The 141,270-nt window shown below is 43.4% G+C and overlaps 8 protein-coding genes across 16 annotated transcripts; 4 read left to right on the forward strand and 4 right to left on the reverse strand.

Annotated features, from left to right (window-relative positions):
- Positions 1-1,823: 1,823 nt before the first annotated feature.
- klf11a (Kruppel-like factor 11a) lies at positions 1,824-8,863 on the reverse strand. Of its 2 annotated transcripts, none has more exons than XM_031729819.2 (4): positions 8,704-8,863; positions 4,865-5,090; positions 3,860-4,664; positions 1,824-3,706 (listed from the first exon to the last, which is right to left on the reverse strand). In XM_031729819.2, exons 2-4 carry the CDS (start codon positions 5,081-5,083, stop codon positions 3,411-3,413), a joined length of 1,320 nt encoding a protein of 439 aa, XP_031585679.1. In that variant the 5' UTR covers positions 5,084-5,090; positions 8,704-8,863; the 3' UTR covers positions 1,824-3,410. The 2 variants fall into 2 exon arrangements, with proteins under 2 accessions (XP_031585679.1, XP_039455031.1); XM_039599097.1 differs by lacking the exon at positions 8,704-8,863 and adding an exon at positions 6,276-8,680.
- An 11,863-nt stretch (positions 8,864-20,726) lies between these two features.
- taf1b (TATA box binding protein (Tbp)-associated factor, RNA polymerase I, B) lies at positions 20,727-27,112 on the reverse strand. Its single transcript, XM_039599094.1, has 15 exons — positions 26,932-27,112; positions 26,092-26,190; positions 25,747-25,831; positions 25,579-25,676; positions 25,419-25,511; positions 24,938-25,031; positions 24,674-24,833; positions 24,493-24,592; positions 24,269-24,416; positions 23,990-24,164; positions 23,875-23,912; positions 23,563-23,650; positions 23,178-23,248; positions 22,809-23,031; positions 20,727-21,157 (listed from the first exon to the last, which is right to left on the reverse strand). Exons 1-15 carry the CDS (start codon positions 26,947-26,949, stop codon positions 20,821-20,823), a joined length of 1,827 nt encoding a protein of 608 aa, XP_039455028.1. The 5' UTR covers positions 26,950-27,112; the 3' UTR covers positions 20,727-20,820.
- Positions 27,113-28,332: 1,220 nt separating this feature from the next.
- Positions 28,333-36,364, forward strand: adam17b (ADAM metallopeptidase domain 17b). 2 transcript variants are annotated; one of them, XM_031729833.2, is made up of 18 exons: positions 28,333-28,428; positions 29,403-29,535; positions 29,625-29,758; positions 30,012-30,100; positions 30,172-30,352; positions 30,921-31,051; positions 31,128-31,214; positions 31,293-31,403; positions 31,633-31,777; positions 31,861-31,952; positions 32,056-32,205; positions 32,355-32,554; positions 32,631-32,734; positions 33,133-33,267; positions 34,300-34,430; positions 34,507-34,674; positions 34,765-34,821; positions 34,898-36,364. In XM_031729833.2, exons 2-18 carry the CDS (start codon positions 29,417-29,419, stop codon positions 35,246-35,248), a joined length of 2,385 nt encoding a protein of 794 aa, XP_031585693.1. In that variant the 5' UTR covers positions 28,333-28,428; positions 29,403-29,416; the 3' UTR covers positions 35,249-36,364. The 2 variants fall into 2 exon arrangements, with proteins under 2 accessions (XP_031585693.1, XP_031585690.1); XM_031729830.2 differs by having other exon boundaries at positions 28,340-28,653.
- A 1,599-nt stretch (positions 36,365-37,963) lies between these two features.
- cpsf3 (cleavage and polyadenylation specific factor 3) lies at positions 37,964-45,315 on the reverse strand. Its single transcript, XM_031729842.2, has 18 exons — positions 45,123-45,315; positions 44,645-44,708; positions 44,452-44,549; positions 44,226-44,354; positions 43,754-43,931; positions 43,177-43,266; positions 42,507-42,657; positions 42,248-42,423; positions 42,011-42,169; positions 41,533-41,679; positions 41,088-41,240; positions 40,897-41,005; positions 40,680-40,778; positions 40,202-40,296; positions 39,764-39,851; positions 39,614-39,680; positions 39,388-39,484; positions 37,964-38,154 (listed from the first exon to the last, which is right to left on the reverse strand). The coding sequence occupies exons 1-18, from the start codon at positions 45,191-45,193 to the stop codon at positions 38,065-38,067; spliced, it is 2,061 nt and encodes a 686-aa protein (XP_031585702.1). The 5' UTR covers positions 45,194-45,315; the 3' UTR covers positions 37,964-38,064.
- A 913-nt stretch (positions 45,316-46,228) lies between these two features.
- Positions 46,229-67,622, reverse strand: asap2b (ArfGAP with SH3 domain, ankyrin repeat and PH domain 2b). Its single transcript, XM_039599093.1, has 28 exons — positions 67,212-67,622; positions 60,586-60,658; positions 59,292-59,446; positions 59,095-59,169; positions 58,087-58,136; positions 57,627-57,756; positions 56,917-57,002; positions 56,704-56,779; positions 56,517-56,603; positions 56,103-56,206; positions 55,804-55,873; positions 53,893-53,980; positions 53,763-53,811; positions 53,521-53,687; positions 52,410-52,543; positions 51,858-51,952; positions 51,595-51,784; positions 51,162-51,247; positions 50,952-51,067; positions 50,223-50,290; positions 50,022-50,129; positions 49,700-49,934; positions 49,508-49,603; positions 48,692-48,950; positions 48,560-48,618; positions 47,491-47,555; positions 47,153-47,272; positions 46,229-46,989 (listed from the first exon to the last, which is right to left on the reverse strand). Exons 1-28 carry the CDS (start codon positions 67,335-67,337, stop codon positions 46,915-46,917), a joined length of 3,042 nt encoding a protein of 1,013 aa, XP_039455027.1. The 5' UTR covers positions 67,338-67,622; the 3' UTR covers positions 46,229-46,914.
- A 15,919-nt stretch (positions 67,623-83,541) lies between these two features.
- LOC116312434 (NLR family CARD domain-containing protein 3-like) lies at positions 83,542-95,880 on the forward strand. 6 transcript variants are annotated; one of them, XM_039599355.1, is made up of 13 exons: positions 83,547-83,603; positions 84,588-84,667; positions 84,759-85,112; positions 85,479-85,581; positions 86,074-86,187; positions 87,970-88,083; positions 88,251-88,308; positions 88,547-88,775; positions 89,440-91,222; positions 91,302-91,475; positions 91,641-91,814; positions 94,370-94,416; positions 94,627-95,880. In XM_039599355.1, the coding sequence occupies exons 4-13, from the start codon at positions 85,493-85,495 to the stop codon at positions 95,154-95,156; spliced, it is 3,312 nt and encodes a 1,103-aa protein (XP_039455289.1). In that variant the 5' UTR covers positions 83,547-83,603; positions 84,588-84,667; positions 84,759-85,112; positions 85,479-85,492; the 3' UTR covers positions 95,157-95,880. The 6 variants fall into 6 exon arrangements, with proteins under 6 accessions (XP_039455288.1, XP_039455289.1, XP_039455287.1 ...); XM_039599353.1 differs by having other exon boundaries at positions 83,552-83,603; positions 84,939-85,112; XM_039599356.1 differs by having other exon boundaries at positions 83,569-83,603; positions 84,588-84,670.
- Positions 95,881-102,535: 6,655 nt separating this feature from the next.
- Positions 102,536-113,845, forward strand: LOC116312326 (NLR family CARD domain-containing protein 3-like). Its single transcript, XM_039599352.1, has 14 exons — positions 102,536-102,617; positions 102,697-102,813; positions 103,015-103,128; positions 103,393-103,509; positions 103,821-103,934; positions 105,172-105,288; positions 106,351-106,399; positions 106,497-106,710; positions 107,682-109,476; positions 110,960-111,127; positions 111,368-111,541; positions 111,670-111,843; positions 112,208-112,254; positions 112,357-113,845. The coding sequence occupies exons 1-14, from the start codon at positions 102,574-102,576 to the stop codon at positions 112,917-112,919; spliced, it is 3,807 nt and encodes a 1,268-aa protein (XP_039455286.1). The 5' UTR covers positions 102,536-102,573; the 3' UTR covers positions 112,920-113,845.
- Positions 113,846-119,013: 5,168 nt separating this feature from the next.
- Positions 119,014-125,544, forward strand: allc (allantoicase). 2 transcript variants are annotated; one of them, XR_004198880.2, is made up of 12 exons: positions 119,014-119,208; positions 119,755-119,805; positions 121,766-121,853; positions 122,197-122,316; positions 122,418-122,497; positions 122,905-123,037; positions 123,126-123,281; positions 123,399-123,472; positions 124,073-124,181; positions 124,258-124,376; positions 124,449-124,734; positions 124,863-125,544. XR_004198880.2 is itself a non-coding variant. In XM_031729862.2 (11 exons), exons 1-11 carry the CDS (start codon positions 119,119-119,121, stop codon positions 124,626-124,628), a joined length of 1,200 nt encoding a protein of 399 aa, XP_031585722.1. In that variant the 5' UTR covers positions 119,014-119,118; the 3' UTR covers positions 124,629-125,544. The 2 variants fall into 2 exon arrangements, 1 of the variants encoding a protein (XP_031585722.1); XM_031729862.2 differs by having other exon boundaries at positions 124,449-125,544.
- Positions 125,545-141,270: the final 15,726 nt, after the last annotated feature.

Below are 141,270 nucleotides of genomic sequence, written 5' to 3' on the forward strand. Positions count from 1 at the left end.
CAGTAATGGGGGACATCTAAAAGCTGATGTGTACCGTAAACCTACGCATACGGATCAGTTTCTAAGGTTTGACTCTCATCATCCACTGGAGCACAAACTGGGTGTCATCAGGACGCTACAACACAGAGCGAACACCATCCCCACTGACACAGCGGCCAGGGAGGCAGAAGAACAGCACATCAAGAAGGCCCTGAGTAAATGTGGTTATCCCAGCTGGACTTTTGTCAAAGCTGGAAGGCACCTAAAGAAAGCTCCAGCCGATCCAGGAGAGAAGGACAACCGCTGCCCAGGCGAAAACCTGTAGTGATCCCATATGTGTCAGGAGTATCGGAACAGTTGAGACGCATTTTTTCTAAACACCGGGTCTCTGTGGCTTTTAAACCCCAAAATACGCTGCGCCAAAAACTGGTCCACCCCAAGGATCGGGTCCCCCGACACAAACAGAGTAACATAGTGTACGCTGTTAAGTGCCAGGAGGATTGCCAGGATTTATACATCGGGGAAACCAAACAACCTCTAGCGAAGCGGATGGCACAACACAGAAGAGCTTCCTCGTCAGGCCAGGACTCTGCAGTTTATTTACATCTACAGGCAAGTGGACACTCTTTCAACGATGAGGATGTACACATCCTGGACAGGGAGGAACACTGGTTTGAGCGCGGAGTCAAGGAGGCCATTTACGTGAAAAGGGAAAGACCATCTCTGAATTGAGGAGGGGGCCTAAGGGTACATCTTTCGCCATCTTACAACGCTGTGATTGCAGCCATTCCCCAACTCTCTGTGAATGGTACTCATGGCCATTGATCAGTGTTCTTTGATCAGTGGGTTTTGGTCAGTGATTGTTGATCAATGGTCATGGGAATTTGCATAATTATGATTAAGGAACTGACCTCACAGCCCATTGTTCCTTCAGTGGGCTGGTTTCAGTCATTATGCAAATGTACTATTTATAAGGTTTGGGGAAACCTGCAGTCAGCTGAGACTGAAGAAGTCACTTGGATGAGTGACGAAACGTTTCTCCCACAAAACGCTACGTCCAGATGAACAGATTCAACTTTTGGAGATTTACTTTCCTGGATGATTGAGAATGCATCAAGAAGATGAGAGATTATTTTCAAAGGTAAGCACTGCAGAGCAAGTGACGTGTTAAACTGGAAATTTAAATGTTTTATGTGAACATAAAATACATTTCTTTTAAAATCAGATATTGGATCTGTACAGGATGCGCAGCTGCTGAATTATGTTAAACATGGTGAAAAACAGACTGAAGTATGCTGATTACACACCTATCCTATCAGGTCAGTGCAGCTTGTGGTGGAGTTTACACACCACATCAGTTTATACTGAGGTCAGTGATGCTGATTATTCACTGAATTCACTCACTCGCCTGCATGCGAAGAAACATCCAGTATGGGACTTTACTGAAAAGCTACACCCAACCTGAGTGTTCCCCTCCAAAAATATCATGGTGTTTATACTGGCTCAAGATTTGGAGCAAGATGCTGATCACTCTGAGGTCAGAGGTTTGTTCCTCCACTACTGCATCCATCTGAAGTGTCCCTGAGTAAGTTACTGAACCCCAAATACCCCCAGTGTATCCATGTGGATTTAAAATGTGCTGCATGTTTACTGTGGAGTTGGATCAGTAACATGAGTCAGGCTGGAGCAGAGTGCTTCACTGCAGCGTTTTAGTTTTGCTTAAAACACAGACGCCAAGTTCAAAATCCGACTTTTAGTCAAAAATCACAAATATATTAAAGAGTAAAGTTTTTCCACCCGTTGAAATTCTTAGTGAAACAATAAATGCAGACAAACGCAAAAAACCAGCTGGTGCCAGCCTCGTGGTAACATTTTATTATAAAAGCCTTTTTCTTCACCATCACCGTGGCGTACAGGCAAATGTTCAAAAGAAAAAGAAAAGGATTATTTTAATATAAGCTGTTATTATTAAGAATAACATTTAATAACATGAGGTATTTTTACTGGCTACACTATGGGCCAAATCAAGCTATCAAAAACAGCACTTTCCTCAACAAATGTTTATTAAATAATAATAATAATAATATTAACAATGATAATAATAATAATAATAATAATAATAATAATAATAATAATGTGTAAAGCAAAGATAGTAGGTAGTATCACAGTAACGAATACTGTCCACAGACTCTTAAAATATTAATATCTCGTACTGTGAATAAATGTAGATCGGATTACACATAACACTCATATAGATATCAAGATATTTACAGTATTTACAGTCAGAACAGAAGTGGGCTAAGAAGCATGATACTGAGGCTTTGGCAAACAATAAGAGTGCACACGAGTCGCTAACAGGTCGCTAACGAGTTGCTAAAAAGACGCAGCCGTGATGGTACACGGCGGGTGAGAGAGAGAGAGAGTACAAAAACAAGTGAGATTCAAAAATATTCCAGTGCAACGTCGGCTTTGTGTGGGTGTCTGTGAGTGAGTAGCAGCCTGGTGCCTTCAGGTCCTCCTCCTCCTCCTGCGGCGGTGTGTTTGTGGATTGTGGAAATAAAATGTCCTGAGAATGGTGGAGAAAGCTTGCCGTCCTCTGCTGACAACGGCTATGTCTACGTTAACAAAAGTAACAGGAAAACAGCGGCACTCAGATCGTTTGACTCTCGGCAGCATGAACATAGAAAAGAACTGGATTCATCTGAGCGCCTCCTCCACTCGAAGGACGGCCTTAAACTCCTGAAGGGACCTGCTCTGCTCTCCTGTCTGCGTCATACATGTGCTGAAACATCAATCACGGGACCAACGGGGTTTTGGGTTTTTGGGGGGTTTTTTCCTGCCACTTCTGTGACAAGCTGACATCAGCTAGTGACAGATCTCCTTATATAGAAGAGCAATCACTTCCTGGTAATAAAGGTTCTTCAGTTTTTCTCACAGTGAAGCTGTTAGCATTCTGCTAACACATGGTGATTGGTCGGTTAAGGACAAAACGCCCTCGATCAATGGTGCCTGTTTCCTGAACTTCCATATACTAATATAGCTGAAGTAAATCTACTATTCTCCCCTCAGCAGGCTTCCAGACCCTGGCCAATGAGAAGCCAGTGTGATCTGAGCCATGGCGGCTTTTTTAGAGAGATCATGAATGGAAGGCGGGTTTTAGATAACTGAGGCTTATTTTGAACTGGCATTCATGCTAAGCTACCCTTCAGAGCAGGAAGTGAGCAGGACAGGTCCCTGTAAAACGAGTCCAGGTGTGTCTGACCCTGTTCTGAGGTCGTGTAAACGTAGCCGAGTACAAAACATCGTCCTGATGTGGTGGGCGGAGCTGATTGAAACAACCAGTCACAGTCACTCTTTAAGAGTCTGGTCGGTGTTTGGCCCCTCCCCCCGGGGCTCCTGAGATGGCCCTGTGAGTGACACTAGTCTGTTAGTTAGTTGGCGGCAGGAACCAGCACGCCAACAGGAAGTGCTGGGCCTCTATTCTGACCCTTTGGCAGGGCGCCTTTGCTGAGGTCTCGGGTTTCGCCGGGCCACGATGACGCCCTCTTGGTAGTCATGTGCCGTCGGGCGTGTTTGGTCAGATGGTCGCTGCGCATGAACCGCCGTTCGCACACGCTGCAGACAAACTTCTTCTCACCGGTGTGCGTGCGGCGGTGGCGGGAAAGCTCATCGGAGCGGGCAAACCGCTTGTCACAGCCCTCCCAGTGACAGCTAAACGGCTTCTCACCTGTGGAGCAAGAGGAGAAGTGAGTGGTTAGCTCATGTCTGTAGGACAGGTGAGTGTCTGTCTGTGTTTAGTTCACTGTCTATAGGACAGGTAAGCATCTGCAGTGAGTTCACTGTCTGCCTGTGGTTCTCCTTCCCCTAAGGTGACTCATACCTGTGTGTGTGCGCAGGTGAGCCTTGAGGTGTGAACTCTTGAAGTAGGTCTTTTTGCACCCAGGGAAAGTGCACACGTAGTCCCGTCTGCGAGAGAAGTCTGCCTGCGAGGTGCCGCTGTTCGCTCCTGAAGGCATGTAAACAGGAGCTGGGGCGAGTGGGAGGAGCTTGGTGTTGCCCAAGGTCATGACGGTCTGCGGGCCCGGTTGCGGCTGGGGCACGGGTGGCTGTGGCACCACAAACATCACAGTCCCTTGCGGCACGGCAGAGCCCAGCAGCAGCGGCTGGGCGAAGCTGGGAGTGGGAGACTGGGGAAGGATGGGCTTGGGCCCGCCCGGCCCCTGCACCTGAACTGGAGCCTGGACGAAGGCGGAAATCATCCCCGTTCGGCCGTTCACCGGGAAAACCTGGCAGAGCAGCGGTGAGGAAGACAGCGAGTGAGGCGGAGAAGCTGAGGCGGGAGGCGATGGTGGGGTGTCAGGAGTTGGGGGAGGGTCGTCCTTCTCCTCTGGAAGCGTCTGCAGAATTGGCAGCGGAGGCTGTGTGGAAGTTTCTGACAGCTCGGTGTTGGGCAGAGGAAGGCTGAGGCTGTCGGCGGTGTGGCGGATGACACTGGTGGCCATCGCTCTGCTGGGTGGAGCCACACAGGCCGACTCTGAGTGAGGTGCAAGTGCTGAGGTCTCTGAAGTGACGGCATGGGGGTCGCTGTGAAGGGCGGGGGAGGGCAAGTGCGGTTTGGAGGCGATGGTGAGGATGGGAGTGGCAGAGGCCTCGGCAAAGCTTGGACTTTGAGGCGGAGTTATACACTGAGAGAAAACAGGTGTAAGTCAGATGGATGCCAAATGTGCTTCGAATTCATTCATAGAAGAAAAATTTATTTAAATAAAGTAGTTAACTAAATAATGAAAATTTTTATAAATATGGTAACAATGTGTCTAATGAGGTCATTTAGTCATGCGTGTGTGCATTTAACGTTTTCTAACGTTCTGACTTTATTGGTTCTTACCAACGAGGAGAGGGCGATCAGGTCTTTCGGTGTATCTGTGCCCTCTGAGTGGAGTTGGATAGAGTCACAGGAGTCGGAGGTGGGCGTCAGTGGGCGGGGCTTGTGCGACCTTTGACCCCAGAAGCTCATGCTGACGAGCGCTTCGGCAGCCTCCAAGTCATGGTACTCGACATACGACTTCTGCTCCATGGCTGCTGCTGTCTGTCTGTCTGTCCACATGGCTGACCTGAGGACAGTTGAGAATCAAAGGTCAGTTTTAAAAGGACTCTTTAGTGTTTCTCATCACTTTAATTGGATTATTTTCTGTGATTTTAAAGCAAAAATCAGCTCAGAAGCGCAGAATTATGACCAAATGGCGCTGGTGGCCCGGGTTTGAGTTCAACCCGTGGCCCTTTGCCGCATGTCTTCCCTCTCTCTCTGTCCCCGACTTTTTGTTTTGAATGCTGCTTTCAGGACTGAGCGTTATTGGGAATTGAGTCACTGCTGGATCCTCTGCTGGACGTTAGAGGAATTACAGTTTTTGGCACATTCGGCTACACCCTACCCTAAAAGCTAGAGCCTGACCCAAATGTGTGTTTAAACCTGATTCAAAATTTAAAACATTGGAAACATGAACAAATTTCCCAGATATTTGTTGTTGTTATTTATGAGTCTCTGCAGCAATATTATGATGATGCAGTAAAAGAAATCCTTATTTTATTATCACAAGTCAAGGATCACTTGATTACACTCTGCCTACCTCCGCTCGGATCAATAGTTGGTTGCTATCCGGTTGTTAAATGATGACGTATGAACCCTGCTTCTGGGCTCAAACTACTGTGTTTTTATTAAGGCTGTTGTCTTTTTAACATATTTTAACGCATTGTATCTTGTTCTATTTAATATGAACAAGGCCCAAAAATGGTCAGTAATCACTGTTGGCCTCTCTGGGTTTTTATTACCACTATTCATCTGCAGCAACTTTTAAAGATGGAAACTAGCGAGCTAACTCCCTGCTAACTTCGAACTCTGTTAAACTTCATAAATCCTGTTTTCATGGATGCCTGGATGTTAAATGCAATTATAAAGCACCTGGTAAAGCAGCCACACTGATAATTTTATTAACTCTCAGTTATGCCGCAGTGTTCATTTGACTTTGGGACCTGAAGCGAGGTTTGGACCCGAAAACGGCTAATAACATTAGACTTAAAGACTGGATTTGGTGGGTGTTTCCAAACATATGTTGCCAACAGCGAAGTTGCAGAGTGTCCTATCGTGGACACGATAGGACACGAAAGGGCGTTTCTCCCGTGTCTTCCTTACTTTAATTTATTTTTCGGCTGTTATACATTCTGATAACGATATAATGGCAAATAGCAAATATCAGCTTCACAGGTATATCGAATTTCCTGAATTTCGCAGAGGAACCCACCTGAGGGATTAATAAAGTTTTATCTTATATCAGTCATGCTCCAATCAAAGCCCACTTTCATCTGACTGGACAGCTTCTGGAAACCTAAAGAGGGACATGGGTAGAGACATGGGCAGAAGGTAGTTCAGCCACAACCAGCTGCTTCTTCTGGTCTCATAGAAGTTTCTGTTGGGCTTTAGCTACATCGGCAACTTCTGGAAGCTAATTGAGGGCGACAGGAAGCAGCCAGTGGACCGTCTTCTTTCTCCCATATGTCTTGAACGCACCATTTGTGCTCACTATCCTATAAACTGTTGAGTATGTGCCTCGCAGCCCAGCTTCTTTTTCTTTCTTTCTTCCTCTTACTCCGAGGGTAAAGCCGAACACCACCCATCTAATTACCAATGATGTCACAGTTTTCCCGCCTCCGGCTGAGCCGCATCCACCACGTCAGGAAATAAATAAATAAATGAAAGGGGCGAGAACTGTAGGTGGGAGGTGACTCGGGGACAAAGGGCTCCTGGCTGCTTGGCTGGCATCTGCTCAGCAGCACGTACAGGAAGGGAGGAAGAGGGGGAGGAGGGGTAGTGAGGGGTGAGAGATAACGATGTAAACAGAGAGAGAGGGGGGGGGGGTATGCAGTGGGTACACCCAACCTCTGCCTGACGGGGAACCTCACTGCACCCAGAATTGATGGCGGGAGGTGCTAACAAAAATAGGAGGGGGATAAAAAAAACAAAACAAAACAAAAAAAACCCACGAACAAGCCCCGCCCACTCCTCCTCCTCCTCCCACACTGACATGAACCAACTCGCACTGTGTGAGAGAGAGAGAGAGAGAGAGAGAGAGAGAGAGAGAGGGAGAGAGAGAGAGAGAGAGAGGAAGCTCCTGACAGGAAGTATCGTTGGACAAAACAATCCGTTTCAACACACAAACACACAGACCCCGCGCTCTGATTTCCCACGATCACAAGAACACACCACACCTACTGACAGAAAAACAATGAGGTTTACTCCTACATGAACGCCGCTCGCCACCTTTAACGTGCTAATAATCATCTGAGCTCAGCTGCACGAGTAATAACACCTGTTCCCGGACACACTCACACCTGACTGAGAAGCTTGGGATGCATTTATTGATCCAGACACACTTTCTGTTTTTAATTCTGAGATTTTTTTTCTGCGTGACTCAGAATGATTCCTGGTGTGTTGTCAGGTTTCTCTTCCTCTGCAGTCTCTTTGTGTTCAGTGCAGATTTCTGGGATGAAACTGAGGCTGAATCTGATTCACACAGTCATATTGCAGGAAAATCAGAGACGCCACATTAGGATTTATTTCATGGAAAATAACTTTAACTGGTTTTTAGAGCAAAAACACCCAGAATTCACACTTCAGCTTCAGGTGCAAATATTTGCTTTACACTGTTTAAACAGGTAAAACATGCACTCATGAAAACGTGATTATTTTAAATCAGCAGTAATGATGCAGGCGTCTCCTATTAGAGCCGAATACAAATGAAAATGAACTAAAATGATTTTAACATTTTATTGTGTCAGTTCAACACAATAAAATGCTCAACAGGTTTTCAATTAAGGGATTAATTGTTTAGTCAAACCAAAGAAAATATCTTTGGTTTGACTAAATATCTGATCAATGTCAAAATAATTAATTTACTGTCACATTAACAGAATGAAAATCAATTTAACTGTTTAGCCAAAATATGAAAGGCAGTGAAAAATTTGAATGATTAACATCAAAATAATCAAATTAATGTCATGTTTAACAAAGAAAACCAACAAACTGGCACACAAGAGACTGAAACACACTTGCAAAAACAAACCTAGACTAAAAAAAAAAAATGTACTAAAAAATGTAAAATATGATTAATCAATTAATCTGTGTTAGAGAACTGTGAGAACACGCCAGGTGAAACTCAAACTACAGGTTTCACTGTCACCTTTAGCAAAGAAACAAATTGAAACACAACGACGCTGAGAGCCGCCCGAAAGCATCAAAATCAATCAAATCAGTCAATCCTGTCCTGCTGATTATTCGACGGCACGAAACCGAAAGCAGCAGCTGTACCAAAACAAAGAAAACATCTGTAAAGTTTCTGCAGCGGCGAGCGATGCACTGCAGGGATGCAACTGTTGTTACTGCGCGCGCGCGCACACACACACACACACTCACACACATACATACACACACACACACACACACACACACACAGGAGTCACCGGGTTCACTGTGACCTCAGATAAACCAGCAGACAGCGCCAACACAGCCCAGCCCAGCCGAGCCGAAACAACCCAACCGGGGCTGCAGAACCGCTCCGTCCCCGGGCACCGAACCCGGACCCCGAACCCGGAGGTTCTGGAGCCCCGGGCAGTATCGCGCAGTTCTAACATTCCAAGTTTTCGGAAACGAGCCGTCAGTACGAGCCGACTGACCTGACAGCAGCGAGGCTGAGTTGAGGAGGAGGAAGAGCGGACGGAGGAGCGGAAAGGGTCGGCGGCAGCTCCGGGAACAGCGGCTGGAGCTTCGGTCGGAGCGCTGAGCCGCTGCCAGCAGACTGGCTTCAGCTGAGAGCACCGGAAAAAAAACAAAAAACACAGAAACGAAATTCAGAGCGGTCTGGCGGGTGGTAACACGCAGCCAATCACAGCCAAAGGTGTAGCGGGCCGCGGCCAATCACGAGCGAGGCGGTGCGTGATCACTACGTGAGCGTCACGCGATTGGCCCGCGGCGGGGTGCGTGGCTGTCGGGGGGCGTGGCCGCGGAGTCAGCGGTGTCAGAGTAAACCCGGTGAACCCGGCGGCGCGCTCGAACTGGGGGAAAGGTTGGGAGGCGCGAGGCGGGACCGCGGGGACGCGCGCGACAGTCATGTAAACTGCAGATGGAGTGAAAAAGGAACAAAAAGGGACAGGTGAAAGCAGGTAAAACCGAGAAAACCCGGGAAAATGGGCCAACTAGCGCCAAAAACATACTGCAGACACACGGCCACACCGGAAACACCGCGTCACCGGCATGTTTTTAAACGGTTACGGTTAAAATCTTGGTAAAACGTTAGTAAATACACTGAGTGTGGAGCGTGTTGACTGTCTCAGCCTCTCTAAATATTCAGTATCATTAAGAAAGACCTGTTTATTCACACTCATTTACCTAAAATACATAAATAAAAACAATTATGGCACATTTACAATATTCTATATTTAACTGAAAATCAGAATCTTATTTTGGAGGGTTTTTAATGAGGTCTTTTCTGTCAAACACAGGTACATTTACTTTCATGTTTACTTTTAGGAGTTAATTTGTGAATATACATACATATTCTTTGAATTGTGATCATGTAAAACAGAAATACATTTTAAAAATGCTTTCTTATGATTTAATGTCAGAAATGAGACACACTGCTAAGACAAAAAAATAATTTTACTGGTGACATGACAGAAACAGCTTGACATCACTGACATGTTGCTGTCAATACAGAAAGGATTAGACGCGCATTTTATTGTATTTCTGGAGAAAAAAAAAATTAAAATTTGAGCTTTGGAAAAGTTGAAGCTTTAGTGGCTGAAATGACAAATACATGTGAACATAATCTTAAAAAGTGGAAAAATACTGACGATGTGGGCAGATATCAGCTGGTTTCCTTCTTTAGTGAAGCTGGTGTGTGGCTGTGATGTGCTCACTGTTTCATGCTGCAGCAGGGACATGTAAACACTTTGTGTGTCTGTGTGTGTGTGTGCCTTCACTGCAGAGCTGAAACTACACAATCTCGTCTTCTTCTTCCTCTCCCTCCTCTTCCTCACGTGCACACGGACCCTCAGACATGTGCACGTTAAATTCACAGAAACGAGACAAAGAAACAAAGCGGCGGCTCCGGAGGCCTCGCCATCGTCTCTTATTGTCTTCTTCCTGTAACATTTCTCTCCTCGCTCTCGTGAGCCCTCCTCCTCCTTGCCCCCTCCCCGCAGGGCTGATGAACCCGGGGACTCCTATGCGGCGAGGTTGTAAACAGCCTCTCCAATAAAGAATTTCAGGGCGGGGCTAAAAGGCAGCACCCACCGCCTCCTCTTCCTCCCTCTTTTGTTGTCGCTGCGGGTTAACCCTTTAAGCAGCCGCATCATCATCATCACCACAGTCGTCATCGTTGTGACACGTGCGGTGGAAGTGATGACATCCTGTCTAAGTCAGACAAGGATGCACCTTCAGCTTCACCTGCTGCCTCACAGCACCTTCAGGTCGGCGGTGGCGGCTCAAATACATCCTGGATGTCAGAGAAGCTGCAGAGATGAAAGTGGGACAGAGGCAGCAGGCCGGGGTGATGTGAGTTCATTTTCATCTCCAAGTTCAGCGAGGTTGTGAAGTAAAAAAAGGGGGAAGGAGGGGGGAGAAAAACAGAGGCGGGCGATCCGTCCATAAAAAACGGTTTCCAGGCAGAAAACAGTCGCAGGCTTGTGCAGTAGGAGGCTGAGCTCAGCTGTTTGGAGCATGAAGTCAGAGTGCAGAAACCACAGAGCGCGCTCACTGAGCCACGTCCCAGCTCTGCAGCAGGAAACTCACCTGGACCTCACCTGAACCTCAGTGCTTTACAGGGCCTCAAACATCCCGCCTAAGTCTAGAGACACAAAGGAGGACCTGTCTTCATGGTGACGGCACCCTCAAACCTCCTCACATTTAAAAACTCTCCAAACTCGAGAGAGGAGGTACAGAGGTAGATGCAGAGATTTTCAAGTATTCAAGGACACTTTTTCACTTTACTGATTATTATTACCATGATTCACTAAAGTGAGTCAGTCCTATGTTAAAACTTTACAGCAGAAATAAACATGTTTACAGCCTGATACACCAACTGTTTAGTCTCTGTAAGTAATTTCCTTCTTCATAAAATTGCTGTTGGACCTCTGGACCGTGTTTGTGCTGTTGGAGTGCATTAAAGTATTTTTACTGACATTAAAAATGCTCCATGTCATTGGTCATTTTTAATGACCTGCATGCTGTGAGGTTACTGTACTAACAGACCATCTGAGCAGTAAAATTCTAGGATTTCATCTCTAAAGTGAGGTCCTGTAAACATAAGACTTTTCTGCAACAATAAAGAGTAACATGAATACAAGTATAATGTTCTTACAACAGAAATGTAAAGTACTCTGTTTTTACATACCTGTGAAGAGAGTAAAGGTTTTTTTAAAAATATATAAAATCTTTTCTAGAAGCAACTCTGAACATGTGAACCTTCAGGAGAGTTTTCTGGTCAGAGGGACATTTTTAAACATCCAGAAAGTGACATTAGTAAAGGTTTCTGCAGAACGAGGACAATTTACTCCGAATACACAAGAGACAGAGTGATGCTCAAAAACCCACACAAAACAAGCATCAGAAAAAAGTGCAGATGTTTGTTTTAATGTGGGTTTTTCTTATTTGTAAAGTTTTGTTCATTGTTAGAAAGTTTGCATGTTTTTATGTAAACAAAGACAGTTTTGATTCAGTTGTGAGATAAAGAACAGTAAAGACTCAGTTTCTATGCCGGTTACACTTTGTGAACAGCAAGCAGAAATCCTTGGCTCCACGGGAGCAGGGGTGCACATTACTGCAAGGTCAAAGGTCATTCCTCCTCACAGACTTCTAAGAATCAGACCTCTAGGAATTACAGCCCCCACGACAATGCTGCTAAAGTCTTTAATGAGCGTCCACTGCCCGACTCAGGCTTGTCAGACTGTTTGTGTTCGCACATCAGCTGACCTCTAACCAAACCTGACCCAAATAAACTCCGCTCAGCAGGTTACCCGCAGGTTCGTCTGGTTTATTTAACCACTGACAGCTGTTTGTGCTGTTAGGTTACTTAGTTTAGGGCTGGAGATCCACTCGACTCACACAGTGATGAGTTTAAAGAGCTTTGATGAAAAACTAAAACTACAACACTGAGACCAACAAAACATTAGCAGGGTTTGTGTTCAGCCGCTGAAAGCAGGTGGATGCTGCTGAAGGTGACTGTCTGCAGCAGAAAGTGGTTCCAAGTTTATTTCTAAGGTTAGTTCTGAGCCGTTCCTGAGTTTAGGTCCTGAACTTCACATGACCTGCAGACTGTCGTGTGACCAGTGTTGGCGTGCCGTCAGCTGACGTGGTCTCTTTCACACTTTGAATGCCTAAGTGAACTGATAAAAGTTGTTTCTTTACTTTTCTAACACACCTGGCCTCCTCTGACTGGCTGCAGCTGCTCTGATTGGTCAGAACTACCTCAGTATAGTTTTGTATGGGCTCAAAATGTGGTCATAAATATTTTGTGCTTGTAAATCAGTTTTGTACTTGTAAATCAGGATTTGTATGTGTAAAAAGAATTTGTGTGTGTGCAAAAAAGATTTGTATGTGTAAAAAGAATTTGTGTGTGCATAAAAAAGATTTGTATGTGTAAAAAGAATTTGTGTGTGCGTAAAAAAGATTTGTGTGTGGACTTAGCCAAAAAAACCCTGCAAGTTACAAGTACGAATTTTGACCCTATTTTTCTTCCTTTCATCTGATTGGTCAATGTCATGTCAATCACAAATGTAACAATCCAATCAGAGAACAGATGGGTTTGGCTGTCGGAGGGGCACTTTTTTGAACTGCAGGTCTTTGAAGGGTAATACAGTTTGAAGCTGGAGGATCTCTATATAAATATCCGATAGCAGCTAGGTCCCCTAACTTTCAGCAGCTGTTGAAAGGATAAAGTTGTGGTATATCAGTGGTTAGAAATACCATTATTACTTTAGGATTAGTTTAACACAAAGTCAGGGCTGACCCGGGACCATTGCTGTGAGTCACAGTGCGCAGCATAAAAGTCCTTTCACATCGGAGGCAGGATGTGCTGCTAATGCTAACTAAAAGCAAAGGATCCAGAATTTGTTGCGCTGGCTGCTGAGCTCTGTGGTTTTTTGCAGCAGCTCTACCTGTACTAGATGCACCTGCTCCCTGTCGTTTCTATCTCTGACTTTATGTCCTCTACAAGAGTTTCTGTTTTTTTTGCTAGTTCTTCAAATGTTGTCAATAAAAACATGTATGCTAATTCATAACGAAGAACGCTTTCCAAAACACTGCCCGCCCCCCTGCGGTCTGCAGCGCTGTTGAAAAGGCTGTGGAAGTCCCTGTATTAAACACGTAGACCTGTGACACAAAAATCACCAAACTCGGACGACCACAGACTGTTTTCCTTCGTGGTGATGAAGGAAAACGCTGGGTTGGCATGTAAAAGGGCATTTATTCCCTTCAAAGACCTGCAGTTCAAAAAAAGCGCCCCTCTGACAGCCAAACCCATCTGTTCTCTGATTGGATTGTTACATTTATGATTGACATGACATTGACCAATCAGATGAAAGGAAGAAAAATAGGGTCAAAATTCGTACTTGTAACTTGCAGGGTTTTTTTGGCTAAGTCCACACACAAATCTTTTTTACGCACACAAATTCTTTTTACACATACAAATCTTTTTTATGCACACACAAATTCTTTTTACACATACAAATCCTGATTTACAAGTACAAAACTGATTTACAAGTACAAAATATTTATGACCACATTTTGAGCCCATAGTTTTGCAGTACAAACAAAGTGAAGTCTGAAACTTGTCTGCAGGTTTCAGCTGTGCAGTCAGATCAGCTGACCTCATCGACCAGCGACACACCCATCCCAAACTTCACCGGCCCAAACTTGTGTGAGGGAGAGGAAGGAGGGGGTGACGGGGTGGGTCGGGTCACTCAAATGTAGGTCAAACTCCATCCTTCATCCTGTACAAGGCGGGCGGCGCACCAAACGCCCTTAACACATACACTGCACAAATGTTTTCTTTTTCTGTGGTGCTGCGGAGGGGGAAACGGAGGCTCAGAGTGGGGGCCAGACTTTCAGAGACCCCCGTTTTCCTTCCCTCCTTCTCTTACTTTGTTTCCTTCTCCTGACCTTCTTCACTTCGTCTTTCACGGTCAGTTCATCAGTTTTTATTTTTTTACTCTTTTCCTCCTCTGATGTTGAGCAGAAAGGCATGATGGGAGTGTCTGCTTTAGCTGAGTCAGTTGATCCCAGGCCAGTGTAAACAAACATTTCCTGTGTCGCTCATTTCTTGTTTGCCCACTTTAATGACAGCTGGTGGATGGTCCTGGTGTGTGATGGAGGGAACAGCAGAGCAGAACTCAAACTGCAGACGCATTATCACAACAACGCTCACAGGAACCGGGTTTAATCCTCAGAACTTTAAACTGAGCTTTAATGTTTTCATATTTGAAGCTCCAACTGTGATTAAAATAGGAATAAAGACAGAAACGAGGGAATCAGACGGACAAAAACAACCCCTTTTGATTCTGTTTTTACAGTTTGAGGTTTGAAATTAAACTTTATTTCCTGTTTTCCTCTCAGACGTGCTTTAGTCTTTAGTCTTCATGCAGCTGCTGCTGGTCGGGTTTTCTTTCTTTGTGTCGGAATTAAAACTAAAATCAAAAATAAATCAAACCTTTAAGGCTTTAAGGAAGAAATTTCAATTATCTACGTTTTAATACGGACATTAAACAGGTAAAAACATTCCACAGAATATGAGTGTTTGTATTTGTTCTTGTGTCACTTTCAGTTTGGGCTCTGAAAATTTGAGTTTCTGCTACAAAAAAAAAAATGTTTCAAGCTTCTCTTTCTTTCTCCGACAGTTTGTGATGAAGATTTGGTTTAATCTCTGCATCCAGCAGAGTAAGATCAAAATCTGTGACTCTGAAGAAAAACCTGAATCTGTTCTTTGATTTCAGTTTTTTTTTAACAATGTTTTTAAAATATGCGACACAAACATTAATTTTTTCTTGTTTTTAATTTCATTTGATTTAAATTCTTTACAGCAAACAGACATTTTCCTTTGTTCTGAACAAAATTTAAATCTGCACTTTACTGAAATAAACCCTGCAATTATTCTTTTCATTGGATCACCAGAATAAAAGAAAAAATCTCTTTGAATTTCTTTGAATTCAGTGGTTTTTAAATAAAATCTTCTGATTTAAATCTGACACACTGAGACATTTAAGGTCAACTGATTTTTGATTGGAAATCAGTATCTATAATTCAGAAAAAAAAAGACGTTTGTAGTTTTGAGAGGAATCTTTTCCTGATTAAAAAATAATAATTCTACTTTTGGGGAAATGAATGAAATATGGAGGGTATATTCTGACCTGCAGTCTGATCTATTGGTTTGTCGATCACTGATCAATCGATCCTTCCTCAAGTTTTATCCTCTGAGAGTCAAACCTTCTTCTTCTGTGCAGGATTTCATATTCACTAAACCTAGACACAGCAGAAAGGCCAAATCAGAAAGTTTTACTGACATGAGAACAGATTATTATTTCATGAGGTGAAAATGGCTTAAAAGTTGAGGTTGAAACTCATTCTGAGAGTTTCATGTCCTCTGATTTTTAATTTCTAAGTTTATTTAAATGGGGGTCAGATGACAGTGATCCTTTGCAGAGAGCTGGGTTTCTTTCCAGGACCTGTGGAGTGATATCTGGACTTCTTCCACATGTTTAGTTCGCTGCTGTGATGGCAGGGGAGTTGATGTGTTTAAGGTCCAAACGAAGTTGGCTCTCTGAGTGCTGAACTCACAGTTTTCAACAGGAAGTGGGTTTTTTTGGAGGTTTTTCTTTAAAAGCTGAAAAAACACAAGCTGACCGTCAGCACACAGGACTGAGCCGAGAAAGCTGATCTGTTTCCTGAGGATCATTTTAACATTATTAGAGGTTAAGAGGACAGACCTGAAGCCTCTCCATTTACAAGATTAATGCAGTAGTCAGTTATTTAAAACACTGGTTTAGTGCAACTTCTCATTTCTCTGAATCTACAGCGATGGTGATGGCACGCTGCAGGTCAGTACTTGAGTAAGCGAACAAAGGTTTTAAATGCAGCCAGAAAAAAACAACCTGAGACTTCTGAGGCTGAAACAACAACAACCCTGCAGTCCCCAACACACTCCCATGTTAAAACTTCACAGCAGAAATAAACATGTTTACAGTCTGATACACAAATTGCTTGTTCTCTACAGAGAATTTCTGCCTTCATAACACCCGTTTTAAACTTTTGCTACAGAATAAAGAGGAAGTAAAAGAGAGGAATAACCAGAAGAAGGGTGTCACTATATGCAGATGACATAATTTTACACACTGAAGAACAGAGAGTCTTAACAGTTTATTTGGGTTCATATCAGAAGTCAGATACAAATATCACAACCTGTTTAAATTGTATTAAGGCTTAAAGTTTGCAGTATTAGGGGTGTGGCCTTTGTGACTAACCGGTGAATGACAAAACACAGGCGCCGGTAGCTACTAGCAGATACCTCAGCTAATTAGAGCCCCTGAACTGAACCTGTGGGCTATGTTTGTGCTGTTGGAGCACTTTTTAATTATCTCACCAATAACATGGATGCTGTGCCATCTCATCCAAATATGGTGAGCTCTGGAAACAAAATGGCACCAAAATGCCCCCAAAAAAGACTTTGAAGATTGGAAAAAAACAAAAAGTGATGTCACAGCAGCGAGCTCTGTCTTATACACGATGGTTACGATCATGTGTTTAGAAAGAAACAAAGCTTTTATTTTGTCAGATGCTTGGAGCTGGTGACCTGGCTCCTTGTAGGCATTTTTATACATCATCTGGTGCGCCAACCAATACAGGAAGTACCGCTCACAAGGTACTGAAGCTGAGATGAACCAGCAGGCCTTGAATGCAGTATGATGCTGTTTATGGCACACAGAGAAATTCGACAAAACATTTACAGCTCAGAGTTCATCTGCCAGTGTCAACCAACTGTAGTGAATGCAGCACAAGGGCGCTTCTCTGATGGCTGCTCTCTGTAGTATCACCATGGCAGCCGCCCAATGCCGTAATGTTACCCTAGCAGCAGCTGTGGTAAATGAAGGTGGACAAACAACTGGTGAAAACGAATGAAATGCAAAATGAAGCATGAGACGCTGCTGTTACTTTATTGTATTTGATTCTACTTTCATTTTATTTTTGTTTTCCAATGAACTTAAATGACCTGCAGAGGGGAGGCCACAGCAGCAGCGACTCGATGGAGCGAGCACACCTGAAGTCAAACAGTTGACTCAGGTTTTCTCAGACGTCTTCTAACTTGGATGTCTTTACATCGTTTTAGAAACCAGCTGCAGCACATCATCACAGAATTGCTGAGGTCATCATTTATCAGAGCTCTATAAAACGCAGGAACTCTGCAGCCGAAATGTAAACTCAAAGGTTTTATAAAGAAAAGCAAACGGTCATGAATGTTTACATGAAATATGACTGTTCGGCTCTGCCTGCACAGGAGGGAAGTTTTTCACACACTTTATTATCCTTTATCTATCCAGGTGAATGTCTCATTGAGATTTAAAACATTTCCAGTGGCCATCATGGCAGCAAAAGTTACAAGACATAACAAGTAAAAAATAAATACAATTATAATATGTAAAAACATCATTAAGAGCGACATTAAAAACAGCCACACTGACTAGAAGAGTTATTCTCTCGCTCCTTTAAAATGGACTTAAACTCCATTTTGTTCCTTCTGTAGATAATTCCAAGAAACAGGAGCAGTGTATTTAAAAGTCTCTTTTCCCCTGTTCTGTTTTGATTTTAAGGAAAAATCATTTGTATGACGTTGTGAGAATGAGCACTATATTGGTTGTGGTTTTTACACATATAAACACACAGATAAGAGGGAACCAGCCCGAGGAGAGATTTATAGATAAACAGCAACCAATGGGAAAGTCTGCAGATATACAGAGATGGACATTTAGCAGCAATATACAGACAACAGTGATGTACAATATTTTCACAGTTAGTAATAAAATGTAAATTAAAATGGTAGACAGTATCCAACCTCTTTTAGGTAGTGGGCAGGTGCATTCATAAAAAGGAGATCATTCTAATCCAATAAAGGTAAAAAAAAAAAAAAGTTGCTTAAATCAAGTGTTTTCTCACTTGGAGGCAGAAACAAGATTTCTAAAGAAGTAACTTAGTTTTAAATTGGACATGAGCCTTTCAGTGCGAGTTTTAAATGACAAATTCTGATCTGTAATGATACCTATATATTTATAAGAGGTGACCATTTCAGACTCAGTCCTTTGAATGGTTTTAATCTTAGGAAATGTAGCTAACAACTCTTTGCCATTCGAGAATAACTAGTAAAGCAGTAGATAATGTGTCATCTGCATAAAGATGGAATACAGTGTTTGACAAATTTTCACAAAGGAAGGAGGAACTCCTTTGGGTACTGAGAGAAAAGAGGAAGAAGACCCAGCAGCTTGGACGCCACTGTGTTCTAGTTGACAAGTAATTTGATTACCAACTTACAGCATTTACAGATAGACCAACACTGTTCAGTCTGTTTACTAAAATAGCATGGTCAACTGTATCAAAAGCCTTTGACAAGTCAAGAAAAAGAGCAGCACAGTATTTTCTGCAGTCCATTGCATCAATAATGTCGTTCACCCAGCAAGAAGCAGCAGTTATTGTGCTGTGTTGTTTTCTGAATTCCAACTGATAATCGGAAAGAACTGAATTTATGTCCAAAAAGTCTTTCAATTGTTCACTAATAAGCTTTTCTAGAACTTTAGCTAGAACACACAATTTGGATATGGACCTGTAGTTATTAACATCTCAAGGATCACCTCCTTTCAACAAAGGGAGAACAAAGGTAGATTTCAGGTCCTGTGGACATCAAAAACATTTAGAGGAGAAAAGCTGAAGGTTGGACCACAGATTCAGTTTCAGTAGTTGCAGAGAGCCTCCTGTTCATTAAGCTGGATATCATCTGGATATAAAGATTCTAATAAAGATCCTGAAGACAGAAAATGCTCCTTAAAGCAGTTTAAATGTCACATTTTTTTGTTAAAGTGCACGAGTCTTTAACAACAACACTGAGATCTCATTGGTAGTTATGTCCCAATAAGAAGATTTTTATTATTTTCCAGAATTTTTCAGGATCATTTAGGTGTTTAGTAGTTTTTGAAAGATCAAAAGGCCAAATCAGAGTTCTAATTCAGGAAGTTGAATGATTTCTGAGCCGTCTAAAAATCAGCCAGTCTCCCTCAGATTTAGTTTTTCAGGTCTGAACCTGGACAGCTGGGAAGAAAACCAAGAATTGGTTCGGCATGCTTCTCTAAATTTGCAGATGGGGGCAACTTTATTTATAATTTTGATAAAAGTGTCCATGCCAGCTCTACATCACTGATCAGGTAGATTCTACGCTCAGAAATGCTTGAAATCTTGTTTAAAAACTATTTGTGGTCTTGATTTTGGGAGCTTCAACTGTTTCACTTTGTTTGAAGGGATCTGACTGTGCACACATCTGTGGCTGGAAAACTACAAATGTGTGACATCTACGCATATTAGTACTGGAGCAGCCACAAGGTGGTCAGAGGGTGGGGCTGTAGTTCACAGTCTGACCTGATGGAGGCGCTGTCACCTCAGTGCTCTGCTCAGTTATAAGCTAAACCTGCACAATTCAGAGGTTTATAGTAAGAAAACATTACAGGTCACGTGATGGCCACAGTTTCTTATTCTGCAGGTGGAAACCAGAGATGAGCAGTTCCGCTTCCTCAGGACTGACACGAGTAACAGACCAGAGTAAGGCCTTAAACACTGCTTCACCTTTAACCTTTGGTTGGTCAGCAGTTAGGCTGAAGGGTCGTAGTTCATAGTGCTATCCGCCCAGCTGCAGAAACAGCTGTTCACAATAATTTTAATTAACATGGCGCAGACTGTACATGAAGTAAAGGTCACCCTGTCTCAGATGGAAGTCAGCTGAGGTAAATATGTCCTTAGCTCCTCCTCTAAACTACAGCTGCCTCCACCCTTCATACTACAACCACGAGCTGTTTTCCAGCTTCTGAAGCCAGATCTCAAACTCGCCAAGAGGAAGGAGCAGCCACAAAATCCAGCAGCCAAAAGAAGCTCTGAGCTCAACTTTTCCACAAACATCTGGCCAGCTGCTTGGCACAGCTGCTGTAACTGACCTCAGAGCAGTTTCAGTTTGTGCTACCTGTAACAGGCTGCTCTCCATCAGTGTGATTGAACGTCACCTCCTGCTGGTCATTCTGAGTCAGTGCAGCACTCCTGTTCATCCTCGTCACACAGAGCAGTCCCCTGGAGAGTCACACAGTCTGCTCAAATATTCAGGACATTTAACAACTTTAAATCTACACAATTTAAAAGCTCTTCCAGCTCCATCCACTCACACGCAGAACTACACCCTCATCACATGCACACATCCATCAGTCTTCCAGGTACTCCGTGCTCCCCACCTGCAGATACCATTCCCAACCCGATGCTGCAGCTCTCCATCAGATCCTGTCATTCAAACTACAAAGCTTTTCCTCCTTTAGAGAGATCTCTCTCACCTTTTTAGGAAACGTTCTGACCAAATTTTCTTTTTATTGACACAAAAATCAGTTTTAATGCAATTAATCAAAGACAAGAGCAGCACTTTTACGTTTATTAAAAATCTCTCTGGTTTAAACAAAAACATGGAGGCAGCAGAAACAGCCAAATATCCCACAGATGCTGCAAGTTCCTCAGCTCCTACTTCTCTGCCGCTTCCTGCGTGAAGCCCGGGTCCCGAGTGAAACCTCAGCCGTCCTGGGTGACGTCCGCGTCATCCTTGGTGACGTCCGGGTGTTGAGTGAAGCCTGGGCCTCGGGTGAAGCCCCGGCGGCCTCAGCTGAAGCCCCAGCATCAGCCTTGCTCTTCCCTCTGTACAGTCTGGTGTCAAAGATCCTCCTCTCCACACTCAGCACCTCCTCATAGAGGCAAAACGGCTTCACATCGAACATGAAGGCGAAAAGCTGCAGCAGCCAGATGAAGGAGCGTGGCAGCGTTGCCTCCACCTCCTTGTAATGACTGTTGTAGCACCTGCAGGAGGAGGAGGCAAGATTTAAGTGTCAATGCATCGCCATGGGAACGTTTGGACAGATGAGGGAAAATTTGGCATTACGGTGTGGGATCAGTTTGTTGTCAGGTCCACTCACAGGTTTGAGGTCTTCCAGGAGATCTCATTCAGCAAATCAGTTTAAAAACCACTAATGAGCTAATCGAAGAAGCTTGGAAAGAAAAGCGTCTGGACTTCTCTAAGTTTCTTGAAGACGTTTCGCCTCTCATCTGAGAAGCATCTTCAGTTCTATGAGCAATTGTTGGAGAGTCCCCAAGAGAAAGGATGCCCCAATGTCTACATTTTGGACAGAGAATATCTTTGGTTTGAAAGAGGAGTGAAAGAAGCCATCTATGTCTACTGTGAACAACCATCTTTAAACAGAGGGCGCGGCTTATGACACCAACTGTCTGCCATCTATGATCCAGTTTTGAGATCCTTCCCAGACACTAACATCCAGGGCCATTTGACCTCAGTAGATCACATGATAGGGTGGGGCTAGGTTTCACAATGGGTTGACCCGAAACCTTGGCCGATTGTGACCCACACCCATTTTCACACCTTGGTTTGTGCGATTAGGCAGAGGATCAGTAGGGGGTCCAGGACCCTCTTGGGGACACTCCCATAGGGTTTATAATCTGGGACTCTCCACCAATTGCTCTTAGAACTGAAGAAGCTTCCCAAGAAATTCAAAGAAGTCCAGATGCTTTTCTTTCTAAGCTCCTTAGAGTACGATGACCTGGATGACTGAGACCCTTCACAGACATGATGAGGTAAGAAAGCGTCATTCTGTCAGCGATCAAATCTAGCTCCCAGTCTGTGAGGCAACATCAGTCCAACCTTCATGAAATACAGAAAACCAGTACATCTCCATATTATCAGCGCTTTGTCATCACCCTGAGTGGGAAACGCCAACCAGCGAATGTCACAGAGCTCACAACCCCAAACCATCACATTACTCCACCACGCTGGCAGGTAACTTCCTCCTCCACCCAATTTTTTTTCTTCCTGACATGTCACACTGAGATTCTTTGTTCATGCATCGCTATTTTCAGTCCTCTGCCATCAGCTCAGTGTAAAACAACTAAAGCCTTAAACGACCAAATAGACTCACCAGAACTTCTGTCCTCTGAGAACAACTTGCCAAAAGGTCTCAAGCCAAGATGTGTACTACTCTCTTTACTGGCCATTCTCCAGGGTTTAAAACCATAAATCTCAATTTTTTACTGAATTTTTTCACAAAGCTGACTGCTGATTACCAGTGAGCCTCTTTTTCAAACTACAAGCGCTGATGTTTATGTTGCACAATCTTCTATTTCTGCTCTATACAAGGAGCAGTACACTCTTAAGTGTGAAATGTTCACTTTCCTCTTTGGAAGTTTCTTTCTTTGAGGCAAGTTTCTGGAGACCAAAAAAATTCCTTTTTGGTCATTTTGAGATTAAACCTACAAATGCTGACACTCTGAATTCCCTGACATTTCTGATCACTTTAATGTTTACCTTTAATTTTAAAAAAACGTCTTTGAGAGTTTGAGTGAACTCAAAGTGTGCTGGGTCTAATTTCCTTCACTATGTGATCGACCTGTTTGTGTATTTTGATATTTTAACCTGAGACTGAAGCTGTGAGTGACTTACAAGCAGCGTCTGAGCGCTGGGTGCCAGTACATGTCGTTCAGCGGAGTCAGGAAGTCGCATCTACGGGTCACGACCTCGTCCAGCTTCATGTGGTGCAGACTGGGACCATCCGATTTCTCCTCGTCCCCCCAACAGAATATGAAGCTCGATGGTCCTACGTCCTGGAGCCCCGACGGACAGGAAGTCAGCTTCTCGAAACACAGCTGGACCTGCTCTGCGATTCCTGCACAAACAACAGAGGGAGCGTGCCGCATCTCAGGATGTTTTTCCATGTGCTTCAGATTAATTTCGCAGAGAGAAATCAATTTACAGGAAAGGACAGGACTTCACCTCTCTTTCACAAAAAGATCAGCCAATTTAATTTCTTACTTTTTTTTTTAATCATCGAACACTTTTCCTTCTTGTTCGGGTAAATTTGTTTCTTTGACTTCCACTGCTTCCTGCCGACAAAAACAGAAGCACAGGTTTAAAAAATAATATCAAACCATAATCACAAGCAGCTATTCAGCAGCTTCAAATGTCTCCACGTCTGCAGGTGTCCAAGTCAAGAGACTCAAACTCACATTAATCACATAAAAACATGAAGAAAGAAAAAAAAAAAAAAAAAAAATCTGCCCATTATTCCTTAAAGTAACACACAGATTACAAACTTCCTGTCTGCAGATACGCCAATGACGCCACGCTTTAAAATCACGACTAAAACCTGATTTCTGCACACAGATCAACCTCAGGGGAAATACTGCTGTTGTCTTACCTGGAGACATTCTGGTCTCTCCTCTCTTGAGCTTGAATCAGAGCGGCCTCCATCACTTTGTACCACCTCCTCAGGTTAAATACCTTACCTGTGGACCCACACAGAGACAGAGTCGCAAACAAGCCACGTCTAGAAGGGGTCACGGTCAAAGGTCAAAAGGGCAGAAAAGTTCCAAGGCCAGACATAGTCTGTCATCCGTATACAGTCATTCACAAACACGTGCAGTCGGCCATTGATTATCAAACCTATCATGTTATCGAATAGCTCCTCACATCTGTGCCATATTATTTTTTTAATACATAAAAATCTGACCTGAGTCCTTCGGTCGTCCAAGGTCATTGGACAGATGCCTGAAAGATAGAACCAATCACAGTCAGCACACCTGAAGCCCTGCCGGAGGTCGTCTGACGGCGTGGAAGATACGTACCACTCGGTCATGTCATCCAGGCAAAAGAACAGCTTCAGAGTGACGATGATGAGGGCAGCGGCTTGCAGGTCATACCGCGGCAGGGTGGGGTGATTGTGCGGGTCAAATGTGTGGAGCGTTTGATCCATCATACCGGTGTGCTCCAACAGCCTGCAGACCCAGGGGTGGAGCTCATCTGACAGGAAACAGGCGTATACAGGTACACTCTGTCAGTGTTTGTATGTAAAGATGGTCGCCTCCAGAGACCACTATCGGTCAGAACACTGGAGCAGTTGTTACCGGGCAGGTTGACGTCGGACAGGTATCTGAGGCTGAGCAGCGCCGGGTGCAGCAGGGTCTGCCGACTGACTGGAGGAAAAGCAGGAAGCTGCAGGAACTGAATGATAGTCTCGGCCTCCTTATGAACGGCGTGATGAGACGGGACTGTCTGCAGAAACCAGGTGAGAGCTAAGTCATGCATCATTACCGGGGCCAGGTAATAAACAAGATGGCGGCTTTCTCACCTCGACTATGAAGATGAGGGAGTCCTTCCCTGTGACTTTCATCTCCTCGGGAAGCTGCTCATAGGCGTTCAAGTACGGGATGTGACCCTCATTCACAAGCCTGCAAAACATCACGTTCATCCAGCTGAAAAACTGGTTAAAAACCCTCAGCCACACAAGTGCAGGTGGGTGCAAGCGTTACCTGAGCAGGTCGCTGAGCGTCAGCGCCTCACGGCTCCATACCAGAGCCAGGTAGATCAGCGCCAGTGTCTTCTTCATGCTCAGCAGACTCTGGCTCCGCTTCTTCCTGGCCGACAGGTAGGTGAGGGTGTCCGAGGAGCCGGACCAAAAACCGGAGTTCTCTGAGGTTAAACGAGCAGTTCAGCTAATGCAAGAAACCTCATCTGGTCATGTGAAACTTTTACAGGAGCTTCCTGTCAGACTGAAAACGCTTCCAGCACCGTACCTGTGTTTGAGCCCGCCGTGCTTGCTGGGTTTGACTCGCCGTCTGTGCAGCTGATTGCCTCGCTGGCGCTCTCCGAGTCCGAACCCACGGCTCTCTGAGGATTTAGATTTAATTATTAATTCTCAAAAAATGAAATGAGTCAATAAAATGAAATCAATAAACTAAAAAATAAAATAAAAAAATAAATAAAACTTAGTAGATGAAGTAAAACATAAAATTAAAAAAAAAAGATTAAATATACAAAAAGAATACAAATAAAAAAATTGTGAAATAAGAAAATAAAGAAAACTAATCAAAATTAAGCATTAAAAATACAAATCAAATCAAATAAAAATACAAAAAAGAAAATGGATTTAAAAACAAACAAACAAACAAACAAACAAACAAACAAAAAAACATAAGGTGAAACTGCCAGAAAAAAAATAATGCAGACGAGCAGTTTCCATGCACCACCCGAACCTCCGCTACCATAAAAACTCACCACTCTGAACTTGCAGCTCCTCACAGGGTCGTGGGTGTAGGCCTGGCGACTTTTCTGCAGGTAACACCTCCACAGAGGACACAGCACGTCGTCCTAAAACAGTGACACCAGTCAGGCCTCTAATTGGATGCTTTGTGGTTAACAGAGAGAGGAGGCGGACCTTAAATTGAGGACTGACTCCGAGCTCGAGCAGAGCATCGGCCTGGTTCTTCAGGATGAACTGGAAACCCTCGCAGACCATCCACACGTGACCACGCTCTAAGACAAACAGACATGTTAAACAGGATATGACATCATCGATTTATGCTGCTGCTGATCGGACACTGACCGGCCTGCTTCTTGCGGGGTCCTCTGATGGTTGACACCCTGCTGGACAACTTTAAGAAGGACAGGTCCACCACCTCCCGGGTCCTCTAAGGACACAGTCACATGTTAGGCAGCAGAATAAGGAGGTCCTCTACACGTGGGCTTAACCACCAACACCATATTGTTAAAAGAAGCATCTTAAAGCATGTTTATGGAGTTCTGAATTCCCTATATCCCCATAACAACTTCACACTCATCCACCTCTGTAGTAAAAAGAGTGTCTCTGAAAGGGCACTGAAGAGACCCTGACACCTCAACCTCCAGCTACAGACCACTGTACAGGTCATAATGATGAAGATGTTTTTACCTCGATCACGTTGTGGCAGGACCTGCAGTAGAAGCGACCCTCGTCCGAAATGCCCCAGTCCACCGCAGAACACTGGGCACAGGGCACCGTGTACTCGGCCTGCGCGCACGCACGCACGCACGCACACGCACACACACACACACACACACACACGTGGTAATGTTCAGGTGTTTCTGTAAATATTTTAATGAACAAATTAATCTTTCAGTTTTTTTTTTTTTTTTTTTAAAAAACGTACTTTATGTATGTAATGTTCACATTTAAATGCCTTTAAAAACACATTTATGTGAAACTGCACAGCAGCGCCCACGGGAAAGAACAACAATTAAACCTCCAGATCCCAAACACTTCACCCAGAAAAGCCTAGACGGCATTAACAACGATTGCTAACACAATCCTTCTGTGTTTATCGGGAATCATTTTTTGTGTTTTCATTTGTTTACTTTAGGGCTGCTTTGAGACTTTGAGTACTTCGACACACAATGTAGTTTAAATAAAAATTTAAATCAAAACTCATTAAGCGTTCACAGTTATTGGTACTGATAGACGGATGAGTTTATTTCAAACATTATAAATAAACTGTCGCTGATACTATGCTAACGGATTTTAATTAAAGAGAACAGTTATTAAATGTGTGCCGATTAACTATTCAGCGGCTGCACAGTCACACAAACCCGTTAAATGTCTGAAGTTAAAGTTGGAGACTGAATGTCGTGCCAATCATCTTAAAACACTAATATTTCTAATGGAGTTTGGTAAGACCGAACTAGCTGACAACTGCGTTCACCGTAGGTTGCGTAAAATGAAACGAACTGTTTATGAGAGCACCGCGGGACTCACCGTATGTTCGTCATCCATCCCGAGTGGAAAACTGCAGCTTTAACACGAAACTTTGGATTTTATCGGCACTTAGTTACAACCGCACATGCCTCTGGTCGGAGATGCTGGGATTCTTCTTCTTCGCGCTTGATTTCTGGGAGACTGAACGCCTCTCTGCTGCAACCACAGGCCAGATTACATACTTCAACTGCTTCTACTCAGCTGTAAAAATAAAATAAAATAAAATAAATACGTTTTATTTAAATATTGTTATAAGTAAAAATAAAAATAATACATGTGTTATACTGTGTTAAATGTGTTGGTCAGAGGGCCGGGTGGCGCCAGTGTCCGGCGCCCCAGGGTGGCTGTGGCTACAATGTAGCTTGCCATCACCAGTGTGTGACAATGTGTGTGTGAATGGGTGGATGACTGGATGTGTAAAGCGCTTTGGGGTCCTTAGGGACTAGTAAAGCGCTATACAAATACAGGCCATTTACCATTTACCATTAAAAATAACAAATGATAAATGTGACTTTTATACTTATTTTTAAATCTCCTAGTATAAATATACTGTGTATGAATTTTCTGGATGTTTCTCAGTCACTTTTAATCAGGAGAGTTTTTCTTCCTCCAGATGATGATGATGATGATGAAGAGTTCCTGATGTGCTCTGTGTTTCTAAGCGGATTTGATGAGGTCAGAGGTTATAAATAGATGCCAGATGTCTCTCGGATTCTCTTATATAAGCTGACCCCCCCCCACACACACACACTCACACACACAGAATAATAGTTTGATTGATTTTTATTATTGATCTAACTGAGGCTGATCAGCTGTCATCAATCACTGTCACGGGAATGGTTTCGTGACTTTTTGTTGGACTCGCGCAAAGTTTACAACAAAACAAACACAAACGCCTGACGGATTTTCAAAATAACACATGTGCGGGCAAACACTTTGTGAAACATTTCTAAAACAACTGAAGGTTTGATTCCTCCATTGCTATTAAAGAGGGCTATACAACACAGACAACCCACTAAACAAAATTAAGATTAAGATTAAGATGATTATTTATTGATTTGAAACATATTTGTATGTATACATTACTATTTGTATTTGAAATTGTGTAATTTTATTTGTTATTTATTTATCTAGTTAATTTCATTAAATGAATTAAATGTTGTATTATATTTATTACTTTAAAATGAACTTTTTTACTTACGTTTTAGTTTTAAAGTTTCGATGACAGCACTCCACCTCCAGTCTAAAGGATTACCATCATTAAAATTTATTGGATTATTGATTATTAGCTATCGTGCGTTTGTTTTCGACAGTATTGATTAATAATCAAATGTACCCTTAAAGTCCCTTGCTTTTACTGTGAAAGCCCTCGGGCCTCCTTCCGCCCTCCTTCCTCGGCTCTCGGTAGCTTCACTCGGCCGCTCTCGGGCTTCCTGGTTCGGCGGAGTGGGGGCGTTTGTTCTGCCCGTTTCCAGACACAACAAAGACTCGAATGGGGTGAGATTTAGTGAGGTCGGTCCAGAGATGAGCTTTAAAGCTGACGTTTGTTTCTGAGCTGCGGTCGGAGTTTAGTCTGATGCTAGAACGCTGAAGCGAGCGGCGGAAGGTCTTCATTTAGTCCGTCCCGACGGTTCAACATGCGGCTGATTTTCGCCTTTTTAGCCGCTTTCACCGCTTTAACGGAGGCCGCCGTCCCCCCGGACAAGACGGAGCAGGACTTCAGTGAGTGTTTAAAACTGAATTTAATCGTAAATGTGTCCTTTGTGAGAACCGCCGGTCCGCTGGAAAAGTTCATGTTTGAGGCAGATTGTATGGAGGACCGCTCATGCCAAACAAAAGTTTAATTCGCATAAAAATCACAGGTATTTAAATAAATGGCTGAGTCCAGGAGCATTCAACTTGATCATGATAGGAGTTTATTGAATTAAAATAAAGTCAAATGAGATTAAAAGTTAACATTTTGACCAGAGAGATATAACTATAGTTTAAAAAAAAATCACAATACACTAACGTGGAACAACTGTGGGTTTAGAATTTATCTTAAAAATAAAAAAGTCATAAATAAGAAGAGAAGTGTAGGGAGTGAATTTTGACTTTTAGGAAAGAAAAAGCAAAACCTAAGAATAATGCTGTGCCATAACGATGTTGGCATGACATCACATGTCACTGGTTTGTAATCATGACGTCACCATTTGACAGGAAATGAGGCGATGAAAAGTGATGAGTCCTGAAGTTTAATATTTTAACTTCTTTTATTGTTACAAACTTTTTCTTTTCATAAAAGGAAAAAGTGGATGAAAAACGTACATTTATGTTAAATATAAAGTCAGCAGCATTTTATTTGTGTTAATTATTAACTTATGTGTTGATTTTGGTCACGTTTTTGAGGCACGTGTTGGCGTGTGGTGGAGGAGCTGAGGTATTTCACAGGATTTTCAATGCTAACGGGCAGGTCTGCGTTCTCTCCGTAGTGTCTCTCAGAGCGATGCTGGATGACTTTGATGTGCTGCCTCTCTCCAGCCTGCAGACGCACTCCGTCCGCCGCCGTGACGTCCAGTCTCAGACGCACATGGAGAAGCTGGTCAGCTTCAGCGCCCTGCAAAGGTAAGATAGCAGCATCCGTCCGTGCAGCTCGGTGCCATTTTAAAATCTTTGATTTGTGAAATCTGAACATCTCCTCCTCGTGTCTACAGGCATTTCAGACTCTACCTGAGGACCAACGACGAGCTCTTCACCAGCGACTTCAGAGCCGTGGTCATCAGCGAGGATGGCCAAGAGCGGACCTACCCGGTCAACAGGCACAACTACTTCACCGGACACGTCATCGGTAAACTGTTTAAGCAGAGCCTTTGTGGAGGTCTTTGGGGGTAGAATTCTACTAATTGGTTTCTTGTAAAGCTTGCAGAGTAATTTAAAAAAATCCCCAGATGTCCTTGAGAAGGTTCGCGAGGCCTTGTCAGGCTTCTTGTAGATGTTGTCAGGCTGCTACTTCAAACACACGTGTAGAATGCGTGTGGTGACCTTTAGCTGACAGGATTAATATGGAGTAACGGCTCCTTTAATGTGTTTTTGTGTTGTAGGGGAGGAGAACTCCCGTGTTCAGGCGCACATCGAAGATGACGAGTTCTCCGCTCACATCCTGACTGATGAGGCCGAGTACAATGTTGAGGTAAACACCTGAGACTTGGAGTAAGCGCCTGCTGAGTGATCGGTCCCTAAACCTTCCTCTGCTCTCTTCAGCCTCTTTGGAGGTTCACGTCGGCGCCCTCTGACGGTCGCCTCCTAATCTATCGCTCGGAAGACATCCGCAACATCAGCCGCCTGCAGCAGCCTTCGGTCTGCGGCTACGTGACCTCTGACCCCAGTGACCTGCTCCCTGACAGCGTGAGAGCAGCTGTGGTGGAGGAAAAGGAGGAAGAAGGTGAGAAGCGAGCTCCTCGCCTGAACTTGGCACTGTGACTGCTTCCTGTTTGAGGGTAAAGCTCACACTGACCCAAAGCGACCACGCCCAGGTGACACAGGAACTGCGTTAACCACAGAGACGGCGAGAACTTCCTGTCACTGCGCAGCACAAACATGAAACTCCAGTGAAACACCTTCATCTGAACTGAGTACAGAGCGAGCGACACAAACAGGAAGTCAGTCAGAAAAAAGACTTTTAATGTGAAAAAAAAATCACAAAGTAAAAGCTGTTTAAACAAAAGAAACAAAAGAGAGCTTGCCATCCCAACAGGTGAAATCTTATTCCTGAAAAGTTTGAGCTTTAAATGGAAAAAAACCAAATCTGAAAAAATGCTCTTAAGGTGGGGGGAAAAAAACGATTTAAAAAAATCAGGTTTGGGTCAGAGAACAGAGATATTACAGTGAAAACATATATTTTCATATTTGACACACTCAAACGCTCATAAATAATAACAAATAAAAAAGAGCTTTCAGTGTCAAATGTATAAATAATATTGTCTGACGTGTTTCGGTGGTTTCTTGTTTAGAGTCGGCGTTCAGAGTGAAGCGTCACGTGCACGACCACAAGAAGAACACGTGTCCTCTGCTGCTGGTGGCCGACCATCGCTTTTACAAACACATGGGCCGTGAGGAGGAGAGCACAACCCTCAACTACCTGGTCGGTACCACCTGTACATCCATCACCCCCGCCATCCACTGACACTTAACCCCACCCCCTCCCAACTGTGTTTCAGATTGAGCTGATCGACCGTGTCGACGACATCTACAGAAACACGTCGTGGGGCGAGGGGTTCAGCGGGTACGGCGTCCAGATCCAGCAGGTGAGCATGCTCTGTTCCGCTTCCTGTTTGTGTTGTCCCACTGTGATTTTTAACGTGAAGCCGCGTTCCTGCCATCAGATCATCATCGAGAAGGATCCAACTCCTGTGGATCCCGGAAAAACTCACTTCAACATGAAGGGAAGTCCAGTGGAGGGCAGAGACGTTTGGGATGTGAAGAAGCTGCTAGAGGTAACCACAGGAAGCTGACGCTGCCACGGCACTGAGTAACTGTGTCCATATTCAGAGTCAGAGAAACAGGTTTAAGTTTTAGGTCTGTGAACACAGGTTTTTTTGTGAAAATGGCTTTTAATTTGAAAGGAAACAGTTTAGTGTGAGTAGAGCAGGCTGTGATGTGGAGTGTGTCGGATGCATTGGATCGGTCAGCTCTCTGAGGTCTCTGCTCGCCGTCTTCTCGCAGCATTTCAGCGTGGACATCGCGGGGAAAGCCTCCAACGTCTGTCTCGCTCATCTCTTCACCTATCAGGACTTCGACGAGGGCACTCTGGGGCTCGCCTACGTCGCCCCGTCTAAAGCCGACATCGCTGGAGGCCTCTGCTCCAAAGGTGAGTCTCGTGGCTCCACCCCCAGAGACCCTGGTGGATGGAGGTGGATTAGTGACTCACGTTGTGGTCTCCTCCTTCCACAGCTAGTCCTTCGACCTTGAATGAGCAGGGAATGATCTACCTGAACACCGGCCTCACCAGCACCAAGAACTACGGCAAGACCATCCTGACCAAGGTGGGAATTAACCGGGCATTCTGATTGGTTAATGCCTGCTTCTTTAGAATTGTTTGAGTCTGTGTGTGTGAGACACAGGAATTGTTCGTCATCATCTCCACAGGAAGCAGACCTGGTGACAACCCATGAACTCGGCCATAACTTCGGCGCAGAGCACGACCCGGACAAACCGGAGTGCGCCCCCCGAGAGGACCAGGGTGGGAAGTACGTCATGTATCCCATCGCCGTGAGCGGAGACCACGTCAACAACAAGGTGCAAAATGCTGAATCCAGGATTTCCAGCAGTCTTTAAACTCACTGTTTCACCTGCCTGTTTATCAGCACCTCTTTACACATTGATTATGAGTCGAAGCAACAGTGAACCTCTGCAGAATTACAGTCTGTGTTTTTGCCTCTCTCCAGATGTTCTCTGACTGCAGTAAGCGCTCCATCGTGAAGCGTCTCAGGTTGAAGGCGCCGTCCTGCTTTAAAGAGAGGAACATCAATGTGTGCGGGAACTCCCGGGTGGAGGAGGGCGAGGAGTGCGACCCAGGACTGCTGCACATCAACTCAGACCTCTGCTGCACGCACAACTGCAGGCTGAAGGCCGAAGCTCAGTGCAGGTCAGAGATACACCTGACAGGTGAGGTGATTCTCCTGCGGCAGTGCTCTCGGCTCACCCCTGCTGTCTGTGTTCAGTGACAGGAACAGCGCCTGCTGCAGGGAGTGCAGGTTCGAGGCCAAAGGGGCGGTCTGTCAGGAGCCCATCGATGCCACATGTAAAGGACACTCGTACTGCACAGGTGAGATCCGGTTACCACACAATGCTTTCAGTTTACAGCGTCAGATGACTAAAGATATTATTATTATTATTGTCATTGTTGTTATTATTTCTGCTGTAAAGTTGAACATTTTAACATGGTAGCCTGCTGGAGGCTCTAGTGGACAATAGAGGAACTGCAGGGTCTAGGATCAGTTGTTTTAATGAATCTAAATCCTTTCTAATCTTTTCGCAATCCTCAGTTTAGTAATAAGTAGTTGTCTTATTTTAGTCATCACAATGAAAACTTCTTCTAATCATCTTAATAAAATAAATGTTTTTTAACCAATAGGAGACGAAGCAGAGAGTGAGGTTGGATAAACGGCTGCAGGTGGAAACGCTGATAGTGTAGTATAAAGTGTTGTGTGTTTGTGTTGACAGGAAACAGCAGCGAGTGTCCTCCTCCAGAAAATGCTCCAGATAAGACAGCGTGTTTGGACAGTGGCGAGTGTTTGAATGGAGAGTGTATCCCCTTCTGTCAGGCCGTCCTGAAGCTACAGCCCTGCGCCTGTAACGGTACAACGCTCTCACTTTGCAAACAGTTTAAACTTAGGTTTATACCCCTGAGTTTTCTCTGTAGTGAGTGTACTCTGATAGCAGAAAGGCTGTTTACCTCAGCTGTCAATGCCGCGTGTGAAGCATCCGCCTTTATTTACTCTGAACGAGGCTGTAAACTTTGTGAAAGTAGTCAGATACAATTCAATGAGTCAATGATGTGTATTTTTATCCAGTCACAGGGATACTGATGTGTTCTTGAGGAAATGCTGAACTTTTCTGCGCTGCTGTTTTTGCCTGTGTTAGCCTCTGTTAGCTACTCTTTGTGAAACTGTCTCTCATACAATGTGAGAATGTAATCAAACTGTTTATTAGAGAGAGGATGACTTTTTAGCCTAACGTTATCTGGTATAATGTTAGCTGATAATGAGCTGTTGTTTTTCAGTTAGCTCATTGTCACGTGTCTAACCTACTGACAATAAGCACCAATATCAGGAATAAATGAGCACATTTATACTGACTTCAGTTTAGAAGATGAGGAGGAAGAGGATGCGGTTTTATTAAAATGGCATTGGCGTTGACCCCTTTTGCAACAATAAAACATAGCTATGATGCTTCATATCATGAGTCTGAAAGTGCAGGTATGAATTTAAATGTCCCTTCATGGCACGGGACTTGTCTTTCACCTTTGGTGTACTACTTATGTGGTCAGTATTTAGCTACATACATAAAAAGCCTCAGGCAGAATGGTGACGTCCCTCTTAGCCACTGAATTTTTATTACATCAATTCTGAATTTATGAGACTGCATCAGTTTGTTGCAAGATGTTATCACACATTGACCAGTGTACATTTACAAGTACAATATCCTTTTTTTATTACAAAATAAACTTTAAAAAAAACAAAAAAACAGCAGACTGCAGAGAATCACAGCTGCAGTTACTCGTGTGATGCTTCGTCTCTCAAACTCTGCGTTTTGTTTTTCTCCTGGAGGGTGTTTCAGTCTGTTTCATGTTGCAGCTAAAGCCGTTGTTTCTGTCTTTGTTCCTCTCAGAAACCAATGCTTCCTGTAAAGTCTGCTGTCGGAGCAATGGCGGCGTCTGCACCCCCTATCAGAACATATCAGGACGTTTCCTGTTTCTCAGGAAGGGCAAACCCTGCACCGTGGGTTTCTGCGATGGAGCGGTGAGGCCATCGCTAATTATTCAGAGCTTTTACGCTGAAGGTGACAGGAAGTGATGACCGTTTCCTGTGTCTGCAGGGAAAATGCATGAAGCAGGTGCAGGACGTGGTGGAGCGTCTGTGGGACTTCATCGATAAGCTGGACATCAACACGTTCGGGAAGTTTCTGGCTGATAACATCGTGGGCTCAGTGGTGGCGTTCTCACTGCTGTTCTGGGTTCCTTTCAGCATCCTGGTGCACTGTGTGGTGAGTGGCGCCTCTGATCGCGTCTGTGGAGGGCTGGAGGGTTTGGGGGGCCTTTGAAGTCTGAATTTTGTCGCTCTTCTTCGGTTTCAGGACCGGAAACTCGATAGGCAGTACGAGCAGACCACCAAGTCACTCCTGTTCCCCAGTGTGAGCACAAATATCTGAGTAAAGAAGGGTTTCAAACCTCGTACATGCTCTCACACGCGTCTTTCTTTTTTCCCAGAATGCTGAGCTCCTGAGCAGCCTGGATTCGGCGTCCGTTCGGATCTTCAAATCTCCGACGTTCTCTTCCGGCCCCCTTCGCTTTCATCCCAGTGGCCCCGAGCAAACTGGTGCTGACCCGGCCCACAGCCCACCTCCTCTGGACAGCCCCCGCATGGCCACCATCCACGAGGACCCCAGCTCGGACTCCCACCTGGACGAGGCGTCCCTTGACGAGGCGTTCGTACGTCCGGCAGGGGCGACGCGGCGCTCCTTCGAGGACCTGACAGAGAAGACGAGCCGCAGTGAGAAGGCGAAGGTGTTCAAACTGCAGAGGCAGCATCAGATCGACAGCAAGGAGACACAGTGCTGAGGCGGCAAACGCCTCCACCTTCATAGAATAGAATAGCTCTTTGCCATTGTACATGTACAACGAAATCCCGGCTCCACCTTTAGCTGCAGCCTCGTCAGGATCCGTTGCAGAGTGTCAGACTCTGTCAGACAAATGCCTCAACAGCTGGCGCTCAGACCAGGCGTGTACAAAATGGATGTAGCCCCGAAAATATGTTTTAGATACTGAACCCCCCCCCCCAGATAAAACTACATACAACAGAAAGTAAACTCAAAAAGTAAACCAAAGAAATTTTCAGATGATGTGGTTAAATTCAGCTTTGATTTATATCGTTATTCACTGTCAGTGGACAAAACGTCTTACAATGTATACTTATTACAGTATTAAAAACACCGTAGTGCCTTAAACCTGCAGCAGTGACCAGCAGGGGGCGCCTCTTCAGTGTCTAAAAGAGACTCCTGCTCCCCTGACCGTTGACCTCAGTAAACGACCTCCTGACCCAGTCATGTCTCGATTTCACTTGGTATTTAATAATAAATAATGGTGTCATTAGGGGCAGAGCTTCAGTACAGGCATCGCAGCTTTTGTATCTGTTCATTTTCTTTCCCAATGTTTCACACTTTAAAGTCTGTCCAGAATCACGCCAGTTCTGTGTTCCTCTAAAACAACCCGTCCTGTTCAGCGAAGAAACTCGGCAGCTCCGGGAATCAAACCTGTCAGTGTTCGTGCCTTGCTCAACGTGCTGAGCCTCTGTAAATATATGAACGTAAAATATTTTATCCTCCTGCAAAGCCCTTTGGACTGTTTGTGTTTGGAGTCTCATTTTAATCATTTAAATTAAGCTGATGTATATGTTTGTTTGTTTTTTTAAAGCACTTCATGCATCACAGATTCAGGATTGGAAAAATTAGAGTTTATGGTTTTCTGAATATTTTTTTCTAATTTTTTCTACTGTTTTATAAGACAAAGTTTAATGCTCACCTTTAAGAGTTTTACAAAGTCTACAAGACTTTTAGAAAAAACCTGGGAAAAAATGTGGAAATAAAACAAACAAAAGAAAAACATTTAAAATTAGAGCTGGGCGATATAAGATTTTTTCATATCACGATATGTTTTTTTCATTTCAGGCGATAACGATATATATCACGATATAAGCCAAATAACTATATTTGTAAGATTTAAATGTGGCGTTGCTCACAAGTAAAATGTGAAATAATTAGCAGCTTGTTTTAATTAAAATATTTATTTCCCATAATAAGTTCAACAGGGTAGATGTACTTAAGGAACATGAGACTTCAGTTTCAGATAAATAAAGGCAAATATTGCAAACTACACAAAAGGCAGCCGCTAAAGCGTTTAAGTGTCAAAATAGAACAAACAAAACAGACCACTAAATTGTCAATTCCACTTAGAAACAAAATATTAACTCTAAAAATAAATCTTAGGTCGTTTTACTGAAGAACAGACAAAATTGACTAACTTTTGTCAATATCAAATAAACTGAGAACTAAAAGGAAATTCTCAATCTCTCCTTGTTGTATAGCTTAGCTTTTCAAACAGTTTTAACAGTGACTTTAGTCTGACAAAAGCCGAATGACGAATTAGTGCTTTCAGTCAGAGATTGAGCATGCACCGGTTTATTGTATTTCCAGACTTGCTTTCGGCACAATTTACAGTGCGCGCTACTCTGTTTTTTGTCAGACTTGAAATAGCCGAAATACCTTCACACTACGGAACTTCTGTGGCCCTTCCGTTCGACAAGCTCTCCGGTATTGGAACCATCATCTGTTTTTTCTTCGTTAACCTTCGCTCACGCTCTCGGTTGATTTTTCTCTAGACGGCAAACTCCTTTCCTTCATTACCCGGGCTGCACGGCTGCAAAAACAAATACACATGTGCGCCATGGCGCTAGTGCTGTACGTAACAAGTCACGTGACGTGACGCGGCTGTGATTGGTTCGGCTCTGCGCTACTTAATTTGGATTGGCTGTTCTTTTTTTTTTTCTTTAAGAGGTCAAGAGAGATGAGGCCTATCACAATAGTTTAATTTTTCTATCGAGAAAAAGTTATTTCGCAATACATATCGTTATCGTTTTATCGCCCAGCTCTATTTAAAATGAATATTTTTCAAATTTTCTAAAGAAAAGCAAGACTTTTAATTGCATAAAAACAAACCAGGTTTAAACACCAAAGCTGAACTGCCCGTAAATCAATTTTTAAAGCGACAATCAGTCAGCAGTGACCTCTTCTTCTCTGGTATCCCGATGCAATAGAGCCAGTGTTTTTAATGTCATGTGCTCTTCTATGCAGACGATGCTCTGCTGTATCTACATGTTGTTTACTGTCACATCACTGTGGTGGTGTCGGATTTAATATTATAATATATATATATATATATAATATCATTTCATGTTCGAAAATTCTGCTTTTGGATTAAAAAATAAAGACATTTCTGAGACTCTGTGCTGTTTGTGTGTTGAAGATGAGAATACTGCACTAATTAGCAGGTATCTGTGCCTGTGTAATAGCTGATCACCCGACACTCCACCCTCTTGTTCAAATGTGGTCTACAAATGTCCATCTGTTACATACAGTCAGTGTCTGAGGCTGTGAAGCTACAGCTAACAGATCTGCAGACCACCATTGGAGATCATGTTTTATGTATCCAGAATAAGCCAGCGTGAGTGAAATAAATGTAAACCTTTTTAAAGGCTTTCATGATCTAAAGGAAACAGACTGAGAAACTCAACCGAAGTTTATTTTACACATAAAAAAAGAAACATTCATTTTTATAGGAAATCAGTACAAAAACATCCCCTGTGACATCACTGCGGCCTGTCAGAAAGCAGGGCTTAGGGCGTCATAGAGCCGGTGGACAGCAATTTCGATCATCTCCCTCAGAGTCTCGTCCTCTGCGCATGACACAGACTGCAGAGTAACACACAGAGATCAGATAAAGGGTATTACATCATTTGCTAGAGAAACAAACAAAATACTTGCATAAATGAACATGTGTGAAACTATTAATTTCACACATAACCAGGAAGCAACCGTAACTTAAAGTCAGTAGCACTGACTGTGACTGTATAGAAATCTATGAGAAAATAAGCTTGAGCAAGTCTGAGTTCAGTTTAGCCCTTTACTTACCTTACAAGCGCTCTTTAAATGTTACCATGTGCGTTAGAGAGAAAATTCAAGTGGTTTTGGAAATAAAAGACGACGAGCTTTACAGGGATATTCTTTGTATCACAGTATCATGAAGCATTCACCCAGTACTGCTGTGTGAACACAGACAGGAAAATCATGTGTGTGCTACACATCCCCCCAATTCCTCACACATTTTGGACTCCAGAGAAAATAAAAAATTCAGTTGCACTGAAATTTCTTCCTGTTCAGCAGCTGACTCATGGAAACTGCACAGCTGCCTGCTGGGAGGTCAGAGTCACTGCAATCACACAGACTGCTGAAGGTTTACAAATGATCAGCATCGAAATTAGCACTAAGCCAGTTTGTCAATGTCTTGCAATCGGTCTGAGCGCAACTAACTCGTCTTTACAACTGGGGACTCCAGTGGTTGCTAACTGGGTGTGTTTCTATATGAAAGCAAGGTTAGCGAGGATCTGCGTGGAAGAATCTGTTTCAGATCTCTGAATGTACGAAGTTAAAGTGAATTTCTGTTTTCAGATTGACGCAGGCTTTTGATGTTCCCCGATTTATCAGTTAATCTGTGTCATCATGAACAGAGAGCATGCAACTGTCAACTCAATCCAACAACTTTTATCCCGTCATGATGTAATAAAGTCACTTTGAAGACAGTGAATGACTGATCAGAGCTGATCTCAGTCGCATGAAGGTCAGGTAATTTCCCCATGTGACTGCAGCCTGACAGAACTTCAGCCAATGATGTCTCGGTGGCTCCGTCTCTTATTTACATGCTTTGAGGTTTAAATTTAACATTAAACAGGAAGTACGCACACTTTCAGGTTTTTCATGTACAGATCGGATCATAACCCATCCTGTAACAGGAAGTCCGAGAATTTAAAACAAAATGATCCTTAACACCAAATTTATGTCACATGACCTTAATGCAGCCCCCTGTGGTGAAGGTCAGAGTTTTATGTTCTGTCAGGAGGTCTGACTCCGCCCACTCCTCATACTCACTCTGGTCTCTGGGTCGACGGATGCCGTGACGCCGTCCACGGTCACGCTGAGGTTTTTACCATCTTTGAAATTCACGCAGTCATCCCCAAACATGTCGCTGCAACACAACACAGGTTAGTCTCCCACCTGGGGACTTTTCTTTTGAAAATTTTGAAAATGCAGAGTTAGAAATGAAATTCTTTCTTGGGTCTGTCAGTGTGTGTGTCTGTGTGTGGCAGCGACTCACTGCAGCATGAGTGCAAGCCTTTCCACAAACACGTCCATGTCGAAGCTTTCCTTCTTCCCCTCCACAACTGAAACACAAACACACAGCTGTTACAGATTCTGCACTGTCCCCAAACGTTGCGCTTCAAGCTGCCGTGCTGCGTTCACTGACACTTCTGGGCGTTGGGGTTGGACTGGACCTCGAGGATGACGGTGGTGACGGCGTCAGCGTACATGTCGTTGAGCGGATTGGCGATCCACTGAGGAGGAAACAAATCGAGAAGAAACACTTACTTCAATGATGGCGAAAAGAAACAGACATTAGTGAAATAATCGGTAAACTTCTGGATCTGTAATACTTAAAAAAAACCAAAAAAAAACTAATTTACGACAAAGAAACAAAACATCTGAAATTAAATAACTTCAACAGCTGCTTAAGTATGAAGTAAAATTAATTTTCCTCCAATCAGTGAGTTCCTGTTTGAAATAATTCTGAACATTTTGTTTCAGACAGAGCACTGAAGCTGCATTCATGAACAACAAAGGTTGTAGGAAATCACAGCACCTCTGCTCATGTGGGCTCTATTGTATGTGTGTGTGTGTGTCTGACCTCTAGCAGCACCATGCTGGCTTCATGAACCATCGTGATGCTCTTAAAGATCCTCACGGTGATTTTCTCGGTTCCCTCCACCTGCTCCACATCGCCTGAAACACAAAGAGCAGCTCATGAACGCTCTGTGGACCGTGTTGAATTTAACTTCAGTTCACTTTTATTTATATAGTTCCAAATCACAACAACAGTTGCCTCAAGGTGCTTTGTATTATAAAGACCCTACAGTAATCTGTCTCCATCGTTCTCTGTAAACGTCCTGATGGAGGTGAAACACCTTCAGTAACTGCATGAACATTTTTAAACCCACGTATCATCAAGTCTGACATGCAGAAAAACTCACGACCAAAGATCCTGTCAAATATTTCTAAGTTCATTTCTAGTTCAGCTTCAAGGTAATGGGAGGAGCCAAGACCTTACGTTTTACTCTGGATGACCTGAGTCAGGTGAGTCCAGGTGAGGTTTGCTGCTTTCTTACCTGAGAGGTTTCTCAGCTGGCTGACCAGCAGTGAGATGGGTCCGGTGTACGGGATGGCCTGCGTCTGAGTCACCATTCCCATCGACAGGTCAGTGTAGTCTGCACAGAGAGCAGAAAGGTCAGGAAACAACCAGGGAACCCGAACACAACAGGCGATGTGTGTTCAGGGACCAGCATCAGGCTGGAATATTTAGTGCAGGTAAACTGAGTTACTGACTGGAGAGGTCAGAGGGCGCCAGGATGTGATAGTTGAAGTTTCGTTTGACGAGGATCCCGGAGACCCGCTGACCCTGAATGCACTTCTTGTCGGCAAGGGAGCCCATCACCTGCAGCAGAGCATGCTAGGAGTTAAGGTGGCAGAAGGTGAAATGAGACACGCTTAAAGCTGCGGATGGTTTTCAGGAGGACCTTGGCTAGTTTCTCTCCTCTGAAGTTGAGTGTGACGGCCTCGGTGTTCCTTGGGTTGTGCACCTCAATGTGGACCTCGTCGTTGTCCTCATACTCGCGGATCAACGCCGCCTTCAGACGCGCCATCTCGTTCTGCTCGCCGTGGACGAGAATCTGCAGACCCAGGATCAGCACACGTTAAACTAACCTCACCTGTTCCCGACATCAGCGCTGTGCACAGTTTCAGTCAACAGAGCAACAAAGAAAAACTCCAGGTCCAGGACTGAAGTTGCATGCGAAGGTCCACAGCGCACAGACATCTTACTGTCATTAAATGATCTTTGCTCTGCTGAGCGATTGGACGGAGTCAAGTTTAACAATTATACAGCTGCTACATTTTTTGCACTTTTGAAACTCTGTCGTCTGTTTGCTCAGAAGCTGAGAGTGAGTGAAGAAATCTGATTACCACATGAGGAGGTTTGAGGGCTCTGATGAACTCGCTGGTCTGCTGGTAGTCTGTGTGAGCTGAGAAGGAGATGTAGTCCACCGACATCTTCAGAGGAAGCTTCTGACCCGACATGGTGGTGATCTCATCGGGCTCTGTCATGATGTGCTGAGAAACGCAGACAAACCGTTAGACCTCGAAGGTATCAGGAGAGAAACTCGGCTCTTTGAAGGCTTTAAATGATGATGTCATTTTCGCTCTGGCCTGATGGGGGCACTGTTGCCTTACTATTAAATAAACCCTGGCACAGACAGTTTAAATCGGAGCAGATCTGCAGGTCTGGGCTTCCTGCCGCTGCCCCAAAAGGAAATCAGACTCCCAGGAAACATTTTCCACTCAGAAATGTGAAAATGTTGGAAAAGCCTCACAGGCTCACTCGGGTTTGTCCTTCAGGGCATTTTCCCGACTCCAAAGTTAAAACAGTCCGAGCTGACCTCACCTTGGCGAGCGTCCCCTCCACGCAGTATCCGGCGATTATGACGCCGTTCCTGCGGTCGGTGCACCAGCTCTCAAACAGCTCTCTGGACAGGCCGCTCTGCATCATACCAGGAGACGCCATCACCACGCTGGGACCGATATCATCAAAGTGGTCCATGCTCTGAAACACACACACGTAAAAATACTGCATGTATAATGACATGAGCCGACCGACAACCCACGGACCGCATTCACTGACCTTGAGGTTGCTGATGTGCTTGAAGACGAAGGGGTTGTTGATGTTGATGGCCTTGCGGATCTTGTCGTTCATGGCGTTGATGTAGGTCTGGTACACAGCCATGCACTTCCTGGCCAGAGAAGAGGCGTAGTAGATGGGGATGTCGTGGAGCTCCGGGTGGTTCTGCCAGTACTCGTCTGGGTCAAAGACACGAGCAGATCAGAGGTCAGTAAGGTCGGAGCTGGGCTCATGGGCAGAGGAGACCGAGAGGAGACCTCACCGAGGATGAGGAGCAGCTCCTGAGCCCGGCCAAGGGCGAAGACGGGGATCAGGCAGCGGCCCTCCCTGTTCACGATGTCGTGGACGGTGTTGCAGAAACGAGCCTCCCTCTCCTCACGCTTCTCGTGGATGTGAGTGCCGTAGGTCGACTCCTGAACGCAGAGCAGGAAATGTTACTGAGCATGCTTGGCTCGCTGATTCATCGCAGTCGCATCAAGATTAGCAGTCACATGACACGATAACAGCAGGTGTTTGCAGCTCCAGGTTTCACCTTTAAGGTGGGATCTCCACACACAGAATCATGTGGAAATGTCAGATCTTAGAGACATTTAAGGCGGTTACACCTCATTCATGGTTTTATTCCGTTTCCTGTCATGTTTCTGTGGTCGATGTTTCTAACGATGACCTCAGAACGGTAATCTGATCCCTTTGAAGTTCAGGCTGCTCTAAAATATCATGTTTTTTTCTATTCTTGGATCTGGAGGATGTCACTGAGACACTCCACCCATATGTGGTTCTGTGAAGCAGCCAATCAAAAGAAATTAGTCTTAAACTAGGATTAGCTAAAAGAGGACGAACCAGCCCAGAATTAGATAAAGGAGGATTATTATGAACGATGGATGATGTAAAGCTGCCATAAACTTTGAACAACTGATTTCAGAATCACTCACTGTGATTAGGATGTCCGGCTTCACGCTCGGGATCTCTGCTGCCATCAGGTGTCTGTCCTCCTGACGGGAGAAATCACCTGTGTACAACAGCTACACACACACACGCACACGCACGCACACGCACGCACACACGCACACACACGCGCGATTAGCAGCTGTCGTCGTGCTGTCCTCAGTAAATTCACTCATTCACAAAAACAAAGTGCCTGTGTGAGGCGTTCCCTCCGGAGAGACAATAGTTTTGGAACACACCAGCACATTTTATCTGCTGTTTAACGCAGAGAAACCCGACTCTGACGCGTCAAAGCCTCACCCCGCTGATCGTGCATCTAAGACAGCCTCGCCCTCATCGTGTTCACATGAAGTCACAGGAACTTATTTCACCTTTATTTTCAGTTCTTGCAGTGTCTTTGTTTCTTAACAAGCTGCAGTGATTCAAAAAAGGTCCAAGAATCTAAACTGTAGTTTTTAAACTGCAACTTAATGTCCATAAAAACTCTGAGTGTGTACATGTAGCAACATGCCCACAGAGGTGCAAACACTTAGAGGAGGCTGGACCAACATCTGAAGAACTCACCTTGACGCCGGCGATCTCGATCATGAACATGGCGGCTCCGAGGACATGGCCGGCGTGGTAACACCAGAACTTGATGCCGGCCACCTCCTTCACCTCATGGAAGTTGATGGTCTCGATCTTCTCCATGCTGTCCTCCAGGTCGGTCTCCGTGTACAGCATGTCGTCGGCTGAGATGTTACTGCAGACACGATTCAGCCGATCAAACGTCAAAGATTCTAAACAATTCATCATCACCAGCTCAGATGGCAAACAGGACTTACCTCTGCTTCACAACTTCTACAGCAGCTTTGCGTTACCCCAGTTTAAAATAATTCTCCTTTGAATGTCCTGTTATTTTAATTTAAAGCTGCTTATCACTGACCTGACACTGACCTTTGTTTGTGTGCAGGTAACATTCGCAGCATTCGCTCATACTCGTATTAAACCGTTAAAAACATTCTCAGAGACACCGCGTCCATCTGGTGAGTCTCACCTGACTTTGACGTAGTCGGACAGCAACCAGCGGTAGATGGCTTTGGTGGCGTGTGTCATGAACGTCCGACCTTTAAAGCTGGTCTTTTGCAGGAACCAGGGCAGAGCGCCGCAGTGGTCCAGGTGGAAGCTGAAGGAGGGAGGAAGAGTCAGCACAAACATCCACAGTACATCAGCATCATCATGCTGCAGGCAGTCATGTGACCTCTCCGAGGCTATGAACTCACTGGCTGATGAGCAGCAGGTCGATCTCAGCCGGGTCGATCAGGTCAATGTAGGGCAGAGCGTCCATCCCCTCCAGACCAGGATGGATCCCACAGTCCAGCTGACACACACACAAAGAGACACACAGACACACAGATGTTTACACACACTGAAGCTTCACGTTCACAGCCGGAAGGTTCATATTCACTATCTCACCATGATCTTTCTGCCTTTGAACTCCAGGATGATGCAGGACCGTCCCACCTCCTGACCGGCCCCCCTGCACACAGACACACACTGAAACCACACCTCACCCCAACATCCAGCTCAAACTCACTTTAAATCAAACTCCATTCAAAAATCTGTCAAATTTTTATTTGTAAAAGAGCAAAAACCTAAAAGAATCGGAGTCACATGACTACACTCATAAGATTAAATATGCACTGACAGACGAATTATATTTAAATATCAGCTGTATCAAAGCTGGCAGGAAGATCTTTTCAGATTAAAAGTGTTGTTATATGAGTCCCGAATCAAAGCGCTTCACTGGAAACGTCCGCGCAACTCTTTAAGTTGTGTGTTTGACGCGTTTTATAGTTTATTTATGAACCCTGAATGAGTGATTTTCTGAATGTAGTTCTGTGAGGAAGGGGAGCCCGCACACAGAAACGAACTGAAGTTGCCGTAAACTCACAGCGGGCGGATCAGCAGCTGGTCGCTCTCCTCCGCCGGAACCGTCGCTTCGGGTTTACGTTTAGCCGCCATGTTATTTACTTCCACACACCGAAAAACAAAAAAACAAACTCCGTCATCACTCCGTTAGTTAGCCACCTGCTATCAACGGCGGCTCCACAAGTTTTACGAATATGTAACTTCCGGCCCCCGGTGAAATCTCTCCGTGTAGTAACATTGGTCCTAACGTTTTGTTCCGCGGTGAATCCCGGAGGAGAAATGTGCTTGAAAACAATCTAACAATTTTTTAAAATCAGATTAATATTTATCAAATAAATAAATAGTATTTATCAGTAAATGTTCAAATTAATTATTAACTAAATATATACTACTAATAATTACAAACAAACATTATTTCGTTTTTGTATCTTTGCTCTTTAAGTCTATGTACTTTTAATTTAAGAGATTTTAAAACTTTAAACAAATTAATCCTATAAATTTGCTTTAATTACATTTAAAATCATATACATGACTATTTTTTCGTGTGTATTATATTTGAGTATTTGAATATTTTGTACTCAAGGTATTAAAAAACAATAATAAATAAATAAAAACACATGGTTTACATAAAAACATGGCTGTAATTCCTCCTCTGACCATAGTGTGGTGTGGCTAAGATGGTCGATGTAATTAGTGATGTCCCGTTAGTACACAGGTATGTCTGCCTGATTATCTGTAATTCCAGCTGAGCTGAAAGTCCAAATTGATGATTTTCCAAGTATGTAGAAAATGAAAAGGCTCCACTCACATAAAACTGAACATGTCATTCTTTTAGGTAACACTCATAGAGTAAAATGAAATATTTTAAGTGATCACAGCCTTGAGTTTCATCATGGCACACAGTTTGACCATGTCTTTACATTTGATTTATTTGCCAATTATTTGTCTTCCAACTTATGAAATGCTTCAGACTGCTCTTCACTGAATCACAGAAACATGTAAAAGAAATTATCTAAATAAAAACTGAAGCAGTGAAGCGTCTGAACACATCTTTGCGACTGACAAAACTTGTGGGAAATAAATGAGACTGAAAGAGTGAGTACTGGGAAAGAAAAACAGGACACACTCTCACGGGTACATTTATGATGATTTTAATAAATTGAAAATACGTTAAAATTTAAAGGACGCTCAGATTTTCTGGTCAGATTACATGTTTGATCTTAAAATAATAAAAATCATTTCATCCTGAAGCTTTTACAAACAAGTTGAATGTTCCTGATGTAACACAGCTGGATCCCAGCAGCAGAACCACAGGAACGTTCATCACATCCGCCAAAAGTATGTGGACGCTGTGCCGGTCAGGTAATCCTGACAGAGTGAAGATGAAGTCCGTTCATAGTAAACAGATTATTTCTATGAATGAAGCTGGTTTTGTAACAGGAAGCAGAAAAAAACAAAGCTGTCGTTTCGTCGCGTTTTTTTTAAGGCAGTGAAGGATTTTACTGTAACTGTGTTCAGCCAGAAACTTTCTGTAGTTCCTGCTCTCTGCCTGTGGCGGCGCTGTACTGACGTAGCTCTGCTGTATGTAAACATATCACTGAGGAACACTGTCCACATACTTTTGGTCAGGCCTGCTCTTTTTGTGTCTGCTGCATAGCTTTTAGAAGATTTCAAACTCAGGCCGACAGATTTTGAACAAGAGCACAAGTGAAGATCGAGACCCCGATCAGATCTCTTTGGGTGTTGGACTCTCCTCTCAGGTCCACAGGAGGATCCAGATGTGCCCTCAGTCTGACCACAGCTGGAGGCACGAATCACTCCGACAGGAAGTGAACAAAGGTGCGAGGAAACACTCCCCGCCTGGTCGGATCGCTTTCGATGTGACCAATCTGAAACACAAACGGTGGTTAAATCACAAACTGCACAACGGGTCAAGATTATTCTTCAGGTGGGTTTTCATCTAAACGCACACACATGCTGTAATAAATGTTGGGAAGTGAATGAAGTTGTGCTGATGAGGCGTTTTCTGTGCTGGAGGCATTTCTCACTCACCCACCACTCGCTGTCCTCCTCGCCATCCACCACGATCAGCTCTCCCTCGCTGAACGTCAGCTCGTCTGGACTGTCAGCTGCACAGTTGTAGATGGCCCTCACCCTCTGAGGCCTCTGCTTCTACAAACACACACACACACACACACACACACACACACACACACACACACACACACACACACACACACACACACACACACACACACACACACACACACACACACACACACACACACACACACACACATTTAGCAGTAAAGCTGTGTTACATGCCGGACTTGTGATGACGACTGTGTCTGTGTGCAGAAATAAATGAGGTGGTGTGTTTGAGGACTTACAGAAAACGTAGTTCTGGGTTTGGGGGGTGGAGGAGACGGACTATGGGAGGATACGATCTGACGACCTGCCAAAGAGAGATAAACCCCCCACAGACTTCAGAAAAAAAGTTTCTCTTCTGTAACTTCACCTTTGTTTGAACAGAGAAAACTCAAGCAGAAGCTGCAGTTCCAGCAGAGGCTTCAGCAGTGAGTTGGTCCAGTAAAGCAGCGGTTCCCAAATTTTTTTGCGCCATGGACCGGTTTATGTCTGACAATATTTTCACGGACTGGCCTTTAAGGTGTCGCAGATAAATATAACAAAATAAAACCAGTACCGGTACCAAAAAAACGAAGATTTATTCATAACACACGGGAAAAGACCCTGGGAAACTGAGTTAATGCTAAAAAATCGATAAAAACCCTGAAAACCATGAATTTCACACCCGAGCCTCAACTCTCGTGGCCTGGTACCAAACGACTCACGGACTGGTACCGGTCCGTGGTCCGGGACTGCAGTAAAGCACCAGAATATGTGACATGGCGCCAAACTGCAAAGATACCCTTCAGTTTCACACAGATAAACATCCAGTGTTGTGGTTTAATGAGCACCAGATCTCATTAAACCATAATGGGGGTATTTCACTGATGTATTTTACACCGTAATCACAGCTTTCCTTGAATGAGTGAATGAGTGACATCAGAGATCACGTGAGTGTGTTCTTGCAGGTCGTGGCGTTCCACAGAGCTCTATTAATGGTCCTTTGTCAAAGCACAAAAGTTTCAGCTTTTTAACAGCAGTTATGTTTTTATAACGCACCTGCTTACATCAAATTCAGGCTTAAAGTTTGACACAGGTGGCTGTAGCTGCTAGCTGGCTGCTAGCTTCACCTGAACTGGACGTGTTTGTGCTGCTGGAGCCTTTTAGAGCTTTTTTAATGACATCTTACGACCAATATGGCTGCTGTGAGTTACTGTACTAACATCCAAGAAGGCGGTGCTGCAGTTTGAGTGAAATTCAAAGATTTTCATGTTACTGATATCTGTGTGTGTGTGCATGTGTGACAGTGTGTGTGTGTGTGTGTGTGTGTACCTTGTTTTTCCGACGGAATCCTGCCTGCAGGTCTTTGAGGAGGAGGAACCCTCGCTGCTCTGTAATCATAAGACCAACATTAAACTGGTGTGCTTCCTTCCAGCAGACAAACTCAATCAGACCAGTACGTACGCGGGAGGAGAGACGGGGGTTTTGGATCCTGGAGGTCCTCTGTGTTGGTGGCTGGGTGGGAGGAGAGGAACTTTATGCTGGGGTGGTGATGGAGGTGGGATGCAGGGCGGTGGCGGGACTGGAGGTGCTGTGGGTAGTCCCGTCGGCAGGGGAGGCAGAGGAGGGAGGGGGGCGGTCTTGGCTGTGGCGGCTTTGGTCTCCAACATGCCGGTTCTCCTGCTGGGCCCAGGAGGAGGAGGAGGAGGAACCACTGGGAGCACTGGGAGAAGAGGACAGAACAAGAGTCAAGAAAGCCCTTAGCTGTGGCTGCAGGCACACCTCCACTTGTCAGAGCCTGAAAGCAATCCAAAATGCTGCCGCAAGAGTACTGACAGGGAATAGAAAGAGAGAGCATATTTCTCCTATATTGGCTTCACTTCACTGACTCCCTGTTAAATCCAGAACTGAATTCAAAATCCAGCTCTCACCTGTTAAAAAAGAGTTTTTCCTTTCCACTGTCTCCAAGTGCTTGCTCATAGGGGGTCATATGATTGTTGGGTATTCTCCGTATGTATATAGGGTCTACCTTACAATATAAAGCGCCTTGAGGCAACTGTTGTTGGGATTTGCCGCTGTATAATTAAAATTTAATTGAGTTGAGTTGAGTTTAATTGAATTGAAAGCCTCATACAGCAGCTCTATACTTCAGAAAGAGGACAGAACCGTCTGCCCTTTTCATGAAAATAAAGCAACAAAAGCCAAATAAAGCTGACGGACGCAAAGAAAAACATCACAAACGAGACCCTCCACCGTGGATCTGACAGGAAGTCCACCCACCGTACATGGAGTTCCTCTCCGGCGTTTGAGGGTTGGGGGGGTCAGAGGACGACCGCTGTCTGCCTACTGATTCCACGGGGGGGCCTTTATTGGTACCTGATCGTGGACAGACAGAATCAGATCAGTTTTATTTCCTAGCAGCTTTACAGGGTCTGAACGACAAAGGTGATCTCAGCCCAGGCGCCCTCTGACCTCTGCTGGGTCCTCGGGGAGGCAGCGGGGGCATCGGGCCGGGGGGTGGCAGGTTCACATCCAGCATGGTGCCGTAAGTCTCGTTGCTAATAATGGTGCTGGGGATCGCAGGCCGCTGCTTGTCCCGCGCCAGGAACGCAACGTCCCGTGCCAGTGCCGCCAGGTTGGGCTGCCCGGGTCCACTTCCGGGCACAAAGCAGCTGACTGGACGCTCCTCCCGCCGCTGTGGGATGGGCTGCAGGACCCACCGGAAACACAGGAAGTACATTGTCACTTAACGCCAACACAAAGTTTAACGCAGGACGTCAGAAAAGCAGCCAACCTTGTCCTCCATCTCGTCATCGCTCTCGTCCAGGTCTTCATTTTGCAGACGCCACTCATACTCAACGTGAACATGGACGTTGAACTTTCCGGTCTGAGCCTGAGTCAGCTGGAACGCATCAATCAAACTTTATTGGCACAGACACTCAACAGCACAGGAACTGCTTTACTTTGTTCAGCCTGGAAGTGTTTGGATTCTCACCAGCTCTTCGCACTCTTTGTGCCGCAGACGTTTGGCGATGTCCAGCGGCGCTTCTCCTGCATCGTTAGCTATGGATACAAATTCAGTCGTTCAGACTTTCGGTGAATTATGTCAGCACATTGTTTCCAAAAGGGAAATATCTGATTATCAGATCTGCACGTTTCTTTGTGTTACTGCTGGTTTTTTCTCCCCCTGAAAAGACAAAGTACTTGGCTCTGTTTGTTCTCAAGACATCATTTAAATTTTATGTGATGGTAGAAACGATAACGGTCCCAGATGAGGGTCACACCAGCTGTGAAAGTAGTTTTTTTCTTCAAACCTCACAACAATAAACTAGAGCCAGGTTGGCTGGTTATTTGAACTTGACCTTCATCATTAGCGCCCATGTCAAAGTTCATCTTGAAAAACATTTCAAGAAACCTTATCGAGTAATATATTTTATTAAAGGGCATGAAAAGAGCTGTACCACACACTTTTTCTTTTTTTTCTAATATGACATCCAACGACTTTACAACGATGTCATAAAGTTTAGAACAATCACACAATGCATGAATACATCGTAAAACCTCAAGTTTGTACAGAAGCCACAGATTTCAGCCCAGTCACATGGTAAAGATCATAAAATACAACATTTGAGTGTGTAATGCTCATATGAATGATATATGCACTCGTCACTCATCATCAGCGTTCAGCACGCTCTGGTATCTGTGCGGGTGTGTGTGTTCTTACTGATGGACACTGAAGCTTTCCCCCTCAGCAGCAGTTTCAGGCACTCGCTGTTGTTGGTTAGGCAGCAGTAATGCAGTGCCGTGTTTCCTCTGGTCGTCTGCTTGTCCAGGTTACCGCTGAAACACAGACCCGGTCACTACACACACACACACACACACACACACCTGAAGAACAGGTGTTTAATTGAACAGTCACACTGTGCAGTGTCACCTGTTTTGTCCGAGGAAGTCGACAATGTGGAGTGAGTTTCTGTCGCCCATTCGAACCGCCAGGTGGAGCACCGTCTCCCCGGGTTCCTGACACACACACACACACACACACACACACACACACACACACACACACACACACACACACACACACACACACACACACACACACACAGTCAGTCTGCAGAGCAACAACGCACACCTGACGCACAGAGCTGTGTCTACGTGTTACTGAACGGACACACAACGCAGAGCTTCAGAGTAAAAGCTTCTTTTGGAAAACCAAAGATTTGAGATCAAAGGAGGAAAAAATGGACACAAAATGAGCACAAAGACACAACAGAGCCTAAAAACGCACTCAAAGAACTCAAACACAAACACAGAGACGCATGAGTCAGTCCGTCGAACTCGTGTTAGAGATGCAGAGGTCGTACATGTTCGTTGGGCTGTGGGATGGCCTCCATCAGGTCCACCCCCTCAGCATAGACCTGGATGAGCGACAGGATGTCTCGGTTCCTGACGGCCTCGTAGAGAGCTCGCAGCCTGGATGCGGCGTCGGTGCACTTCCGCCGGGCGAAGCGCTTCTCGGTGTACTTCGCTGTGATGTAGTCCTTCCTCATCTGCCTGCAAACCAGACGGACGAGTCACTACGACATTCTCCTACAGCTCAGACTCACCTCCTGGCGCCGTCACCTACATGTCGCTGGTCGGAGTTGGTTTGGTCACTTCCTGTGCAGACAGATCTGCCTCCATAATCTCATTGAAGCTGGCGTTTCCCACGTTATTCGCCAACTAAAAGGCAACAAAAGCCCAACATCAACTCTGGTTCGGTTCTGGCTGTAGCTCCTAAGATTAGCCACATGCTCACACTTCCTGATTCTTCACAGCTCAACACGACTGACACGCTCGGCAAGGGTTCTGGTTTCCTGATTATTCCAGAAAAGGTTTGCAAACATTCCAAATGTCCCTTCCCTTCACGTCTTCACACAGGTGAATATAATGAGACTATGAGATTTCACAGAAACAGTTTCAAATGAATCAGGAGACAGAGTCTTGCAGGACGGTAAAAATCTGAGGGTTTTTTTGCTTTTCTTTTTTTGCTTTTTCTTTTTTTTTCCTGCAAATATTTTAATTTTATTTAACAGATTAAAGTCATGATGAAATGAGTCACCACAAACCAACAGACAGAATGCCCTGACCTGCATCAATGACTTCCGTTACTTCTGTCGGGACAGTGAAGTGGACTCACCAGCAGCTCAGAGGTTCCCAGAACGTCCAGGTCCAGACTCTGGATCCTGGAGTAGTGGACCCCCATCTCTCTGTGGATCCCTGAGCACTCGATACAGATCAGCACCCCGAGGTTCGTGGACAGCCAGGAGGGATCTGTAGAGGGTGGGTGGGGGCGGTTGGGGGCACAGAAACAACAAGCGGTGCCTTCATATCCTCAAAATGTAATTTCATGACTAAAGAAACAACAAAGTGAACGTGATGAATTAACAATTTGCTGACAGACGAATCTGAAAAAGAATTCTGGGAAGTTTCTGCAGCTCTGAGCAGAAACATGTTTGGACTACATGTTCACGTGAGGAAGCTGAGTGAATACTTTTAGCAACATAGTGAATGTTGAATATATAATTAATAAAAAAAACTGTATGTTATTAATCTAATCTTTGGACGTGCTGAGATAAACAGATGAAAACGTGTTTTATGGAGTTATTGGAGAGTCTGACTGTTGATGTGCTCTCTCTCATGACACTAATGTGTTCTCACTTCTGTAAACCATGACAGGAAATGGAAGTGCTATGAAGTTCCACATCAAGTGCTCACAGTGCAGTTCAGTAAAACCATCATCTACAAGAATATCAGCTAGGTTTAGAGCAACAGACCAACTAAAACAGTTGCACAAAACAACTTCAAGGCCGCAAAAAAAATGACACAAAACAACCGCAAAGGAAAAAAAACTGCCTGAAGGCCCAGAGCGTTCCACAAGCAGTCCTGTAGAGGTGAGTGGGGTTAGAAATCCGGCAGAACTAAGCTGTCACAGGTTTTTGCTCTGAGCATGTGCAGGAAGCCTTAAAATAAAAATAAGACTGATCACAGGTCAGATTACTTCCTGTAGAAGCTGCTGCACTGAAACTCTCGAACCTGTCAGGCCGACACCGTGAATCTAATCAGCGTCCTCTGAAACAAACGCATCCAAGTCCAGACCGTAAAACCAGCTGGAAAGGTGAAAGCCTCATTCAAGCTTCACCACTTTTCTGACCTGACCGTGAGTGCCTGGACTTCCATGTTTAACCTTTGAACTTTGTTTCATTTCATGAGTGGCATTTGTTTGAGAGAGACTTCTGAATAATTCTGACCTGCAGCTCCACAGTCGCAGCAGCTGTTGTTGCCGCTCATCTTCTTCACCTCGCCCACGATGGACTTGGTCAGCTCCTGGACGATGTTGTTCTCACCCTCGTCCTGGTCTCCTTTGAACGCCTTGTTCAGCGCCTCCTCCTTGCTGTTCTGCAGCACCGACACCCAGCTGAAAAACACCAAACCATCAGTGCTCACAGCAGCGTGAGGCCCGGCAGATCAGGCCACACCAGCTCGTACTTACATCTGACACTCTGATTCGTCCTCGGCCTGGAAGTGGTAGGTCCGGTCGTCTGTGGGGGGGCACGAGACAGAGTTCAGACTTTACACACATACATACAGAGGAACATGTGAGCAGGAAGTCTGCAGCATACGTGAGAACAGGTCGAAGCTTTTCTTCTCATCGGGGTTCCTCTTCACCTGGCAGGTGAGCAGGTTGAGCTTGGCTGGCGGTTTGTTCGGCTGCAAGACAACGAGAGGAGGCGAGACCTCAGCTCTGACTGAACCTCACTCGGATATCAAACATTCTGTGTTACAGAGAAAAGATCCTGAAACTGTCACAGAGTCTGTACTGTTATATACCATAACATGGACAACAGTTGGATCCCAGTTAGGTTCAGCCCACAGAGCGAGAACCTGTAAGGACTTTATGCTGCACAACTCTAAACCTTCACTCATCCTGCAAAATATCTGCACATATCACTTAAAGTTCTGAGATGATTAACCTCAGTGACTTTCTGTAATCTCATTTTCTACTGTTTACTGAAGCCTGACTACTTTTGATCCTCTGGCTTTTCATGCCACAAAATGTCTAATTAATAATGAAATGTCCTAAAACTATTGATGAACCACTGTGTTTTCCTTTCCTCCACTTGCCTCCACCACTGTCTCCTGCCTGCCTGAATGGGCATACCATGTGGGCCCCAGAGTTCACCCATACATACCCACTATGGGCCCACGGACCCGTTTTAAGTCTGGTAAACTAAAGCTTTATGAGGTTTTTCCTTCACATTTTTGATATCAGAGGATCGTCTGCAGCTGACGGTTGTACTCCCCAGAGCAAGGCAAGTGTCAGGTTTCAGAGCTGGAGCTGATCATCATGCGGAATGTTTGTTTCTTTGTGTTCAATTCATTTTGATCATGTAAACAAAATGCAATTTAGGAAAAGAAAAGAAAAAATAAATACTGAACTAGAAATACCCTCCAATATCGCTTCACCTATTCTGATTCGGTTAAAAATCAAAAAGGAGTGGGAAGAAGTGCACACTGGACCATAAGACGGATGACCTCGATAAGCTGACCTCAGATGGAGCACTGCGAGGATTCTGCAGTACCTGCCTTCATCTGAGTCCGAGTGGTAAATGTGGAGGGATTCTATCAGCTGTGAAGGGTTGGCGTAATCCCAGACACGTTACGCTGAAGAAACGTGTCTCTGAAGGGATGTTTTCATAAAGGAACGTCACTCTGACAGAACGTTTCCATGACGGAACATTACTCTGAGGGAGGGATGTACCCAAGGATGTTCCGACAGCTATCAAGAAGGTGTAGGTTATTTTGGAAACCCGGTTCTCAGAAACATGAGTCTAAGCTTGACATCTACCTTAAATAGAACTGAAGATATGTGTTACTGTGAATCTGTAGATATGAGGTTTGTTTTTCTTTGAATTTGCTTTTCAGCTAGCTCAAGGAGAGACAAAAGGATGAAAGTTAGAGAGAAACATTTAAGGAGAATTAGAAACTTTCCTTCCAGCAGCCCTCGGATTTCAAATCAAACAAATCCTTTTCCCACCCTTTTCCTTTAATCCTTTTCCTTCTGCTCTTTCTCTTCCTCTTCTGCTTGCTCAGTCCTGATTGGCCATTTGACTCCTCAAACTTCAAAATAAAAGACAGAAGGCAGAAAAAAACCTAAAAACTAAATAAATAGATAATGTACTATTTAACCCCAGTTAATGTAGACCAAGAGTAGACCGGCAACTCCAGGCCTCGAGTGCCGGTGTCCTGCAGGTTTTAGATCTCACCTGGGTCAACACACCTGAATCAAATGATTAGTTCATTACCAGGCCTCTGGAGAACTTCAAGACATGTTGAGGAGGTCATTTAGCAATTTGAATCAGCTGTGTTGGATCAAGGACACATCTAAAAACTGCAGGACACCGGGACTCGAGGCCTGGAGTTGTCTACCCCTGATGTAGATGATAAACTCATGAGGAGACTTCTGATTGGACATGTAGTGCAGGCTGGAGGGTGGGAGCTTGTCATGGACCAATGGGAGAAGAGGACCTTACCGTCCCGTGACAGATGGTCAGGAAGCCGTTCTTCACCGAGCACTTTCTCTTCTGCCACACCTTCCTCAGTCTGACAAGGAGAGAGACAAAGCTTTTAGTGTGAAAGGTCGGAGAGTGGAGTCGTGACTCAGGCAGCTGCCACTAACACACGTGTGCAGAAGGAGGAAAACATGTTAAATCTGTAAACATGTTAAATTTAACATGGAGTCTGTGTAGACTGACTAAATGCTTTCTCTGCTGAACTGCATGTGCATGTCAGTCACATTCATGTGGGATTCTGGGACACAGAATTCACTCACCCTTCACTTTTCTTGTAGAGGAAGCCGGAGCGCTCGTTGCCGTGGGCTTTGTCACCCTGCAACTGATGGAGGCTGTAACCTGCGTTCTGCTTGGCCTGGGCGTCCTGTCAATAAATTAGACACTTTATGTGAAGCAGCTCTGATGACAAAAAGACGTGAGGACTATGACCCTACACAGAGTTATGCTCAGAGCAGCCTCTGTTTGATGGACAGCTTTGTTAATCAACTTTCCAGTAACAGGTGAGCATGTCAGAGCTCACCTGGTTTTGCTCACCATCAGACTCATGACACCTGTTCAGACCGTGTTTGCTCTAACTGCTGTGTGCATGTAATCGACTCTTTACCCTCATCAAACAGCACAAACTGTTTATCCTTCAGTCAAATGGATGTTACACCATGTTTGATGTTTTTCACCTCTTTCTGATCGGACTGCAGTGCCGCCTTCAGGGTGTCTCGGAGCTGAGCCAGCTGCTTCCTCTCTCCATCCTGAGTCTGTTTGATCTGCAGAGGAAGAGAAACTCTGACTGTTGTGTTTGCATGGAGCGATCGGTGAGTGAGCTGTGAGCTTTAATGCTCCTGCAGGGAACACAAGCGTCCTCACCGCTGTCAGATCCGTGGACAGTTTCTCTATGGTCGGTTTCAGAGTCTCCACAGCTTTCAGTCCATCCTGGAAAAAACTGAAAAAAAAACTTCTGAGAACCTCTAAGAAAAAAAGTGAATCAATAACAAAGTTAATGTGTTAATATTCTCTCTTTATTATCTTTTCTTTAACACCTTACTCATACATGGACCTGTTGGTCACTTTTGGACATACTTGCACTGAGCGTGGTAAAACTTGATGAGGTTCTGGAGGAAGTCGACTCCTTTCTTCACTTTGATCTCATTCACTTTGAGCAGGTACTGCAGAGAAAAGCCAAATAATCAAGAAAAGCTGAAGAAAATAACCTTTACTGCATGACCAGACCTTCCTTGTCCTCCTCCAGGTCTTCTAGGAGGACACTGAGGCATTCCCAAACAGCTGAGAGATTATCTCTGCATGTCCTGGGTCTGCCCGGGGTCTCCTCCTCGCCCTTAAACCTCATCTTGGTTAGGCATCCTGGTCAGAACCACCTCGGCTGGGTTTACTCTGAGCTGATCCTCATTGGGTCTCTAACGGAGAGCCTGGACAGCCTTCAGAGGAAGCTCGTTTTCACTGCTTTTTTCTGTCTCCTCTTTACCAGCATATCCACAGAACTCACACTCTACTCCTTTACTCATGACCCCCCAAAAAACCATGAGACACACAGATTGAGCTGAAGATCAGCGCCTGATGAAGCCAAAAAAGCTACAAACTCTGAAAACCATCAAACCGGAAAACTTCTGAACAGAATCCGTGACAAACGTCTGTCCACCAAATCTTCCACGTCATAAAACATCTGCGCTGATTGGTTCAGGCGGTAAAACAAATGCTGCTCTCGGTCTGACCTCAGAGGATAGAGATGATTGTTTTAGCATTCAGGTCACCTGTGTGGCCTCTGACCTCACCTCGCACATCTGCAGCTGGAACATTCGTCTCTCCTTCTCCATCTCCTCGGCGATTTCTCCTCCGCTAAACTCCGTGCGAATCATGCCATGCATCTTGGCATTCTCTTTCTTCTCTTTCTCAATCTTCGCTCTGCAGAGGTCAAAGGTCATGTTAAAATCTCAACACAAACACATGTGATCAAAACAACAAACCGAGGAGAAGAAAAAATAGAAAGGTGCTAAAATACAGAAGCCAAGAAACGCCAAGATTTCAATCATTATATTTGATCTTTTCTTCTTTTTTTGAGAAAAAGGAAAAAAACAAAACAGTATGCATCAGTCTGTGGAGACAGAAACAATAAAGATAACTTTATTCAAACATCCTCATTTAAAGGCTCCTGAATGAGTCAGCTGGTTAACGTGTTCTTGTCTCCGTGATTTAACATTTCAGTGAGAGCAGCTGATGATGAGCCCTTCTTACAGTTTGGTCTCGTAATCCTTCCAGGCCTTATCGAACGGCTTCTTCAGATCCTGCAGGAAAAACAGACGTCACAGAGTCAGTGATTCATTCGTAAACACACAAACACGCGTACACACACACACACACACACACACAAACGTGTGTACACACACACACACACACACAAACGTGTACACACACACACACACACACACACACACACACACACACACACACACACACACACACACACACACACACACACACACACACACACACACACACACACACACACACACACACACACAAACGTGTACACACACACACACACACACACAGGACTCTAACCTCTGAGTCACTCTGGAAATATTTCTAGACGATAACATGTGCGTTAGAACAAACAGAATGGTGACCGTGTCACAGCCGAGGTGTTTTAAATTCAGCCATTTGGTCTTTATGCCACGAGGCACAGTCTACAGGAGGACACCACCATTACAAACAGGAAGTCATGCTCACCGCACAACTACAAGAAAAACTGTTCGGTGCTTTGCAAAAATTAAATGTTGTATTTTGAGTTTTCTTGTATTTGGCACCTCAGGGCCACATTACCTAACATGCCTACATTTTACAATTCAAGAAGCATTGATTTTTTTTAATTATTAAAACTGAGCATAAAGCAGGAAAAATAATATTAAATAAATCAGAAAAAACAAAACAAAATATGATCTTTTATTCTGATTTCCTGGTTTTGTTTTTTCATCTGACAGGAAACAGGATTTTACAGCTGGTTTGCTGCTCTGGTACACAGATATTTAAACATTAATGTGGGACCCCAGCGTGATTTTATTTGTTAAATCTGAAGCTGTGTGTTTAAAATGATTATAGTTCTGATGTAATTATTGTAAATACACAGTCAGCATGTCATCTAACCAAAAATAATTCATTTTTAGCCACAGTAACAGGAAGTGAAGCGTAACTGAGCGAGTGTCTGCGGGTTTGTTTCAGCAGGAAGAAGAAAGTGACACCAACCCCTTTCACTCCTTTCAGGTCTCCTTTGAGCAGACTGTCCAGAGGGAACGTGATGATGTTGTTCATGTTCTGCAGCTGCAAACAGGAAGTCGTGTTACAGCACAGACGCACAAAACACACCACACTTTCTACATGTAACACTCTTCACAATAAAATGTCTTTTGTTTCACTCTCTGAGTCTGACTTCGGTTCCTCACCAGGTTCTTGAAGAGCGCCGTCAGTTCTCTGGTGAAAACGACAAACTTGGTGAAGGCGGAGCCAACATCGCCGTCATCCCTGTCACCCCGGGTCAAGTAGTTTTCCCCGAACTTCTGCATGGACTGAACGTACTGCTCCTCATTTTCCACGTGAGCTATGACACAAAAAACAACTCGGGTCATCTCAGTCTTTCATTCAACTCCAAAAACAAAAATTATTAAACTGTGTGTGAAAACAAAAACCACGACAAATAAAAAAAACCAGGACAACGAACGTGTGAATAAAAAAGTAATAAAATAAACAGTAATAAAAAAATATAAAATATATGAGAAGACAAAGAGAATAAATAAAAATATGATACTAAATTTTGAGAAAAACTGGAGATATATAAATGAATATAAATAAAATACACACCTCAAATTAAAAACAAATCTAAACAATTAAAACATAAATATTTATTTTAAATATTTTAAACAAATAATGATAATTTTATATTGTAACAAAGATTATTCTAAAAACATTTCTAGTTAATTTTATTTAGTCCCTTTTGATATGAAAAATTAAAAGTAGAAAAATAAAAGGAGAGAAACGAAATCTTAATTTTTTACAGTTTAACATTTTTGTATAATTTTTCAGCCTTAAAAAATTCTGATCATTTAAAAGTGTTTATTGGGCTTCAGTCGGACGTGTCTGTGACACCCAGCGTCTTTCTTTAGCAATGAGAGCGAGCCGTTCCCCTCAAGCTGAGGCACTGAGCAGCTCTGAATTTTTGGTATATACGTGGAGATTTACCTCCAACATAAACCTGCAGGTTACAGAGAGAAGCTAAATTTTTCAGATCCTCTCTGCTGTCCACATACTTCTGGTCATGCAGTGCCTTCTGTCTGTGAAACTGCTGAATTATGCGTTTCCTGTCAGTTTTTGCAGAAGTGCTGAATAACGTTTAGATCTTGTGTGTTTGCTGAGTGTGTGAAGGACTCAGCCTCTCCTCTGTTTGCACTCAGGGAAGTGTGGATGTGGGTGTCTCTCTCAGCATGCCGGGACACGAGGAAGCATGACAGGAATGTTTGGAGGTAAGACTCCACTGCCCGAGCACAGATCCCACCAGCAGCACGCGGCTGCCGACGAACCCACCCCACCCGCACTGACCTGAATAACGAACTGTGCTTTTATTTTGGTAGTTTGTATCTGAGCGCAGTGTGCTACCACAAACAGGAAGTGACAGTCAGAGTGAGACTGTGGCGAGAAGCGTTGTTATTTTGGGACAGACTGACATGAAACTGCATCTCTCACCCAGACCAGACGAGTTGATGGCCTTCACCGACTTCTTGATCTTGTAGAGAACAGACCGGTCCAAGTCAAGAGCCTGAGGAGGAGAAACAGCACGCAGATTAGCAGCCATGCCTCTAATGCTTTCACTGAGGCATCAGCACGTCAAAGTTAAAGAAAAAGTGTGTTTACAGTCAGTATGAACCATGCTCCGCTGCTGGTGTTCATCTATGACTGTCACCTTCCACACCCTGAGCTGACGTACGTTGACGGACCGAGGAGTCTGCATGTTTTACCCAAAGCACAGTTATTATCAGGACGTTACACATCTAATAAGAGACTGATGAAAGCAGTGCTGCTATTAAAGGTGCTTTTTTTTTTACGAGACACCTCTCACTCACAGAGACTGTTTCATTCAGACCTTTGAAGCAGATCTTTTTATTCTTGCAGTTCAACATAATCCTTGTTTCACTCCATCCTCAGTCTGAAGCTCTTGGATAACAATAATGATTTGATGTTTCACAAAAGCTTCTTGGAACAAAGTAAAGCGAAAAGTCAAAATAATTCTGTCCTCTGAAATCTTTACACTTTACATGCCGAGAAGGTCAGAGCCAGAAACATGACAACAGAGGGGCTGATGTCCTGAAATGTAACCCTGACAGGTCTGGGTTTTTGTCTCCCCCCAACATGAGCCTGGTTCTGTTAAAAGAAAGTTCCCCCTGTCATCAAGTGCTTTCTCACATGGGGTATTATTGTAGTATTATATTTTCTGTATTATTTTAGGGTCTTTATCTTATGAAGCGCTTTGAGATGACTGTTTTTGTGCATTAGTGCTATATTAATAAATCTGTAATGAACTGAATCTTTTATTCTGAAAATGATCAGATTCTCTGTGCGGTTCCTGTTTCCTGTGTCCCTTGTCATTTGTACAGTACAGTTTGATGCATTAGTCCCTAAAATAAGAGCGCTGCTTCTGTGATCTGCAGGACTTAAGATGGAATCATTGGTATTGTATTGATTGGCACGATCAGCTCTGGCGAACACACAGAACCTGGCGTAGCCACACCCACTGTATTCACAGGAATCTGGTTAGGGTTTCAGAAGGAATTCTTTGACCTGTTTGACATACCCAAAGGGAGCTTGTATTATGTAAAGCCAGCATGCCTGCAGTAGAACTGATCTGAAAGGTAACGTCTTCTAGTTCCTGAAATTCTCCCTGTTTAGCCTGAGGCCAAAACGCAGCCTGAATTAAACCTTTCAGTGGTAACACGAGCTGCAGCATGAGCTTCATGTTAATCAGGAACAGCAACATGAAGTCTGCTTGTGTCTAACCCGAGGCTGTGGCAGGGAGACTGAAGAGGCCATGCGGTCTGAGCCTTTACCATAGTTTGCATGACTGATGAGACCACAGAGGTTCAGTCACATGACCTTCAGGTATTTTCCTGCAGACCTCATCTGTTGGGTTCACCTGAGCGTCTGCAGCTCTGATTCACAGCTCCATGACTAAGAGCGAGAAACACCCGCTTGGTTATTCTTTGACCAAAAACAGGTTCAAGACAAGCCGCTCGTCAAACACCGGAGTTGATTTCAAATCTCTGCAGAGAAACACGGCGAGACGACAGTTGAGCTCAGGTGTAGAGCAGCAAACTTCATTCAGCTCAGCCAAAGACCAAACAACAGATCAAGCACAAATACAAAGAACTTAGAAACAGCTCAACTCAGTACGGTGGACGATTAATGGTCTCACAGCACTGAAGTCCTGGCAGGGCCTTCTAGATGAATATTCATGGTCTTCTAGTGTTTGTGAGCAAATTCACCAAAGCGCTCACTGATAAAGAGCTACAGGACAGGTTAAACCCAGAAAATACCACTCCTACAGGACGAATGACGCAATAATCCCAATGAAACGCCTGCAAACACACAAACAACACACAAGGGAGGTCTCTGAGGACAGCAGTGAAATCTTGGTACAGACGCACACAGGCTCCTGTCACATCACCCCACCCATGAGCTCTATTTATGTCGCTAATAAGGGTGTTGCAAAGGTGTAAAGAGGTCATAAGGGTTAAATATAGTAACTTAGTGTATGATTGTACACCACATAGATCATGTGACCTGGTTAACAAAGATAAGGAGGGATCACTTCCTCTGCTGATACGTCAGCCAAACTCTGAATGCCTGATCAAAGTTCGCCAAGCCTGTTTCAGGCTGACGTCAGAGGATTAATTTTTAATGATAATTAATGGTAATTACCCCTGTTACCTTACTGAATTCATTTTCAGCACAAAACTCCGGTTTTACCCTGTGTTATAAATGAAGTGCACCATTTTTTCCCCCTTATCTATGTCACACCCAGCTTAGAATCACCAGTGAACCCGACATGGAGGTCTTTGGACTGTTCTCCTTGTTCCTGTGTGGATTCTCTCACAGGAACAAGGAGAACATGCAGACTTGAGCTGGGACTCGAACCATGAACCTCCTTGCTATGAGGCTGCAGGTGATCCTCTGGAAGGGCGTTAATGGATGAAGATGCCAGATTGACTAACTACAACTAACTGACTGTTAGTTGACCGTCATCACTCTCAGCATGCATGCAGGTGTCTGAAGGCAGGTGAGGTTATTGCTGCCCTGGCTTCTCTTCACCCCACCTCCACCTGCAGACCTCCTGACGTGAAGGCTGCAGGCAAGCAGGGGCACTGGTTTGTCTTGTGAGGTCAGAAACGTCCACCAACATGTGTCTAAAACTGTCTGTGGGACATCCCGTGTTCCCACCACCCTCACATGCTTTTTACACTGAACTTCAAAGAAACAGCCTGTAAAAATGTTAATGTAATGACTGTCAAATCATTGAGATTACAAATATTGCCTAAAAGTAATCATCATCGGGAGCCAAAGTATGGATATGGAGAGCGATGATCATCAAAACAGAACATTTCAAAGGAGTTTTCTGACAGCAGAAGCAGCCGAGATGCTTCCTGTTTTTAGGGTTTCCTCAGTTTCACAGCCTCTGCACACCAGCTCTGCTCAGCTGCTTTTAACACGTGCACTCACATATGCAGCAACACTCATTTTTCATCAGTGAACGCAGGTGAGCAGATCAGTGTGATGCAAGGAAGATGAAGCAGATAAAGAAACCTGAATGGGCACAACACTGACTTCAGACCAGCAGGGACTCTGTAAAGGACTCATCTGCTATTTTTACCATTCAGCACACTGATGCTGATTTCATGTATTTACTGTAATTATTCTAGCGTCTGAAGATGAGGGAGGAGCTGATGATTTATTGGATACTTTAACTCCTCTCACATCACTTCAGACGAGTTGAAACACGACAGAAACACAGACGAGCTTCAAACCTGAAGAGAGGAGCTTTAAAAGTGACCAAAGGAGGGCGAAAGAGGATGAGACAAAGAAAGATGACAAAGGAAAGAGGAGAGAATGGAGGGATTTAACTGAGAGGAAAGCAAAGATCAGAGACAGCAGGAGGACTGAGGTGAGGCAGATCATGTCAGGACTAGATCAGAGGAGCGAGGCTCTGCCATCGCCTCGGGTTGACTGAGTGGGAACATCCCAGCATGCAACAGGAGGAGGAGGACATGATGTGCAGACCTATGATTTCTACAGACCTCACGGCAGGTTTTCAGTTGTGTTTTTAAAGTACTCGCTGCTAGGATGTAGATTTCTTCACTTTACGTTCAGCTGAACCAGCTTTCAGTTCTCTGCTCTGAGCTGTAATCCAACAGCTCCCCAACAACAACAGATGAACTCTACAATGACGAGGAAAAAATATTTACTGTCCCTTAGAACCAATAAAGGCTCAGTAATATCAGAACAACTAGAAACCATTAAAAAAGAGCAACCCAAAGACAAAGTCCCCACAAAAACACACAAAGAGAAATAAGAGATTGTTGAGTCCATCCCTGAATCACGTGCTAATTATCACCTCCCTAAAAAACGTCCAGGTATACATACATATATACATAAATACAAACACACACACACACATATATACATGATATATATATATATATTATATTGTTTATATCTTCCTCTCTCTCTCTCTCTCTCTCCTATATATATATATATATATATATATATATATATATATATATATATATATATATATATATATATATATATATATATATATATATATATATATATATATATATATATATATATATATATATATATAAACAATGTTCTCACTGAACACCTTTCTGTCCCATTAACAGCCTCAGGCCAGCAATCACACAGTGTGATCACTAATGCCTGAGCTTTTATTACTCTGCTGTCAGCTTTCAAAGACACAGGCAGATATGTGAAACAGGACATATTGGAATTTAAATGAGCACAAATAAATGAGCAGATGTGTTTTCTTATGCTCGGCCAACATGTTTGATGTAGAGGAGTTTGAAGACACATTTCTGACTCCTTTAGTGCTTTAGTAAGCAAAGAAAATCAACCATTAGAGAAAAAATAACTCATAATCATCTCACAGATGTAACATTATCTACAGCTACTTTCAGTGCCATTGATATTCATTTCGAGTCTTTTTCTCCAATTGTTCTTTCGAAGTTTACTTCAATAATTACTTCCTCCAAACCATCAACGTGTCTTTTACGACCCTATTCCTACAAGACTGCTCAAAGAAGTCCTGCCATTAATTAACGCTTCAATCTTAAATATGATCAACCTATCTCTAATAATCAGCTATGTACCTCAGGCCTTCAAGCGGGCAGTAGTTAAACTGTTACTTAAAAAGCCACCTCCAGACCTAGCGGTCTTAGCTAATTATAGGCCAATCTCCAACCTTCCTTTCATATCAAAAATCCTTGAAAGAGTAGTTGTCAAAAAGCTAACAGATCATCTGCACATGAACTGCTTATTTGAAAAGTTTCAGGTTTCAGAGCTCATCACAGCACAGAAACAGCTTTAGTGAAGGTTACAAATGATCTTCTTATGGCCTCTGACAGTGGACTCATCTCTGCGCTTGTCCTGCTAGACCTCAGTGCAGCGTTCGATACTGTCGACCATAATATCCTATTAGCGTGATCAGAGCATGCTGTAGGTATTACGGCCACTGTGCTGCAGTGGTTTGTATCATATCTATCTAATAGACTCCAATTTGTTCATGTAAATGGAGAGTCCTCTTCACACACTAAGGTTAATTATGGAGTTCCACAGGGTTCAATGCTTTACATTATTCATGCTTCCCTTAAGCAGTATCATCAGAAGGCATAGCTTACATTTTCATTGCTATGCAGTAGACACCCAGCTTTATCTATCCATGAAGCCAGATAACACACACCATGTAACACTGCTCCCATGTAAAATAGAACGTCAGCCTTCAGCGAGCTGTATAATTTAAACATGTATCAGACTAAGTTAACAGTTCATCTGCAAATTTTAATACAACTGCTGGAGGGTTATGCAGATTTTTGTCAGTGTAAAACAAACAGCGGTAGGTGGAGCAGCTACAGAGTTTGCTTTTCTTCATGTGGAAGTTTGTTGATCAGCTGCTTTGATAAAGGACTCCCACTCGCTGTTTCCCAGTAAAGGTTTTAATGGTGGATGCTAGAAACATGTCTTCTAACACTCAACCTGAGCTCACCAACTCAGTAATGGCTCCGCCTCCTTGTGGTGTGTAAACAGACTCTGCCTCCACGTTAAACTGCGCCAGCCTCATCATTACTGCTGCTGTTTTTTTTGGGTTTTTTTTTTTTTTTATCAGTGTTTCTGTTTAAAACTGGGGGTTGTCAGACTTTTTATTCAAATGCTGCTCATGAATACGTTTCTATTGAAGGTCTGTTTTTCTACTGTAATGGAAAACAACTGAAACAATCCAGTCTAGGTGAATCGAGTTGAGCCGAGTTGGTGATTGAGGAAGAGTGGTTTTGCTGATACTACCTTAACCTTTTGTGAATATTATTATTATTGAGTTTAAAGTTTTACTCGAGCATTTTATTCCTGTTCTGATATATAATCATCACGTTAATTTACTTTAAGGGATTTTCTCTAAATATAACTAAAAACAGCCAGTGCCGATGACTTCTTCCTGAGTTCAGAGGCGGTTTGGGGCCTTTCACGAGTCTGTGCCCACGGCTATGTTTTCTCCCAGGTCACCCCTGTGGGGAACCCCTTCAGCCCCATCTTATTCTCCCACCTGTAACCTTTGACCTTTAACTGCTGCTTGCTCATCTCTTCAGTTTAGAAATATGCTTCATCATCATCGTGTTGCAAAAAGAAAATAAAAAGAAGCTGTTAAATCTTACAAAATGTCAACAGAAGGAAGTGTTTCTCTCAGTTCCTCTTTCGAATAAAACAGACTGGTTTGACGCTCTGTTGCTTGGAAAGTTTGAAAAGCAGCAGAAATCCCCGTTTATCCACACTGTCGGTCCACAAACAGTGAAAACAGGCTGTGACTAAAACCCTCACTTACAGCTCTTCAATCCCACACACGGGAAAACAAACCACGGCGCGTTAAGGAAAAAAGGAACAACACGGACTTTCCGGGTATTTACAGAGGCTCAGTGGAAGCCTTTTTACAACCTTATTAAACTCTTATAAGCCCCGACTTCCGCCCGTGTGTGTGTGTGTCTGTGTGTGTGTGTGTCTGTGTGTGTGTGTGTGTGCCCGTGTTTTCTCACCTCTTCCAGAGCTCCCACCGCGTTCCTGCAGTGGCCCATCCGGGTGGTGAAGCTGGAGGTGGTTGGAGCTTTGTAGTCCTCATTGGTCTCGTCGATAAACTCCGTGACGCTGATCAGCTCCGGCATGGTGAGCTCCGGCAGACGCAAACTGACCCGAGGCGCAAAATCCCGTCAAAACTGCCGCAGTGCGCAGCCGCAGGTGAAGTAGCCACACCTGGACGGCTCAGAGTGCCCGCAGCGTCACAGCCAAGATCCTCTGCTGTTCCCGCACGCGCTGTTGCTCATAGTCACAGGAGGAAGAGCTAAGGTCCGACCTCCATGCTTGTCCTGCAGCACAAATCACTGACAGCACCCAAACATTCCAACACCCTCAGCTGCTTCACCTGAGCAGGAAGCGCACGGAGAGGGGCGGGGACAGTGAAGGGGGCGGAGATAGAGAGGGGAGCTCCCACCCTTCTGCTGTTTCCGCAAACCACACACACACACACACACACTTACAGACACAGACTCTCTCTCTCTCCCTCTCTCTCTCTCTCTCTCTCTCTCTCTCACACACACACACACACAGTATTTTCACAGCCCTACCAGGGTGGGATTGGAACAATATGATGTTGTCAGGTCCTCTAAACTTTTACAAACGGTATTACTGAGACACGTTTAAAGGGACACCCGAAAAATAAAACGCACCTTTATTTTAACCCCTTGGTCAGCAGTGTTCTCACGATAGCTGCAGAGAACTATATTTTACCATTAATATTTAGAGCACTCATCCCCCAACACACACACACACACACACACACACACACACACACACACACACACACACACACACACACACACACACACACCATAAAAACACTGAAACACGAAGAAGCTGTAAGGCTCACCAGCACAGAACCAAAAAAAGTCTAAAGCCCCTCTCATATAAGACACGGCACGCGCTGCGCTGACCGCTAGCTGAAGCGAAAGACCCAAACTTGCGCTGACCGCTGCGCTCTGCTTGTGCATCATTTTTTTGTGGCCGCTCTACGTGTCATTTCAAAACATGTATCTGACTTTATATCCTCAACAAGAGTTTGTGTCGTATTATGTTCAAATGTTTATTAAAAACATGTATGGCTCATTCATAAAGAAGAGAGTTTTAACTAGAGAAGAGTGTGTTGTCTCCACTACACATTGGAAAGTCTCTGGAGGTGCCCATACGAGCACGTAAACCTGTGTCATGTTACACGGCAGGCCACATTCAGCCCAATCTGATCTTATATGGCTCATTCAGCGCTATACAAATGCAGGCCATTTACCATTTATATGGGCCGGACCGGTGAAACTGCTCTTTCTACCAGTGCACAGAATTAAACTACACATTTTATCCCTGAGATTATATAAAAAATGGAAAGCTCAACTCTTATCTTAGATTTTAAAAAGTGAAACTGTAAGATTACAGAAATGTAAAACGACCTGTCAAGGGTGTACTGTGCACTAACGCAGCTGGGATGTGCCTAATAAACTTTCCGCGTGTGGGTGTGTGTTTGGTGAGACTCATGCATTCTTTCAGACCTAAGCTGATGTCTTTGTCAGTCAGCTCCATCTAGTGGACAGATGGTAGAACTCCATCATCTGATGTGGTTTCTGACTCTGGTGAGGTTGGTTCTGGACTCAAACCTGCCGTCACAGCTGTCAGTGATCTGAAGATGAGATAACTGATTCAGTTTATTATAATAATGACCAAAGAGCAGAACTGACAAGGGAGTGAGTCAGTGAGAGACAGGTGACAGAGAAATCGCATGTTTGATATAATTTGGAAACTGATGGAGAGAGTGTGTCTGTTCTCTGGATCAATGCGAGTAAGAGAGAAGCTGCTTTAAACCTAAAATCTGACGGTGAAGATCCTGTACAATCCAGTGTTAAAGGCTTGATGTGCATGTGCAAACACTGCTGGCTAACATCAGCCAAAGCTAGCTCACACTTCAGTATGAAGTATACACACACACACACACACACACACACACACACACACACACACACACACACACACACACACACACACACACACACACATAAATATATAAATATATATAACACAGGCTCACAAATTATAGGAAGTATAGAAGAACAACGTTCATTATTGTTTTAGTAAATTATGGATCCCATGAAGTCAAAGATGAATGGCAGGCTGTTGACAAAGTGTGAGAATGTAAGCTAATGATTGTGTTTTCTCTTTGAAACCATCACATCCCATAATGAGAAGAGCATTTACATCAGAGATCCCAGAGTGCTTCTGCCAGGATTCATCATTAAAGAACACCACACCTGTAACAAAACGCACCTGTGCTGAGGGTCATCCTTTACCTATTTCTCATGACACCCGTCTGCACCTCTTGTTAGTTAACCAACTAACACCCTTCCAGGGACGTTGGAGACCAGGATGCTGCTGCAACGTAAACGCTGGAGCTTCTCTCAGTGTCTTCGCTCTATCTGCCATTCCTGAACAGAGATACGCAAGTTTCTCTCTGACTGCAGCTGCTAGTCAAAGCTTTTATGGTGACGTTTAACAGCGTTATGGTCGTAATTAGAATCAAACTTATGAGAACGGAGACAAGTGAACACAAATGATGAGATGAGCGTGATGAGAGCTACTGATAATGGTAGAAAGCATCTTTGGGAAAAATTATCTGAGGAGAATATTTTTCATTTTAGTCTGACCCCAGTCCCATCCGCTAACATGGTGGAGGCAGGGTTTATGACCTATACTGCAGCCAAAAATGAAAACATTTTTAAGTGTTTTCATTTTTGGGGAGCTAGATCGTCCATGTTTTCTACAGTCATTGGATCAAATGCTCACAGACACGAGGAGAAACGAGCATCTGCTTCTCTCCAGACATCCTCCACACAGGAAGCTGGGAAGTGTCTCAAAGTTGATCTGAGTGATCTGAGGTGAGTTCAGCAGGTGAGAATCCTTCCAGAGAAATCTGTACATGTGTGAACAGGATCACTCTGATTACGCTGTGTTGGATCACTGACCGAAGAGGAGAGCTCTTTCTTTATTGACTGTTTGCTGACTTTAGGTATAAAATGTAAAGTTTCTCTACAGGTGTACTACAACTTACACCTTGTTCACACACATACACACCTCGTTCACACACACACCTCGTTCACACACACACACACACACACACACACACACACACACACACACACACACACACACACACACACACACACACACACACACATACAGAGTACATGTGTGTGAGGTTTAGTACAAAGTGCTTTGCGCCATCAGAAGTGGAAACGTGTTTTAGCAGCCCATTTATGATGGTTGTTGGTAATCAGCACGTAAAGCAAATAGTTTCACTGTGATCAGATTTCAGAAAGCTCAGGATGCGTGGGAACTGTCTGAGGTTCAAACTGAAACTACCAACACTGAGCTAGACCGGATTTCAAGTCCCAAAAGACTACATATTCTTATTAAATAGAAATATGGTCAATGTTCAAATTAACTGTCTTCTGTCATGTTTTAATAATATTCTGAATATTTGTGCTGTATTTATGGTGAATGCTGAGAGTGTTTGAGCAGACCCTTTAATGAGGATCAGTCCTGACTGATCGTGTTGCTGTGTCTGTGTGAAAGTGTGGGCTCTACTATGGATCAGTGTGAGCACAGAGAGGAGGGAGTCCCTCCCTCTGAATCCACTCTGTGTGGGGAACATGAGAGCAAGACCAAAGCTTGGAGGTGAGAGGACCATTTCTGACTGCCAGGACTCTTCTCCAGGTCAGAGTCTGTGCACAGTCATGATCCACATTTAAATGTCTGTGTTTTTTGTTTTCAAGAGCAAAGAAGCAGTACGGATCAAACTCTGAACCTGAGCCTCAGCCCAGCTCTGTCTCCATGAGTATTGATCAGTCCAAAGAACTCTTGTTTTAAAAACAACAGCATTCATTTGAAAACAAGTAAGTTAGTGTTTTTTTTCTTCGTGTTGTTTTATGATTTCATTAAAATATTTAGTTAATAACGCAACATGGTGAGAATGTAAACTGTTGATTGTGTTTCCTCTTTAAAAACATCATGTCCAACAGCGAGACCAGCTCTTTGTCACTTTGTGTTCGTACCAGGACTCATTATAAAAAACAACACCCATAACAAACTGCACATGTGCTAATGTTGAACATTGTTGCAGCGTTTTGCAGAGCTCAGAGGCCCTCAGTGGTGAGTCTGACCGTCGTCATCAAACAGATCTGCACTCCATATTTATGGTGAGAAGATTCAAGAGCACTTTATTTAAAAAAAAAAAAAAATATTAATATAAACTAAAACAAACTCAGTGAGCAGCTTATCATATCTGTGTGCTTCCTCAAGCTTCTGATGCTCATTTATTGTTGAAAATATTTGAGCTGATTCAAGTTTACTAGCATACGTATTCTAATTATTGTCCACAAGTGGATCTTCACATGGATCTGATTTTTCTTCTGTCACTTTGAAAGCAAAGTCTATGTCTATCTGTTCCAGCTACTGGAGGAAAACATTGTCCGCTTTGTGAAGAATGAGCTGAAGAAGATTACGAAAGTACTGAATCCAGATTGCTCACAATGCTCAGAGAGTCAGAGGGAGAAAGGAGACGTGTCGGAGGGTGAGGATGAAGATCAAACAAAGTGCAACCAAGACTCCTTTGTAAAGATCACGGTGCACTTCCTGAGGAGGCTGAAGCAGGAGGAGCTGGCTGACTGTCTGCAGAGCAGTGAGATGATTTTAGCAACTTTAACATGATGGAAAGAAGAAAGAAAATAAGTTCTGGTTTCCAAACGTAACATTACACAACATTACATTAACTCATGTTCATAGTTCACCACTTATATGCTTTTATACAATCCCAATTCAAATGAAGTTGGGACGTTGTGTAAAACATAAATAAAAACACAATACAATGATTTGCAAATCTTTTTCAGCCTATATTCAGTTGAATACACTACAAAGACAAGAGATCTAATGTTCAAACTGAAAAAATATTATAGTTGTTTTGCAAATCTTCACTCATTTTGCAACATGTTCCCAAAAAGCTGGGACAGGGGCATGTTGACCACTGGATTATATCACCTTTCCTTTTAACAACACTCAATAAGTGTTTGGGAACTGAGGATGTTACACCCTCAAACGGGGATAAGTTAGGGTGACCATATTTTGTTTTTCAAAAAAGAGGACACTAGGCTCAGTCATGAAGAGCTTTAATAATACAATAATACAACTTTGGGTGGCACCCTGGGGGGAGGCGGGGCAGAGCCATTGCGCGGAGGGGATTAATAAAAAAAAAAAAGAATGCTTAGACACTGCTAGCATAATGGACAGGTTTTCGATGGGGCTCCCATACAAATGCAAAGCAGAGGATGAAGCATCGCCAAATACTAGAAAATATGGTAAAGCATATCTTGCCTTTGGCTTCACCTGCACAACTGCCAAGGTAGGTCTCCCCGACAGAATTACTTTCCCCTGCGTCGGGAGCACGCGCTGGGCTGTCCAAATCCCACATTCTTGATTTTTAGTTCACAAACACTTCTTATAATGATTAACTACTCCTAAGATTTTGGAGATGTTACCTTTTTATACAGTAAAGTTAAAGTAGAATACAAATATCATCAGGCTGATCCTGCCACGATTGGTTCCCCCTGTCCAAATCACGGACAAACAGTATCCCACAGTTGTTTATGTTTTTGAACCCATTTTGCACAGAAAGGCATTTTTTGAAAAATGTATTGATAGCAATGTTGAATATTATTACACAGGAAAAAACAACTACACGTAAAATAATTACACCATGACGCCTCTGCCTTTCTAAATGGAGGGACAGTAACTGCGTGTATATATGTAAGTGTGACGATAGTAAGATTAACATTAACAGTATTTTGTCTCTATCCGCGATTGTAGAAATTCATCTAATGTAAACAATAACCGCCTCTCGCCCTATGACAGCTGGGATAGGCTCCAGCGCCCCCCGCGACCCTGAAAAGGATGAGCGGAAGCGAATGGATGGATGGTAAACAATAACGTGGCGCACACGGGAAAAATGGCACATACCTTTGACATTGCGTGATGAACTCCGTATTCCTCGTCCACACGTAAACGCAAAAACAGAGTTTTTGAAAATCTTCAACCTGGCAGGAGTTTTAAAAAATCTCAGTTTTCGTTGATTTGAAACGCCGTTTACGTGTGGACAAAAAATGTCATATAGGCTTCAAGTTGCTTGAAGATGTTTCACCTCTCATCCGAGAAGCTTCTTCAGTTCTAGGGTTAAATGATGGAGAGACCCAGATTTAAACCCTGGAGGATGCTGGCCCATGTGTGCTGGCCCACATAAGGCCAGTTGCAGACACACTGCTGGCCCTGTGCTGGCCCAGAACAGTTTCAGCTCTGGCCCCAGGTGTCAGCCTAATGTGTACCTTAATCAAGCCATGTAATAACAACATGTGCCGGATCATAATAGTGCAAAAGTAACACGACGAAACAGACTGATTCTTATATAGCGCTTTTCTACTCTCCTAGATTACTCAAACTGCTCTATACAACATGCCACATTCACACACTTTCACCTAACTGAGTGCGTCCTAACTACATTCATACACATTGACCTCTTACCATGCAGACTGGAGGAGCCAGGGATCGAACCACTAACCTTCCGATCAGTAGGTGACCTGCTGTACCTCCTGGTGGCAAACATGAGTAAATCCTCACTAGGTTTTGGATAAAGTGTAACAAACCTGTCAAACCTGCATTTGAAAAGTTGGCTACTATAGCAGTATTGTATTGCAACATAGCATTTGGGTCTTCTAACTAAAATAAGAAAATAGGAACATAAATAGTGCCATCATTGCCAGACCTGGCCCACATCTGGTTGACATACACCCTGCCATGACACCAGTCAATGCTGGATCCGGGCTAGACCTGTTTTCTTTGAGCCTGGGCCACATAAACCAAACCATAATCGGGCCAGATGTGGCATGCCATCACATAAACAGTGCCATCTACACCAGGCCATATCTGGATGACATGTCACTTACCATGCCAGAAGTCAGCCAGCAGTGCCAGCTTCACACCAGATCCGGGTCTGCTATGTGGGTTCTTGTTGTTATTAAAGGTTATTTGAGTGTCTGCTGTTGTTGTGACCTCTCTGTGCTCTGTTGTCCGTCAAACTATATGTTTGCCTGAACAACAGCTGTATGTGTGTGTGTGTGTGTGTGCGTGTGCAGGCTATCAGGTTGTCTAATCACAGAGGAAGGTTGTGCTTCTCTAGCTTCAGCGCTGAGCTCAAACCCCTCCTATTTGAGAGAGCTGGACCTGCGTAATGACAGCCTGCAGGACTCAGGAGTGAATTTGTTGATTGCAGGATTGGAGGATCCATATTGGAGACTTGATATTCTCAGGTACCCCCCTCTATTTTACCTTTAACCAGAAAATCCCTGTCAGTCCGCCCCAGGGTGGCTGTGGCTACAATGTAGCTTACCATCACCAGTGTGTGAATGTGTGTGAATGGGTGGATGACTGGATGTGTAACGCGCTTTGGGGTCCTTAGGGACTAGTAAAGCGCTATACAAATACAGGCCATTTACCATTTACCATTTGAAATTATAATCCTGGACATAAAATTACAATTGCATAAAAACAACGAGGCCTGATAAGTCTGTTTCATTAATAATAAATAAAGATTTGTTTTTCATCCTGTAGGGTGGACAGTGGTGGAGAGCAGAGGGTAACTCTTGGTCTAAGGAAATGTAAGTGACACATGCTATATGTCCAGTATATTCTCAAAGGTTTTGGATTGGATGTTCTGGATTGTTTTGACTGAGGATGTGTGCTGTAGGATGCAAACATTGCTTCTCTATCTTTGAATAAGTTCGTTATCTATAAGCCAACTTAAATTCAGCCTTCACAGAATAGCAAAGCACAGTTTGCTAACACTGATGTGTGCTACCAAGATTTTACAATCACTTCAGTTATATAGATTTCAATAAGATTTCCCTTTCAGGGATTAGAGACAGGCTCTGGTCCAGTTGTGTAGCTTTCTAAGTATAGATATAGAAACAAGCAGTGCAAGAAAGAGGACTACCTTTGGGATCTACAGGTTTTAGTTTGCATCTTACGCAGAGGAGGAGTTTGAGATCTACACTATACGTCATGACTAATACATATGCCTTACATTGGAAAAGCAGGATTGGCGATTTGTTTTCAAAAGATGATTTCATGCAGTTGGTTGATCTGCAATTCAGGATCCAGAATGAGTTGATTTTTAAGTGTAGTAAAAATAAATGGTAGTCAGATGTTTTGACTTGTGCAACTGACTTTATTTACTGTCAAGAAAACAGAAGTCTAATGGATTAATCAAGTATAATTAACAGAAAGGTTTAACAGTGGATCTGATCTATAATAAAGGTATCAATTATCATCATCATATGCTTTCTGGAAACCTTTAATTAGCTACTCTGCTCATAGATCAAAATATGCTAAAGTCACCAGTTACATAAAATAATAAACTGTTTCTTCATTTTCTTCTCTTACCTCCATCAGTTGCTTGTGAGCTAACGTTGGACTTGAACACCACACACAAAAACCTGAAACTGTTTGACAACAATAGGAGGGTGAAAGTAGTGAAGCAGCAGCAGCCTTATCTCGATCACCCGGAGAAATTTGATATTTTTTGCCAAGTGCTGTGTAAAAATGGCCTGGCTGGTCGTTGTTACTGGGAAGTTGAGTGGAAAGGAAAAGTTGACGTAGCAGTGACTCACAGAGGGATCCCAAGGAAAGGCTACAGCGGGGCTTCCAGGTTTGGAGGGAATGATCAGTCCTGGTGTTTGACCTGCTCTGATTACGGTTACTCTGTCTGGCACAATGATAGAGAAACATCCATCTCCTCCTCCTCCATCTCTAACAGAGTAGCTGTGTTTATGGACTGTCCTGCTGGGACTCTGTCCTTCTACAGAGTCTCCTCTGACACTCTGATCCACCTCCACACCGTCCCCATCACATTTAGTCAACTTCTCTATCCTGGGTTTAGAGTCTGGGATGGTTCAGTCACTCTTTGTTCAGTGACGGAATCGGACTGCTGACTGAAAATCAAAGTTTTATTAATCAGGCCCACCATTAAACCATTAAACATGCTCTGCATGTGTGTGTGTCCCCCCCCCCATTGAGCTTACCTCAGTGCCCTGCCTGGTGCCAACCAATTAGATTCCACAGATTTGGCCCTTCAATAAGTGTTCATCCCATTTACTCCATTTCTTAGGGGCCAGGACTCAGTGTGGAAATACTGAAAAGGAAGCAGATGGAAACGTGAAGCTATCATAGCCTAACACAGGCATCATTTTTCTTCATGCTCAGTAGTAAGTTCATGGGTAGTCGAAACACTTGTTGGGACACTTAAATGGAAGTAAAATTCTAGATCAGAAGTTCATCCAAGAGACAGTCCTACAGTGAGCAACGCACAAACAAAACAAAAACAAACAAAAAAAAAAAAAAAAAAAAAAATTAAGGATACTTTGTTTTGGAAGTGCTGGGTACACTTCCTTGTTTTGGTCCAACATTCACTTGTGTGGTTCTGTTCTTTGATCAAGCTGGGATGAACTGAATATATGGAACTACTTGCACCAAATTCCTGAGTTGAAGACTTGCTTTGATGTGCTTTTTTGTTGAATGGGTATTTGATTATATATTTTTTATATTTACATGAAGTGAAACTGAGCTGTGTTTTATTTGATGTTTAGGGTGTTAAGTTTTAATGATAATTGCATCCATTGGGCAGTTTGTAAAGTAACAAAGCTGTCTACGGTAAAGTCTTAAATGTCTGGAGAGAGACCTTGCTGGCACCCCAAGAGACTTACTTTATTAAAGCCTAAATACTTAAGCAACCATCACACTATCACACATACAAAAAAGCGAAGCAATGGTAACACGGTTCACTTTGGCAATACTCAATGCAAAGTCATCTGGAAATGCTGAGTATTGCCTTATTTACTTCTTGCAGAGTACCCATCTGAATTGTCCTAATGTAGAGTGTATTTATAATTTATTTTTTATTACATAGTTTATACTTTCTACATTTTTGCTGTATTATTATATTGATAAAATAATGTCATATCAATTTGGCCTAATTTTTTGTGTTTTATGTAGTATTCTGCTTTTGCATCATTTTGTTCCCTCATGTGCATATGGTAAGTATGTACGTAGATCCAGAGCAAGCACAACAGACCAGGTAATACAGTGTACAGGGTACCTGCTCCTCAGAGTGATATTCAGATTCAGCTCTTTGAAAAGTGAAACTTTGCTGAAACACAGGCCGCTGATTTCCAGCAGGTAAGTTGTGACCCAGCCATTTAACTCATCCTGCAAAGAAGAGAGCCTCATTGCATGAGAATTAAAGATATTTAAGTTCAAAAACTCTTTTTTGGCCTTTTAAAGTAAAATTTCTATAATGAAGTTTTTTTTTATTGTTTTGTCTGAACGGTTTTAGACAAGTTTGAAAATATTTCACAAATGTTTGGTAATCTACACTGTGAGTCTATACACCTAACATGAAGTTAGGTCCAAACTGCTGGATGATTCATTTTTTCAAAATGGTGGGGTTGGGGTGATTTGTGCCAGTGGTACAGCTTATTAATATTTTAAACATATTATTTTGCAATTGTAGATATTAATTAATTAATAATTATTATTTCCCCAGGAAATGGTCATTATGAGTCATCAAAATGCAGATAGTTGATAGAGAGGCAAAACTGGATACTTATTTAGAGCGTACATCTTCAACTTGTAAATCTGAAAGTAACTGTCATTTGTCATGTGAATTTTCAGGCAAAACCTAATCCTACATTAGATTGGTTGAGGTTGATGTTTGCTGATGCAAAGTTTTTAAGGTGAAGTAGTAATAGGTCTGTGAATGGAAAGCCCATCTTTATTTTCATGCATGTATGTTATCACAAGTGGGCCTCGTCCATGGTAGACTTCTCTCCAGACATCCTGCTCTTAGGGAGGTGACGGATGGTCGTACCTCTTTTAAAGTGGGAGAGGGGCAAGGATGAGCTGGACTGAAGGTATAGAGATATATGATATGCTATGGAATGTTCCTTGTCTTGAGAGTGTTTGGGAAGGTATAAAATAGATCAGGGCGGTGTCCTTCCTCAGAAAACTGTTTGGTGTTTGATCTGAACGTTTTCTCCACTGCAGTGTTTTTCTTTTTCCTTTTTCTTTAATAAACCTCACTTCAAAAGACACGCTCACCTGGTGGTTGCAGTTTTTTTTTTTTAAATTTCCGCAAAACCTTATACACTATATCACCCCATTAGAGCACTTCACTCTCAGGCTGCAGGTTTACTTGTTGTTCCTAAGGTATTTAAAAGTAGAATGGGAGGGAGGAATCTTGGTCTGTGATGAGGCTGACGGTGGGTGGGCAGGCACGTGAGTGATGAGGAGTTCCGAAAAACATTGGCAATGGCCAACAGAAATGAGCAGTGTCCATCTGAAGTGGGTGAGTGCACATGAGACTGGTTAAACACTGGAAAAACAATGAGAAGCTTCGTTTACGCACAGGGAGCAATGACTAGAAAATGTCTAGATGGACTGGCTGAATACCCACGCTGGGTGAGTTGATAATCTGGTGAACAATGGATGGCCCTACTGGTCCTTTTGAATGGCAGTTGATTGCATCTGATGACTTGCAGGTGAACGACAGAGGAGAGAACTCTGCTGTTATCCTCTAACAGCTGTTTTCCAAAAACAAACCACTTACTCACAAAACCAGACCTCTTATGTTTTTCCTTCCCACTGTTGCCAAAATGCTTATTTATAGGGACTCGTAAAATTATCAGGGTTTTTTCTGTATTATTCTAGGGTCTTTACAATATAAAACAACTGTTGTGAATTGGCATCATATAAGTAAAGCTGAATTAAACTGAATTGAATTACAGCATACTTGATGTGCTGTGATGCTGTCTGGTTGAAGTTCATCAGTTAGGCCAGCTGAGGGCAGTAGACAGTTTGTCCTGATGGGGGTTAGAAGGGTGAGGCAGCACTAACAATTAAAAAAATGAGTCTCCAGCGCCATTGAGTGGTCAGAGTACAGAAATGCAGCACTCAGTATATATGTAGGTCAGGGGTCTGCAACCTTTTACACCCAAAGAGCCACTTGGACCCGGTTTCCACGCAAAAGAAATCACTGGGAGCCGCAAATACTTTTTGACATCTAAAATGAAGATAACACTGTATATATTGTTTTTTACCTTTGTGTGAACAACTAAGGTGTGCTGCTTATGAAATCCATGAAGTGCTACAGAGAAAATTACATTTTATTTATGTAATCAACACATTTTGAACTCTTAAAGAAATATAACAAAAGCAAAGACACCCAGCTGAACTAAAATGATCCATGTAGCAAACAAAAACTGTTGTCAGCCGCCTCCCTTATATCGCCTTTGGGCTTTTGGAGCCTTGACCTGACTTTTAAAAAATAATTGGTAAAAAAGCACTATGCTGCTGAAAAATTGAAAATAGATATTTGCAAAATTCTGCCTAAATATGTATTTTACCTGGTTAATGCGTGCGGCGGGGGCGTGGTCTGCAGCGCCGCTGCAGGGAAGGCGGACGCACCTGAGCGACACCCGCAATCACACCTCGCCGCCTTAAAGTCTGCGCTATCTGTGCTGTTGTGTTGGTTGTGTGTGTCGGGCTGTGAGCTGCGAAGCTACAGCCGGCTGTATGCGTACAGCAACCGCGTGTGAAAAGCGCGTTCATGCAAACATCGTCGGGTCTGCCGTGGTATGTTTACAATGGGACTTCTGCTCCTGAACCTCTGCGCACAGCGTCTGCTAATCGGTGCTGTGCGAAGTCAGTTTACGCAGGACTGTAAGCTGTCATCTGTCGTCTGTGAGGCGTGAGCAGTGTTTGTCTTTAACATAGTTCACGGTGGAGCTGCTGACATAATGTGGATCCGAAGATCCATAATTGGCCTACCCGGGGTTGAAAGTCTCGATAAATGCATGGTGTTTCGGCGGGAATACCGGCTTCCGCGAGTGTGACGCTTGTATTGAGCGAGGAAAAAATAATAGAATATAATTTTATATTTATATTTCAATATCACAATAATCTTCCAATTTACAACTACAAGTTTAAAAGAACTAACATAAATAAAATACACTTCAGCTAAATACTTCTAATTTATTTTCCCAAACCACGCGGAGCCGCACTATAAGGACTAAAGAGCCGCATGCGGCTCCGGAGCCGCGGGTTGCCGACCCCTGATGTAGGTAAACTGTCAGCAATAACACAGGTGATCAGGCATAAAAAAGTTTTTCATTTTTAGGTTGTTGTGCAGTCATTTGTCACACTAGAGAGAGAGAAAGATGGCTTGTAACTGTCTACCATGATGAAGACTGTCAGTATAGGAGGGTTTTAAAGAAATTTAAAAAAAAAATTAAATAAAAAAATAATAAAATGTAAAAAAAAAATGATTAAGGTAATCAAGCACCTCCATAATTCCACCTTTATTCTGTCTGAGGCTGGAGAGCAGCCATGATGGCACATGTGACGTCTACTTATATATTCATGAATAATATGATCATAAGTGTGTCCTTTTCTAAAGAAGGCGATTCCTTAGAATTCAGAGAATTGGAACAGCTCAGGTTGCCTGGCAGATTTGTCATGATCCTGGGTCCGTTTGACCCAGCGTTTTGTGTTTTCTATTTAGTGTGATTTTGGTTCTGTTCTTCCTCTGTTAGTGTTTACACTGTTCGGCCCGTGTGTGTCCTTGTATGTGTAGTTCCTGTTTTATTGTGAAGGTCTGTGTCTTATGTCAGTGTGTTCTGTTTACGTTTTCCCTGCCTCGTCAGTTGTGATGTCTTCCAGGTGTGTTCCCTCCTGTTTCCCTTCCCTGATTCCTGGCGTGTGTATTTATAGTGTGTGTTACCTCGTCCTCGTTGCTGGTTCGTCTGTGTTGTTTCCCTTCGGTCTCCCTGCGTCTCTCCATGTGTGTTTCCTCGGACCTCCCTGCATCTTCGTTTCTGGTTTGCTTTGTTAGTTTTCCCAGTTTAGGTTTACCTGTTAGTGTCACCCGCCATTTCTGTTCATTTGTATCGCTGTTAATAAATTCTCACCTGCACTTGAGCTGCCGCTGCCTGGTCCTAATTAATTCCCACACAGCTTGCACCCGCAAACCGTGACAAGATTTTTCCGGACCACTGGAATACAAGCATCACATCTCTGACACAAATTAAACTCAAACCTCACAGTTCAGATAAAACTGAATCCTGTTGCTATGATGTGATTTTACATATTTTTTCTCTAAGGCTGTTATATCCAGGAATTTCTGATGTACAGTGAATTTTTATCATCGTGATTTTACCTAAATGCGTGTGACTTTCTGTGAAGTGTGATATATTTCTCTTTAAACTTGCTGTGAGGAGGGATCCATTCAGACCGTCAGGACTCACAGAAACGTTTGTATGTTTAAATAAGACGAGCTGTCTCTTTGAGCCTCTATTTTGGCACATCTGTGAGGAGAATGACTCAATTTTTGATCTGTTATGTTCTAGATTAAACTGAGTCACAGTAAATACTGTAGCACACTGTCGTGGCTCCAGCTGTTTAAATGTGACGTTGTAGAAGGGAACCCTCCCTTGGGTGCATAGGGGTGATAGGCGAGAAGAGGTGGTCATTACCAGGCTTAGACTGGGACATTGTGCATTACATAAAACACTACAGATGGTAGGAAAACACGAGACGGGGTTCTGTGGAGTGCGCCAGGAGGAGGAGGAGACGGTAGAGCATGTAATATTGCAGTGCAAGGGGCATGATGTGGAGAGGAAGGCTCTGCAGGATAGAATGAAGAAGCTGGGAGTTAGGGAGTTTACTCTGAAGAGTGTGTTGGAGGGTAGTAGGGCGCAGATAAGGGAATTGGTGGGTTTTCTGAAGGATATAGGGGTTTATGAAAGTGTGTAGGGTTCTTTTTTTATGATATAGATTGTAAGCTCGCTGTCCGTCCCATACTCTGGAACAGTAGGAGGCAGTAATGCTCCTTTAAGTTGGTTGCCAACAACCGTTAATAAAAAAAAAGAAGAAAAAAGAAGAAGAAGAAGAAGAAGAAGAAGAAGAAGAAGAAGGAACCCTCCCTGTCACTACCCGATCTCCTTCCATAAGCAAGTCCTCTTAGCGTGGACCCTCATTTATAAACACAACTTCTCACCTCACAAATACCTTATCTGGAACAACAGAGATATTTTATTTAAAAATAAATCACTTTTCCTGGAAACTTGGGTCCAAAATGGGATCCTATTGGTGGCTCAGCTGGTTAATAAAGAGGGACAACTACTTACTTACAATGACTTTATTGCACTATATAATTTTCCAATCAGTGTTCAGGAATTCTCAATGGTGCTTGGTGCCATACCCTCAGGGACTTTAATGTTATATAAAAACACTGACAGCTCAATATCTACCTCAGTCACTCTCCCTGATCCAGCTGAGTCACCAATAGGAAAAATCTGCTTTTCACAGGAACTTGGTAACAGCAATAAGAGAATACGTAGTTTATTCCAAGAAGATGTTGTCTCTCTCCCATATGTAATATCTTACTGGAACCGATATGTTCCAGATATCAAGTGGAAGACAGTCTGGATGATCTCCCATAAATATTTGATTGTAAATAAGGTGAAGGAAGTCTCATTTAAATTTTTACATAAATGTTATCCAGTCAGTCACTACATGGTAAAATTTAAAAGAGACATAAATACTAACTGTACTTTCTGCCGGGATCATCCAGAAACTGTGACACATCTTTTTTGGTACTGTTCTTTTACACAGAGATTCTGGAAGGAATTTCGCAGGTTTGTTGTTGTCCATATTTTAAGGGAATTTTCTTTACGATGGGAAAATGTTTTATTCTGTTTCTTTAAGTTCCCCAAGAGGAATGATAAATGTTTTTTTTTATGATAAATTTGTTAATACTTTTAGCTAAATTTTTTATCCATAAATGTAAGTTTACTAACAAAAAACCATATTTCTGTCATTTTTTTTAAGGATGTGGAAATGTACATACAATCAATATCAGACTCTACCAACAAAAAGGCTCTCAAAACAATTATATCTGTGAATTTTTGCGTGTATTCTTGTAACTTTTTACCCCTGGCTTTGTGTGTTCATGTTTTGTTGTTTTGTATACTTCATCTGTTCGTATGTTGTATACTCATTGTTTGTTAAATAAAGTTAAAAAAAAAACAAACAAAAACAAACAAAAAAAAAAAACTACCCGATCCGTACCGGAAACCCGATCGGGTAGTGACACTCCCTCCTCTCCCTCTACTTCCTGCTCGGTTTACTTTCACTTTGTCCGGCTGCTGTTCCGCGGAGCTTCTTTCCTACCGGTGTAGGTGAGTGAGGTCCGCATGCCGGTGTTTGTCTCCGGGGTTCTGCTCATGCTGTCAGATTACTGCTGTAACCGTGTTAGCATAGAAACGTCAGAAATCGAGACCCTTTGAGTATCTGTTAAGATCAAACAGGTCGGCGTGTGTCCGGCTCAGGGGCTGTTTGGTCACGTGAGATGTGCTGTGACTCATTTTGTCCTCCAAACGTGGACAATTAAGTTGTTTTGATTGTTGAAGTAGAAGTAGGTCGAGGCCGGAGCATTTCTATATTTTTCTTCATAATTCACAGACTTCTGCTTGAAATCCAGCATTTGCGTTTAGATGTAAGACGCATGCGCAGGTACCAGTCTGCTATATGCACTAACAACACAAAGTGTAACCATGAAAAAATTAAGTCATATTACTGTTCATCTAATAAATCGGATTACTGCTGTATATCTTACCTTGTTTATTTTTTTTGGTATATGTTTAAAAATGTTTTGGATATCAGCTGTCATATCAGAGAGCTGTTCCACCTTTTTAAGTCACCAGGCTGCTGTAAATCAGCTCTGACAGAACACAGATAACAGATTTTATAGATGAGCTGCTTTTAGAACAACACATTTATTATAATAACCCCTTTGAAAATGTAATTGTGCTGATTTTCTGATTGTCAGCACACTCAGAGTGCTTATGACCCTGCAGCCATAAATACATCTTGTATTCTATTGAGCAAACGCAATATATGTATACACACACACACCTACCTATCTATATATAATGATACCTCAAAGTTTTTTAATTTAGTTTTAAAAAAAAACTTCTGCTGTGCTAAGATGATCCTGCTCCTTTTCCACAGAGAGAGAATCCTACTGAGCATGTGCAGATCAAATTTCAGCCCTCTAGCTTTTTTATCTGAAACAACCATTACAAAAAAAGTGGTTAAAAAGTGACTTTTTGAGAGTAAAATGTCCTGGTACCTCATTATGTTCCCTTCTGCTCCTCCTACAGTGTCGGTGTTTAGGACATGGAAATGGTTTTCCAATTTTCTATTGTGTGCTCTTCTGCTGCTGTAGCCCATCTGCTGTAAGGTAGTGTGTGTTCAGGCATGCTCTTCTGCATATCTTGGTTGTAGCGTGTGGTTATTTTAGTTACTGTTGCATATTGTTGTCTTCCTGTCAGCTCACGGCAGTCGGCCCATTCTCTTCTGAACTCTGACATCAACAAGGCTTTGTGTTAAGGAGAACTGCTGCTTGCTGTATATACTCAGTGCATTTAGGAATGTAGACATGGTCAAGATCATTTCTAAGTCCATCATCCCCTATGTGTTTTCTCTGACACTGACTGGGTTTCTTTCCACAGGTGAGGCTGGTCGGATGTCTTTGGGGTTTTTTTTATCTGTAGTTGTGAGCTTGTGACGGAGTCCTTGGATCGATTGGTCAGACACCAGGACTGACGAAGAGACTGGGCAGCTTCTTCTCTCAAAATGTTTCTTCCACACATGAAGGTGGAAAGGGTGTGAAGTGAGCTCAGTAGGTGAGTCCTTCCAGAGAAGGCTGCAACTGTGTGACTGTAGTGTTTCATGATGTTGATTGGCTGTTTGCTGTTTGTTGGTATAAAACATGAAGAGAATCAAGAATTTCTCTCTGAGTTCAGGAACAATGACTTTACAGTAATTCATTTATTTTTAAGTGTTAAAACCATCATCACTGAAGACCGACTGAAGGCACACAGGAGAAGATGTTTGGATTCTGTTTTCTATTTGTAAACAGACAAAATATTATAGATGTTTAAATCCTTGTGTGTGTGTGTGTGTGTGTGTGTGTGTGTGTGTGTGTGTGTGTGTGTGTGTGTGTGAACTAGTATATGTGGTGATATTAATGTTGCTGTGTCTGTGTAAAGGTGTGGCTTCAGCTATGGATCAGTGTGAGGACAGAGAGGAGGGAGTCCCTCCCTCTAAATCCACTCTGTGTGGGGAACATGAGAGCAAGACCAAAGCTCAGAGGTGAGAGGACCCTCTCTAACTGTCAGGACTCTTCTCCAGGTCACAGTCACCTGTGTTTGTCATGGTCAGAGACACAGAAATCAAATGAACCAACTGTTTAAACTCTCTGACATGTGAACTCTCTGCAGTCACTACATCTGTGTGGTCATCACCTTTTCTTAATGCAACAACCTCAGTTAAAAAAACCAAAATAAGTCAGAGTTTTAAATCTTGAGAGAGACAAACATCAAATTGCTGCCAGTACACAAACTTTTTTCTGTTGCTGTGTTTCTGTGTTTAGTCTCACAAACAACAGAATCTGTTTTTATCGTGTCATCTACTTACACACCAGGTAGAAAATACACAATGGATTGGTTGCTATAAATTTTGGTTCTACAGTTTTGGGGGGTTTAGTGTTTTTCAGTTGGTTACTGGGAATTTTTGCAGCTGCTTTGAATCCAAACTCACTGTGCTACTCTGCTCACTATGCAGTCTCTGTTTTTTTTCTGTCAGTTTCTATCAGAAAACACAAGCCCCTCCTTCATCCACCGGTTTGTCCTTCAAGAGTAATCGATCTATGATTCAACCCATTATATTCAAAGATGAAGACAAACATGCACATTATAGGTAAGATTATGTTTCTTCACTGACAAAATTTTAATTGATTTTTGCTCAGTGGTGACAGTAAATAACATGTTAAAGAAAACAATTACAGTTATTCAGAGGCTCAACGAGGCTCCACGAATTTTAACAAGCGATTTAAACAGAGCAAGTGATTTAGTGAGTCTGCAAATCATTCTAGAGTTTAAACCCTGTCACAATAAGACAAGGTTGTCTTGATGTTACATGTGATCGATGCGCAAACCCTTTCAGACCCTCTTCACTCTGTTAATGTTGGAAGGAGGCAGCTGTTCCATAACATATGACAGACAGTACCATCAACCAAACAGGAGACAGAAGCAGACACTTTTGTGGAAGTTTGTTGTTCAGTATTGTTGGAAAGTTGTTTTTGTGCATTGCACCAGAAAAACTACAAAAAACTGGCTGCCAGAGTTTATCCAGACTCCCAGTGCAGCTTCACACCAAAAAGATCAGCTGATATGATTTTCTCACTGTGACAACTTCAAGACAAATGCAGAATAACAGTTTACTTATAGCATTTATTGACAAACCCTTGTCCAACCCCTTTGCCTTGGTGTCAAAGAAGGATGTGTGCATGCCCCAACATTTTTCAGCATTTCTTTTTCTTACTTTTAAAACATGTGTTTAAAGACAGCACTGAAGGAATCTGCTTAGTTTGAAGGAAAGACCAAAGTTTTATGTTTGGCATAATATGGAAAGACAAGGTCACCAACACAGAGATACTTGCCAGAACAGGACTACCAGCCATCTACATCATCCTCAAACAAAGACGAGTGTGCTGAGTTGGCCATGTCATAAGAACGGATGATGGACACATCCCAAAGACCTTTTGTACAGAGAACTGAAAAAAGCTCTGTGTGTAAAAGAGACATGAAGAACACTGGGATGGAAGGCCAAAGGTGAACAAGCTATTTAACAAAATGAGGAGATGATAGTCACAACATGTGGGCAAAGCCCTGGAGGGGTGATTGGGAGGAACGACTTCCTGATCTGAAAAATAATTGTATTATCATCCCTGCAGCCACATAAGTTAAATACTCAGGTGAGGAGAGAAACAGCTGTCACCTGATCACCACCTGGTGGTGAGTTGGATTAGGTGGTGGGGTAGGAGCCTGGACAGAGCTGGTATAGCCAAACATACAGAGTGCACAGGGATGTTCAGTTCCCACCTCTGGCAGAAATTCAGTACTGTTCCGATTTTCTGACTGAGTGGACCATGTTCTGCACGTCCAATACAAAGGATCATTTCCAGTTCAATACAGTGCCAAATCGCAACAAGATATAAGGTAAAAATTCTACAACACAGAAAAAACACTAGCAATTAGAGGAGCCCCAATGACCAAGCACTTGGTGACAGTGGGAAGGAAAAACTCCCTTTTAAAAGGAAGAAACATCTAGCAGAACCAGGCTCAGGGAGGGATGGCCGTCTGAGGAAGACAGGAGTAAAATCTATTTGAGCTTACAGTACAAATCAGTTGGGGAGCTATTCTTAGGTACTGAACCTTAAGGTTCCCCCATATATCAAACCCCACTTGGAATCATAGTTTGTAGCTATGAACAGCTTAATCGATAAAGTTTTAAAATCATTCTATAAAACAAATAGTCTCGGAGAACCAAAGATTTTGTGCTAACAACAGTCGAGTGAATTATTTTTAATTCTTAACAGACCTGTACACATGGAGGAATATCTGTTTCATTAGAACACCAACATTTGCTGTGAATACTTTAAATAACACACATGTGGTATTCTTTATTTTCTCATTTCAGAATCAATAAGGAGACACTGTTGTCTACTTCACTGAGCTGTATGTCAATGAAGAGTGACCGATCTATGATTCAACCAATAACCTTTTCAAACAGAGAGCGGTCTGTTGATACAGGGTGAGAATTTAAACTGTTGAATATGTTTCTTCTTTAAAAACGTCACATCCAACAGCAAGACCAGCACTTGCATTAGTGATCACTTTGTCTTCATACCAGGACTCATCATTACAGAAAGCAACACCTTTAACAAACTGCACATGTGCTAACATTGAGCGTTTTTGCAGTGTTTTGCAGAGCTCAGAGACTCTCAGTGGTCAGTCTGATCTGGACTCCATATTTACGGTGAGAAGATTCAAGAGTCAACAGTTTAATATCACATCAACTAGAAAAAGGAATTTAGTTTCCATCCCTCCTTAAACATGAAACAGACTCAGTGAGAGAATTACTAGATTCATTTAGTTAAAAATATTATGAAGGTTATAATGTGGAATATATGATCCTAATTTTGTCAAAACTTTAATAGATGAAACTGGAAATGACTGAAAATAAGATCAAAGTTCTAAATTTATCCCTTTTCCAGACGCTGGAGGAGAACATGTTCAGTTTTTTAAAGAATGAGCTGAAGAAGATGAGGAAGGTCATGCTTTCAGACTATCCAGAATGGTTAGAGTGTCAGAGGGAGGATGAGGAGGTGCTGGAGGCTGAGGATGAAGAACAGAGGAGAAGCAGCAGAGAGTCATTTTTGAAGATCACGCTGCACTTCCTTAGGAGAATGAAGCAGGAGAAGCTGGCAGAGTGTCTGCAGAGCAGTAAGAGGATTTTAACAGCTTAAGCATGATGGAAAGAACAAACTGAAGGCAACATGGGAGAAGTTTAGTTTTTTAAACATTACTGCTATGATGGTTTTCAAACTTTTTTTATGGGATGTCTCATTTCTGAAGTCGAAATAACCCATGCCTCATACTCGACAATTTTTTATCAGTTGTTAACAACAAAAAAGATCCTGATTGAAGTATACTGGATAAAGGTAAACACAATGGCATCAGCAGTCTAGGTATTTAATATACACAGCATTTCCTCAAGTTTCTCCACAACCCCAGCTGTTCTATGCCCCACAGTCTGAGAAACACTCTGTTGGATCTATTAATTTGTCTTTATCGAAACATAAATGGTGTGCGCCATGATTAACACAACACCCTGGTGCATGACAGAGACGTAAACATTTATGCATCTTTTGTTTTTATGTTTTTATTTGTTTATCTATAACTTTTGTGGTCAGACATACTACATTAGAGATGGTTGATTACATGAGAAAAGCCCATAAATGAATGGCTAAAGTAGGTGATAGGCAGAGGGTAGGCGAATTACAGAGAGCCGAGGGAATCCAAGGTAATCCTGTCAGTTCTTAAATAAAGAAAACACCACGGCAAATATTCTAATCAATTCTAACGTTTTTTTTTATTATTAATTTAGGAACTCGTGCTGCAAAGTGCCAAAAAACCCTGAAGTCTAACCTGAAAAAGAAGTTCCAGTGTGTGTTTGAGGGGATCGCTAAAGCAGGAAGCTCAGCCCTTCTGAATCAGATATACACAGAGCTCTACATCACAGAAGGAGGGACTGCAGGGGTCAATGATGAACATGAGATCAGACAAATTGAAATGGCATCCAGGAAATCGGACAGACCAGAAACAACAATCCGACAAAAAGACATCTTTAAAGCCTCACCTGGAAGAGATGAAACAAACAGAACAGTGCTGACAAAGGGAGTGGCTGGCATTGGGAAAACAGTCCTAACACAGAAGTTCACTCTGGACTGGGCTGAAGACAAAGCCAACCAGGACATCCAGTTCATGTTTCCATTCACTTTCAGAGAGCTGAATGTGCTGAAAGAGAAAAAGTTCAGCTTGGTGGAACTTGTTCAACACTTCTTTCCTGAAACCAAAGAAGCAGGAATCTGCAGCTTTGAAGACTTCCAGATTGTGTTCATCTTTGATGGTCTGGATGAGTGTCGACTTCCTCTGGACTTCCACAACACTGAGACCCTGACTGATGTTACAGAGTCCACCTCAGTGGATGTACTGGTGATAAACCTCATCAGGGGAAAACTTGTTCCCTCTGCTCGCCTCTGGATAACCACACGACCTGCAGCAGCCAATCAGCTCCCTCCTGAGTGTGTTGGCACGGTGACAGAGGTAAGAGGGTTCACTGACCCACAGAAGGAGGAGTACTTCAGAAAGAGATTCACAGAAAAGGAAAAGGCCAACAGGATCATCTCCCACATCAAGACATCACAAAGCCTCCACATCATGTGCCACATCCCAGTCTTCTGCTGGATCACTGCTACAGTTCTGGAGGATGTGCTGAAAACCAGAGAGGGAGGAGCGCTGCCCAAGACCCTGACTGAGATGTACATCCACTTCCTGGTGGTTCAGGCCAAAGTGAAGAAGGTCAAGTATGATGGAGGAACTGAGATAGATCAGCACTGGAGTCCAGAGAGCAAGAAGATGATTGAGTCTCTGGGAAAACTGGCTTTTGATCAGCTGCAGAAAGGAAACCTGATCTTCTATGAATCAGACCTGACAGATTTTGAAGTAATTATCAAGGATGCCTCAGTGTACTCAGGAGTGTTCACACAGATCTTTAAAGAGGAGAGAGGGCTGTACCAGGACAAGGTGTTCTGCTTCATCCATCTGAGTGTTCAGGAGTTTCTGGCTGCTCTTCATGTCCATCTGACCTTCATCAACTCTGGAATCAACCTGCTGGAGAAACAGCAAAAAACAGATCAGTATTCTTTAAAACATCTCCACCAGAGTGCAGTGGACAAGGCCTTAGAGAGTTCAAATGGTCACCTGGACTTGTTCCTCCGCTTCCTCCTTGGGCTTTCACTGCAGTCCAATCAGGCTCTCCTAAAAGGTCTACTGACACAGACAGGAAGTAGTTCAAATACTGATGTGGAAACAGTCCAGTACATCAAGAAGAAGAAGATCAGTGGTAATCAGTCTGCAGAGAAAAGCATTAATCTGTTCCACTGTCTGAATGAACTGAATGATGGTTCTCTAGTGGAGGAGATCCAACAGTCTCTGACTTCAGGAAGTCTGTCCACAGATAAACTTTCTCCTGCTCAGTGGTCAGCTCTGGTCTTCATCTTATTGTCATCAAAGGAAGATCTTGATGTATTTGACCTGAAGGAATACTCTGCTACTGAGGATGCTCTTCTGAGGCTTCTGCCAGTAGTCAAAGCCTCAAAGAAAGCTCTGTAAGTCAATTTATGAACCATTATAAATAAGTTTTCACATTTTTGATTGTTATCGTCATTGATAATTTTTTTTTCTCAGGCTGAGCTGTTGTAACTTGTCATGGAGAATCTGTGAAGCTCTTTCATCAGTTCTCAGCTCCCAGTCTTCTAGTCTGAGAGAGCTGGACGTGAGTAACAATGACCTGCAAGATTCTGGCATGAAGCTGTTGTCTGGTGGACTAAAAAGTGTACACTGTAAACTTGAAACTCTCAGGTAATGATTCAGTTTGTGTGTGTGTATGTATGTGTGTGTGTGTGTGTGTGTGAGAGAGAGAGAGTTTACGTGTTGTTTTAAATTGAAAAGAAAAAAAAAGTGGAAGATGCAGTGTTATTATTTATACATGCTCATCCTGGACTTTTTCTTCTTTCAAAACTTTAGTCTCTCAGGTTGTCTGATCACAAAAGATGGAGGTGAATCTTTGGTCTTGGCTTTGAGGTCTAACCCCTCCCATCTGAGAAATCTTGATTTGAGCTACAATCATCCAGGAGACTCTTATGTGGAGGAGCTTTCTAAGGGACTGAAGAATACTCAGTGGAGACTTGACAATCTAAGGTATGAACAGGAGTTCACATGCCATTGATTTATCTAACTTGTTTTTTTTTTAGTCTTTTTGCTTTTCCCTTTTTTTGTTCATGGGAAAGGTATACAGTGATTCTATGTAAAGAAATGTGTAGACCCCAGAGCCCATTCTAATTTTAAACACTTGTTCATTTAATAATATTATAAACTTGAAATAAAATAATTTGCATTTGTTTACAGATTTACTGCACAGACATTCAACTCAATTCAGTTTGCAATGTATGCTCCCTTTGATTCTACTAAGCTACTTAACACATTGAAATGATATGCCATTCAACATTTATGGTCTCCACAGGATTTGTACACCTTCTACAGGAAAATTATGCTTGAAAATTCTATGTAAAAGTGAGGGACAGGGGTGGGTTCACTGAGGTCATCAAGTAGGAACTTTTTTCTTTAGTATTTTAACAACAGACAAGCCTCATTCTGACTTCACAGCACCTTCAGAAGGCTCAATAGCACAACAGTTGTGCCTCTCTCCTGTTTTTACTCTTCTGCTCTGTGAGAGTCATTTTACCACACTCTTCTTATCCTTTATTCTACGGCTAGAATGTGCGTGCCCTCCTGTGGGCTCCCTACCCACACGTGCCACTATAGAGAATGGGTGAAGTATTTATCCGGTGGCAGTCAAGGTCACCAGAGGAGGCTGACAATCAGATCCTTAGCTACTGAAAGTAACTCTCTGGTGGGGAAGGAGCCTAAGTTTGTGTGTGAGGTTACGAGATTCTAAAAGTGATTAATTACTAGATTAATTAGTAGGAAAAGTAACTATTGGGTTACTTAAAAAAATGTTTAACCCTCTGGGGTCCAGAGTATAGCCGTTTTTGACTACTTTTAATTTTACCTCTACATTTCACCTTTAAAAACTGTTTACTTTGCCTTGTTTGGTATCCTTCTTTTTAGCACAACCTCACGTGTCTGAATTTACAGTTATGTTTTCATTTTGACATACTGTATTAACACAATTGATCTAAAATCAGGCAAAAAACATAAAATCTGAGTAGAAAGTTATAATTTTTACTGTAACAACCACAAACATGTTTAATGAATCAGATTTCATAACTTTAAATGCAAATATAAGTTGTAAATTTTAAAATCCTATGCAAAGGATTGCAAAGTGTTGCAAACAAAGTTATTTGCAGCCATTTACCTTTTACCTTTTTTTTATAACCATTTCAGACTATTTACATAAAAATCAGGTGTTCTGCATTAAATAAGATGCCAAACAAAATATTTTTCCCACTGTAAAAAATAATTTCTGTCCACTATAAAGGAGAACATCACAGCCTGATACCTGCAGGTCTGACAACAGGAGATGTATCACTCCTCCTGTTTTCAACCTGGAGACACCGTTTACACTGTACCTTTGTTGGCTTTTTGGCAGCACCTGTAACATTCAGCAGTCGCCTCATTGTTCTGACACACAACACAAAACTATCCACTACACAACACACTAACTACACACTCCAAACACGCTAAACGTCACAAATCTCTCACATCTCAAAACTCGCGCTCTCTCTCTCTTTTCCACTCTCTTTCTCTCTCTCTCTCTCCCTGTCACTCCTAAAACTTCCCCCTCTTCCTAAAAAAACTAATCTTATTTTGCCATATCATTTTTTGATTGGTCGACATTTGTACATTTTTTTCCACTAACACGAAAGGGGTGGTTTTTGTTTTGTTTTATTTTTTTAGTTTTTGGTCATAAGCAGAGAGAGCTTGCTAGCGCTGTCCTTAGATTGTAAACGTGACGAAACTATTAAGGAAAAAACACCGCGTATATGTTGTTTATCATGACTCTGGTTTTATGTGGCCGATCAACACAATTTAAAAACTGCTATATATCACCTTGTTGCTTTGTCATCTTGAAGTGGTCATGTGATTGGTTTACCATGACTATTTTATTCTTCTTCAGCCAAACAGCAGCACTCATGCGATTGTTTTGCCCCCCTAGCTCCAGGTGTTGTGCCAAAAAGTGATCAGGCTCAGGTGATGGTTCCTGTCTTTAAGAAGGGGAACTGAAGGCAGTTTTCCAATTATAGGGGTATCACACTACTCAGCCTCTCTAAGAAGGTCTGTCCAAGAGTACTGGAGAGGAGACTCTGTTCTACTCTGTTTTGAAGACACAGCAGAGCATGAAAGCAAAGGTACTGATTTACCAGCTGATCTTTGTTTGTATCCACCCCTATGGCTACCAGATCCAGACCATGACTGAAAGAATGAGACTGCGGATACTAACGGTGGACATGAGTTTCCTCCAAGGGGTGGCTGGGCTCTTCTTTAGCTCTTTAGCTACTTTAGCTTTGAGTTCTGAATGGGACTGACAAACACACACAGGTTTTTAAGAATACACTTTTACCCTTTTTAGCTTCATGAAAGCATGATCCATAGCAGTCTCTGCTGAGAAGAGGAGATATTTGAAACTGGCTGGGTTTCAGCATGTGTCTATATCACTCAGGAATTGGTGCTTCATGTTGAATAGACGTACAGACTCATTATAGATAAAACTCATTATGTTTTTCTCCCTCCAGAGTGGACCATTGCGGAGAGCAGTGGCTAAAACCTGGACTACTGAAGTGTAAGTCTCAGAAATGATAACAAAATTTTTATGTCAAACCTTCAAAACACATTGGCTACAGGCATCTTTTATATACAGTCTTATATATATTCATTCAGAAAGTATCATCATTAAACTTTCTATGATTGAGCAACATATCAGCAAGTAAAGAAAGAATAAAGCCTCAAATGTGTCAGATTATCAACTGAAGCTCAATCTTTTTCTTTCCAGATTCCCGTGAACTCACAGTGGATACCAACACAGTGAACAGAAACCTCAGACTATCTGACAACAACAGGAAGGTGACACGTGTGAGACAGGACCAGCCATATCCTGATCATCCAGACAGATTTGACTGCTGGCCTCAGCTGCTGTGTAGAAATGGTCTGACTGGTCGCTGTTACTGGGAGTTGGAGTGGGAAGGAGAGGTTTATATAGCAGTGAGTTACAGAAGAATCCAAAGGAAAAAAAAGAGTGATGAGTGTTGGTTTGGAGGGAATGATCAGTCCTGGAGTCTGAGCTGCTCTGATGGTGGTTACTCTGTGTGGCACAATAACAGAGAAACATTCATCTCCTCCTCGGTCTCTGACAGAGTAGCAGTGTATGTGGACTGTCCTGCTGGCACTCTGTCCTTCTACAGGGTCTGCTCTGACACTCTGATCCACCTCCACACCTTCAGCATCACATTGACTGAATCTCTGTATGCTGGGTTTGGATTTGGGTTCTGGTCATCTGAATCTTCACTTTCTCTGTGTTCTTAGAAGGACTTCAGTGTCCCTTTAATCTCATCATTGAGACAGGACACACACACTTGTAAGTTTTTTACTGTCCATGTTTAAAAGGAACATCATTTCATAAACATAACCAAGTGGATTTAGAGCCTAAAGCTGAGCAGCGAGTGAAGTAAAAGTGGTGAAAAGTGAAACATGTTAGAAAGAGAAGATGGCCTTAACAGGGTGTGAACTAGTGATGGTCAAATGAAGCTTTCTGAAGCATTGAAGCTTGTGTTAAAAAAAACTGGTTCATTACTCAAAGCTTTTCAAAACGGCCAAAAATATAAAGAACAGCTTGAATATACAAATGTAAGTGTACTGCTTAACTCCACTTCACAATTCTGTCTGATATTCGTGGGGCGACCGTGGTTCAGGGGTATTAAAATACCCCTGGGTATTTTAATCCAACTTGAGTGCCTCCAGTGTGATTTCATGGCATGAAACTAAACTCGAACAGACTTTATGTTTAAAAAGAAGAAATTTAATCAGGTAAAAGAAGATTTACCATTCAGAAATCAGATTGGAATAAATGACAATTATAATTAAAAATAACAGGGAGGGGATCCCTCCCTGTTGTTGGGTGACCGTGGGTTGGGAAGCTCATTTTGTAACCGGAAGGTTGACGGTTCGATCCCCAGCTCCGTCTGTCTTGGTCGTTGTGTCCTTGGGCAAGACACTTCACCTACTGGTGATGGCCAGAGGGCCCGATGGCGTGATATGGCAGCCTCGCTTCTGTCAGTCTGCCTCAGGGCAGCTGTGGCTACAACTGTGGTTTGCCTCCACCAGTGTGTGAATGTGAGAGTGAATGAATAGTGGAATTGTAAAGCGCTTTGAGTGTCTAGAAAAGCGCTATATAAATGCAATCCATTATTATTCCATTATGATATTTGGCCACCCGTGTGTTGCTTTGAACATATATTTTTTGGGTGAAAAAAATATGTTTTTTGTTTAATAAATAAATTTGATCAATACATTTTCCTTATTTAAACATGTGCCATGGTGTGGTCTTTCTTTGTTTGTGACTTCTTGATGTTGGTAAATACAATAGATAAAAAATACATATAATATACATATAATAACGTATAACACATTATGGAGTATGCTTCTGCTGTGAGGTCCTGCCTCCATGTACTTATGCAATTAATCGCTCGACAACTGGACAGGTATGTTTGTAAATAATATTATATTAGGCCAATTTTCTTATACATATTTTTGACCTGGGGGTAGAATTGATTGTGAACTGGAAAGGGAAAATGCTTATGAACGTGTAAAGTAAAAACATGATGCATTTAAGATTATCCTGTTTGGTTTTTATTTAAGAAGAGAATTTGTTCCACTGTGCGATGGCCGAGTCTGTTTTCTTGGAGATAATTTCTCCTGCCTTAGAGAAAATCCTCTCCCACGGAACAGAAGAGGTGGCATTGCACAGAAACTGCAATGCAAGTTGGTAGACATGCAGGTATCCGGTCTTCCTGGGTCCCACAAACTATCACCTAAAAAGAGTAAACAAAGTAAATTGCTGCACATTTTGTAGAATAACATGTTAAGATTATTTTAAAAATAAAATTATTTAATGATATGTAGATTATGAAAAGCAGATGTTTTGTAAAGACATTTTAAGTTTTTCAAATTTTCCGATAAAATAAATACACCCAAAACAAAGGCAAACAACAACAACAGAAAGCTGGCAAACCCACCTGATTGACCAAAATCAACTCAAAATACTCCCACATGACAGAAACTCCTCTCTTCCTCACTGGCTCCATATCACTCAATAGAATGATCAGTGGTTTGCTATCTCTCACCATCAAACACTCCACAAATGCCACAAATGATTATTCACTTACTTATAAACGATTGACTCAGGTACCAAAGCAGTTACATTCCAAATGAAGCTTCGGACGTCACTGATCATGTGACTCTGGCCAAACGAATCAAGCTTCCACACAGTGCTTCTGAAGCAGCGTGTTGGTTTCTTTTGACACACGTGCCGGAGTGTCAGCTTCAAGCGGGCCATCACTAGTGTGAACTGTAGTGCCTAGGCCAGGGGTCAGCAACCTTTAAGACCCAAAGAGCCATTTGGACCCAGTTTCCACACAAAAGAAAACACTGGGAGCTGCAAATACTTTTTGGCATCTAAAATGAAGATAACACTGTATATATTGTTTTTTACCTTTATGCTTTGTGTGAACAACTAAGGCGTGTTGCTTATAAAATCCATGAAGTGCTACTGAGAAAATTACATTTTATTTATGTAATTAACACATTTTGAACTCTTAAAGAAATATAAAACAAGGAAAGACACCCAGCTGAACTAAAATGATCCATGTAGCAAACAAAAACTGTTGTGAGCCGCCACGCTTATTTCGCCTTTGGGCTTTTGGAGCCTTGACCTGAATTTTAAAAAATAATTGGAAAAAAAAAGCTCTATGCTGCTAAAAGATGAAAAATAGATATTTGCAAAATTCTGCCTACCAGGTTAACGTGTGTGGCGGGGCGTGGTCTGCAGCGCCGCTGCAGGGGAGGCGGACGCACCTGAGCGGCAAGCGCAATCACGAGTCACTGCCTTAACGTCTGTGCTATCTATGCTGTTGTGTTGTCGGGTGGTGAGCTGAAAAGCTACAGCCGGTTGTATGTGTACAGCAACCGTGTGTGAAAAGTGGTCAATAAAGAGATGCTGAAAAGCACGTTCATGGAAACATCGTCGGGTCTGCCATGATATGTTTACAATGGGACTTCTGCTCCCGAACCTCTGCGCACAGCGCCTGCAAATCGGGGCTGTATGTGTCATGGTCCTGGGTCATTTTAACCCAGTGTTCTTAGTTTTCCTGGTTTTGTATTATGTTCTTTATGTTCATAGGATTGTTTGGTTTGGTATTTGGATTCCCCCCTGTGTCCTTGCTTATATTGTGGTGTTTGTTCTGATACCGTGTTCCCATCCCTTGTGTTCTGTTCTCCTCATCCTCTCGTGTATTCATTCTTGTTCTCTGCCTCTCTCTGTGCTCATCTCTGTGTACTCTGTGTTGTGTTTGAGGTCCACATCTTAGTGTCAGTATTTTCAGTTCCGTGTCTTCGCCCTCATCCTCGCCTGGTCCAGCTCCCGCTTCAGCTTCGCCTGGTCCAGCCTCATCATCGGCTTCGGCGTCGCCTGCAGTGGCCTCCTCTTCAGCGTCATCAGCTTCATTTGACCCAGCCTCTGTGTCGGCTTTGTCTTCGCCTGGTCCAGCTTCGGCCTCAGCCTCCGCCTCGTCTGGTCCAGCCTCTGCCTCATCAGCTCCGTCTGGCCCAGCCTCCGCTTCGTCTTCGTCCTCGCCTCGCCCGAGTCTTCATCCCCGTCTGGTCTGGCTTCAGCATCTGGTCCTGCCTCGTCTGGTCCCGCAGTAGCAACACTGCCATCAGAGCCAGCTCGACCTGTGCCTCCTCACTTGCCTTGTTGGCCGCTTTCCAGGCCTCTGGGTCAGCATCATGGCCGTCGAGGGCGGCCCCCTGAAAGAATTCGCCGCCACCGCTGGCTTCGCGGCCGACCTCCGGACCGGCTCTGTTGCCGCCACTGCCTTCCGCGTGGTCGGCCCCCTGAACTGTTTGCCCGTCGCCAACGCTGCCGCCCGCACGATCGGCCCCCGGATCCCTTTCGCCTGAGTCGCCGCCGTTGCCGCCCGCACGGTCGGCCCCCGGATCCCTTTCGCCTGAGTCGCCGCCGTTGCCGCCCGCACGGTCGGCCCCGGATCCTTTCGCCTGAGTCGCCGCCGCCCGCCCGCACGATCGGCCCCCGGATCCCTTTCGCCTGAGTCGCCGCCGTTGCCGCCCGCACGATCGGCCCCCGGATCCCTTTCGCCTGAGTCGCCGCCGTTGCCGCCCGCACGGTCGGCCCCCGGATCCCATTCGCCTGAGTCGCCGCCGTTGCCGCCCGCACGGTCGGCCTCCTGAACTGAACTGTTTGGCGCAATGGTGTTGCCATCCTCCGGGTCGGCCTCCCGAACTGTTTTTGATTTGCTCCCTGTGCTCCAGTTTTTGTGGTTATCTTGTTTTCGGACATTTACTACATGCTCAGTGTTGGGAAAGTTACTTTTAAAATGTATTCCACTACAGATTACAGAATACATGCCCCAAAATGTATTTTGTGACTTATTCTGTTATGTTACTCAGTGAGAGTAACGTATTCTGAATACTTTGGATTACTTAATATATTATCATGCTTTTTACAACTACATGAATGTACTGTTGCTGTGTGATTTATTATTATTACTGAAGGATACTCACTATACCAATACCAACTAGATTTTTAAATATTAATATAAAATGAGTAACAGTAGGGATGGACATTAGGTAAGGCTGCACTTTTTGCAGCGACCTCGTATAGAAAACTATATATAAGCGTATATAAAATGGCTCCGAACCGTAGTAAAGGGACCTCTGGCTAATACGTCCGGTTCCGTGTCGGGCTTGTAGCCGAAAACTAGCTTTACTTTGTTGTCTGGGTTAACTTTACTAGTGAGAGACACACTCCAAACATGCTGAATGTCACAAATCTCTCACATCTCAAAACTCTCTCTCTTTTTCTGCTGTCTTTCTTTCACTCTCTCTCTCGCCGTCACTCCTAAACCTTCCCCCTCTTTCTAAACAACCAAATGTCATGTTGCCATATCATTTTTGATTGGTCGACATGGTGCATTTTTCCACCAACACGAAAGGGCTGTTTTTTGTTTTGTTTTTTTATTTTTTGGTCATAAGCAGAGCTTGTGCTTGCTAGCGCTGCCCTTAGACAGTAAACGTGACGAAACTATTGAGGAAAAAACACCGCGTATATATTGATTATCATGACTCTGGTTTTATGTGGCCTATCAACACAACTGGTATATATCACCTTGTTACTTTGTCATCTTAAAGTGGTCGTGTGATTGGCTTACCACGACTACTTTATTCTTCCTCAGTCAAACAGCAGCACTCATGCGATTTTTTTGCCCCCTAGCTCCAGGTGTTGTGCCAAAAAGTGATTGTGATTGCTGTCCGCGGGAGTGCGCGCACCTGCTTAAAGCTGTAGTGCTCAGATTACTTACGTGCAGTAAGCTGAAGACAGCTTCAGCTGTCTGTTTGTTGAAAAATAGTAACGCGACAGCACCGCATTTTCTTGTTAGTAACGGTAACAGCGTTGTAACGATAGAAATAGTAATTAGTTAGATTGCTCGTTACTGAAAAAAGTAACACCGTTACTTGTAACGCCGTTATTCCGATCACTGATGATGAGTCACGGTATCTGAGCTACTAAAACTACTTGGACTCCTTGGCAGCCTGGTCATTTAACTCAGGGTGAACATACTCAGAGCTCACAGAGCTAACTCTGATCAGAGGGGCGTACATCGATTTTGGTGATGTAGAAAATGCACTAATGTTTTTATTAGTGCTGTCAGCGTTAATCATGGTGTCCAGCCCCACGCATGGGGCGATCCGCAGTAACTTGTTAACGGAGATTTGCCGTGTTAATGCAATTATGGCGTTACCGTCATTTTAACGAGATTAACGCTGACAGCACTAGTTTTTGTGCTTGCCTCTAACACCACTAAGTCTGTTTTACACAGATGGAGTAATTGGGAACTGCATAGATAAGAAGATTGATCATGGTCACATGGTCACATTTGTAGCCATTTTAAAACCACTATCTATTAGAAGTTAGAAGTAAGAAGATCTGTAAAATTTCACATTCATCTGGTGACTAAGTGATTTCTAAACCTCTTTTATTGCTCTTTGGGTCAGAGTCTGTGTGTATACAGTGAGTAACCAATTTTAAATACATCAAGTTTAATCTTTCAGAACTCTAATGTTGCTGTAATGTTAGAAAAAAACAGCACCACAGATCTTGAGCACCAATTCCTCTGATCGTGTATCTGGTCCTTTTTTTTAATCCTGTCTATCAGCTTTTGCATGGGAAAGGCGGGGAAAATATAATAAAATACAAATAGAAATGCACAATGTATTGACAACTACTGCACCTGTAAGAAAATAAAGAAACATACTCAGACTGTCTAAAACCTGCCTTCTGGAAAAGGCCCAGAAGGATTGTAAGTTCCACTGTAAGCTTGTCTTACTGTCTGTTAATGTTCCACAACAGCAGGTTCAAAGTTCAGTGGCATGTGGTTATCGTATGACCTTAAATAATAAAAATTAAAGGTGAATGTGGTGATTAGATTGAATCTGCAGACCAGCGAGCTCCTGTTTAGTCTTGCTTTTAGTTGCTTTACATTAGAAGCAGTTGTTTAAGATGAACTTCACACAGACTATTTCTTCCATCGAACAGTAACACAAACTGCTTCCTGCCTCTTCACTGTGAGCAGGTATGACCAAACAGCTTCCAAGTCTTTGTAGGATTTTGTTGTGTGTTGCTGCAGAGGTGTGTTCAGGGGCATTTTTGTCTGTTCATGCATTTTCATTCATGTGACCATCTGCTGTCTCAGGATGCTCTCTGTTAGAAAATCGTTACGCTAACGGAGGTTCAAGCTGGTCTGCAAGAACTGATATTCAGATGACTAAATGACCTTTTCACTGGTTTATGTTGGGCTATCGCAACACATCAGTCTATTTGATTTGTTCTCAAAAGCTTTCAGTTCAAAACTGTCTTCTACAAAAAGTCCAAATGTCAATTGTTATGGTTATTTTTGGAAAACGTTTTTTTTTCAGAGTGGGGACCTTCACATTACAACCATCTCTGTGATGGAGAGATATTTTGTTTCCAGCCATGAGTTTGATTAATTGGTCTTGAGTATTAGGGGAACTCATCAAAAGGGTTATTGGTAGTATTATGATCAACCTTACTCCAGATTTAAAAAATTAGACTTGCTACTTGTTTTGTTCTGTTTCTATCATTTTTATAATCCTTAATGAGTCAAATTTGACTTTGACACAACAGGAAGCTTCAGTAACCAGATGGCATACAAAAAATTTGAAACAAACAAACAACACAACTTTTTACATATAAATAAATGTCCTTTGATATAATGACATTTACAGTTTTTACAACAAACAGAATGCTATCACGCCGATCAGCAGCTATAATTCGTATCATACAAAATCAAAGTTCAAGGTTTTATTTTTCTGAGGTATCAAAATCACAAAAAGGTTCCTGATATCCCTATTGCTCAATGTGATTAAAACCCTACCGCCAAGATAAAACGACATGAAAGGAAATCAAACACTATCACACACACAGTATTTCTGTAATGTGTTTCTTATCTTTGTTTGTTTTATGTCAAGGTATTAACATATATTGGTATTATGTTAACAAAGACCAGTTTACGTTTTGAATATCAAAACGAATCCAAACTTTTTGTAATTGTTTGAATTGCTGACAGCAGTCAGAACCAATGTGTCCTGTGATGTTAAATCTGACTTGTGTGAAGGTTTGGGTTCTGCTATGGATCAGTGCGGGGAACATGAGAGTCGAACCAAACTGCAGAGGTGAGATGACCAACCACCCATGACGCATCATCTTATCTCTTCTAGTTAAGCACTCAAGTTGAATTATTATATATAATAGGAAGATCAAACACCGCAAACGGGACTCGCCTGTACCCAGCTGTGTCTCCATGGAGAGCGATTGGTCCAAGGGTCCACATGTTGACCTCAAAGATGGACATCACCCTGTTGATCCAAAGTAAGAAGTCAAAGGAACTAAAACAGATTTGTTAGACAAAATGATTTCTTAACAATGTTGAAAGAAATATTGATCTTTATTTATTTATCTTAATATTTAGAAAAAAGTTTAGAAGAGTGTTCAGAGTTTTTCTTTATGTGATCACTGTTTCAGGTTATTAATGAGTTCTTATTCAGGATAAATGAGTCCTTGTGTTTGCAGGAGGAGCCTGCAGCAGAGACCACACTCGCCTGTATCCAGCAGTGTGTCCATGCAGAGTGAGCGGTCCAAGGGTCCACATGTCGACTTTAAACGTGAACAGAGGTGTGACCTTGGGTAAGGACTGCAAACTGAAGGTGCAGCTTTTTTACAGTTTCAGAGGGGCAGAAAATGGATGGATAGATGTTTTAGCACTGCATTTAGAAATACCAGTTTTATCCACTTTATTTAACATGGTTTAAATTCTTTATAGCATGCTCTAACCATTCCATGGCTTTATGTTTTTTTAGCAGGAGGATTTACTTACTCATCCTAACAGACAGGTACTAAGACAGGTCGCATAGGATGGTGTCTAACATAAATGTGTTCCTATATTTAAAGGAAAATCCTGCAGCAGAGACCACACTCTTCTGTATCCAGCAGTGTGTCCATGAAGAGCGATCGGTCAAAGGGTCCACATGTCGACTTTAAACATGAACAGAGCCCTGATGATGCAAGGTAAGAGCTCAGCAGGGACGGTTCAGGACTTATCTGAAACAGACATTACACATATTTTAGAATCAGGTTTTTATCCACATATAGATCAGAAGCAGCAGAAAAAGGATGGATGGATTGATCAGTGAGAAGACTGAATAGGTTATGTTTTATTATTGCATTTGCAAATGCCAACTTGTTCCCACCACTTATAACATGACCAGTCCCATTCGATTCTTTATGCTTGCTGCAACTATTACAGCACTTTGTGTCTTTTACCACTGTGGTTCACCCTGTGTGCTTGCTAACTGAAATCTCTCCCCCTGTGATTGTAGGAAGGTCAGACAACAGCAGCAGCACTCTCCTGTATCTAGCAGTGTGTCCATGCAGAGCGAGCGGTCCAAGGGTCCACATGTTGACTTTAAACATGAACAGAAGTCTGACCCAGGGTAAGGACTCAAAGGTGCATGAGTTATCTGATACAGAGTACTGCACATATTTTAACCATCAATTTTATATCCGAATAAATGTATCAGACCATAAGGCGCACTTGATTATAAGACGCATTAAGCGAAACAAAACAGTCCAGTCAGAAATGAGTAAGTCAAACTTTACTCAACTCATTCTTCTTGCTTTCTCCACTTCTGTGCCCTTGATTCATTAATATTGAATTTTCTCGCAGCTGCTCTATTCCCATGTTGTTGCAGTATATTAATGACTAACCTCATATTGTGGATGGATTATCTTAGTTGTTCTCCTCACTGAAGTTTGGTTCATTTACACCGTCCTGCGATGCCATTGCATTTGCCCCTAACCATCGGGAACGCTAGCGTTAATTTTTATAGGGTGGAAAAAAGTTAGCATTCTTCCTCCAGCTTCACTGTGTTTATGTTATGCTAACATAGCTGTGTCGCTAGCAATCACGTAGCACATCTTTATACCAGCTAGTCCAACTTCATTAACCCTACAAAAGTCACTGCTGTTTAGTTTTCTGTCTTCATTTCTGTCTAAAGTGATAGCAGGGCTGCATGTTTTAATTTTTCAGAAATCTCTCAGTCAGAACATGCTATATCATGTTTAGGTGGAAACTAGCGAGCTAACTTGCTGTTAACTTCTAACGCAGTTAAATTTAATAAATTCTGTTTTCATGGATGTCTGAATGTTAAACTTAATTGTTACACCTTTTAAAGCAGCAACGCTCATCATTTTGTTAAGGATGAAAGAATTTAGACAGTTTTTAACTCTCAGTGATGGCGCAGTGTGCGTTTGACTTTGGGACCTGAAGCAGAGTTTGGACACAGATTACTGTGCAAAGCTCCTGACTACGGTAGCGAAATGCTCCGACAATCCATCAAGCGGTGCGACTTCGTAGCTTACCAAAGGTTTGAGGTCGGAAAGCACAATCAGAATTCATACATAAAGGGCACCAGATTATAAGGCACGCTATTGATTTTTGAGAAAATTAAAGGATTTTAAATGCGCCTTATAGTTCGAAAAATATGGAAAAATACGATATATTAAGTTTTAGCATTGCATTTAAACATGCTGGTCTAATCAAGGATTTTTAACATGGCTTATTACTTTTATTCATTTATGATTATCTCTAGCATGGTGCTTTGTATTATACGTATTTTATCACTGTGGTTCACACTGCTGGCTAACTGAAATATCCTCCTGTGATTGTAGGAAGGTCAGACAACAGCAGCAGCACTCTCCTGTATCCAGCAGTGTGTCCATGCAGAGCGAGCGGTCCAAGGGTCCACATGCTGACTTTAAACATGAACAGAAGCCTGATGATCCAGGGTAAGAGCTCAAAGTGTGCAGATGTATCTGAGAAAGCCCCTTAAAATTTTTGATAGATTGGTGCAGCCATTATAGCAGGAGGATTTATACTTGGACTAACTAATACTAATCTAGTCCATAAAGCGTGTTATCTAACTGAAATATGTTTCTGTTTGTATCAGCATTATCTTTCTATTAGTCTAAAATCGAACACATTTCTAATAAAGGGCTATGATGTAGATTTTTATGCTCACAGCTCTTTAGCAAAAGTAAAACTGCTCTCAACAAAATACAGCCGGACAAACAGTGAGGGGGTGGAAGGTTGGCGCTATGACCTCCAATTCACACTGGCGTGGTTTGTAGCCATGTGCAAATCAGTGGAGGTGAGTTAGAATTGAATTAGAATTATCAAGTCTGAACAGCTGGATGCAGCTGGAAAAGGGTGGAGTGCCCACTCCAGGTTGGGGATACGTTGCTGTCTTAGACAGAAAAAGACCAAGTGGAGCAGAAACACCTCAGACCAGTTCTCAGCACAGTGGTGGAGGGGTGATAATTTGGGGTTGTTTTGCAGTCAAAGGACTTGGGCACTTGGCAGTAATTGAGTTAAAAATGAACTATTACAATACAAGTACAAGTCTTTTAGTCATAGATAATGGCATCTGTCCAACTGTTAAATCTTGGCTAAAACGGTTTGATGCTATGGTACATTATTTCAGGCACACCAAACAGTCTACAGCAGAAAGTGTGAAGAAAGAAAAAAAAAATAGATGTTGCAATGATGCAGTTAAAGTCCAGACACTGTGACAGAACCTCAAGAAATCTGTGCATGAACAAATGCACACAAACCTCAATGAAGTGAAACAACATTACAAAGAAGACAGGCCAAAATTCCTCCACAATGATGTGAGAGACTCATAAAGTCATACAGAAAACCATTACTTCATGTTCCTGCTGTTGAAGATGGTACGTTTACATTTTTACTGGACTGCAGAGTCCTGTAAAAGCTTTATTTTGAACCTGTTATCCTTAAGCAACTTCACATGATAACTAAAATAAACATAAATATTTTATGTGTCTCTCTAGAGTTCAGCATGCCCAGCAGGATCAAAAAGACCTCGACTCCATCTTCACTGTGTGTAAATGTTCACCCACTGCACTTATCGTCATCAGTGATTGCTATTCTGGTTGGAACAACCTTCAGGCTACATGCATTAATATTTCTTTTCCAGAAACTGGAGGAGAGCATCATCAGTTTTGTGAAGGATGAGCTGAAAAAATTCCAGAGGATTCTGAGCCCAGATGACTCAGCGGGATTGGAGAGTGAGAGAGCAGATGGTGAAGATGTGGAGGAGAGGAGGAGCAGCAGAGAATCATTTTTGAAAATCACACTTTATTTCTTGAGAAGAATGAAAGAGAAGGAGCTGGCCGACCATCTCCGGAGCAGTACGAGTATTTCAGTAACGTTGATGTGATGTCACTTACTTACTGCCTCGTACAGGGCATAGGCTTTGAACCTGTGGTGGTGACAATTCTGACATTTCTCTCGCTTGCTCTCATTCTCCTTGAAATGTTTAACTTTCCAACATGGAGAGCAGCACGGCCCTTTTCTTCTGTGGATGTTAAGGTCCCCAAAGCCTTAGTTTCCCAGAATGGTAAATGATCTTTTCTGTTGTGGAAGAGCAAGGAAGGTGATTCTTGGTGACTCCATGGGTCCTGGGAGTCAACTGGGTGCCTTACAGGTCCAATATTCTACTACTTACCTCACCGTATACATATCTTTCAAGTTTCTGCCCCAAAGTGACAGAGTGACAGCGCAAAGCCGCCAGTACACGATCGACACTCTGGTTTTTTAGCTTTCTCTCTTTGTAATTCTTTCTCACTTTCAAATCCAGCCACATTCTCAGCACAGTATTGGTTTTTAAGATGGGTGATGGTATGTTTTGTCAGGCATTTTTGCAGTAATAAACACCTTCTCTAACACCTCCAGCTCGACCGTGTTAGTGATTTTTAGTTACCGGCCTTAAAGTCATTATGTCAGTATCACCTTGTTGTTCGGGAAAACAGCCAGAATAGTTCCCTGACTTAAATGATGCTCACCACTCACTCAGAAACACAGCCTCACAGTTTAACTGTGGTCGTCCCTTTGGCTAGTTATGTATCTACAAAGTGAAGGTGGAATGAACTCCCATTTTGAGTTTGTGTTTCAAAATGCAGGCTTGAATGGTGTTAAACACACTAGAAAAATAGGTGTGCTACAAGGACAGGCTGCCTTTCAACCTGGTGCATGTACTTGTTTAAACACATTGTGTTTACGGGATTTTCAGTAGCTGCATATTTGTTAAGCTACTTGTTGTTGAGCTTTTCATATTCGTGAGATTTAACAGGTTTTAATTTCTCTTTGTTTTTTTATTTAGGAACTCATAATACTGTGTGTCAATATAAGCTGAAGTCTAGCCTAAAGACGAAGTTCCAGTGTGTGTTCGAGGGGATTGCTAAAGCAGGAAACCCAACCCTTCTGAATCAGATCTACACAGAGCTCTACATCACAGAGGGAGGGACTGCAGAGGCCAGTGATGAACATGAGGTCAGACAGATTGAAACAGCATCCAGGAAACCAGACAGACCAGAAACAACAATCCGACAAGAAGACATCTTTACAGTCTCACCTGGAAGAGATGAACCAATCAGAACAGTGCTGACAAAAGGAGTGGCTGGCATTGGTAAAACAGTCCTAACACAGAAGTTCACTCTGGACTGGGCTGAAGACAAAGTCAACCAGGACATCCAGTTCATGTTTCCATTCACTTTCAGAGAGCTGAATGTGCTGAAAGAGAAAAAGTTCAGTTTGGTGGAACTTGTTCATCACTTCTTTACTGAAACCAAAGAAGCAGGAATCTGCAGCTTTGAAGACTTCCAGGTTGTGTTCATCTTTGATGGTCTGGATGAGTGTCGACTTCCTCTGGACTTCCACAAAACTAAAATCCTCACTGACCCTAGAAAGTCCACCTCAGTGGATGTGCTGCTGACAAACCTCATCAGGGGAAAGCTGCTTCCTTCTGCTCGCCTCTGGATAACCACACGACCTGCAGCAGCCAATCAGATTCTTTCCCAGTCTGTTCACAGGGTGACAGAGGTAAGAGGGTTCACTGACCCACAGAAGGAGGAGTACTTCAGAAAGAGATTCAAAGAAAAGGAGCAGGCCAACAGGATCATCTCCCACATCAACAAATCACGAAGCCTCCACATCATGTGCCACATCCCAGTCTTCTGCTGGATCACTGCTACAGTTCTGGAGGATGTGCTGAAAACCAGAGAGGGGGGAGCGCTGCCCAAGACCCTGACTGAGATGTACATTCACTTCCTGGTGGTTCAAGCCAAAATGAAGAAGGTCAAGTATGACGAAGGAACTGAGATAGATCAGCACTGGAGTCCAGAGAGCAAGAAGATGATTGAGTCTCTGGGAAAATTGGCTTTTGATCAGCTGCAGAAAGGAAACCTGATCTTCTATGAATCAGACCTGACAGAGTGTGGCATTGACATCAGGGCAGCCTCAGTGTACTCAGGAGTGTTCACACAGATCTTTAAAGAGGAGAGAGGGCTGTACCAGAACAAGGTGTTCTGCTTCATCCATCTGAGTGTTCAGGAGTTTCTGGCTGCTCTTCATGTCCATCTTACATTCATCAACTCTGGGGTCAACATGCTGGAAGATCAAATGGCTTCTAAGAAGCCTAAGGTCTTTAAAAACAAATCTAGTCTAAAACTCCTTCATCAGATTGCTGTGGACAAGGCCTTACAGAGTCCAAATGGACACCTGGACTTGTTCCTCCGCTTCTTCCTTGGGCTTTCACTGCCGAGCAGTCAGAGTCTCTTAAGAGGACTCCAGAAAACAGTAGGTTCAGAGTCCAATCAGAAAACGGCCAAGTATATAAAGAAAAAGATCAATGATAATGAGGCTACTGAGCAAAACATCAATCTGTTCCACTGTCTGAATGAACTGAATGATTGTTCTCTAGTGGAGGAGATTCAACAGTTCCTGAGTTCAGGAAGTCTCTCTACAGATAAATTGTCTTCTGCTCAGTGGTCAGCTCTGGTCTTCATCTTACTGTCATCAGATGAAGATCTGGACATATTTGACTTGAAGAAATACTCTGCTTCAGAAGAAGCTTTTCTAAGGCTACTGCCAGTGGTCAAAGCCTCCAACAGAGCTCTGTAAGTGGATGACATGATATATATAATATAATAACTAGAGATGGACCGATCCAATATTACGTATCGGTATCGGTCCGATACTGACCTAAATTACTGGATCGGATATCGGAGAGAAATTAAAAAATGTAATCCGATCCATTAAATATCACAAAAGCACTTCACAAAACTTGCGACATGGCGTAACTCAGCTCATAACCTTAGCACGTCGGAGCAGTATGCGTCACGTGATAGAGTGGCTGTGGCGTGCGAGACCTCTCGGCGGTCTGGTTGAGCATTTGGAGACTCGCTACCAAACCGGTATTTCATCTCCGTGAAAAGTTATCCCAGAGAGAAGTAAAGCAAGTGTGTAAGTTCATCTCTGAATGTTTGTAAAGCATTCCCACGTTAAGCTTATGACTGCCTCTCATTCTCTCCCCCTCCCTCTCCTGTTGCTACTTCAATCATGAAACTGATCAATGATCGGCTTTTCTGTCGCGACTCCTGTCTCTCTTGTTTGTTTATCGCCCATTTTGCACCAGAAAGAGGAAACCAGCGGCTGAACAACAGCAGCACGTTTAAGCTTGATAAGCTGTTGTTAGAATTTATTTAATATTACTTTCTACACCAGGATCCTTTTCTACGTAGCTGACAGCTGGTAACTGTGCAGGGGCGGGTCTAGCAAAGTTTTGCCAGGGGGGCAGGTAGGGCATTAACAGGGAACGGGGGGCACAAAGAAATACTTTTCTTTCTTATTCTGGTTTAAAATGTCTAGCTTTTAATAAATAATTATCTGAATCTTACACCCAAAGTATTAATCTGATGTAAAATGTATAGAAGTCCATTTCCGAATATAGTAACTATTAAGTCTAATATACCCTAGTAAGCTATAGTACGTTTTCCTTTGGGAAGGTACCATCTGTGCAGTCTGCAATTATGTTGAAGAAAGATGTTGAATCTATTTCATTATTGTAGAAAATTAATTGATTTCTGTGCATTTTTTTTTTTTTTTTTTTTTTTACAAGTGCATTAAATTAAAGTTGATTACGTCGATTACGCATCACAAGGCCGAGGGTGGGGGGTGGTTCCCTATTTTTTTTTTGCTGGGAGATGGCAACCCTGTTAGTTAGGTTGTTTAATATTTCTGCTAAGTACTCTCTAAAATACCAGAATAGGGAGGATGGTGCAGGTTTAAGTTTATTAGATTGATCAGTAATGCTGAACTATGAAATATTTTGGGTGCAGTATATTTTTTGCATACAGGTATAACAGAATAGCTTTAGTGTTTTGTTTTTTAAAACTTGAGTATGAATTTATACAAAATGCAGCAAGATATTTAAAAACAGTATTGTTGATTAAAAAATACACTATATCGGATTCATATCGGTATCGGCAGATATCCAAACTTATGATATCAGTATCAGACACAAAAAAGTGGTATCGTGCCATCTCTAATAATACCATAACTGAACATATTAAACATTTGTAATTACTATTTCCTGCTTAGGCTAGGTGCTTGTAACCTGTCAGGGGGAAGCTGGAAAGATCTTTCCTCAATTCTCCAATTTTCTAGTCTGAAAGAGCTGGACCTTAGTAACAATGACCTGCAAGATTCAGGAATGCTGCAGCTATCTGTGGGACTGAAGAGTGCACACTGTAAACTGGAAATTCTCAGGTTAGGAATCCTTTGCAAAGTATCACACTTCAAATTTGGCAACAGTAATGCTTAAATTGTCAAATTAATTTCTATTAAATAAAATTGGGACATAATTTGTTAATTAATTTAGGGCGGTGGCATTTTTGTGTTTTTGTATTAACATTTGCAGTGATCTAGATGTGTCCAACCACAAAGCTAATTCAGTAACACCGAATATGAAGTGTGTTTAAAATATTATCTCTAACCCTAACTCTAAAGGATGGCTGTGTGCAAACTGTCGTGGAGAAGCAGTGAAGCCCTGTCCACAGTTCTCCGCTCTGAGTCCTGTAGCCTGAGAGAGCTGGATCTGAGTAACAATGACTTGCAGGATTCTGGCGTAAGAGGGTTGTTAGCTGGACTGGAAAGCCCACACTGTAAACTTGAAACTCTTAGGTAAGAAATCAGATGTTTATTTCTCTTTTTCTAAAGACTGTGTTCTGCAGATGCTTCTGTATATCCCGACCAATGTTTTAAGCTTACCTATAACACTGTTTAAATACAATTTCTTTTAATAATTTCAGCCTCTCAGGTTGTCTGATCAGACATGATGGCTGTGCTTCTCTGGCTGCAGCTCTGAGATCTAACCCCTCCCATCTTAGAAAGCTGGACCTAAGCTACAATCATCCAGGAGACTCAGGAGTAGGACTGCTGTCCACTGGACTGAAAAGCCCACTCTGGAGACTCGACATTCTGAAGTATGATTCATGAAGACACCAATCATTTTTTTAAAAACAATAATATTTTTTGAAAAATACATGCCATGGAGGCTCTTAGCCTTTTTATGTATTTTAACAGGCATGCATTTAAACCCTTCTGAAACTTGACAACATGTATTAAGCCTAATTTACACTATTTAGCCCTTCTCTACAATACTGTTATAGATTTAACACTGTCAGTGAAGCTGGGAAAAAAAATAGCATTTTAAGTTTCAGTTTTCAGAGCATGTGTGGTTAATTGGTGGCTGCTAATAGTCCTACATTAGCTTATATTTTAGAGCATCTCTTCCACTTTTCATAATGAAAGACAACATATCAGCTAACTGGGTCGTTTTTTCACCAGGGTGGAAAACTGTGGAGAACAAAGGTTAAAACCTGGTCTGAGAAAATGTAAGCATGGACTTGGTTAATAGGAATTTATGATATGAAACCTTGTATTTGAATATTCTTTATGTCATTTATTTTACAGCTTTGTCTTCTTTCTTCTGGCAGATGCCTGTGAACTTACACTGGACAGAAACACAGCACACAGAAAGCTGAAACTTTCTGAAAACGACAGAAAAGTTACGCTGGTAGGAGAGAAGGAGCAAACTTATCCCAATCACTCAGACAGATTTGACCGTAGGGAGCAGCTGTTGTGCAGTAATCGCCTGACTGGTCGCTGTTACTGGGAGGTGGAGTGGAGAGGAGAAGTTGACATAGCCGTAACTTACAGAGGAATAAAACGGAAAGGAAACAGTGAAGACTGCAGGTTTGGAATGAATGATCAATCGTGGTGTCTGCGATGCTCTGATGGTGGCTTCTCTGTCTGCCATAATAACAAAATCAGATCAGTCCCTCCCTCTTCGGTCTCTAACAGAGTAGCAGTGTATGTGGATTGTCCTGCTGGCACTCTGTCCTTCTACAGAGTCTCTTCTGACAAACTGATCCACCTCCACACCTTCGACACCTCATTCACTGAACCTCTGTATGCTGGGTTTGGATTTGTGTTTGGGTTGGGCGTCGAGTCTTTGATGCTGTCAATTGACTCCTCTGTGTCTCTGTGTTCAGTATAGGACAAATAATTGCACACATCAGTCTGTAACATCCACAATGAAAATATGATATGGGATTTCAGAAAAAGTTCTAGCAAAATTGCTGGATAAGCAAACAACACATTACATTTCCTTTCTGCTTTAATATAGGGTGACCATATTTTGTTTTTCAAAAAAGAGAACACTTGGCTCAGTCATGAAGAGCCATTGGCGGGGGGTGTTAAATTAATAAAAAAAGAAAAAGACAAAGAATGCTTAGACACTGCTAGCATAATGGACAGGGCTTCGACGGGGCTCCCACACAAATGCAAAGCAGAGGATGAAGCATCGCCAAATACTAAAAAATATGGTGAAGCATATCTTCCCTTTGGCAACACCTGCACAAGTGCCAAGATAGGTCTCCCCGACAGAATTAGTTTCCCCTGCGTCGGGAGCACGCGCTGGGCTGTCCAAATCACGAACAAACAGTATCCCACATTCTTGATTTTTAGTTAACAAACACTTATTATAATGACTAACTACTAACATTTTGGAGATGTTGGCTGTTTATACAGTAAAGTTACAGTGGGATACAAATAATATCAGGCTGATCCTGCCACGATTGGTTCCCCCTGTGCAAATCAGGGACAAACAGTATCCCACAGTTGTTTATGTTTTTGAACCCATTTTGCAAAGAGAAGCATTTTTGAAAGCAATGTTAAATATTATTACACAGGAAAAAAACAACTACATGTAAAATAATTACACCATGACGCCTCTGCCTTTCTAAATGGAGGGACAGTAACTGCGTGTATATATGTAAGCGTGTAAAACCTGAAGATAGTCAGATTAACAGTAACGGTATTTTGTCTCCATCCGCGATTGTAGAAATTCATCTCATGTAAACAGTAACGTGGCGCACAGCGTGAAAAAAGGCACATACCTTTGACGTTGCGTGATGAACTCCGTATTCCTCGTCCACACGTAAACGCAAAAACTGAGTTTTCGAAAATTTAAAAAATCTCCGTTTTCGGTGATTTGAAACGCCGTTTACGTGTGGACGAAAAATGTCATATAGGCTTTTACAAGTCAACGGGCGCAAAAAAACAAACAAAAAAAACAAACAAACTTAAAAGCCTCTGGAATTAAATAATGGCACAGAAATAATGCCTCATCTGCATAAGAAAAATTACCAGTACTGGGCCGGTAAGAGGGAAATTTCTTTTGCAGTTCATCTTAAATGATGCATTTGCGCTTTGGGATCTTTTAAACATCATTAGGCGCGTTGCTGCACACTGTCTGTCCCGTCTGTGAGCGCAGAACAAGCGCTCACTAAGCAGCAGTTTGGAGATGACTTCAAACACATGGGTCCTCTTTCGGACTATAGGAAAACACGGACATTTTTATCAATCTCGAAAATCTCCCCGGACGCCCCGGACAGAACGTGAAAAGTGGACATGTCCGGGGAAAAGAGGACGGTTGCCCTATTTAATATAAGAGATGTGATCTGAAAGTTTTTGTATTGCTAGTTTGGCTCTGAGGATTACTGCTCTTTTTGGCCATCTGCCTTCTAGAATGCAGTAAAACATACTACATGGATTATCATACTTTAATGGCAGTTTTTCAACTCCTAACTTAAAGTATAGAATATGGCAAATGATTCTAAAGAACATAATAATCTGCTTCCATACATCCATTGTTTGTCGTACTAGGATTAGAGTAAGATTGTATTTTTGCCATAAGCAAGGATAGTTTCAGTACTCTACAATATTACCTTTCAAAGTCTCTTAAATGCATTTATCGTTCTTCCTTTATCAGAACTTGTTAGGGTGTAGGTCAAAATTACATAAAAAAGGGTAGATGTGAACCGAACCCTTCTCCTACCCTTAAATCCTAAAACCAGTCAATGGCAACTGCATACATGTAAAGACAATGCATTTCTCTAAGTTCATGAAGTTAATTTTCTTAGTAGTCCTTACCCTTGAAAATATTTCTTCTTCTTCTGTCAAAGGTTATTATCCATTTAAACTTGGCTACAAGTTTTAAACTGAACACAGGTTGCAAAGTTGCATTTGAAAGTGCGTACCACTTCAGGACAAAAAAAAGAAAAAAGAAAGCTTCCCCATATTTTCATTGTTTTGTTCTTCAGTCACCAACATCACTTTAATTTTCTGCAATTTTTTACTCAGAATCTTTTTTTTTAAGTTTTCATTATTTCTGCTTTAATTTGTCGAGATGTGAAACACGACAACATGTACAATAAATAACTGTATAACCTGACTTGTGAGATGTGAGATGTCATGTATTTATGTTTTTCACTGATCACCGATCAGCAGTGATCAGTGAGATGCTTGGCTACAAGATGAACAGCCACAAGGAGCAGTACCCAGTACCCTAGGAGACTAGAGGCCAAGGTCAAAGTAGCATGGAAGGAAGTTAGCCAACTATCGGAGCTGCAGAAAGGGGCAATCAAGAGGGTGCCTAAGAAGTAGAGCAAACTGTTATATATATTATATTCCTTCAGCTTGAAGGACAGACCACCTGCAGGGATGAGAGGGTTTGTTTTTAATTACATACACTATCAGTCAAAAGTTTTAGAACACCCCAATTTTTCCAGTTATTTATTGCAAGTAAAGTTGTTCACGTCCAGTGAATAGTTTAAATGGTACAAAGGTAAGTGGTGAACTGCCAGAGGTTAAAAAAAGGTTACCCAAAAGTGAAAAATTATTTACATTTCAGAACTAAACAAAAAGGCCTTTTTCAGAGAACACGACATGGGTTAACAATTTAAAGCTGTTCTGCAGCAATGGAGGTTGATCAAGACTTAAAAGTTGGAGCTACTAATTCGTACAGGTGTTCCAACTTTTTTGGATTACTTACAACCCCCTCTGTCTACATAAAAGCAGTGCTGGAACACACTGTGGTACCATACCCTTGTGAGCATCAGTTGAACTGCAGAAAGTAGGGTGTTGCTACAAAAATGGGGAGAAAAAAGCAATTAACAGTGGAAGAGAGACAGGCCATCATAGCACTTAAACTGGGGCAAATTCTGACAGGAAGAGGTCTGGCATACCCAAAGCCACAACTGAATCAGAGGACAAGTTACTGAAAGTTAACAGCTTGCGTGATAGGCGGCTCGCAGAACAACAGCTTCAAGCACAGTTTAATAGTGGTCATAGTAAGCAGCTCTCAGTTTCAACTGTTAAGAGAAGACTTCGAGCTGCAGGTTTGACAGGACGAGTTGCAGCAAGAAAGCCATTGCTAAAACATCAGAATAAGACAAAGAGGCTTGCCTGGGCTGTGAAACACCGCCACTGGACTACTGGAGACTGGAAGAAGGTATCATGGACTGATGAATCCAAATTTGAAATCTTTGGTTCAAGCAGGATCTTTGCACGCCATCGAGTAGCTTTGTTGCATCAACTGTCAAACATAGAGGAGGACGTGTGATGGTCTGGGGCTGTTTTGCTGTACCCAGGGCCTGAACCAAAATGGCTACTAGAGCATTCTGCAGCGCCATGCAATACCCTCTTGTATGCACCTAGTCGGTCAGGGATTCAGGATTATGACCCAAAACATAAGTCCAAGCTATGCCAGAACTACCTCAGGAAAAAAGAGCAAGATGGTAACCTTGAAAACATGGAGTGGCCAGCACAGTCTCCAGACTTAAACCCCATCAAGCTGGTTTGGGATGAACTGGACAGAAGAGTAAAGGCAAAGCAACCCACACATGCCACTTTCACAGTACTGGGTCTGGGGACCCAGGGTTTGTGTTTTCTGGGTCCAAAACAAAATGTTCACAGAAAGCACTGGAGCTCATGAAATAGTCCTAAACAGAATATCCCAACAGGCGCTGGAGATCATGAAACTATCCAAAACAGAATGTCCACAAAAGGCACTGAAACTCCAGAAACAGTTCCCACACAGTTCAAGGGGATAACCCGGAGGTCGACATTACAGGAGTCCAGGTCTATACAATAAAGGGGGCCAACTGCGCGGAAAGTGTCAGCACAGTTCAGGAGGTTGACCGCGGAGCCAGTGGTGGCAACGGAGCAGTTCTGGAGGCCGACCGTGGAGCCAGCGGGGTGATGAGACAGTCCAGGGTGCCAGCCGTGAGGAAAGCAGCGGCAGGTGAAGCAAGTCCAGATGCCCACCACGTGGGAAACGGGGGTGGCAACATAGTTCAGGAGGCTGCCAATGACAGCAAAGATCCTCAGCCAATGGCCTGGAAAGTGGCCGTCGACAGTATGGTGCTGGACGTGGACGAGCAGGCCTTGCAGAATGTGGATGAGCAGGACCAGAAGGCACAGGACCAGACACGCAGGACCAGATGGGGGCGTAGCAGCCACAGGCGGTTGGATGGCCAGCATCATGGCTGTTGCAGATGGTGGATCTGATGGCAGCGTGGCTGCCGCAGATGGTTTATCTGATGGTTGAGTAGTTGGTGGAGCTGATGGCTGGACAGACTCTCCAGAGCCCCTCAGCAGAGGCAGACAACAGGTGGGCAGACTCCCCAGAGTCAGCTGAGTAGACACTGCAGAGAGTCCCCAGCAGATGGCGTCGAAACCGTGGACAGCTGGACGGACTCTCCAGAGCCGCCAGTGGGCACAGACAGCGGCATGGAAGCTGCGGAGTGCTGGAGCGGCTCACCAGAGCCCCAAGCAGAGACGAGGAAATGCTGGCGTTGCTCACCAGATGCCCCAGCAGGAACAGACGGCTGGCGAGGCTCTCCAGAACCCCCCAGTGGGAACAGATGCAGGACCAGCAGGTGCAGACATCTGGCTGACCAGACAGCTGAGCAGGTGTCTGAGCAGATGACTGGGCTAATAACTGAGCTGGTGACTTAGCTAGCGACTGAGCTGGTGACAGAAGTAGAGGTTGTTGTAATGGTGGATGAAGTGGTGGATTAGCAGGTGGCTGTACTTGTTCTCCTAAGAAAACAAGGGAAATGGCCGGATGGGCTCACCTGAGCCTCCACCGGAGACAGGAATGGGTGCAGGCACCTGCTGTTCCCACCCCAGGAGCAGGTATGGGTGCAGAGGTGGGCTGTTTCCTGGTTGGCCTCACCCTGGGGACCTGCATGGGTGCCGGGGCAGACTGGACACCAGTCACTCCCCCCCGAGGGGTAGTTATGGGTGCAGGAGGGAACTGGTTAATGGCCACCCTCACCCTGGGAGCCGGAACAGGCACTGGCAATGCTGGGCAGCTGCTGTCCCCACCCGAAGAGGTGGTAAAGGTGCAGAGACTAGCAGAGGCTCAGCTGGCCTGGAAACCGGAGCAGGGACCAACCGGGCCCCACTCGAGAAACTGATACAGGTGCAGGGGATGGCTGGACCGCAGTCACCCTGAGAACAGGGGGCACAGAGAGGCAGAGGAGCAGTCTCGGAAAAAACAGTGTCAGCAAAAATAGATTTAAACCCTTTGCCACCTTGACGGACAGTTTTTGCAGTCTTTGTGGTTGGATGGACAAAATATGACTTGACAGAACCTGAAGTTCTGAAGAGGAAAAGTGCTGAAGAGGAACAACCCTAGATTTCTGTTCAGCCCTGTTATGTCTGTTATTTGTAGCACTATGGTCTTGGAGGAATGTTGTCTTCACTGTGTACTGTATCACTGCACATGATTGGAATGTCAATAAAGCCACTTGACTTGACTAGTAAGATGCCCAAGCTTCGTGGAGGGCTTTTTTCAATAGATTACAGATATAGGTTATCAAGTACTTCTGATTTGAGGCTCTCTTTTTCAGAGGAGCTACAGTATCCAGAGTCGTGCGCAGTGAGGATGTAAAATTAGTAATGAGATAATTGAGATTGATCACCGTTGTGGAAGTTCACCACCAGTCCTTTGGTTTTCCCAGCACTGATCTGGAGGCACTTCCATAAATTCCTGGGTCAGCTCTCTTTACTTTATCAGCTCCAGTGTGATTGGAGAACTGCTGCAGTGTGCTTTGCCTATGATTTTGTGGGTATGAATTTGTCTTTATAGGTTTCTGTTCACCTGTATTTGTGTGTTTGTGTTGGACAAACTGACTGCACTGGTCAAACTGTGTCTGTTTCAGGTGAGTTAACAAAGCTGTAGATATGCAGGTAAATGAGTGACAGTGTGAGCAAACAACTGCTGTCTGGCTGAGCAAATGCTGAACTTTGTGCTGCAGGGCAGCGGCTGCGCAAGCAGATCGGCAGACAGTGGCTGCTTCAAGTTTTGTGTTCTTGTCTTAGTGGAAAATCAAGGAAAGGTCAGTATGGCGGAGAAGAGGATGGCAAGAAAGGCACGTGCAGAGCCCGACTTCCTGCAGTTCAACGATCTGGGCTGTGAGACGATCGGAGGGAAGGTGAGTCACCGCGAGCATGTTCACGCTGCTGCTGCAGGCAGGTTCACTCACTCCACTCATTACAACTGTCTGAAACCACAGCCTGATATGAAAACAATGTAAAGTCAGCACTATAACATACGAAAGACACAAACATGTACACATGAATTATATTGCAGTTTGTAATCTTTCATTATAATATGTAATTTATAGTAAATTAATAAATTGTGACTTAAATCAGGGCTGCTAACATTCAGTTCAGTATAATATGACAACAGACATAGAAGAAAACACAAAAAGAGTTTTAATTGGCTTAAAACACGAAAATACATAAAATGATCACAAACAGGTCTAATGCTGATTTTTTGTACAGTTCTTACGTACATTGTCTTTAACTGCAGTTAACTGTCTAAATATTTTCTCCCCTGCTGCTCAGGAAAGAGGCCAGCTAGCTGTTCACTCAGTTTCTGTTAGTGTAATGTTTAATTCCCGCTTTAATTCTGTTCAGTTCTCTGTGTTATCACATTAAAGCTGTTTGTGTTAGCAAAGCAATTTTTTTTCTTTCAGGTCATTTTTGCCACAGACGAATGGTTTGCCCCAGCGAGAAACCTGCTGAAGGTAAAATAAGTCCACTCATCAGCATCAGTGACGTTCACGTTAAGGGAGCAGTCCACTGTTTCCTCCCCTGCCTGCAGCTCTGAGCCCAGTGGTTCATATTTCACATCATTAAAAACACGCCTCGAATATTTGTTTAACATCTTATGCCTGTTCTTTCCATCAAACAAAGTCTAAAATGTTTAGAAAACTGTTTCTAAGGCACTATTTTCAGCAGTGGAAGAATCCACATTAGGATGGAGGACAGCATATTCAGACAGTGATGAACTGGACGTAGCAGCAGGTGTACGGCAGGATTCTTTCTAATGATAAAGTTCTTTATGCAGGTGACTCAAAATCAGCTGGATAATTATAAAACATTGAGAGATTTATCTTTAAATTGTTTTTAAAGCTTTTAAAGGCATTCAGAGGTGGCAAAAGTACACATTCTGTACTAAAGTAGAAGTACAGATACTATTGTTAAAAATACTGCAGTAAAAGTTTGATGTACTTATTCGACTTCTTTACCCAATTAAAAGTAAAAAAGTACCGGCTCTGAAATGCACTCAAAGTAAGAAAGTAAAAGCAGCTCTTTGGAGGACGTTTCTATTCTTGTGCAAAGCAAACTGAACCCTGTGCTATATTAATATATTAATAAAATAATATCAGTAGATGGGAAAACAGACTTTACTCTTTAATCCTAATTGTACTAATCTTGAATCAGAAGGAAAAGAAGGAAAATAAAAATATATTTCTATTTTTGGTTCCCTTTATTGTAGAGGGAAAATCATCATATGTCTCAATAATTTCTATTGAGAGCTTCAGTAGATTTTCTTAGTGTACAGGCTGTGATCAGCTGCTGCTCTTTGTGGATGTACACATGTGGATTCAACCAGATGTGAGCAAATGTTTCCTGAGTTGTCCCGACTGATTTTATCTTCTACACTGACTGTACACTGTTTATGCTGACTTCATATTATACACTATACAACCATCATCAGCTAAAATTCATATGAGTCTCTGCTGCACTTGATGTAAGCTAACTGTGACCATGAAACCACAGCCACTGTGCACCAGTCACACACTGTTCTTCACTTTAAATCCATCACAGTGCAGCAAACTAACCTGTTTATCCTAACCTGCAGAAGATTTTCCTGCAGCCTTTAAATAACACAGTTAGTCTGCCTCAGGTTGTTTAGCAGCAAGTTTCACAATATGAAAAAACATAATGTCCTTTCAATCTAAGCTCTCTTCTTCCTCTCCTATCCTGTTTTTCTTATCTTTCTCCACCTCTGACTGAAGTTAGCGCTCTTTCTTTTCTCCTCCTGTGAAATGCAACAGCATGACCTATAGCTGCAACACACTGTGAGACAAACTGCACACAAATTTGTGTGTTTGCTGATGTTTGTTGAGCTGATGGAAATGCTGCATTTCAAATTGCCTGACACTTAAAAAAACATTACTCCCTTTATCCTCGTTCTTCTTCTTCTGTAGGGCTAGATAGATGCTGAAGACCTGCAAACACATCTTAATGACACCTGAAGTCAACCCTAAAACCACCACTTTAACCCCTGACTGTGGCACACAGTTTTATCTCTTTTTATGCGACATCCTCTAGTGACTAATAAACAAACAGGACTGCCTTTCATGTCTTCTGTTTAGTTTCAAATTTATGTTTGATGTTTGGAGGCTTTGCCGTGACGTGAAATAATAACTCCCCCCAAAGACGTCAAACCTGAAGTAACGAGTCTGTTTTGAAAATGTAGGTAGTGAAAGTAAAAAGTAGTCAGAAAAAAAACTACTCAAGTAAACTACAGATACCAGAAATTCTACTAAAGTACAGTAAAGAAGTATTTGTAGTTTGTTACTTCCCACCTCCTAAGGCGTCTCTGAGGGGTGTGGTGACCTGCACTGCTGCTGTTGGTAGGTGTGCTCCCTGAAGACCAGTATTTTAACAGGCTGCTCATAACATTGGTTTGTACAGAGAGAGCCGCCACAGTTCATCGCATCTGCCTTCACCGAGTTTGGAAAGTGGATGGACGGATGGGAGACGAGGAGGAAGAGAACACCTGGTTAGTACCCTGAATTTTCACAAGAGTAGCTGTTTTCTGACACGGTGCTTTCTTTTACTCTATTCTGGGTTTTCTGAGCTTCAGCTCCAACATTTCTTACACTTGGGTTTTGTTTTTTTTTAATTCTGTTTATTTTAGTGTTCTTAGTTTGGTTATTATCTGGGTTTGTTTTAGAGTTTAACTGTTCCCTCTGTATTTCCTGTCTCATCTTCTTGAATCATTTCCCCCTCTGTTATTTGTGTCTGTGTTTCATCCATCCATTCTCTTTTCCTTTTTTGCTTTTTTACTGAGAAGTGAACCAATCATCATCGTGTTGGTTTGTTTGCTTGTTGGTTGGTTGAAGGTCACGACTGGTGCATTATCCAGCTGGGAGTCCCAGGTTTGATCCATGGCTTTGATGTCGACACGTCCTTCTTCACAGGAAACCACTCACCCTACATCTCCATCCAGGCCGGCTGTCTCGGTATGTCATCATCGTCATCATCATTATATTGCCCAATAACGTACTTTAAACTTTTCCATATCTAAATAGCTTCAATTAAACACTTCCTGTTGTTCTCCCAGACCAGGAGCCTCCTTTCACCCTGGAAGGAGACCGAACTGGTATGGCTGCCTCCGATAGTCAGATGGCAGCTGTTGCCAAGGTAACACTGACCTTCATGTGATCACTGACACTGTAGTCTGCCCCAGCTAAACAAATATTTAAAACAAGAGTGATGTGCTGAATTGACAGCTATGGTGGGTTTATCTGCAGCCATGTGTAAAGCGGAGAGGTTCTAATCATCAATCAGTCATTAATTCATCGTCAGGACACCATAAAGACCTGAGTAGAATGTCTTTTTCACATGACTATATGCATGTGTGAATGAATGGGTGGATGACTGGATATGTAAAGCGCTTTGGGGTCCTTAGGGACTAGTAAAGCGCTATATAAATACAGGCCATTTACCATTTACCATGGCTGCTGATTGGGTGAACACCTGTGCCATGTGGGCATGTCTCTGACCTGGACGTTCACTGAATGATGTAATTTACTGTGTTTGATTGACAGCTGGGGTCGGAGGTGTGGCCAGAGCTGGTGAGTGTGTCACAGCTGCAGCCTGGATACTCGGACTGCTGCCATAACTACTTCAAAGTCAGCTTCAGCGGGAGAGTGACACACCTGCGCCTCAACATGTACCCAGGTACACACACACACACACACACACACACACACACACACGGTCTGTGCAACTATATATGCATCTACAATATACTGTGTGTGTGTTTCAGATGGAGGCATAGCCAGACTGCGGGTGTACGGTGTCGGGCAGAGGGACTGGTCATCTGTCTCCACCAATCAGGATGTTGACCTAGTGGCTCTGACCAATGGAGGAGTCTGCCTTGGCTACAGTGACGCCCACTTTGGGCATCCACGCAATATGATTGGTTAACATCAGATAGTACAATAATCTGTATTTCAATATAAATTGATAATATTGTGTTGAATGTCTCTGCTGTGAGTGAGCTGGGAGCTCTGGTCAAACTGGTGTGTTGTGTTTGCAGGACTCGGTCGAGCTGCCAACATGGCCGATGGATGGGAAACGGCCCGCAGACTGGACCGACCCAAAAAACTGCAGGTGTGCACACTGACAACACTAATGTCACATCTCCGGCTCTATATGTTAAAGCAGCTGTACATGATTCACAGCCAGGTTTATTCTGATTGGCCGGCCCAAAGGATTTTTGACAGCATGTTTCTCTGACATCATAAAGATCCAAGAGCAGAAAAAACTGTGTGAAACCACTGAACTGGAGGAACATGAGAGGAAATGAGGAAAAGTCTTTAAAGTTTCTAACCTTTACAGGTTTAAAAAGTTTAAATCCAACAGAAGTAAAAGTGGTGCGCTGTCCTGACATGGACCTTTATAAAAACTCTTCACATAACAAAATGTCCTCCAGCAGTGTCCACACAATGAAAAACATCAATTTCTCCTTGACTTCATTTACTACCAACAGTTTCCTTGCTTGTCAGAGAGTCCTCCCTCTCTCTCTCTCTTAAATTTTTCCTTTTCGTTAGAAAGGTTTCCACTTTCTTTTCAAGCTGTCCTCAGTGTCATAATTCATTACATTATAACGATATAATATTATTAACTTGTTGTTTTTCCAATCGTGAACATAAATATTATTACCTTTTATATAGGTGTGGGTTAAATGCTTCCCTGGTGCTCGTCTTGTAGGCAGACCAGCGTGGGATTCTGCAGGTTCCCGGCTGGGAGTGGGCGGTGTTTCGTCTCGGTCATCCCGGACTGATCAGCAGCGTTGAGGTCGACACCAACCACTTCAAAGGTGGAGACACGTCAGTGCTGCTTTTCTTTCCTTTATAAACAAACTTAGCTCTTCAGCCTGACACTTTCCCCTCCAGGAAACTTCCCAGACTCGTGTAAGATCGAGGCGTGCACTTTGACCCCTGAGGAGGAGGCTCAGTGTATCAGCAGTAGGTGGGATTCTGGGAAATGGAGGGTCCTTGTCCCTCCTCAGAAGGTAACCTTTGTCACCTGTTAAATCATTTTCACCCTCTCATCCTCTTCCTCACTGCCTTCTACCTCTCTGCAGCTCCGCCCTCATCACATTCATCACTACGGCAAGGCGGAGCTGAAGCTGAGCCATCCCATCACCCACGTTCGACTTATCATCACCCCGGACGGAGGAATCAGCCGCCTCCGTCTGTGGGGTCGACCCACACCATTCGCTGCAACTCTGGCCAATAAGAAGTGGACAATGTCCAAACTGTGACACCCAGATGTCCTCCGACCCTCAGCACCACCTGCTGGTTGGTGGACCAACATCAGTGTTTGAGTCACGTTTCTGACAACGACACGACCAGTGCTGGTGCTCTGATGTGAGCGGACTGAGTGCAGAGTGCTTTTAAAAAATGAAGTCGCTATTGATCTGCTGGTTATTGATTTCCTTTTGTGTGCTCCTCTGTCATTAGTTCTCATCCATCCATCTTAGTTTTCTCTCCCTCAGGCTCAAGGTCAACTTGAATCATCTTCCACCTTCCAGCCGACACCCTGACCCCCACCTCCAATGATTCTCCAGGACATTTGTCCTCTGAATCTGTCTGAAACAATTATGATTGCGCCTCCTCCTTTCCCCATCTGTTTGAGGTTTAAAGACATGAACTGGAAACATCTGGGCCTGACACACAGCTCCAGCTGTGGTCTGCACCTACACACAGTGCACAAGAGCGGCAGCAGAACTGCACCGTCAGGAGGGGTCAGGGGTTAGCTGCCTCATCACTTCATTAAAAAGCTGTGCTCAGTTGTTCTTACTCCCACAGTCAATGATAGTAGCCCCTACTCCACCTTCGCTTTGGCTCACAAAGCTGCTGTGAATGGTGGAGGTGGTGTAGCTCAGACACATGTGACATGTGCTCACACTGGATTCACGTCACATGTAGGACCCTCACTCTGATATTTCTGAATTTTCAGTCTCTGATTTCGGTTCCTTTTCCATGTTTTAGTTAGATCATCTCCGCTGACTCCAGTGATCGTTTAAAGCACATACATTTAAAAACACTTGACACTTTTCGGATGTGAAAGAATGAATGAGTTTGTTTACTTCTGTAAAATAAAGCTGTGACAGTTTGATTTCACTATAAACATGAAAGCAACAGAAAGTCACTAATAAATAAAACAGTTTAAATTTATTTACAACCTGCCCTCCAATCACAAACACCGCCTCTCTGTTAAACCTGTGACTCAGAAAAAATCATTGGCAGAGAGAGACGATGCTTCCTTAACTCACCTGTTTTCATTATTAGGGACGTGGCCTCTGTGACTGACAGGTGGATGGTGACACAGGCAGCTGTAGCTGTTAGCTGTCTGCTATCTTCAGCTGAACTGGACCTCTGCACCGTGTTTGTGCTTTTGGAGCCTTTTGGAGCATTTTAATGACATCATGTGACCAATAACACGGCTGCAATGAGGTTAGTGTAGTAACAGAAGGCTGATCTCCAGTTTTCACTTCTCTACTGAGTACTTCCATGTTATACCCAGGGACCATGAACCTGACTAATAAATAATACAGTACTATGTAAAAGTGCAGTGGTTTATTGAAGCATGCTAACATTATGTAAATACAGCACATGAGGCAAAAACAGAGTTTGTACCAATCTTCATTCTTCAACTCAGTCTGGTGTTCAGATGTTCAGTGAGCAGGATGCTCTGAGCACTTGCAGAAGAGCGAGGGTGGAGGATAAAGATGGTGCTGCAGGCAAGAGGAGAAGAGGAAGAGCTCAGAGGAGGTTCATGGTTGAAGGAGGAGACGTAGAGGACTGGAGTGAACGGCTGGGAGAAGAAGAATTAAATTTAATTGATATAATGCCTAGACGCTTTATATTGTAAAGTGAAGACCCACAACAATAAAAAGAAGAAGTCTCGAGGAGTTGTTTGTTTTTATTTTTATGAGCACAGATAATTTTTACAAAAACAAGGAACATGATTCAACAGAGGCAGTGACCCATAACCCTAACAGACTACTGCAGTAAAAATCACATCCATCCCAAAATGTGCATTTTCCTATTTTGTTTCATTCTCCGTGCACACACACAGAGACACTGTTGGTCCCTGATCGCACCTTCTTCATGTAAAACCCACCAATGAAGTGATAAAATAATGAATGCCTTTAAAAGGTTTAAAAACAATTTAAAGATAAATCTGTTAATGTTTTATAATTATCCAGCTGATTTTGAGTCACCTGCATAAAGAACTTTATCATTAGAAAGAATCCTGCCATACACCTGCTGCTACGTCCAGTTCATCACTGTCTGAATATGCTGTCCTCCATCCTAATGTGGATTCTTCCACTGCTGAAAATAGTGCCTTAGAAACAGTTTTCTAAACATTTTAGACTTTGTTTGATGGAAAGAACAGGCATAAGATGTTAAACAAATATTCAAGGCGTGTTTTTAATGATGTGAAATATGAACCACTGGGCTCAGAGCTGCAGGCAGGGGAGGAAACAGTGGACTGCTCCCTTAGCGTGAACGTCACTGATGCTGATGAGTGGACTTATTTTACCTTCAGCAGGTTTCTCGCTGGCAGGTTTTTTTTACGATCAGTCAGTCCACACACAGAGGAGACAAAATCAATCCTTGTCTTTTTTGTAGACTCAATCGACCAGTCAATGTTAAAGTCTCCAAAAAGAAGAAATGTCTTTGTCTTCATTTGACACCATTTCTATTTTTCTGCAGATTTTAATTAAATAATCTATTTTGCTGCCCTATGGTCTGTAACAACATCCCACTAACACTGGTCTGGTATCTGGCAGGTAAATCTCAACCCAGATCATCTCGAGATCTTTGTGATCCAAGTCATACCGCTGAATAACTGTCATGTGACTGTGAATATAGAAACAGACACCACCTCCATTACTGTTTCTATCCTTCTGGTAAAACCTGCAATTCTCTATATGTAGTTCAGAGTTTTTAACACTGTTGTTTAAATGAGTTTCCATTAAAGCCAGCACATGAATTTTAGAATCTGTTAATATTTTCTCAACTTCAGGATGCTTATTCCTACAACTGCGTATGAAGCGTATAAAGCACTGTACGAAGCACTCAGAGTGCTTCGTACAGTGTGCATCATTCACACATTTATATTCGGGTCATTTGGCACGCAGATCAGAGCAGCCAAGGATCGAACCAACAACCTTACACAGTTTTTACAGCAGGTTTTTATTCTGAGGTGTTTCTCATAAACTCAGAGTTATTCTTTTAATGTATGACTTTCACCTTGGAAATCCAAAGTTTTCCCAGCTTTGTTTCTTCCTTTAAATCCCAGCCTGGGCTGAGGTCACCTGTGACTTTGGTATTTCACGTCATGTTTAGGGGAAAATCACTGATATAGAAAAAGGTTTAAAATAATATTAGGTGAACGTGGAAACTTTTCCTGCATGTAAAACTGCTCTGGGATTTCCTCGGTTACACCGTTGAGTATCCTGTGACGGGTTTTGGTCCACACTCTGCTCACATGTTTCAGCTGTTACAAACTCTGCAGGCTGAAAAACACCTGAAGAGGTGCTTAGTGATGCAGATGCACCATGTACAGACTCAGTGAGCATGTGCAGATTCGGTCTTTGTGTTTCCTGTGAATAACAACGCGTGTTCAGACTGTGGACAGCAGAGAACCAATCAAAACCTCACCTCCTTCAATCGACTTCTTCCTTGTGAGTGTTTTCTTTGATCGCTCTGCGGCGTGACGGACGACGGCCCGTGTGCTGCTGATTCGCCGTTTGTCAGGTTCAGCTGCTCAGAGGGAAGCTGACGACTCCATGGCGAGGAGGACGATCGATGGCGGCATGCAGAGCGCTGATGATAACTCGTTCACTGACCTTTAGCTCATAATGAGATGCCCCTGCAGGAGGAAACGGATTACCGCCCACCCAGAAGGCCCATGGGTCTGGAGACCCGCCCTCCTCCTCTCCAGCTGAACTCAGTGACCCTTCAGCGACTGTTGGACTGATGCTGGATGTTATGTGATATTTGTGTTTGATCTCCATTGGCGCTCCTCTTATTTCCTCAGCTTTTACCACCAACAGTATTCAAATCATTGCTGCAGTCATTTTGATTTACTCTTAACACACGCGGCTGTTACTTCCTGGCTGGACTACATTATTATTATTATTATTATTATTATTATCAGTAGTAGTAGTAGTAGTATTGTTGTTGTTGTTTTTATGCAGCACAGTGCTGACAGGGACTAGACAGAGATCATATTTCTCCTATATTTGCTTCTCTTCATTGGCTTCCCTTTAAATCCAGTTTTTAAATCCTGCTCCTCAAATACTTGGTAGTAATGGTGGGCTTGTGGCTCCCACAGTGTTTAACCTAATTATTAATACAGTCATCACTGATCGTGGCTCTGGCTCGTCCCTCCTCACAGAAACATGCAGAAAAAGAACAGATGTGTAGCCGAGGGGCATGAACACTGCTAATATTACAAACCTGAATGTTTATCGCAGACTTCGGTCCATGAATGTGTTTCTGTCAGAGAACATCTGCAACTGCACCGAGCTGCACATTAACAGCAGCTCAAACAGCTCAGTCATTGCCTGCTGCTCCTTCAGGAAGACACTTTATTAGGTACACTTGTTCAGCAACTCGTTAACACAAATATCTAATCAGCCAATCATATTGGCAGCTCATTTAGGCATACAGACATGATGAAAACAAGTTGCTGAAGTCCAAACATTCTTGAAGAAAGGTGATTTAGGTGACTTTGAATCTGTCACGGCTGTTGATGTGTGTGTTTCAGAAAACACTGATCTGCTGGGATTGAGGGTGAGGGAGGGCGGGTCATCTAATCGCAAGGTTGGTGGTTCAATTCCTGGCTGCTCTGTCTGCATGCCAAAAATCCTTGGGCACGACACTAACTCCACGTTGCTCTGCAATGCATCCATCAGAGTATGAAGATGTGTGGATGTTAGATAGTAACAGTGCTGATATGACTGGGGCCAATGAGTCATGCTGTATGAGTTTGGAAAGAAGGTCTGAAACAGAGAAAATATCCAGCAGTTCTCTGGGAGAAAATGCCTTGTTGAGTTCAGAGGTCAGAAGAGAACCTAACCCTAAGTGCTTCCAGCTGCCAGGAACCAGGACCTCAAATAATCATTTATGGAGTGGGTGGGAGGAATCGTCCAGCATTGTCCTTATCTTGGACAACATCCGCCTCTCAGACACAATCCTAAGGGAGTCCAGCTCCATCCCCACAGCATTAATTCAATTCAATTCAATTTTATTTATATAGCGCCAAATGACAACAGCAGTCGCCTCAAGGCGCTTTATATTGTACAGTAGATCCTACAAAAATAGATACAGAGAAAAACCCAACAATCATATGACCCCCTATGAGCAAGCACTTTGGGCGGCAATGGGAAGGAAAAACTGCCTTTTACCAGGAAGAAACCTCCTGCAGATCCAGGCTCAGGGAGGGGCGGCCATCTGCTGCGACCGGTTGGGGTGAGAGAAGGAAAACAGGATGAAAGACATGCTGTGGAAGAGAGACAGAGATTAATAGCAGGTACGATTCAATGCAGAGAGGTCTATTAACACATAGTGAGTGAGAAAGGTGACTGGAAAGGAAAAACTCAATGCATCATGGGAGTCCCCCGGTAACCTACGTCTATTGCAGCATAACTAAGAGTCACCGAAGGTTTTAAGCCTAATCTTAACAATAGAGATAGTGTCTGTCTTCTGAATCAAAACAGGCGATGAGCATGGTTCCACAGAAGAGGGGCCTGAAAACTAAAGGGTCTCCCTCCCATTCTACTTAGGCCATTATTGGCCTTGTGATCAGTTTATTTAGTCTGCTGGCATCTGTGACCCTCAACCTGCTGCCACAGCATGCAACAGCATAGAGGATGGCACTGGCCACAACAGACTCATAGAAAATCCCGAGTATTGTCTGACAGATGTTAACAGACCTCAGAGACTCTGACCCTTCCTGAAGAGGGTAGCGGTGTTTTTGACCCAGTCCAGGTTATCATCTATATAAATATCTAACAGTAGCATGTGTTCTCACAGTGTAGCCTGAATCATATCAGAGATGTGAAGCATCCTTAGAGGTCAGCTGTTTTCTATCAGCTGGCAGTGCTCAGTGAAACAGAGCGCACCTGTCACGGTTTGCGGGTGCAAGCCGTGTGGGAATTATTTAGGACCAGAAGCAGCAGCTCAGGTGCAGGTGAATATTTATTGACGGGAGTGCAAATCAACAGAAATGGCAGGTGACATGAACAGGAAAACCTAAACTGGGTAAAACTAACAAAACAAACCAGAAACGAAGATGCAGGGAGGTCCGGGGAAATACACATGGAGAGACGCAGGGAGACCGAAGGAAAACAACACAGACGAACCAGCAACGAGGACGAGTGAACACACACTATAAATACACACGCCAGGAATCAGGGGAAGGGAAACAGGAGGGGAACACACCTGGAAGACATCACAACTGACGAGGCAGGGGAAAACGTAAACAGAACACACTGACATAAGACACAGACCTTCACAATAAAACAGGAACTACACGGAGGCGCTGCAGGCGGCGGCGTGGAAGCCGGAGACGAAGGTGCTGCAGGCTGGACGGATCCCTCCGACCCTCCAGCGGAGACAGGAGACGAAGGCCGGAGCGGTCCCTCGGACCCTCCAGCGGAGACACGAGACGAAGGCCGGAGCGGTCCCTCGGACCCTCCAGCGGAGACACGAGATGAAGGCCGGAGCGGTCCCTCGGACCCTCCAGCAGAAGCCATGACCAAGCCAGCAGTCATGGAGGCCACTAGCTGACACAGTGGCGACTGACAATGCACTGAGCACTGGCTCTGCCCAGGCAACGCTGACATGAAGTGGTTCCCAGGGGGCTGCTCAATCCTCAGGGGTCCAGAATCGGCTGGGGACCGAGACCCAGCCTCTGGGGAAGCCCTGGAGTGGCTAACTGTGCCAACGGCGGCTAAACCCTGAAAAGTACACTGCGTAGACATAAAGCCTTCTCCCTGCATGGAGTGAATGGGTGAATCTGGTAATACTGGAACCTGAACTGCAAGTAACGGTGACACTGGAGGCACAGGGGCCTGACCTACACGCGGCACTGGAGACTGAACTGAAAGTGACACTGGAGGCACTGGGGACTGAACTGAAAGTGACACTGGAGGCACTGGGGACTGAACTGAAAGTGACACTGGAGGCACTGGGGCCTGGACTACAGGCGGCACTGGGGCCTGGACTACAGGCGGCACTGGGGACTGCACTGAGGGTGAAGCTGGGAGCACTGGGGACTGCACTGAGGGTGAAGCTGGGAGCACTGGGGACTGCACTGAGGGTGAAGCTGGGAGCACTGGAGACTGCACTGAGGGTGAAGCTGGGAGCACTGGAGACTGCACTGAGGGTGAAGCTGGGAGCACTGGAGACTGCACTGAGGGTGAAGCTGGGAGCACTGGAGACTGCACTGAGGGTGAAGCTGGGAGCACTGGAGACTGCACTGAGGGTGAAGCTGGGAGCACTGGAGACTGCACTGAGGGTGAAGCTGGGAGCACTGGAGACTGCACTGAGGGTGAAGCTGGGAGCACTGGAGACTGCTGCGGGGCAGCTAACTGAGCTGAGAGCGGCTGCGGGGCAGCTAACTGAGCTACTGGAGGCTGGGCAGCTACTGGAGGCTGGGGAGGAGTGGCGGAGCGAGGCTGGGGCGAGGAGGTGGGAAGTTTGTGTAGCTCGAACGTGGAAGTCCCAAAAACAAGCAAAGGATTGCAGCGGAGTAAGCCCAGTGTCTTCCACCACATAATCCTTCTTTCGCCGCTGCTTGCTCCTCCTGCAGGGCCTGACTTCTGAAAGCAGCGGTGGAGTGACACCAGAAAACTGAGCTGAGAGCGGCTGCTGAGCAGGCGATGAGCTGTTCTCATAATCATCTGCCGCACAGAAGACAGCCCCAGAATGAACAGTCACACAGTCCGAAAAGAGTCCTCACTCACCACAGCCGGCGGCGAATTAAAAGTCCGGATGTCCGGCTGTGGGGTGGCGCGCGGCGGCGCGCGATCGACATTTCCTCCCGCCCGACGGCTCCGGCCGGGCCAGGCAAGATCACATCCGGCGAGTCGGGCAGCGAGGCAGGAGTGGCAGAGAGCAGGTGAGGTGTGTGCTGAAGGAAGGCCTGAATGGTCGGAGAGAGCGAGCCAAACAGCCACGGAAGACCAGAGAAGAGCCGCTGTAGCCGTGTTTCCAAAGCGCGACGAAGCTCCTCCGGGGGATGTTCCAACCACAGGCTGAGAAGATTCTCAACAGAGAAAATGATGTCATCCCTCAGCTCCTCCGAAGGGTCGCAAGCTGCTGGGTCCATGCTGGCTGGTTCGTGCTGTCACGGTTTGCGGGTGCAAGCCGTGTGGGAATTATTTAGGACCAGAAGCAGCAGCTCAGGTGCAGGTGAATATTTATTGACGGGAGTGCAAATCAACAGAAATGGCAGGTGACATGAACAGGAAAACCTAAACTGGGTAAAACTAACAAAACAAACCAGAAACGAAGATGCAGGGAGGTCCGGGGAAATACACATGGAGAGACGCAGGGAGACCGAGGGAAAACAACACAGACGAACCAGCAACGAGGACGAGTGAACACACACTATAAATACACACGCCAGGAATCAGGGGAAGGGAAACAGGAGGGGAACACACCTGGAAGACATCACAACTGACGAGGCAGGGGAAAACGTAAACAGAACACACTGACATAAGACACAGACCTTCACAATAAAACAGGAACTACACAAACAAGGACACACACGGGCCGAACAGTGTAAACACTAAACAGAGGAAGAACAGAACCAAAATCACACTAAATAGAAAAACACAAAACGCTGGGTCAAACGGACCCAGGATCATGACAGCACCTAAACATTTAGATCTCAGAGGCAGAAGGTAAACGGTGAGAAACCCACAGACGCCACCAAGGAGCCAATCAGCAGCCAGAATCTCCTCCCCTCACTCTGTTTCATAACAGCTAATCTGTATGCAGAACACACACTCAGCCCACAGACACACACACACAGCCCACCTCGACGCTGCGACAGACTTCATTTTCCCGCCACGCTAGGCTGCTCTGTCTGCTCGCCCGGCTCAGAGGAGGAGAGAGAAAAGGAGGTGCGAGTTCACAGGATAAACACACACACACACACACACACACACTGACAGTTGTAGTTCTAGTTGGATGGTTCACATGTACACAGAGGTTCAGCAGCACCATGCACACCTCGGCTCTCTGACCCTGTCGCCATTACCTGAGTCTCAGATTTGCTTTCGTTCACATTTTTGTCTGCAGAGTTGGATTCAGTGAAAACCTGGGACAAGCAGTGAATTGCTGTTTGATGATCACAGGGAATTTAAATGGCTGCACGTCAGCAGCAGATTTGACCTTGAACCTCATCACTGGACTATTTTTCAGAACGCAGTCTGACCTGCAGTCGTCTCTGGTTGTGCAGGTTTCTCCTGTTTATAAAGTAGCAGCTATTCTCACTGAGCCACAATTAGTGGCTAACATTAACATTCAGGTCCATTCTCACCGCCATCTGCTGGTCGCAGGTACCAAGTGCTGTTGAAGACGAGGAAACAGGAGCTGTGTGCTCCTTTCTCACATGATAATGATGAATACAGACAGCCATCAAAATAAGCTGACTTCTTAAAGCATAACGACTGGAGACGACTGGGGCAGAACCTAAAAAATACTTTCGCTCAAACAATAATTAAGGGTCAATAATCAATTTATTATTATTGCTTCACTCAAGCTTATCGTAGGGTGTTTCCCTTAAAATATAAAATGCCTTGAGCCGACCGCTGTTGTGATTTGGGGCTGTATAAATATACTGAATTGAATGCCAGAGTATTTTTTTAAGCATTCGATCAAAGACGACGTCGGTAAACCACAGCATCACTTTTACCTGAAGAGTTTCCAGAACATTCAAACTCACAACATATTCAGGCTCAACAACTAAATTCAAATGACCACGACTCCGTTTACTGAGAGGATCACTGAGAAGTGCTCTGCTCATGTTTCTGTTTGTTTTCACTGTGTGGGTCACAGTGGAGTGGGGTCAAAGGGTAGTGAGGGGAGTGGTGTAAGGAGGGGAGTGAGGGAGTCAAAGCTACAAGGGGAGTCTGGTGGAGAGCGCAGAGAATGAACGGCAAAACCCTGACAGCGGCTTAGTTTGCCTGTCTGCAGAATTTCAGAATAGAACCGTGTTGACTGACGGTTGCTGTGTGGGTCAAGCAGGGAGGGGTGAAACCTAAAACGATGCGCTGTCTGAAACAGCAATTAAAGATTAATAATCAATTCATGAATTAGACTTCAGCCCACTGAAGAGGTAACCAATGAGATCACAGACGTGTAACACTTGAACATAAATTTTAATTGTGCCTTTGAGCTTTAATGACTCACAGAAGAAGAGAAGAGCACAGCTGTTTGACCAGGTTCAGGACAACGTCACAGTTTGTGTTCAGCGATAATATTTCGCAAAGTTTAAAAAAGTTTAATGTATGAAATCTTCCATCTGTGACATGTGTCAGCATCGTGCTTTTAACTCCAGCTGAGCTCAGACTGTCTGCAGGCTTCAACAATGTGTGAAGACGATGCTGGTTCGTTCAGGGTGGCGTGCACAGACCCCGAGTCTGTATGTGTGTTGACGGGAGGTGGGTCCTCGCTGTGCCTGCAGGACCACCTTCTACAGGGGGACTATCGCGAGTGTCCTGAGCAGCTGCATCACTGTCTGGTATGGTAACTGCACCATATTGGAATTGCAATACCCTACAACGGATAGTGAGAGCAGCTGAGAAGATCAGTGGACCCCCTCTTCTCTCCATCACGGACACTTTTGGCACCCGCTGATCCGCAAACCCACCAGCATTGTGGAGGACCCCACACACCCCTCACACACACTCTTCAGCCTGCTGCCTTCTGGAAAGAGGTACCGGAGCATCCGGGCCCTCACTACCAGACTACGGAACAGTTTCTTCCCCAAGCCGTCAGACTCCTGAACACTCAGTGACTGGACTGACACGTACACACGCACACCTTCATACACGTCACAACCAAGCACTTATCTGCAGTATCTGACAAGCATACATACACACACACACACCTACAGACACCAAGTTACTTTTGCACAATACTCAGCATTTTGCACATTTCCACTTGTCTTGTGTCCGTATCGTCCCATTCTGTCTAGTGTTGCACTGTCTTGTCTTGTTTATTTTTGCAATTTTTTTGCACATTGCACTTTACGTAGTCCTGTGTTGTCTGTTATATGTCATATGTAGCGCCAGGGTCTCAGAGGAACACTGTCTCACTGGCTCTGTACTGTACCACCGTGCATGGTTGAAATGACAATAGAAGTCACTTTACTTGACGTAACATCAGTATCACAGAAATGTTAAAGCCCAAACATATAGACAAGTTTCAGACACAGATGTGTCTGTGTGTGTAGGAAAGTGCAGATGCCTGTCAGACCAGACTGTCAGTTTGTGAACAAAGTCATAGGCAGGAGATCAGGAGGGTACAGACGGAGTGGGTGTGGCCAAAAAAACGTTGAGCTGGAGTTCAGGTCATTTCTGCTGAGCGTTCTTCTCAGAACTTCACAGAACTTCATACTGACAGCCCTGATGGTCCTGAGTGATGAATTCACACAGTGAGGTCAACATGCTACTGACCGAGACACCGCCTTGAGGTCTGAAACTGGTGGAAGACGGAAAAGTGGGTGGAGCCAGCCTTCATCACCAGTGAAGTTTGAAAGAGAAGAAGTCCGCTCACTGACACTCATTAATGCAGGTATATTATCCCGGTGACTCTAAATGTTCCTTGTTCGCTGTGTAGAGAGGAAGAAGAAAAGTCAGACGGGTGGAGCTGTAGGTGGAGCTGCAGGTGGACCCATGTGTCCTCGTCTGCTCTGAATCATGATGATTGGTGATTGGTGGAGCCAAGCAAGTCGAGGGGAGACGGATGTTTTACATTCGCCCAAGCCAAACATCTGCCTCCACCCCAGCATCCTCCTCTGTCACTTCAGCCCTCTGCGTGTCCTCCTTCATCCATGAACCTCCTCTAAGCTCTTCCTCTTCTCCTCCTGCCCGCAGCTCCATATTCATCCTCCACCCTCCCTCCTCTGCACATGCTCAGACTACCTAAGCCTCGAACATCTCCAGCTCCACCATCTCCGTCACAGCAGGTCTCACCTCCATCTTTGAACCTTCCTTTTCACTGTTGCTCTCCTTCTGCCACACTTGCCTCCACCCACTCCACCCTGTGTGTCTTCTTCACCTCTCTGTGGATGGCTTTCCTTCACACTCATGTATTCTGTTTTGCTTCTGCTGACTTTCATTCCACTTCTCTCCAGAGCATACCTCCACCTCTGCAGGCTCCACCTACTGTCACCACAGATCACAGCTGCTGTCCGGCCTTCCAGCAGCACTTGGCGCAGTTAAATTACAGCTCCCTTTGGTGGCTGCAGGAATTATGACAGCGGGAAAAAATGAAATAATGTTCTGTGACATTTTGATGCATGCTCAATCATCCAGGTAAGTAAATCTCCAAAAGTTGATTCTGTTCATCTGGACGTAGCATTTTCAGTGGGAGAAATGTTTCGGCACTCATCTAAGTGACTTCTTCCAGTGACGATGAGTGATGAAACGTTTCTCCCACGCTATGTCCAGATGAACAGAATCAACTTTTGGAGATTCTGTGACACTACATTTTTCTTACTTTCTTTTCCTGTAACATAAGCCAATCTTTGGCCCAGGTGTGAGGCTGATACATGTGTCGGTCATGACATCAGCAGGAAAATGTGAAGCTGCGACTCTGCTGAGTTTTCCATCAGCATGCAGAGCAGGCATCGTCGTGCTGATAATTATTGATTGTGTCTCTTCATGCATGAGGTAATTTGGGATGCTTCTCATTTGCATGCAGACCGGGAGGATTCAGCTGCTGCACTCGGCTCAGAGGATCTCAAACCGTCTGTGACACACTAACGCCGGCACCTTCGCCTCCTGAATCACGAGCTGTGTCTTTGTGATGAAGAGAATGTGTTCATGTCAGATTTCAGCTGGTTTTTCATGTGGTTCTCTGCAACAACAGGAGCTTCAGGTGTGCTAAGTGAGCCACACACACCAAGACACGGAGGGGCTTTCTCCAACTTCCTCTGTGTCTTTGAACACATCACCTTCTTTTTAATGAGGCCAGTAACACTTTATTATACAGCCTGATAATAAGTAATTTATTAGAAACTACAGTGTAGTTATGTTTACCTACAAATACTTAAGGTCATACTGTAAGTACATTTATGTACCGCTTTATTTCTCCATAACTTTATGGAGAAACTGTATTTCAGCTTTATAGTCTCTAGTTTTCAGGGAGCAGGGTGTGTTATGGAGGAGATTCATCTGACTTTATTATGTGAATGAAGTATGTTCTATTATTCAGCTGTCCTCTTATTTTACCAACATTAATGTGATGAGGAATGAGTTTATAATGATGGAGCCACGTATACTTTCCCTTTTCTTCCAGAAGATGTCGATTTCAGATCGATACGTGAGGTAGATTGAAGATTCCAGCCGTTCATGTGGTGTACATGTTTTCTTTGTTTTTGTCTTTAGAAGAAGAAATGAAAGCAGAAATGCTCTCATGTTGTGTGTCACAGGTTTATTCATGGAAACTCTCACAGCTTTGACCACAACACAGTGACAGAAGGTGTTTCAGAGCTTTCTCTGCATTTAATCTTAAAGCAAACACAGGACGTGGAGGAGCAGTAAACTGAGTGGTTGTTGTAGAGCCGAGCTCTCAGGCCTCATTCAGCAGCAGACCGATGGCTCGTCTCCAAACACAGAGAGTAAATCTTCCACTGAGTACACACATCACAACACAAACAGGATGTGACCACCAGTAGCTCCATCCACTGATGTGAATCAGCTCCAACACGATCTCCTCCACCCCCGATCTGAGCTCTACATTGAGAACTGTTGGTCCACTGAGCGTTTATGTGAATACCTGAGTGTAGAAGATCAGTAGCCGTCCAAGAATTGTCACAACCGTGGATCATCCACAGATCGTCCTGGAAAACACCTGCTCCAGAGTGGACTCACCTGAGCCTGCTGTCTCACCTTTCACCTCCACAGGTGAACAACACCCTGCATGTTACTTAAGTGTGAAATCTGTAGTACAGCCTGGAGGGGTCTGGATAGGTCCTGAAGTATCCAAAGTACAGGTTCGTGGATCCCGCTGCAGGCACTTTAATTTCCAACATACGTCACATGACAGCGCTGCTCTGAAACAGAACAAAACATACATTATTCATGGCCCCGGCCCCAGGCGCTCGTTAAACACAGCTGAGCCTTATTTTTATTTTATTAAAATATTACTAATTATTTTATTTGTATTTTATTATTAATTTAATATCATTTTATTTTTGTATTAATTTTGTGTATTTTTTAGTTCAATAATTTGTTCAAAAATAAGATTTTGGTGAGTATAAGTAAGTATTATGATGAATTTAGCTTTCATTGGTAGCACAGTGCAAAAGATTTTTTTTAATTATTTCTGTTTTGTATTTTAATATTTTATTGATGCATTTTTATATCATTGTATTAATAATATATATTTATGTCATGTTTTGTCCTTCGTACCTCCCTATAACTGCACTGATTTCTCGCCGTGTTGCCTCCCTGACAGCCGACTCAGGAAGTTGAAAACACCAAACAGCAACCTGCCGGTGAACTTGGGTGAACTCCGGCGCCCCAGCAGGGGTGTCGCTCCTGTCTAATTAAAAATAGATGTAGGAGCAGGGAGCCCAGGGCTGCTGGGTGTTTGAAGTGCTGCTGCTGATGCTGAGTGTCACAGGATGATGGAGACAGTGCTTTCAGAGGTGTTCAGTAAAACGTAATGAGAGGAAACGCCTCTTGGCTCTTTGTTCTCTCAGTGCTGCAGGAACAGCTCAGTAACCTGAAGTCCTCCAAAAAATATGTGTTTCCTTCACACGTTCTCATCTGAGGGACCCAAACCCTGGCCTTCTGTCCCATCAGGAGACAAAGAGTGACTAACACCGCATGAAGAGTTTAGACAGATGGAGGTGGAACAACCCTGAGGATCCCCCACGTGCCGCAGGATGGTTTAAGTGTCAAAGAGGTGTTTGTGCAACCGGTGTGTTTCTGCGTTGTGTCTGACAAAGAAAGATAAAAGAAAGAAAGACCTCCAAGTAAATAACTTGCTCGCTCCAGCTCCTCTCCCACAGGGGAACTGTAGAAAAGGCGCTGCATTTATTTTTACATTAAACATAAAGTAGGAACTTACATGGAACATATTTGACATAAGATTAAAAATAAACACCAACACAAAATCCGACATACCTGACAAAGAAAGGTAAAAGAAAGAAAGACCTCCAAGTAAATAACTTGCTCGCTCCAGCTCCTACAACCAAATACAAACAGTGGGGGAGAGGGTTAGCTCAACCCATCACAACTCCCAAGCTAGCCAGAATTATATATCATGTTAGCGTTAACGGCGCCTAAAACACATTTGTGGCACACACACATACTACACATTTATAGCATCTAACAAAAACAGGCACAATGCTGACAATAATTGAACTATAATCACAATCAGAAACATCAGGGTGGCTAAATATACATTATATGTGTGTTGTACAGGGTCTGGAAAGAAATGACACCCACCTCTCCTACAGGGGAATTGTAGAAAAGGGGAGAGGCCAAAGGGGTACACTGTATTTATAGGGTTGCACCAAAGAAGAAGAAGAACAATGAGGAGGGGCTCTAACTGATAAAGAACATAACTACAGGCTTGAAGGTCCTAAAAGTCAGGTATAAAGAACACATTTTGTGTAATTATAACAATATATAATCTATGACTGGGTTACATTTGTCCACTAAGCTGAAGCTCTGTATTTGTTTGTATGTTAGTTATTTGGTGATGAATAGCCGAGGAGGAGGACAGGAAGTCAGACAGGAAGTCAGACAGGAACAGCAGGTTTTAGAAACCTCGTTCAGTCTGAACTGCTCAAGGTTTGATCTATTCAATTCAATTCAATTCAGTTTTATTTATACAGTGCCAAATCACAACAACAGTTGCCTCAAGGCGCTTTATATTGTAAGGTAGACTCTACAATAATACATATAGAGAAAACCCCAACAATCATATGACCCCCCTTCACCTTCAGAGGAGCTAAAACACATGCACCTGCTCACCTGTGACCAGCTGATCCTAGATCCAAACATGCAAACGCCATCCCACCTGCCTGCTGTCAGTGGTGATGTTCATAATGAAACCAGGTGCAGGAACATGAACATGAATGTAAATGAGTGCAGATGCTACGACACTGGTGTTTGTGGCCTGAGTTCAACATCCTAGAAACTCCTCCAGTGGGCGGAGTAAGAGGTGACAGCGCTCTTGGTTGGTGTGAGGCAAATCAGCTGATCAGTTCTTGCATCACGCCAACCTGCAGCTTGCTGACAGGACGACATTTCCAGCTGCTGACAGCAGCTGCTACTTTATCTCTATCAACACACCTCTCACCTAGGGGTGGGCTTCACCACAGGTCCCCCTCACTCACAATCCATCACAGCAGCAAAGAATCAGAGACACGGCCCAGGGGTGCCCTCTGGAAGCAGACACACACACACACACACACACACACACACACACACACACACACACACACACACACACACACACACACACACACAAAAACAGACTGGAGCCAGTCCAGCAGAGGAAACACCTGTAAAACCTGAAAACAGAGACGTCACACCTTCAGTGATGTCACTGAAGAAGAACAGGAGGAACTGACATCCTGGTGACATCACATTCTGTTGCATTCGATTGGCTGAAATCCGGCTCAGGCTC

The sequence above is a fragment of the Oreochromis aureus genome, linkage group 15 (genome assembly GCF_013358895.1).
Source record: "Oreochromis aureus strain Israel breed Guangdong linkage group 15, ZZ_aureus, whole genome shotgun sequence".
Classification (NCBI taxonomy): domain Eukaryota; kingdom Metazoa; phylum Chordata; class Actinopteri; order Cichliformes; family Cichlidae; genus Oreochromis; species Oreochromis aureus.

Excerpts from the sequence above, each read along its gene's own strand:
- klf11a (XM_031729819.2), bottom strand. The coding sequence starts at position 5,083 with ATGTGGACAGACAGACAGACAGCAGCAGCCATGGAGCAGAAGTCGTAT. Across the intron at positions 4,665-4,864 it reads TGATCGCCCTCTCCTCGTTG|TGTATAACTCCGCCTCAAAG; the intron begins GTAAGAACCAAT and ends GTTTTCTCTCAG. Across the intron at positions 3,707-3,859 it reads TCACCTGCGCACACACACAG|GTGAGAAGCCGTTTAGCTGT; the intron begins GTATGAGTCACC and ends CTTGCTCCACAG.
- taf1b (XM_039599094.1), bottom strand. Across the intron at positions 25,032-25,418 it reads GGAGCTGCAAGTTCAGAGTG|AGAGCCGTGGGTTCGGACTC; the intron begins GTGAGTTTTTAT and ends CTAAATCCTCAG. Across the intron at positions 21,158-22,808 it reads CCAGCGCTCAGACGCTGCTT|GTGCTACAACAGTCATTACA; the intron begins GTAAGTCACTCA and ends CTCCTCCTGCAG.
- adam17b (XM_031729830.2), top strand. The coding sequence starts at position 28,569 with ATGCGGCTGATTTTCGCCTTTTTAGCCGCTTTCACCGCTTTAACGGAG. Across the intron at positions 29,759-30,011 it reads CTTCACCGGACACGTCATCG|GGGAGGAGAACTCCCGTGTT; the intron begins GTAAACTGTTTA and ends TTTGTGTTGTAG. Across the intron at positions 31,052-31,127 it reads GCACAACCCTCAACTACCTG|ATTGAGCTGATCGACCGTGT; the intron begins GTCGGTACCACC and ends ACTGTGTTTCAG.
- cpsf3 (XM_031729842.2), bottom strand. The coding sequence starts at position 45,193 with ATGGCGGCTAAACGTAAACCCGAAGCGACGGTTCCGGCGGAGGAGAGC. Across the intron at positions 44,550-44,644 it reads TCAAAGGCAGAAAGATCATG|CTGGACTGTGGGATCCATCC; the intron begins GTGAGATAGTGA and ends TGTGTGTGTCAG. Across the intron at positions 39,852-40,201 it reads CCAGCATGGTGCTGCTAGAG|TGGATCGCCAATCCGCTCAA; the intron begins GTCAGACACACA and ends TTTCCTCCTCAG.
- asap2b (XM_039599093.1), bottom strand. The coding sequence starts at position 67,337 with ATGCCGGAGCTGATCAGCGTCACGGAGTTTATCGACGAGACCAATGAG. Across the intron at positions 59,447-60,585 it reads CATCAACTCGTCTGGTCTGG|CTCACGTGGAAAATGAGGAG; the intron begins GTGAGAGATGCA and ends TTTGTGTCATAG. Across the intron at positions 51,068-51,161 it reads GACTTCCTCGGACAAAACAG|CGGTAACCTGGACAAGCAGA; the intron begins GTGACACTGCAC and ends TCTGTGTTTCAG.
- LOC116312434 (XM_039599354.1), top strand. The coding sequence starts at position 85,493 with ATGGATCAGTGTGAGGACAGAGAGGAGGGAGTCCCTCCCTCTAAATCC. Across the intron at positions 88,084-88,250 it reads GAGCGGTCTGTTGATACAGG|TGTTTTGCAGAGCTCAGAGA; the intron begins GTGAGAATTTAA and ends GCGTTTTTGCAG. Across the intron at positions 88,309-88,546 it reads ATCTGGACTCCATATTTACG|ACGCTGGAGGAGAACATGTT; the intron begins GTGAGAAGATTC and ends TCCCTTTTCCAG.
- LOC116312326 (XM_039599352.1), top strand. The coding sequence starts at position 102,574 with ATGGATCAGTGCGGGGAACATGAGAGTCGAACCAAACTGCAGAG. Across the intron at positions 102,814-103,014 it reads CATCACCCTGTTGATCCAAA|GAGGAGCCTGCAGCAGAGAC; the intron begins GTAAGAAGTCAA and ends TTGTGTTTGCAG. Across the intron at positions 111,844-112,207 it reads TGGAGACTCGACATTCTGAA|GGTGGAAAACTGTGGAGAAC; the intron begins GTATGATTCATG and ends TTTTTTCACCAG.
- allc (XM_031729862.2), top strand. The coding sequence starts at position 119,119 with ATGGCGGAGAAGAGGATGGCAAGAAAGGCACGTGCAGAGCCCGACTTC. Across the intron at positions 122,317-122,417 it reads CATCCAGGCCGGCTGTCTCG|ACCAGGAGCCTCCTTTCACC; the intron begins GTATGTCATCAT and ends TTGTTCTCCCAG. Across the intron at positions 123,473-124,072 it reads ACCGACCCAAAAAACTGCAG|GCAGACCAGCGTGGGATTCT; the intron begins GTGTGCACACTG and ends CTCGTCTTGTAG.